General features: G+C 34.9%; 8 protein-coding genes across 13 annotated transcripts; 1 reads left to right on the top strand and 7 right to left on the bottom strand.

Annotated features, from left to right (window-relative positions):
• Nucleotides 1–44,775: 44,775 nt before the first annotated feature.
• On the bottom strand, nt 44,776–48,038 carry LOC107612487 (G-type lectin S-receptor-like serine/threonine-protein kinase At4g27290). 4 transcript variants are annotated; one of them, XM_016314179.3, is made up of 7 exons: nt 46,624–48,038; nt 46,393–46,515; nt 46,166–46,314; nt 45,869–46,079; nt 45,524–45,761; nt 45,286–45,433; nt 44,776–45,191 (listed from the first exon to the last, which is right to left on the bottom strand). In XM_016314179.3, exons 1-7 carry the CDS (start codon nt 47,885–47,887, stop codon nt 44,901–44,903), a joined length of 2,424 nt encoding a protein of 807 aa, XP_016169665.1. In that variant the 5' UTR covers nt 47,888–48,038; the 3' UTR covers nt 44,776–44,900. The 4 variants fall into 4 exon arrangements, with proteins under 4 accessions (XP_016169665.1, XP_016169663.1, XP_088353557.1 ...); XM_016314177.3 differs by having other exon boundaries at nt 45,524–45,764; XM_088497431.1 differs by having other exon boundaries at nt 46,166–46,305; nt 46,624–48,037.
• Nucleotides 48,039–49,261: 1,223 nt separating this feature from the next.
• On the bottom strand, nt 49,262–51,877 carry LOC107612489 (G-type lectin S-receptor-like serine/threonine-protein kinase SD1-1). Its single transcript, XM_016314182.3, has 7 exons — nt 51,294–51,877; nt 50,906–51,037; nt 50,580–50,743; nt 50,275–50,485; nt 49,929–50,166; nt 49,673–49,826; nt 49,262–49,587 (listed from the first exon to the last, which is right to left on the bottom strand). Exons 1-7 carry the CDS (start codon nt 51,793–51,795, stop codon nt 49,300–49,302), a joined length of 1,689 nt encoding a protein of 562 aa, XP_016169668.1. The 5' UTR covers nt 51,796–51,877; the 3' UTR covers nt 49,262–49,299.
• A 733-nt stretch (nt 51,878–52,610) lies between these two features.
• Nucleotides 52,611–54,228, top strand: LOC107610640 (uncharacterized). The gene is made up of 2 exons (XM_088496784.1): nt 52,611–53,873; nt 54,194–54,228. Exons 1-2 carry the CDS (start codon nt 53,078–53,080, stop codon nt 54,226–54,228), a joined length of 831 nt encoding a protein of 276 aa, XP_088352910.1. The 5' UTR covers nt 52,611–53,077.
• Nucleotides 54,229–64,364: 10,136 nt separating this feature from the next.
• LOC107612491 (G-type lectin S-receptor-like serine/threonine-protein kinase At4g27290) lies at nt 64,365–68,236 on the bottom strand. Of its 2 annotated transcripts, none has more exons than XM_021109020.2 (7): nt 66,756–68,236; nt 66,102–66,224; nt 65,860–66,011; nt 65,549–65,759; nt 65,223–65,460; nt 64,982–65,132; nt 64,365–64,779 (listed from the first exon to the last, which is right to left on the bottom strand). In XM_021109020.2, the coding sequence occupies exons 1-7, from the start codon at nt 68,074–68,076 to the stop codon at nt 64,468–64,470; spliced, it is 2,508 nt and encodes an 835-aa protein (XP_020964679.2). In that variant the 5' UTR covers nt 68,077–68,236; the 3' UTR covers nt 64,365–64,467. The 2 variants fall into 2 exon arrangements, with proteins under 2 accessions (XP_020964679.2, XP_020964678.2); XM_021109019.2 differs by having other exon boundaries at nt 65,860–66,020.
• An 8,749-nt stretch (nt 68,237–76,985) lies between these two features.
• Nucleotides 76,986–80,290, bottom strand: LOC107610641 (G-type lectin S-receptor-like serine/threonine-protein kinase SD1-1). 2 transcript variants are annotated; one of them, XM_088496533.1, is made up of 7 exons: nt 79,569–80,290; nt 79,126–79,266; nt 78,572–78,741; nt 78,262–78,472; nt 77,909–78,146; nt 77,648–77,798; nt 76,986–77,557 (listed from the first exon to the last, which is right to left on the bottom strand). In XM_088496533.1, exons 1-7 carry the CDS (start codon nt 80,083–80,085, stop codon nt 77,270–77,272), a joined length of 1,716 nt encoding a protein of 571 aa, XP_088352659.1. In that variant the 5' UTR covers nt 80,086–80,290; the 3' UTR covers nt 76,986–77,269. The 2 variants fall into 2 exon arrangements, with proteins under 2 accessions (XP_088352659.1, XP_020963811.2); XM_021108152.2 differs by having other exon boundaries at nt 79,126–79,269; nt 79,569–80,245.
• A 1,705-nt stretch (nt 80,291–81,995) lies between these two features.
• Nucleotides 81,996–85,446, bottom strand: LOC148547370 (G-type lectin S-receptor-like serine/threonine-protein kinase At4g27290). The gene is made up of 7 exons (XM_088496531.1): nt 84,053–85,446; nt 83,710–83,835; nt 83,470–83,618; nt 83,176–83,386; nt 82,809–83,046; nt 82,566–82,716; nt 81,996–82,499 (listed from the first exon to the last, which is right to left on the bottom strand). The coding sequence occupies exons 1-7, from the start codon at nt 85,362–85,364 to the stop codon at nt 82,221–82,223; spliced, it is 2,466 nt and encodes an 821-aa protein (XP_088352657.1). The 5' UTR covers nt 85,365–85,446; the 3' UTR covers nt 81,996–82,220.
• A 2,301-nt stretch (nt 85,447–87,747) lies between these two features.
• Nucleotides 87,748–90,937, bottom strand: LOC107610642 (G-type lectin S-receptor-like serine/threonine-protein kinase At4g27290). Its single transcript, XM_016312668.3, has 7 exons — nt 89,577–90,937; nt 89,291–89,413; nt 89,060–89,208; nt 88,765–88,975; nt 88,448–88,682; nt 88,213–88,363; nt 87,748–88,125 (listed from the first exon to the last, which is right to left on the bottom strand). The coding sequence occupies exons 1-7, from the start codon at nt 90,853–90,855 to the stop codon at nt 87,820–87,822; spliced, it is 2,454 nt and encodes an 817-aa protein (XP_016168154.1). The 5' UTR covers nt 90,856–90,937; the 3' UTR covers nt 87,748–87,819.
• An 8,008-nt stretch (nt 90,938–98,945) lies between these two features.
• Nucleotides 98,946–101,628, bottom strand: LOC107612490 (G-type lectin S-receptor-like serine/threonine-protein kinase SD1-1). Its single transcript, XM_016314183.3, has 7 exons — nt 101,083–101,628; nt 100,815–100,943; nt 100,495–100,655; nt 100,192–100,402; nt 99,840–100,077; nt 99,593–99,743; nt 98,946–99,517 (listed from the first exon to the last, which is right to left on the bottom strand). Exons 1-7 carry the CDS (start codon nt 101,585–101,587, stop codon nt 99,230–99,232), a joined length of 1,683 nt encoding a protein of 560 aa, XP_016169669.1. The 5' UTR covers nt 101,588–101,628; the 3' UTR covers nt 98,946–99,229.
• Nucleotides 101,629–144,179: the final 42,551 nt, after the last annotated feature.

Below are 144,179 nucleotides of genomic sequence, written 5' to 3' on the forward strand. Positions count from 1 at the left end.
AACCAACTGCTCCCTGCCACTGATCCAGTGAAGTTTGCAAACCGATACTGTGAGCTGAAGTATCCGGTTTTTGCAACCTCCAGGAACCTATACCTGGAGAGGACTTTGAAGATCCCAAAAGAACTCCAGCAATACACCTCTGACCAGATCAAACAAAGAGGCTGGTTCTTCCTGGAGAGACCTTTGACTGAGGTCAATGCATCTTGGGTTAGGGAATTCTACTGCAATTACTTCAAAACTTCCCTAGATGCAGTGAACCTCAGAGGGAAGCAGATTCTGGTCACTAAAGAGGCCATAGAGGATGTTCTGAAACTTCTGCCTAAATCTGATCAGCTGGATGGTTATCAGAAAGCTGAGGAAGACATGCGCTCCATGACATTTGACTGGGATAGAGTCAAAGCCCGGATAGCCCTCGATCCGACCGTTCCTTGGATTATGGGCCAGAACACCACCAAGCCAAAAGGAATCAAGCGGATTTACCTGAATGATGAGGCTCGGCTATGGCATCAGATACTTAGCAACTTCATTATGCCGAGTACTCACGAGACTGAGATATCAGCCGCTATGATCACCCTCCTATGGTGTGTGATGGAGGGTAAGGACCTGTACCTGCCATGCTTTATCCGGTACCACATGGCCAGGGTCCACGTCCGAGGCACTCTTCCCTTTCCTTATCTGATTACACAGCTAGGCCGTCGAGCTGACGTGCCTTGGGAGGATGCTGATGAAAAGCCACCTGCTGCAGAATGTAAGAAGATTATCCCTCACAGCAGGAACTTCCTGGCTTTGGGCTACAGACCTCCATTCCTCACTGCTCCTGGTGACACATCCACACCATCTGCCGGCCCCTCTTCTTCTACAGCTGCACCAGCCACCCCTGCCACCACCATTGCACCTCCACCTACCCCAGAGCCCATCTATCATCTAGTGCACCGCCTATTTCGACGGCTTGATCAGATGGAGCGTCACAACAAGCGACGCTATGAGCACCTGAAGCTGATGATACGATCCGGCGACATTCCCTCCGAGCCTGACACACAATCCAAGGCATCTGTAGAGGAGGCGGATGCGCCCGAGGCAGCGACTCATCCACAGCAGGAGGCTGAGCAGGCAGGCACCCAGCAGGCAGACATAGAGCAGGCTGCTTTCTAGCAGGAGGCCCCACACCAGATCCATGCTGTAGACCCTGAGATCCCTATCCAGTCAGCACCTCCTCTACAGCAGCCAGATCCTCAAACCACCACCTCAGAGACTCCAGTTACCCATCCTTCCAGTGATGACACCCCTTCACACCTTGCTTGAGTGAGCATCGGGGACGATGCTTCATTTTAAGTGTGGAGAGGTCGCCATCTCTGGCGTACATTTTTTGGTGAACCACTACAGACTCTTTATTTTATTTTGCTATTTCTCTTTATTTTTATTTTTATTTTCTTATACATTGCTATTTTTATGTATTTTTACTCTATTATCTACATGTTGCACTTTAGTCATATTTTAGCCATTTAGTTTAGTTGCAATTCTAACTTATTAGTTATAGAAATTGTGGATTAATTAGTATAGTTTACCCTTTTTAGCATAAGATAGCTTAGTTTAAATTGAAAAATATAAAAAGGAAGTAAACTAGAGACTTGAACTTAATAGAAACAATCCACACACCTTGTACATATAGCATTACATGTTAGTTAGTTAACAACATTTCATCAAGGAGAAACACTAGAACTTTAAAGCCACCTTAAGTTTTACACTGAGAATAATGGGAATTTTTAACTAAACCTGCATGACATACATAACTGATAAATAATTTTTGAGCTAGAGAACATACAACCTGTGATTTTTGAGCTTAATTGTATGGTTACATTCAAACCATAATTTTTATTCCTGTGTGTTCCACCCTTCTTTTATATTCTGATGTTCTTTGCTTTGTTTTAATCTATATGTCCGATTATAGAATATAGATGCATACCAAAAGAGTGATTGAGGCCATTATTTGATTTTAGCTCACTTATCCCAAAATAGCCTACCTTTTACATCACCCTTGTTAGCCCCCTTGAGCCTTTAAATCCCCTTTTATTCTATAAACCACATTACTAGCCTTAAGCAGAAAAACAAAATAAAGATCCCAAGTTGAATCCTTGGTTAGCTTAAGATAGAAAATTATGTATAGTTTAAATGTGGGAAACCTATTGGGAACATGGATGATAAAAACAAAGGGTAGAAAACATAAAAAAAAATAAAATGAATCAAAATAAAATTTTTGGGAAGCATGCTCATGTGAAATCATAATGATGAGTTTGGAAAACTCTTAATTAATATTTATGATGACTAAACATTGTTAAAAATAATTAACTGCAAAAATTAATAATCTGATTTGATTAAATAATTTTTGTTGCAGGTTTTAATATTGGGCCGAAAAATGAGTTTCTGGCTTAAGCCCAAAAACCAGCCTTGTTGCATGATTATATACTAGGTGGCTGAAATTTTATATTGTTGGGCCAAGCTTAATGTTGCTTACAACCAAGCCCATAGTTAATTTTCTATGAGAGCTTCCTATGCTTGATCCAAATCCATCAGGAAAGCAAATGTTATTAATTGGGCCAGATTTACTATTTGATGCAACTAAGCCCAATTATATGCAATGCTAATTCCTCATGCATTACCCGAAAACAATGAAGAGGGAACCCAAATTGTTTTCAACAGATCCAAAAATTCAAACATGTGTTGGATTTCAAATTACACTCAACTATCATTTATTACATGGAAACTATGAGAGAGAAATTGACAAAGTGATGTGATTGCAAGCACCAAGGCTACACGTTTGTCAGTAAAAAGAGAAAGGGAAATTAATTCACTTTTATCTTTTGTTTCATTAACTACTATTTCTCTTTCCTCTCTCTCATCTCTTTCTTGCTTCTCCTTTGGTCTTTGTCCAGTAAACCACGGACGCCGTGCTCATTAACAAAGAAAAAGAAGGAGTTGCATGCATCAAGACCATCAAGCTAATGATGGCAAGAAAACATACTAAAATAAAAATGAGTTGTGGCTAAGATACTTACCAAATGTGGTCAGATTTGGTGAGGTTATCTTGAGCTTTGCATGCTCAAAAAGGAAGAAGAAGATCTCGGCCAGCAAGGGAGATTCTTGAAGCATGGCTTGTCTTTGATTCTGCTCAACCACCACAGGGAGTAGCTAGAGTGGCGAAGTGATGGTTGAAGGCAGAGATTGAAGCAGATGAAGTCATCATCATCATGAAGCATCAAGGGCCAGAATTCCATCTTGGAGAGCAAGCCAAGGATGGAGAGCTCGGATTGATGAAGGGTGATGATCAAGAAAGGACTAGAGGTAATTGCATGTTGGTTAATGCATGGTTATCTCTTCTCTCTCTTTGTGGCCGAACCGGTTTTGTTGAAGGAGGAAGAAGTTGGTTCGGTTTTGGCTTCAATAAGTGGAGGCTCCCCTCTTCTATATTAAGGGTAGACAGCCACTGTTTGAAGCAAGGAGAAAATTTGAGAGTGCAAGGCACAGAGTTCTCAGAGCTACCTGAGCTAACAGATTTCTCTTCTCCTTCAATGTATTCTGTTTAGTATTTTTCTGTTTAATTTTGTCATGTCTTGAGTCTCATGGTAAAAGGCAAACAGTGAGGTTTGTAATGAAAAAGCCATAGAGCGGAAAAAGGCAGAGAGTGCAAAATTAAAAGAAAAAGCCATAGATGTCTTAGAGTTCCTTTGTTCATCTATGTTGTGTTTCATGATTCTGTGGGAATCCCCTTGTAAGTTCGGTTAGCACTTTACAAGTTGTAGTCAGATTGATTATAGTGAAATTCCATCATGTTTGTGATGGAGACTGGATGTAGGCTGCACTGCACTTAGCAGCTGAACCAGGATATATCTGGGTGTAATCTTTCTTCTCTCCAACTCCATCTCTGTTTTCTACTGCACAGGAGCAAAAACTAAAAAGTCTCGTGCCAAGTGACGAGACAAAACAAAAAGTCTCATGGCAAGTGACGAGCAAAAACAAAAAGTCTCGTATCCAGAGACGAGCCAAAACAGAAAAGTCTCCTCTGAGTTCAGCAAGTATTAAGCAACAGAAAAGGGGGCTAAGATTCAACCCCCCCTTCTCTTAGCCACTGAAACCATCAATTGGTATCAGAGCTTGGTCTCAAAGAGATCAAGCTTTGCAGCTTGGGGTAAAGATCCTCATGGCAGAAAACAGTGGCACAAATGTGGTGTCTTATAATCTAACTGAAGGTCAATCAAGCAACAGACCCCCTCTTTTCAATGGGAAAAATTATACCTATTGGAAGGAGAGGATGAAGATATTTGTACAAGCAGTGGATTACATACTTTGGAAGATTATTCTCGAAGGGCCTCAATTTCCAACTATCACAAGTGCAGAAGGAGTTGTTTCTCTCAAACCAGAAGCAAGATGGACCGAGGAAGATAGGAAGAAGGTGGAGTTAAATGCCAAAGCAATAAATCTGCTCAATTGTGCTATCAGCTTCGAGGAGTACCGACGGGTATCAAGATGCACAATGGCAAAGAAAATCTGGGACAAATTACAAATCACCCATGAAGGAACCACCATTGTCAAGAAGACTCGGACAGATATGCTAAATAGAGAATATGAAATGTTTGCAATGAAGGAAGGAGAGTCCATTGATGAACTGTTCGAACGGTTCAATGCTATCATTGTTGGCTTAGATGCTCTGGGAATTACACATTCTGATTCTGTGCTAGTGAGAAAGGTGTTGAGATGTCTCACAAAAGAGTGGGAAACTAAAGCTTCAATTATTTCTGAGAGCAGTAGCCTAGACTCCATGACACTTGATGATTTGAGAAGAAATCTTCTTGCTTTTGAAAATACCTATTTAAAAAAAGATACAAAAAAGAAAGGAATTGCATTTTCTTCTGTGACTAACCCTCTGGATGATGAATCCAGTGATAACTCTTCTGAAAATGAGTTTGTTTTATTTGCAAAAAAATTCAGGAAAATGGCTAAGCTCAGAGGCAAAGGCAGCAGCACAAGGAGAATAAAGAAAGACCTTAGCAAGGTAACTTGCTATAATTGCAAGGAAATGGGGCATTTCAAATCTGATTGTCCCAAGCTGAAGAAGGAAGAAAAGCCGAAAAGAGGAAAGAAGAAAGGACTGATGGCCACATGGGAAGACTTGGAGAATGACTCTGATGATGATGATGAAGAAACCGAGACCAAGTCATAAACATGTCTCATGGCAGACCACATAGATCAGGTAGTCTTTCATAACCCTAACACTGAAGATCTTCATCTTATGATAGACCAACTTTCTGAAAAAATAAGATGTTTTCTACTGGAAAATCAAGAACTTGAACAGCAAATTACCATTCTTAAGGCCGAAAACAGTTTTCTAAAAGAAAAAGTGAGAGAGGCCGAAACTGCTTGTGATCTTGTTGAAGAAAATAAGCAGTTAAGAGCCCAAGTTAGGAGCTGTGAAAGTAACCATTGTGTTCTTGCATATGTGGACTGTTTTAAACAAAATGAAGAGTTGCTTAAAAAGGTTAAAAGACTTGAGGAAGACTTGGCCAAATTTACACAAAGTTCTGAAAGTTTAAATCACATCTTGGCTAGTCAAAAACCTCTTTATGATAAGACTGGGTTGGGGTTTCATAAATTTGAAAATTCACATTTTGAAAATATTGCTTCATCTTCTAATGACACAAGATTTCAAGATCCCACCTACTTTAACAAAAAGGCAACTCCAAGGTTTTGTAGACTATGCAATCGGAATGGACACTTTCCCATTCAATGCTTTTTCGGTGAAAGAATGGTTGGTGACAAGGTTTATAAAATTGTTTTTGATTACAATGGCTTAGGACATAGAAGATGGTTTAACGTAAAAGGATCCAAAAAGATTTGGATACCTAAGGTTACTTGAGCTTGTTTTGCAGGTGTGCCTAGCATCCAAAAGGAAAGAAAATATGTGGTATATGGACAGCGGATGCTCTAGGCATATGACCGGGAAGGCAACCTTCTTCATAAAGCTTGATGACTATGATGGAGGACTTGTCACTTTCGGTGATGATGCAAAAGGAAAAATTGTGGCTGTTGGGAAAGTTGGTAAAAACTTTTCTTCTTGTATAAATGATGTTCTCCTTGTACATGGCTTGAAACATAATTTGCTTAGTGTTAGTCAACTTTGTGATTTGGGTTTTGAAGTTATCTTTAAGAAATCTGTTTGTTTAGTTGTGTGTGAAAAAACTGGGAATGTTCTTCTTGAAGCTAAAAGATGCAACAATGTGTATGGATTGACTCTTGAGGATTTAAAGGAACAAAATGTAACATGCTTCACATCTTTTGAATCTGAAAAATGGCTTTGGCATAGAAAGTTGGGACATGCTAGCATGTATCAAATTTCTAAGCTAGTCAAAAGAAATTTGGTTAGAGGAATTCCAAACATCAAGTTTGATAAGGATCTTACTTGTGACGCTTGTCAATTAGACAAACAAGTAAAATCCTCTTTTAAATCAAAAAATGGAATCTCTACCAAAAGGCCATTGGAAATGTTACATATTGATCTTTTTGGTCCTACTAGAACTCAAAGTTTAGGAGGTAAACACTATGGTCTTGTGGTGGTAGATGATGACTCTAGATTTGGTTGGGTACTTTTCCTTGCTCATAAGAATGATGCCTTTCATGCTTTTTCCACCCTTTGTAAGAAAATTCAAAATGAAAAGGATTTGAAAATTGCCCATTTAAGAAGTGATCATGGAAGAGAATTTGAAAATCAAGATTTTGAAAAATTCTGTGATGACTTAGGGATTTCTCATAATTTTTCATGCCCTAGAACCCCCCAACAAAATGGGGTGGTTGAAAGAAGGAATAGAAGCCTTCAAGAAATGACTAGGGCTATGTTATGTGAGAGTGAAATTCCTAAATTCTTATGGGCTGAGGCTGTGAACACAGCATGTTATATTTTGAATAGAACAATCATTAGAAAAGGGTTAAAGAAAACACCTTATGAGCTATGGAAAGGAACCCCTCCAAATCTTAAGTACTTTCATATTTTTGGATGCAAATGTTTTGTGCTTAATAATAAGGAAAACCTTGGAAAATTTGATCCAAAATCATATGAAGGAATGTTTGTTGGATATTCCACCACAAGCAAGGCCTATAGAGTTTATCTCAAGGAGCATAGGACAATAGAGGAATCCATACATGTTACTTTTTGTGATTCTAACTTAATTCCCAGTATTGTGAAGGATATTGATTCAGATTGTGAAGAGAATGGAACAAGCAAAGAAATTTCCAAATCTGTCCAGAATGAAGAATCTGTCAGCCTTGTTCTGTCTCGTCAGATTGGAGGAGACACTTCCATTTTGTCTCCTGAACAGGCACGAGCAACTGAAACAGTGAGACCACCAGAAGTTCATCAAAATTCTACACCTGTCCGAAAGCCTAGAGAATGGAAGTCTATGAGGGGTTATCCTCATGATTTCATCATTGGTGATCCTTCTCATGGCATAACAACAAGATCCTCCACCAAAAGGCAAACCGAACCTAGCAACTTTGCTTTCTTGTCACAAATGAAGCCCAACAATGTCAAACAAGCTCTTGAAGATCCTTCATGGGTCAAGGCCATGGAAGAGGAGCTAGCTCAATTTGACAAGAATGAGGTTTGGACATTAGTACCTTATTCGGATGATATGAAGGTAACGGGTACTAAGTAGGTTTTTAAAAATAAACTTGGTGAGGATGGACAAGTTGTTCGTAACAAGGCTAGATTAGTGGCCCAAGGTTACGATCAAGAAGAAGGAATAGATTTTGATGAGTCTTTTGCTCCGGTAGCTAGAATGGAAGCAATTCGATTGCTTCTTGCCTATGCCGCCCATAAAGATTTCAAAATGTTTCAAATGGATGTTAAATGTGCTTTCCTTAATGGCTTTATTGATAGAGAAGTGTATGTTGCACAACCCCCCGGTTTTGAACATAAAGAGTTTCCAAATCATGTTTTCAGATTAACTAAGGCTCTTTATGGCCTTAGACAAGCTCCAAGAGCTTGGTATGAAAGGCTTAGTGCCTTCTTATTGGAAAATAAATTTCAAAGGGGTACCACCGACACTACTTTATTCATTAAAGCATCTAATGATGATATACTTCTTGTTCAAGTTTATGTTGATGATATTGTATTTGGATCGGCCAACATTTCCTTGTGTGAAGAGTTTGGAAAACTCATGACTAGTGAGTTTGAAATGAGTTTAATGGGAGAGCTCACTTTCTTTCTTGGCCTCCAAATTAAACAAACTCCTAATGGTACTTTTATTTACCAAGGAAAGTATGCAAAAGAACTTATCAAAAAGTTTGGCTTAGAAAACTCCAAATCAATGGGTACACCGATGCATCCCAATGCTAAACTTGAAAAGGATGATGATGGCCAAGATGTGGATGAAACAAGGTATAGAGGAATGATAGGATCACTCATGTACATTACCTCCTCTAGACCGGATATTGTTCAAAGTGTGGGTGTATGTTCAAGATTTCAATCTCACCCAAAAGAATCCCATCTTACGGCCGTTAAACGCATCATTAGATACATTAAGGGAACTTGTGATTATGGCTTGTGGTATCCTAAATCTGATGAATTTTGTGCAGTAGGGTTTTGTGATGCAGATTATGCGGGAGATAGAGTGGATAGAAGAAGCACTTCCGGCATGTGTTGCTTCCTTGGAAGCTCACTCAATATGTGGTCAAGCAAGAAACAAGCCACAGTGGCTTTATCCACCGCTGAAGCAGAATACATTTCCGCATCTGCATGTTGCACTCAATTAAAACACAATTGGAAGATTACAAATTAAAAATCAATAGTATACCCCTATTTTGTGATAATATGAGTGCAATAAATATTTCAAAAAATCCTGTTTTGCATTCAAGAACAAAGCACATTGAGATAAAATACCATTTTATTAGGGAACATGTGCAAAAGGGTACTATTAATATTCAATTTGTAAAATCTGAAGACCAAATTGCTGATATTTTTACAAAACCTCTCTGTGAAGACAGATTCTATACCTTGAGAAAAAGTTTGGGAATGTTTGATTTAAGTTTTATTGAAAATCTGTGAATTTGTGACTCTGTTCAGTTTTTGCTCGTAGGTTTGGACGAGATAAAAATCATGGCATGATGGAAGAGCTGTGGTCAAGGGGGAGGCAGCGCAGAATTCAAAATTTTATGGGCCCCACCAAAATTCCTTGACCCCACCTTAACAGTTATGGTAGTTATCTTTCTACAAATAAGAATCTTCCTCCTGTGTCATCAAATCTCCTTGGAAGTGGTTATTGTCAAATCAAATCCCTATATCCATCCAATCCCTTAATTTAAGGAAACAACTTTTCAGTTTTGGATTTCAAAAGTTAAAAGGGAAATCATTTTTGGATAATAACCACCCATTATGGTCATTAACCGTCCACTAATGGTCATTACTCTCCATATTCTCTTTCCGAACCCCATTAAATGTGTTCACCCACCTTGTCTCTCTCCCTCTCTCAATTCGGTTATCACCCCCACCCTTTCATATTCCATTCCCCATTACCATGAAAAAAAAAACTGTGCCAAGAAAGAGTGAAAGAATTCTTCTTTCTCAAAAACCATTAACACCCCAAACTCACACTCACATCCACATACATTCTACTTCCTCATCCTCTCCCTCACCTCCAACCAAACAAACCGAAGCCATGAGAAGAAAGGTAGTGGCCCAAAAGAGTTCCGAAAGAGGACGAAACAGGAAGAACAAGGACCCCCAAGAGGAAGAAGAGCAAGAATCTTATACTTCTCCCATTCCTTCACCTCCACCCTCATCACCGAAGCGGACTACTCCTGGAAAAAGCTCCCAGAAGAATCAGGGGTTTGCACTCAATGACACTACTGAACCTCCAAACTTGGAATCCATGGAATTCAGAGACAAATATGGCAAGACTCACTCCCACTTTGATCCAAGCAGATTTAACTCTTGCACCTCTTTTGAGTTTCATAAGGAGGTTATGGAGAAGCGTCATTTGTGCACAACTTATCTTGTTAGCCTTGAAAATCTCACCAACAAGGGCATCAATGTCTCTCCTCTGTTCGAACTACTCAACTGGAAACCTTTGCTTCTCATCCAGAAACCAGTCTACCCTGGTCTTGTTCGAGAGTTTTATGCCAATATGCGGCTCATTGACGGCACCCTTCATTCCTATGTCAAAAGGGTTCAAATAGACCTTGATGCTGAGACTATTGCAGCGGCCCTGGGCTTCAAGGATGAAGGACCACGAGCATACATGGTGGAAAAATGGGACACACAAGTTGGCATTCCATACAAGACTGTTCTCAAGCACATTTGCGAGAACCTTTCTGGATTGCATGGCACCATACCAATACATAAAGCTCTAGGACCGGTCAATTCTCTGCTTCACCGCATCATCACACATATTCTGACTCCCCAAAGCGGCTCACACAACCGAGTAACATTTTCTGACTATCTCATCTTATTTGCTTTGGTTACCTCTACTCCTATATCCTTCGGTTATATTATGATTAGGCACATGTGGGATTCTGTTAGAAGCACCAGAAAGGCTAACCTGCCTTATGGTATGTTTTTAACTAGAATATTTGAGTACTTTAAAGTTGATTTGTTAAATGAGGCTGTAGAAAACAAGGTGTCTTCAATCAGAGGAGCAGGAGCAACTAAGGAAACCAAAGGGCGACAAACTGCTGCATCGGATAGTGACCATGAAGGCAGACCAGAATCTTCCAAAACAATCAAGTCCATCAAACAGATTTTGGGAGAATTTTCGAACATGGCAGATTTGATGTATCGGTCAGCCAAAGAAACCCGTAAGCAAGCCTTTGACAGTGAGAAAGCTTGGAAAAATTGCAAAGACAGGGTCAATCTGATGATGAAACATTTTAAAGAAGATTTGGGAGATGATAGTGTCAGAGATGCTGAAGAACAACTTAATTTTTCTGATGATTAGTGACTGTTTCTTTACTCTGTTTGATATTGGCTCCACTAGGCTCAATCTTTTTTGTATGAGCATGACTTGATACTCACTGCTCTAGGATACTCTCTAGGATATTGTGATATACTCTTGCTACTTTGCTTTGAATATTTTGCTATGTTTGATCATGTTTTGTGCAGGTGCCCCCATGATGACAAAAGGGGGAGGAAATTTAAGTTCCAAAATTGAAATTGGAACGAAACAGGGGCTGGAAAAACAGGGGAACAGGGGATGAAATTTTCAAAATTGAAAATTTATGATCACCCTTGTTCAAAGAATGCATGTGTTATTGCATTCACTATATTGCTTGAAATACATTTGGTTTATGATGATGTTTGATTTTGATGCTTGGCTCTTGATTCATCATTGATAAATTTGTTGGATTGAAAACTTATTTTTGGCAGTTTCTTTAAATTGTGCAATGTATTAAAACTGCCTTGTTTTGATTGTAACACCCTCACTTTCAGAAGTCACGCTTCCGGCTGCGCTACTATGATAGCAAGAAGTATTACGATTACTTTACATACTAAATATTAAAATAGGAGCCTATGACTTGACACTGTATCGCTGATTTCTTTGAAAAACCAGAAATAAATACTTTATCTTAAGAAAAATATAAACAGGCATAGATTCATATACAAGACTCCTTACATAATAACTCAATATAATATACATATAAAACATACAATTCATATCCCTCTTACAAAGTTGTAATAACAAAAACGAGGGAAGAAAATAATCTAATTAATACAACAGCATATAAACCAAATGTAGTATAACTCTTCTTAATACTTCTTCATCCGGTTCCTGAAAAGGTAAAGCTGTAGGGGGTGAGAACCTAACCACACGGTCTCACCACGGAGTTTCAAAGTTGTCATAAGAAGATATTTAACAAGAAAATTGTTTTCAATCTCAGTGATTATCATTGCCTTATGAATCTTTTAAAAACCAATAGGTAATTGTTCAAAACCTTTTCAAAGAAGCAATGTTCAATCTTTCAGAAATCTGAAACCTTTCCTTTCTTATAAGAAAATCTCAATCAGAAACCAACCACGCAATCAAACAGCACAATCATTTATTCAACACCAAAATTCATTCTCAAATGTATCACGCCAGGGCAAACACAGGCAAGACAGACAAGGAAAGCACAAGTAGGTAGCAGTTACAGCAAATAGTTCAAGTAGCAGTTAAGAACAGTTTAGCAATTAGGCAAACCAAAACAAGTTCAAACCCAAGCAAAGCATACAAATGCATATGATGCATGCCTGTCCTATGGCTGATGAGGCTCATCTGTCGGTTATCCAGCCAACCCGACAAGTCTGAATTGTCCTTAGACTGTCCCCCGACGTGCATCCCCAAGAGTCTATGCATAGATTTTTCTCAAATAATCAATATTACTCAATGGGGGTAACATTCCCGGGAATTTATATAGTGCCCGGTCACACTTACGTCGTAGGGTCAACAGAGTATCGAGTTTTCAACCTGGTACACGTGGTGGCAAGCCACGGCACTTAATCCAGGGAACCTCGTATCTCAGATATTTCAAATTCATAAGCCATATAAATAGTTCATTCATCATTCATCAATATCTAAGCCATTCTCAATATCATCATCATTCGTCAATCCATATCCCATTTCCAAATTCATTCAAAAATCATATTTCAAATCAATCCTCATCATCCTTCTTTTCGTTAATCAACAAAATCTCAATTCAAAACATAATTCTTTATTTTCTAAATAAATCAATCTTAAACAAATAATGTTTAAGAACTAAATCTTTTTAAACAATTACTTCAAACAAAACTTATAATTTTATAAAATTTTGGCAGCATCTCCTCTAAAACTCGGATTCTGCCACCCTTTTTTGGGTCCCAACCAAACCAAACCAAACACCTGTTAATCAGTCAAATCACTTCCAATAACCATTATCACAACAACAGCACTCAACCCAAGGGAATTAAAAAATCCAGAATTCAATCAACCAATCCTATAAATCACAATTTAGACCGACTTCAACCAACAGCATCAATCAATAGTTAAGAATTCTCGGTCTTCTCAAACAGTTTCAAGCCAAACCATCCCTCAAACACTTTTCGAATCATTTCCAAAATAGACCTAAAAGGCAATAATAAATTTTCTCTAATAATTCAAGGAAAACTACTTTAACAACATCAATCAACTAATCCAAATATCCAACTTTCTCAATCGATCAGTTTATCAATCAAACTAATAATCTCATTCAACCAAAACAACTCAATTCAATTCATAAGACTCACGACATCACAAAAAAATGTATTTTACGCATTAATATCGATTTATAACAACTCTGGAAAGTAAAACAAGTTTAAGAAAATGCCCCTACCTCAAAAGTTGAAACCTTTAAGGGTTAACGCGTCAAGGGTCCCTTTTTAGTCTTAACTCGCGGCAGCAATCACGAGAAACGAAGAAGGATGACACCGCAACAGCCTCTATTTTAATCATACAGTTTCCAGAACTCGACCCTAGCATATTAACATCATGAACGTCTCAAAATTTTACAGCAGAATAATAACGGTATGAATTCCAAGGTTAGAATAAATTACCACAGTTAAAGAAAAATGCAGCAACGGAGGGGCAGAAGCTCCGGCAGCCACCTCAAGTGACGACAATAGCCCCAGGCTCCGATGACAACAACTGCAAAAGCTCTATAGTGACAACAATGTTCCAGGAATTCAGAAGAATGGAAATTAAAAATGAAACCCTTACCGACAGTGGATCCCAGTAACGGCAGTGCCGTTTCCCGGCAACCAGGCATGGCGGCGCGGCGAGGCTCGACAACCCATCATCAACCGCGGTGACAGGGCATGTGACGGCAGCAGCGGCTTTGCGGACGACGATTGGGCACAGCAACGCGAGCAGCGCCTCCTTCTTTTCCCCCCGTCTTCCTCCTTCTGCGCGTCTGCTCCTCGCGCGCGTTCTCTTCGGCAGCAGTGAAGAGAGATGCGACGGTGGTGGAAGCTGGCATTGCGGACAGGAGCAACAGTGGCGATGCATGGACGTCGATGAGGGTGGCTGGTGTGACGCTCGCTCTCTCACCCGCATGCTCTTTCTCTCCGCGACTCTGCTTCGACGGTGGCTACCAGAAGCTCCGATCTCCCCCCGCGACGGCGACGATGGCGATTCGGGATGAGGGCGACAGTAAGACGCAAGCGGCTTCTCTCTCTCCTTCCAGTCGCGGCCTCTCTCTCTCTCAGTGACTCGACGGCGACGACGGTTCCCAACCCTGCCGGCGCCGTCCCCTTTCCTCCCCCTTCTTCTCCTCAGTTTTCCTGTTCTCCCCTTTCTACCCTCACTATTTCTTTCTTTCTTTCCTTTTTACTGCTGTGGGGTTTGGTCAGAGAAGGGAAACATTGGCGGCAGCTAGATTAGAAGGGGTTAGGGTTTGTTTTTTTTTTCTTTAGGGATAAATTTAGGAATTAGGGTTTAATTTGGGACAAAAATGAAATTAAGAATTTTGGGTAAATTGGGGTTTGGTCAATTTTAATAAAATTAAAGTATATTATAAGTAAATTGAAATCTAATTTGCTCTTTTAAAAAAATTACTTTAAAGATACTACTTAATTATCAATTTACTAATCAGCTTTTAATTAAATATTCTAATTTTAAAATTAGAAATAATATAATTTATTTTTTGTTTATAAAAATTAGAGTATCAAATTCTAAAATCTCAATCACTTATCTAAATCATATGAAATTCTTATTCTTTTACAACTGTTAAGTTGTATAATTTAAATATATAAAATTATTCAATAATTATAAGATTAAGTAAAATTTTCAATTTAATTATCAAAACTTGATTTAATTACTTTTAATAAAATAATTTCTAAAAATAAAATTTTTAATGGATATATAAATTGAAAATAACTATAGTAATATTTTTCTAAAATTCTGGGTCTTACATTGATCATGTGTACTTCAAATATTTTTCACATCATTTTGTTTTGCTCTGATATACTAACAGGAAATGTTTGGAAAATATTTGATAAATTTTTGTTTAAAAAAAATGTTTGAGCAGTAAGTCAGTTATGATATCAAATGAGTTTTGAATATCAATTTAAAACTGCTCATAAATCAAGCATTTAGCATCATAAAATATGCTAAATAACATTGTTACTTGAAGCTTGATTTAAATGTTACAGGTTAGTGCTTCCCTTGGTAAAATAAGCACACATCAAGGGGGAGCATTGTGACATTTTGAAAAAGGGAGAAATTCAAATCAAAGGGAGTATTCTTTACTCAATCTCTAAATTTTTTCCCATTTCAATTTTAATAATGTTTGTCATCAAGGGGGAGATTGATGACTTTGGAAAACTCTTAATTAATATTTATGATGACTAAACATTATTAAAAATAATTAACTGCAAAAATTAATAATCTAATTTGATTAAATAATTTTTGTTGCAGGTTTTAATATTGGGCCGAAAAATGAGTTTCTGGCTTAAGCCCAAAAACCAGCCTTGTTGCATGATTATATACTAAGTGGCTGAAATTTTATATTGTTGGGCCAAGCTTAATGTTGCTTACAACCAAGCCCATGGTTAATTTTCTATGAGAGCTTCCTATGCTTGATCCAAATCCATCAGGAAAGCAAATGTTATTAATTGGGCCAGATTTAATATTTGATGTAACTAAGCCCAATTATATGCAATGCTAATTCCTCATGCATTTCCCGAAAACAATGAAGAGGGAACCCAAATTGTTTTCAACAGATCCAAAAATTCAAACATGTGTTGGATTTCAAATTACACTCAACTATCATTTATTACATGGGAACTATGAGAGAGAAATTGACAAAGTGATGTGATTGCAAGCACCAAGGCTACACGTTTGTCAGTAAAAAGAGAAAGGGAAATTAATTCACTTTTATCTTTTGTTTCATTAACTACTATTTCTCTTTCCTCTCTCTCATCTCTTTTTTGCTTCTCCTTTGGTCTTTGTCCAGTAAACCATGGACGCCGTGCTCATTAACAAAGAAAAAGAAGGAGTTGCATGCATCAAGACCATCAAGCTAATGATGGCAAGAAAACATACTAAAATAAAAATGAGCTGTGGCTAAGATACTTACCAAATGTGGTCAGATTTGGTGAGGTTATCTTGAGCTTTGCATGCTCAAAAAGGAAGAAGAAGATCTCGGCCAGCAAGGGAGATTCTTGAAGCATGGCTTGTCTTTGATTCTGCTCAACCACCACAGGGAGTAGCTAGAGTGACGAAGTGATGGTTGAAGGCAAAGATTGAAGCAGATGAAGTCATCATCATCATGAAGCATCAAGGGCCAGAATTCCATCTTGGAGAGCAAGCCAAGGATGGAGAGCTCGGATTGATGAAGGGTGATGATCAAGAAAGGACTAGAGGTAATTGTATGTTGGTTAATGCATGGTTATCTCTTCTCTCTCTTTGTGGCCGAACCGGTTTTGTTGAAGGAGAAAGAAGTTGGTTCGGTTTTGGCTTCAATAAGTGGAGGCTCCCCTCTTCTATATTAAGGGTGGACAGCCACTGTTTGAAGCAAGGAGAAAATTTGAGAGTGCAAGGCACAGAGTTCTCAGAGCTACCTGAGCTAACAGATTTCTCTTCTCCTTCAATGTATTCTGTTTAGTATTTTTCTGTTTAATTTTGTCATGTCTTGAGTCTCATGGTAAAAGGCAAACAGTGAGGTTTGTAATGAAAAAGCCATAGAGCGGAAAAAGGCAGAGAGTGCAAAATTAAAAGAAAAAGCCATAGATGTCTTAGAGTTCCTTTGTTCATCTATGTTGTGTTTCATGATTCTGTGGGAATCCCCTTGTAAGTTCGGTTAGCACTTTACAAGTTGTAATCAGATTGATTATAGTGAAATTCCATCATGTTTGTGATGGAGACTGGATGTAGGCTGCACTGCACTTAGCAGCTGAACCAGGATATATCTGGGTGTAATCTTTCTTCTCTCCAACTCCATCTCTGTTTTCTACTGCACAGGAGCAAAAACTAAAAAGTCTCGTGCCAAGTGACGAGACAAAACAAAAAGTCTCGTGGCAAGTGACGAGCAAAAACAAAAAGTCTCGTATCCAGAGACGAGCCAAAATAGAAAAGTCTCCTCTGAGTTCAGCAAGTATTAAGCAACAGAAAAGGGGGCTAAGATTCAACCCCCCTTCTCTTAGCCACTGAAACCATCACATAATAATTGAATTACCATGTGCATTAAAAAAAAGAAAAAAAAAAGAAGAAAAGTTATTTTTCAATAAGGGGATACAAAAGAATTCCCCAAATGCAAAAATAAAAGCAATGCACATGGGATAAAAAATAAAAATTGAAACATGAGCATGTAACATCAAAAAGTGGGAAAATATGGGAAATTAGGTAAAGAAGCTTTGCTTTAGAAAGTATGTATGTTAGGTGAGATCTTAGACTAATTAAGGATTCACTTATTAGCTCACTTAGCCTTATACATATACCCTTACCTTTACCTTGACCCCATTACAACCTTAATTAAAGACCTCATGACTTTTGTATGTCTATATTCTATAATTGTTGATTGGTTAGATGAAGAACAAAGTTATAGAAAGTAAGAATAAAAAGAAGAATAGAGTGATTAACCCAATAAACACTGAGTGACTAGAGAGTAAACACAAAATCCAGTGAGGGTTCAATAGCTCATTAACATCTATCTCTGCTTAAATTATTAATTGTCTTGCAAGTTGATAAAATATTTTCTTTTTCCCATCTCAATTGTAAAAGTGCTTTATGATTATCTAAGGTTAGGCTATATATATATATATATGACTCCTTGAGAATGTGAATTAATTCAACAACATGCAAGCTTTATATACAAGTGAATAAAAATTAAGAATTGCATGATGCATCATTCATTTAGGTAGTTGCATTTAGATTAGATTGCATTGCATGACATTCCACCACTTTAACCTAACATTATTCTTGGATTTAGCATGAGGACATGCTATTGTTTAAGTGTGGGGAGGTTGATAAACCCATATTTTATGATATATTTTGTGCCTAATTTGAGTGATTTATTCAATCCTTCACCCACTTATTCATATTAATTGCATGGTTTTACTTTCCTTTCCTTATTATGTGATGTATGTGAAAAACATGTTTCCTATGCTTTAAAATTAATTATTTTAATTACCTTTATTTCCATTTGATGCCGTGATTAGTGTGTTAAGTAGTTTCAGATCTTCTAAGGCAGGAATGACTTAAAGGATGGAAAGGAAACATACAAAAATGGAAGAAAAGCACAACACGGAGTTCTTGAAGAAACGGGCATCCACGCGATCGCATGAGCGACGCGGCCGCATGCCAAGCGCGAAGAAGCAGCGACGCGGCCGCATGACTGACGTGACCGCGTGACAAGGAAAGCTCCGAATGACGCAACTGCGTGACCCACGCGGACGCGTGATAGAGGCCACGCACCAGAAATAGCAGAAAACGCTCCCAGCAATTTCTGAAGCCCTTTTTGGCCCAAATCCAAGTCCAGAAGGCATAGACCAGAGGTTATGATGTGAGGGAATGCATCCATTCAGAGAGCGGACCATTAGTTTTGATGATTTAGATCTAGTTTTGAGAGAGGTTCTCTCTCTCTCTCTTCTCTTTAGGATTAGGATTTAGATTTAGGATTTTATTCGCTATCAGGATTATCTCTTTATCAGGTTCAATATTTCCTTTTATTTACTTTTGTAAAATAATTTATGAATTCTTCCATGTTACAGATTATTATTTTGGATTAATGATTATTTGAGGTATTTCAGTTTAATATTGTTTTCTTTTATTCAAGTTACAATTACTCCCAATCTGAAGACATTTTTATTCCACTAGATTTACTTTTCTCCTTTTGGTCTTGGTTAAGAAATCAGTAACTCAGGAGTTATCAAACTCAAACATGATTGATAATTGTTATCTTTGCTAATTGAATTGAACTTCAATAATCCAAATCTTTTCTTAGGAAATAAATAGGATTCGAAGATCAACCAATTAACCCCTTGACCTTCCTTTATCTTACTAAAGGTTAACAAAGTGGAACTAAGATTCAATTCTCATTATCATTGATAAGGATAGCTAGGATAGGACCTCTAATTTCTAATACCTTGCCAAAAGTTTATTTACAGTCATTTATTTATTTTACTTGCCATTTAAATTACTTGTTCTTCATTTACTTTATTTTTCATTTAAATTACTTGCTCCTCATCTTTAAAACCCAGATTTACAATCTCCATAACCAGTAATAAGAACATACTTCCCTGCAGTTCCTTGAGAAGACGACCCGAGGTTTGAATATTTCGGTTAACAATTTATTTAGGGGTTTGTTACTTGTGACAACCAAAACGTTTGTAAGAAAGGTTGATTGCTTGGTTTAGTAACTATACTTGCAACGAGAGTTTACTATAACCTCTAAACCATCAATCCTCCTGCTCTTTCAAGTTGTTAACTGATGAGCGGATATTTTATACGCTTTTTGGGGTTAATTTCATATAGTTTTGAGTATGTTCTAGTTAGTTTTTAGTCTATTTTCATTAGTTTTTAGGAAAAATTCATATTTCTAGACTTTACCATGAGTTGTGTGTTTTTCTGTAATTTCAGGTATTTTTCTGGCTGAAATTGAAGGAGCTGAGCAAAAATCTGATTCAGGCTGAAAAAGGACTGCTGATGCTGTTGGATTCTGACCTCCCTGCACTCAAAGTGGATTTTCTGGAGCTACAGAACTTGAAATGGCATGCTTCCAATTGCGTTAAAAAGTAGACATCCAGGGCTTTCCAGCAATATATAATAGTCCATACTTTGCACAAGGATAGACGACGTAAACTGGCGTTCAACGCCAGTTCTCTGCCCAATTCTGGCGTCCAGCGCCAGAAAAGGATCAAAAGCTGGAGTTGAACGCCCAAACTGGCACAAAAACTGGCGTTCAACTCCACAAATGGCCTCTACACATGAATTGCTTAAATCTCAGCCCAGCACACACCAAGTGGGCCCCAGAAGTGGATCTCTGCATCATCCATCATAGTTTACTCATTTTTTGTAAACCTAGGCTACTAGTTTAGTATTTAAACAACTTTTAGAGACTTATTTTTACATCTCATGACATTTTAGATCTAAACTTTGTATTCTCTGACGGCATGAGTCTCTAAACCCCATTGTTGGAGGGTGAGGAGCTCTGCTGTGTCTCAATGAATTAATGCAAGTATTTCTGTTTTCCATTCAAACACGCTTGTTCCTATCTAAGATGTTCATTCGCGCTTAACTGTGATGGAGGTGATGATCTGTGACACTCATCACCTTCCTCAAATTATGAACGTGTGCCTGACAACCACCTCCGTTCTATATACGATTGAATGAGTATCTCTTAGATTCCTTAATCAGAATCTCCGTGGTATAAGCTAGAACTGACGGCGGCATTCATGAGAATCCGGAAAGTCTAAACCTTGTCTGTGGTATTCCGAGTAGGATTCAAGGATTGAATGACTGTGACAAGCTTCAAACTCCTGAAGGCTGGGCGTTAGTGACAGACGCAAAAGGATAGTAAATCCTATTCCAACTGGATCGAGAACCAACCGGTGATTAGTCGTGTTGTGACAGAGCGCGTGAGCGTAGTTTTCACTGGAAGGATGGAAGGTAGCCATTGACAACGGTGATCCACCAACACACAGCTTGCCATAGGAGGACGTGCGTGCGTGAACAAGAAGACAGAGGAAAGCAGAGATTCAGAAGACAAAGCATCTCCAAAACTCCAACATATTCTCCATTACTGCATAACAAGTAACCTTTAATCCATGCTCCATTGTTTATTTGCAATTCAACTGATAAACATAATTGATTTCCTGACTAAGATTTACAAGATAACCATAGATTGCTTCAAACCAACAATCTCTGTGGGATTCGACCCTTACTCACGTGAGGTATTACTTGGACGACCCAGTGCACTTGCTGGTCAGTGGTACGAGTTGTGAAAAGTGTGATTCATAATTCGTGCACCAAGTTTTTGGCGCCGTTGCCGGGGATTGTTCGTGTTTGGACAACTAACGGTTTATTTTGTTGCTTAGATTAGGAAAAATTTTTCTTTTTTTGGTTTAGAGTCTTTTATTATTTATCCCTTGTTAAAACACTTTAAATTTATAGCTCAATTAGTTAGAACGTGGTGTTTATGTTCATGGTAATTGGCTATCATATTTTTTAAAATCTTTTTCAAAAATAATTTTTCTATTAAATCCTGTGCCAAACTTTAAGTTTGGTGTTTTCTTGTTGATTTTTCAAAAAAAAAAAATATACTTCTTCAAAACAAGTGTTACATTCATAACTCATTTGGCTAGAGCGTTAATCTGTGTTCTTGGTAATTGGGTTAGAATCTTTTATATTCTTTTCAAAACCTTCTTTTTCATAAATAATAATTTCTCTATTAAATTGTGTGCCAAACTTTAAGTTTGGTGTTTTCTTGTTGATTTCCCTTTGGTTTTCGAAAATTTTGGTTTGGTTTTCTAAAAATTTTAAGTTTGGTGTTCTTTCTTCATGTTCTTGTGTTCTTGTGAGTCTTCAAAGTGTTCTTGAGTTTTCCTTGTGTCTTGATCTTAAAATTTTTAAGTTTGGTGTTCCTTGGTGTTTTCCCTCCAAAATTTTCAAAAACAAGGAGCATTAGATCTAAAAATTTTAAATCTTGTGCTATCTTATTATTTTTCTCTTTCCTCACTAAATTTAAAAATATCTTTTCTCTCTATTTTTAAAACAAATTTTCGAAAATTATATAAAAAAAAATTTCAGATTTTTTTAAAATTTAAAATCTTTTCCAAATCATATCTTTTTCAAAACTTCCTAACCACCTTCTCTCTCTCCTCATTTTTTCGAAAATTTTTAACCATTTTTATTTATTTTATTTTAATTTATTTTATTTTCGAAATAAATAAATAAATAAATAAATAAATAAAAATAAATTTTTTATTTTACATCATCTCCCTTTCTCCATCATGGATCTAAGTGAAAATGAACAGTCCAGGAGGACTCTGGGGTCATATTCTAACCCCTCTACTGCTTCATATGGGAGTAGCATCTGCATACCCTCCATTGGAGTCAGTAGCTTTGAGTTAAATCCTCAGCTCATTATCATGGTGCAGCAAAGTTGCCAGTATTCCGGTCTTCCACAGGAAGAACCTACAGAGTTTCTGGCACAGTTTCTACAGATTGATGACACAGTACATGATAAAGAAATAGATCAGGATGTCTACAGACTGTTACTGTTTCCATTTGCTGTAAAAGATCAAGCTAAGAGGTGGTTGAATAACCAACCTAAGGCCAGCATAAGGACATGAAAGCAGCTAACAGAAAAATTCCTGAATCAGTACTTTCCCCCAAAACGGATAACACAGCTAAGGCTGGACATCCAAGGCTTTAAACAAGGAGATAATGAATCTCTTTATGATGCCTGGGAAAGATACAGAGAGATGCTACGAAAATGCCCCTCTGAAATGTTTTCAGAGTGGGTTCAGTTAGACATCTTCTATTATGGGCTTGCAGAAGGAGCTCAGATGTCTCTAGATTACTCAGCTGGTGGATCTATCCACATGAGAAAGACAATTGAAGAGGCTCAAGAGCTCATTGATACAGTTGCCAGGAATCAGCATCTGTACCTGAGCAGTGACCCTTCCATGAAAGAAGAGGTTAAAACAGCAACTGCTGAACTCAGTCCTGTGAAACAAGCTGCTGAATTCAATCAGCAATTGGACTTCCTAACAAAGCAATTAGCCGAATTCAAAGATAGACTACAAGAGACAAGGATGGCTAATATACATATGGAAGAACAGTTTAAGCAAACAAAGCAGCAGCTGTCAAGACAAATAACAGAAGAATGCCAAGCAGTTCAATTAAGAAGTGGGAAAACATTAAATACCCCACCTCAAGGCAGCAAAAAGCTAAGGAATGAGCAAACCACCCAAAATTCACCTGAGGACAGTAAGAGCCCAGGGAAAAATAATTCTGGCACTAAAACGCCAGAAAATTGGTGGAAGGCTGGCGCTGAACGCCCAGACCATGCCCAAAACTGGCGTTCAACGCCAGAAACAAGGTAAAACTGGCGTTCAATGCCAGAAATGGGCAAGGATCTGGCGTTGAACGCCCAAACTGGGCAAGATCTGGCGCTGAACGCCCAAAATGGGCATAATTCTGGCGTTCAGACGCTAGGAACAGACAAGGAGTTGGCGTCTAACGTCACTCCAGTTTCTAACTCTGGCACTCAATTGCCCGTGAGGGATCAGACACACACAAATGCTGATAACAACCCCTCTAAAAAGGCTTCTTCAACCACTTCTGCAGGCAATAAACCTACAGCAACTACGGTTGAGGAATATAAAGCCAAGATACCTTATCCTCAAAAACTCCGGAAAGAGGAACAGGATAAGCAATTTGCTTGCTTTGCAAATTATCTCAGGACTCTTGAAATAAAGATTCCATTTGCAGAAGCACTTGAGCAAATACCTTCTTATGCCAAGTTCATGAAAGAGATCTTGAGTCATAAAAAGGATTGGAGAGAAACAGAAAGAGTTCTCCTCACTGAAGAATGCAGTGCAGTCATTCTGAAGAGCTTTTCTGAAAAGCTTAAAGACCCTGGGAGTTTTCTGATACCATGCATACTAGAAGGTAATTGCACCAAGACAGCTTTATGCGATCTTGGGGCAAGCATCAACCTAATACCTGCATCCACTATCAGGAAGCTTGGCTTAACTGAAGAAGTTAAACCAACCCGGATATGTCTCCAACTTGCTGATGGTTCCACTAAATACCCATCAGGCGTGATTGAAGACATGATTGTCAGAGTTGGGCCATTCGCCTTTCCCACTGACTTTGTTGTGCTGGAAATGGAGGAGCACAAGAGTGCTACTCTCATTCTAGGAAGACCCTTCCTAGCAACTGGACGATCCCTCATTGACGTCCAACAGGGGGAAATAACCCTGAGAGTCAATGATGATGAGTTCAAGTTGAACGCTGTCAAAGCCATGTAGCATCCAGACACATCAACAGACTGCATGAAAGTTGATCTTATTGACTCTTTGGTAGAAGAGATCAACATGGCTGAGAGTCTCGAATCGGAGTTGGAAGACATCTTTAAAGATGTTCAGCCTGATTTGGAGGATTCAGAGGACATGAAAGAGCCTCTGAACTTTCTTCTGAAAGAGGAAAAACCTCCTAAACCCGAGCTCAAGCCATTACCACCATCCTTGAAATATGCGTTTCTGGGAGAAGGTGACACTTTTCCAGTGATCATAAGCTCTGCTTTAAATTCACAGGAAGAGGAGGCACTTATTCAAGTGCTAAGGACACACAAGACAGCTCTTGGGTGGTCCATAGGTGACCTTAAGGGCATAAGCCCAGCTAGATGCATGCTGCCAAACCAGTGGTGCAACCACAGAGGCGGCTAAATCCAGCCATAAAAGAAGTGGTGCAGAAAGAGGTCACCAAATTACTGGAGGCTGGGATTATTTATCCTATTTCTGATAGCCCCTGGGTGAGCCCTGTTCAAGTCGTCCCAAAAAAGGGAGGCATGACAGTGATTCATAATGAAAAAAATGAACTGGTTCCTACAAGAACAGTTACAGGGTGGCGCATGTGTATTGACTACAGAAGGCTCAATACAGCCACCAGAAAGGATCATTTTCCTTTACCATTCATAGACCAGATGCTAGAAAGACTAGCAGGTCATGATTATTACTGCTTTTTGGATGGCTACTCAGGCTATAACCAGATTGCAGTAGATCCCCAGGATCAAGAGAAAACAGTATTCACATGTCCATCCGGAGTGTTTGCTTATAGAAGGATGCCATTTGGGCTATGTAATGCGCCTGCAACCTTCCAGAGATGCATGCTCTCTATTTTCTCTGATATGGTGGAAAAATTTCTGGAAGTCTTCATGGATGACTTCTCAGTATATGGAGACTCATTCAGCTCCTGCCTTGATCACCTGAAACTTGTTCTGAAAAGATGCCAAGAGACCAACCTAGTTTTAAACTGGAAAAGTGTCACTTCATGGTGACTGAAGGAATTGTTCTTGGGCATAAAATCTCAAACAAGGGAATAGAGGTGGATCAAGCAAAAATAGAGGTAATTGAAAAATTACCACCACCTGCCAATGTTAAGGCAATCAGAAGCTTTCTGGGGCATGCAGGATTCTATAGGAGGTTTATAAAGGATTTTTCAAAAATCGCAAAACCTCTAAGCAATCTGCTAGCTGCTGACACGCCATTTGTGTTTGACACAGAGTGCCTGCAGGCGTTTGAAACGCTGAAAGCTAAGCTGGTCACAGCACCAGTCATTTCTGCACCAGACTGGACGTTACCATTTGGGCTAATGTGTGATGCCAGTGATCATGCCATTGGTGCAGTATTGGGACAGAGGCATGACAAGCTTCTGCATGTCATTTATTATGCCAGTCGCGTTCTAAATGATGCCCAGAAAAATTACACAACCACAGAAAAAGAATTACTTGCAGTGGTTTACGCCATTGACAAGTTCAGATCATACTTAGTAGGATCAAAAGTGATTGTGTATACTGACCATGCTGCTCTTAAATATCTACTCACAAAGCAGGATTCAAAACCCAGGCTCATCAGATGGGTATTGCTTCTGCAAGAGTTTGATATAGAAATAAGAGACAGAAAAAGGACAGAGAACCAAGTGGCTGATCATCTGTCCCGGATAAAGCCAGTGGAAGGGACGTCCCTCCCCTTTCTTGAGATCTCTGAGACGTTTCCTGATGAGCATTTATTTGCCATTCAGGAAGCACCATGGTTTGCCGATATTGCAAACTATAAAGCTGCAAGGTTCATACCCAAGGAGTACAACAGGATACAGAAGAAGAAATTAATTACTGATGCAAAGTACTACTTGTGGGATGAACCTTATCTCTTTAAGAGATGTGCAGACGGAATAATCCGTAGGTGTGGGCCTAGAGAAGAGGCACAGAGGATCCTATGGCATTGTCATGGATCTCAATATGGAGGCCATTTCGGAGGTGAGCGAACAGCCACCAAGGTCCTCCAATGTGGCTTCTATTGGCCCACACTCTATAAAGATTCCCGAGAGTTTGTACGTAACTGTGACAGTTGCCAAAGAGCTGGTAATCTGCCCCATGGTTACGCCATGCCTCAACAAGGAATCTTAGAAATTGAGTTGTTTGACGTATGGGGAATTGACTTCATGGGACCTTTCCCACCATCATACTCAAACACTTATATTCTGGTGGCAGTTGATTATGTATCAAAATGGGTTGAGGCCATTGCCACACCCACCAATGATACTAAGACAGTGCTGAAGTTCCTCCAGAAACATATCTTTAGCAGATTTGGTGTCCCTAGAGTACTAATTAGTGATGGGGGCCCTCACTTCTGCAATAAACAGCTTTACTCTGCCATGGTTCGGTATGAAATTCGCCACAAGGTGGCTACTCCATATCATCCACAAACTAATGGGCAAGCTGAAGTCTCTAACAGAGAATTAAAGAAAATCCTAGAACGGACAGTAAATACCCGTAGAAAGGATTGGGCACGGAGCTTGGATGATGCTCTGTGGGCTTACAGAACAGCATTCAAGACCCCTATAGGGACCTCTCCATACCAACTGGTGTATGGTAAGGCATGTCACCTGCCCGTGGAACTGGAACATAAGGCCTACTGGGCAACCAGATTCCTAAACTTTGATGCCAAATTAGCAGGAGAAAAAAGATTGCTCCAGCTAAATGAGCTAGAGGAGTTCAGATTCACAGCTTTCGAAAATGCCAAGCTTTATAAAGAGAAATAAAAAAAGTGGCATGACAGAAAGCTGTCATCTAGAATCTTTGAACCAGGACAGAAGGTTCTGCTGTTCAACTCTAGACTCAGGCTATTCCCCGGGAAATTGAAATCCCGGTGGAGGGGACCATACGTGATTACAAGCGTATCACCATATGGTTATGTAGAGCTTCAAGATATTGACTCTGACAAGAAGTTCATTGTTAATGGACAGAGAATCAAGCACTATCTTGAAGGCAATGTTGAGCAAGAGTGCTCAAGGTTGAAGCTAGATTAAAAGCTCAGCAAGGTCCAGCTAAAGACATTAAAGAAGCGCTTGTTGGGAGGCAACCCAATTTTTATTTATTTTCATGGTTTTTTATGTTTTATTAGGTTCATGATCATGTGGAGTCACAAAATAAATATTAAAAATTGAAAACGGAATCAAAAACAGCAGAAGAAAAATCACACCCTGGAGGAAGCACCTGTCTGGCGTTCAACGCCAGAACAGAGCATGGTTCTGGCGCTGAACGCCCAAAATGGGCAACATCCTGGCGCTGAACGCCCAGAACAAGCATGGTTCTGGCGTTCAACGCCAGAAATGGCTAGTAAATGGGCGTTGAACGCCCAAAATGGGCACTAACCTGGCGCTGAACGCCCAGAGTTGTGTGCAAGGGCATTTTGCATGCCTAAATTGGTGCAGGAATGTAAATGCCTTGACACCTCAAGATCTGTGGACCTCACAGGATCAATTCAAGATCTGTGGACCCCACAAGATCCCCACCTTCCCTCCTCATAATCCTAGTTTTTTTTCCACATCTTCTTCTTCATCTATTCCTTCCTCTTTTGCTCGAGGGCGAGCAACATTCTAAGTTTGGTGTGGTAAAACAATTATGTGAAGGATCTATAGCTCAGTGGTAGAACATGTGGCTGCAAATCAAGAGATCCCTGAGATACCTCAGGGGATGCACTTCCCTCCACATAATTATTGGAAGCAACTGAGGATAGAAATACCAAAAATCACTAGGAATCAAACCACAAAGGCAAGGAAGAGGATAGAAATACCAAAAATCACTAGGAATCAAACCACAAAGGCAAGGAAGAGACATAAAAGAGCTCAAGAACATCATTGGTTCCTCAAGAAGGAAATGCCATCATCACTAAGGTGGACTCGTTCCTTGTTCTTAATTTCTCTGTTTTTCGTTTTCTCTATGTTAAGTGCTTATCTATGTTTGTGTCTTCATTACATGATCATTAGTAGTAATTAGTGTCTATTTTGATTTTATCCCCAATTAAGCTATAGTTTATTTTTCTCATCATCAGCAAACATGAATAAAGTAGTAGATCTTTTGAATAAGAGGCAATAAAATTTCGAGTTTTAATAAGAGAAATTCTAATTAGTTAAATGTGGTGGCAATGCTTTCTGTCTTCTGAATGAATGCTTGAACAGTGCATATGTCTTTTGAATTTGTTGTTTAAGACTGTTAAATATGTTGGCTCTTGAAAGAATGATGAACATGAGACATGTTATTGATAATCTGAAAAATCATAAAAATGATTCTTGAAGCAAGAAAAAGCAGCAAAGAACAAAGCTTGCGGAAATACTAAAAAAAAAGAAAAAGAAAAAGAAAAAGCAAGCAGAAAAAGCCAAAAGCTCTTAAAACCAAGAGGCAAGAGCAAAAAGCCAATAACCCTTAAAACCAAAAGGCAAGGGCAAATAAAAAGGATCCCAAGGCTTTGAGCATCAGTGGATAGGAGGGCCTAAAGGAATAAAATCCTGGTCTAAGCGGCTAAACCAAGCTGTCCCTAACCATGTGCTTGTGGCGTGAAGGTGTCAAGTGAAAACTTGAGACTGAGCGGTTAAAGTCAAGGTCCAAGGCAAAAAGAAGAGTGTGCTTAAGAACTCTGGACACCTCTAATTGGGGACTTTAGCAAAGCTGAGTCACAATCTAAAAGGTTCACCCAATTATGTGTCTGTGGCATTTATGTATCCGGTGGTAATACTGGAAAACAAAGTGCTTAGGGCCACGGCCAAGACTCATAAAATAGCTGTGTTCAAGAATCATCACACTGAAATAGGAGAATCAATAACACTATCTGAATTCTAAGTTCCTATAGATGCCAATCACTCTGAGCTTCAATGGATAAAGTGAGATGCCAAAACTGTTCAGAAGCAAAAAGCTACTAGTCCCGCTCATCTAATTAGAATCTGAGCTTCACTTAAAAACTCTGAGATATTATTGCTTCTCAACCTATTAGTCTTCTATTTTATTTGTCTAGTTGCTTGAGGACAAGCAACAGTTTAAGTTTGGTGTTGTGATGAGCGGATATTTTATACGTTTTTTGGGGTTAATTTCATATAGTTTTGAGTATGTTCTAGTTAGTTTTTAGTCTATTTTCATTAGTTTTTAGGAAAAATTCATATTTCTGGACTTTACCATGATTTGTGTGTTTTTCTGTAATTTCAGGTATTTTTCTGGCTGAAATTGAAGGAGCTGAGCAAAAATCTGATTTGGGCTGAAAAAGGACTGCTGATGCTGTTGGATTCTGACCTCCCTGCACTCAAAGTGGATTTTTTGGAGCTACAGAACTCAAAATGGCATGCTTCCAATTGCGTTAAAAATTAGACATCCAGGGCTTTCCAGAAATATATAATAGTCCATACTTTGCACAAGGATAAACAACGTAAACTGGCGTTCAACGCCAGTTCTCTGCCCAATTCTGGCGTCCAGCGCTAGAAAAGGATCAAAAGCTGGAGTTGAACGCCCAAACTGGCACAAAAACTGGCGTTCAACTCCACAAATGGCCTCTGCACATAAATTGCTTAAATCTCAGCCCAGCACACACCAAGTGGGCCCCAGAAGTGGATCTCTGCATCATCCATCATAGTTTACTCATTTTTTGTAAACCTAGGCTACTAGTTTAGTATTTAAACAACTTTTAGAGACTTATTTTTACATCTCATGACATTTTAGATCTAAACTTTGTATTCTCTGACGGCATGAGTCTCTAAACCCCATTGTTGGGGGGTGAGGAGCTCTGCTGTGTCTCAATGAATTAATGCAAGTATTTCTGTTTTCCATTCAAACACGCTTGTTCCTATCTAAGATGTTCATTCGCGCTTAACTGTGATGGAGGTGATGATCTGTGACACTCATCACCTTCCTCAAATTATGAACGTGTGACTGACAACCACCTCCGTTCTATATACGATTGAATGAGTATCTCTTAGATTCCTTAATCAGAATCTCCGTGGTATAAGCTAGAACTGACGGCGGCATTCATGAGAATCCGAAAAGTCTAAACCTTGTCTGTGGTATTCCGAGTAGGATTCAAGGATTGAATGACTGTGACGAGCTTCAAACTCCTGAAGGCTGGGCGTTAGTGACAGACGCAAAAGGATAGTAAATCCTATTCCAACTGGATCGAGAACCAACCGGTGATTAGCCGTGCTGTGACAGAGCACGTGAGCGTAGTTTTCACTGGAAGGATGGAAGGTAGCCATTGACAACGGTGATCCACCAACACACAGCTTGCCATAGGAGGACGTGCGTGCGTGAACAAGAAGACAGAGGAAAGCAGAGATTCAGAAGACAAAGCATCTCCAAAACTCCAACATATTCTCCATTACTGCATAACAAGTAACCTTTAATCCATGCTCCATTGTTTATTTGCAATTCAACTGATAAACATAATTGATTTCCTGACTAAGATTTATAAGATAACCATAGATTGCTTTAAACCAACAATCTCCGTGGGATTCGACCCTTACTCACGTGAGGTATTACTTGGACGACCCAGTGCACTTGCTGGTCAGTGGTACGAGTTGTGAAAAGTGTGATTCATAATTCGTGCACCATCAACCCATCAGTCTTGTTTCATTTTCCATTCCATTTGGGCTGCGGTATTGAAACAATAAATAATTAGTAACATGCAATTATTAATAATCAACACTAATTATTTATTTTGCCCAAAAATAATATTTGTCATCATTAATTAATTTAGTTGATTTCTCAACTCAACCATCTCCCCTTTGATGACAAACATAATTTAAGCAATAAGCAAAAGGAAATGAATTGGAGTAAGGTTTAGAAACTTCCTTTGATTTTTGTCATTTGCTTTTATGTTGCTCCCCCTTTGCTTTTCAAGATTAGCTCCCCCTGGATTTATGCTCTTCTCTTCTTTTCTGTTTACATATGCTTATTTGGATCCAAATAGATACTATATACTAACCAAAGATGCAGCAAACAGTGATAGTTTTAATAGCTCATGACAGATCATGCTTTAGCCAAAACTGAACATTAACACATCAGGGTCAGGGTTAAGACAACAACATATCATAAAGCAAGTTTCCAACCTCATTTACAACAGTTCACAATATTAGCAAACATTTGGAAATCAAGATTATTAAAATCTGCAGTAGTCAAACAAAATCCACAAAAACAGTAATCAAAATCAACTTTAGTCAATTTAGCATTCAGCATTCCAGCTATTGCACTTATTATTCCCCCTTTTGTCATCAAGGGTGGATAATAAGCAAGATCAACAAAAACATCACCTTAAATCCTACAGGAAAAAGTTAATGCATAGTCCAAAATATGAAGTAAAGTAAACATAAGTGCAGCAGTATTTAGAATATTACAGTCATCCAAAACAATAAAAAACTAGTTCAAAAGTATCAAGGTAAACAAAATTCATGAGACAAAATGAGCAGACAGCGGCAGCTTCATGAAACAATCCTAGGCATCTGAACCATTTCCCTCCGAACCAGCTTCCTCTTTAACATCAGTGGCAAGATCTTCATCCTTTTGAAGATTATCAATGAACGTCATGAACACAGCCACTCTATCCCATGATTTCCGGAGGAAATTTTCATGCTTGCTGGCTAACTTCCTTTGTTCCTTGCTCATAGCAATTATGTGATTTGATTGGGAGACAAACTCCTGAACAACATCCTTGATAACATTCAGTAGAGCAGATTTTTTGCCTGTAGAGATGGAAGTACCCTCGGAGGAAGGAGGAGAAGATTCAACGGGAATGAACTCGTCATCATCATCATCTAGAACCACTCTCTCAGATCGAGTAGGTCCTTTTGGCTGCTTCACTGCACCACCTCCCTTTAGATATGAATGTCTATTTTGATAATCCCCATTGGTAAAGTCAACACCAAAATACTCAAATATGAAAGTTAGAAACATGCCATAAGGAAAGGCTTTGACTTTCTCACTTCTAACAGAATCAAACATGTATCTAACCATCAAATAGGCAAAAGAAATTTCTGATTTAGTGAGCAGGGCATATAAAACAAGAGTGTCAGTATAGGAGACCCTTTGATATGAACCACTTTGAGGGAGAATAATGTGGTTGACAATACGGTGCAACTGAGCATGTTCATATCCTAGGGCTTTGTGAGTGGGTGTAATGCCATCAATTAAGGAGACATATTCACATATATGAGCCAAAGCATCATGATAAGAAATACCAACTCCTTTATCCCACTTAACAGAGGTATAAGCACACGGCCCAACATCAGTATACTTCAATGAATCACTGATAGTTTCATTATTTAAAACTATGTCTCTGCCCTTAACATAAGAATGAACAGCACCTTCATGATATGTCATGTTTGCATAAAATTCTTTGACCAACAGAGGATAAACAGGTTTTTTGATATCAAAAAGGTTATTCCAATCTAAAAATTCCAAATTTTCAACAAATAGAAAACCTTTCTTTTTCAAGTTTGGTAGATCAGTAAGAAAAGAGGGACATATGGTACGGTACTTAATAACACCTTCATAGAAATCATTGTTCATGGTAGACCTAAATCTAAAAGGATTATAGTTGGAGTGAGAAGTCATGAAGTGGGATTTATGAGCAAAAGGATCAATGTCTGGTTCTCTAAATGATTTAAAGAGTAGATGAGTATTACCTCTCTGTGAACGCAAGGGAACAAACCTTGACCTAGGTTGTGTTGGCTCGGAGGCAGGTTCAGTTGCAGCTGGCCGTTTCCCTTTCGAAGTACTAGGCTTTGACGACCCTGGTTTTTATTGAGGTTCCTTCGGAGGTTGAGGGTTTGGCGTCGACTTGGCTGAAGAATGGAACCTTGAAGGGTTCTTGGTGCGAGCCATGGGATCGGTTCTAGGAGGCGAGGTAGGAGGAGAAGGAGATGAAGTGAAGGTTCTGTCCTAAGAACGTGTTGAGGGTTTGGATTTTGCAGGAAGCTTGTGTATCTTCTCTCTAGGAGGTTTTTGCACGGTGGTTTTCTTCCTCATTTGGGGTTTTCTGGCTTAAGAAGAAAGAGGAGTAATGGAGGTAGTGGAGGAAACCGAAGAGTTTGAGGAGAAGTTATGGAGGGAAGAGAAGGATTATTGGTAACCGTACCTAAAAGAAAATTTCTTAAACCATGCAACTGCATCACCTTTTGATATGACTTGAAAAGACATGACCTCATAAAAGAAAGATTTTATTTGATTTTTAAAATAAAACAGAAAATTATTTTTAAATTTTGACAAACCTTTTTGAACAAAAATTAAATCAACCTGAAAGCCTTTTTGGACAAAAATCTGAAACACACAAGCTGAAAAAAAAATATTAACCATAAAATGTAACATTCATATTGGGCCCAGAGATGGTTGGATTTAAGAAAACAGATTGGACCATTCTAGATCTGATTTTTGAGGTTGGCCTAAATCAATTTTCACTTGCAACAAGCTCAGTACATGCTGATTGAAGGGAACGTTCTTCAGATGTCCAGAATTGTCTCATACCTATTTATGAGACAAAATCTCCAACAAACATATCAGCAATTTTCAAACAATGAATCATAGCTCAAAATTCCTAGGCTAGTCCTAAGCATGCAGAATCTGTCCTCAGCAAGTGGTTTTGTGAAAATATCTGCTAATTGCTCCTCCGATTTAACAAATTGAATGCTAATATCCCCCTTTTGGACATGTTTTCTAATTGAGTGAAATTTCACTTCAATATGTTTAGTCCGAGAGTGCAAAACTGGATTTTTAGAAATATTAATGACACTCATGTTATCACACAGCAAGGGAATGTTTTCAGCATTTAATTTGTAATCGGCAAGCTGTGTTTTTAACCACATAAGCTGAGAACAGCAAGAAGAAGCAACTATATATTCAGCCTCTGCAGTAGATAAAGCCACTGTTGGCTGCTTCTTACTTGACCAAACATTCAAGGACCTTCCAAGGAAGCAACACAAGCATGATGTGCTCCTTCTATCAACTCTATCACCGGCAAAATTTGCATCACAATAACCCACTACAGAAAAATCATCAATCTTAGGATACCAAAGACCAAAATTGGATGTGCCATGGACATATCTAATGATCCTCTTAACTGCAGAAAGATGTGACTCTTTTGGTTTAGATTGGAACCTTGAACACAATCCAACACTTTGTACTATATCGGGTCTAGAGGAAGTCAAGTACATAAGAGAGCCAATCATTCCTCTATACCTAGTCTCATCTACATGTTTCTCACTTTCTCCCTTATCTAATTTTGAACTAGGGTGCATGGGAGTTCCCATGGGTTTGGCATTTTTCATACCAAATTTCTTAACTAATTCTTTGGCATACTTCTCTTGATGAATAAAAATACCATTTTTAGTTTGTTTAATTTGTAGCCCAAGAAAAAAATTAAGTTCACCCATCATACTCATGTCAAATTCACTTGTCATGAGTTTTTCAAATTCAGAACAAAGGGATTCATTTGCTGATCCAAAAATAATGTCATCAACATATATTTGGACTAGAATAAAGGAGTCATTAGAATTCTTGATAAATAGAGTTGTGTCTGTGGTGCCTCTTTAAAAACTATTTTTCAAAAGAAAAGAGCTAAGTCTCTCATACCAAGCTCTAGGAGCTTGTCTTAAACCATAGAGAGCTTTTGATAGTTTAAAAACATGGTTAGGATGCTCTTTATGTTCAAAACCAGGTGGCTGCTCCACATATACTTCTCTATCTATCACACCATTCAAAAATGCACATTTCACATCCTTTTGATATAATTTAAAACCACAAAACACAGCATAGACTAAGAGAAGTCTTATAGCTTCCATTTGGGTAACCGGGGCAAAGGATTCATCAAAATCTATTCCTTCTTCTTAGTCATATCCTTGTTCCACTAGCCTTGTTTTGTTTCTTGCAATGTTGCCATCTTCTCCTAACTTGTTCCGAAATATCCACTTGGTGCCGGTCACTTTTTTTTCACTTGGCCTTGGAACCAAAGTCCACACTTGGTTCTTCTCAAACTCAAGAAGCTCATCTTCTATTGCTTTAACCCAAGAAGGGTCACTAAGGGCTTCCTTGACATTTTGAGGCTCCATTTGTGAGAAAAGGGCAATGTTAGTTCCTTCATTTGCCTTTCTAGTTGATGACCGAGTTTTCACCCCATGAGAGACGTCCCCAATGACAAATTCCTCAGGATAATTCTTCAAGAATCTCCATTCACGAGGTTTGGTGGACTTGGAGGCAGATTCAGTCACCAAGGAATTCTGGGTGCTGCTGGTTTCAGGGTCTCCTTCAGATTCATGAGACAAAATGGAATTGTCTCTTGAATTTTTAGCAGCTGTAGTATTTGGTTCAGCTTGTCCAGAATTTCTATTTTCTTGATTTTGCATAGTTTCAACTTCCTTTTGAGCTTGATTGCTTGCATCACAGTCTTCCAAAATACTTTGCACCACGTTAGTATCACAAAATGTAACATGTATGGACTCCTCAATAATCCTAGCATCTTGATGATAAACTCTATATGCTTTACTAGTTGTGGAATATCCTACAAACAAACACTCATATGCCTTTGGATCAAATTTACCCAAATTATCCTTGTTATTTAAAATAAAACATTTGCATCCAAAGATGTGCAAGTAGTCTAAGTTTGGTGGGTAACCTTTCCAAAGTTCATAAGGGGTTTTCTTCAAAAATTTTCTTATGATTGTTCTATTCAAAATGTGGCAAGCTATGTTAACCGCTTCATCTCTAAGGAATTTTGGAACATTACTCTCACAAAGCATAGCTCTTGTCATTTCTTGTATGCTTCTATTTATTCTTTCCACCACACTATTTTGTTGTGGTGTCCTTGGACAAGAGAAGTTGTGAGATATCCTAAATTCCTCACAAAAGGATTCAAATAAATTATTTTCAAATTTAGTTCCATGAACACTTCTTATAGAAGATATCTTTAAATCCTTTTCATTTTGAATTTTCTTGCAAAAAGGTTCAAAGGCCGAAAAGGCTTCATTTTTATGTGCAAGAAATAGAACCCAACCAAACCTAGTATAGTCATCCACAATCCCTAAATCATAATGTTTACCACCTAGGCTTTGAGTTCTTGTTGGACTAAATAAATCAATGTGTAGTGACTCAAGTGGTCTTTTAGTAGAGATGTCTTCCTTTGGTTTAAAAGAACTTTTTGTTTGTTTTCCTATTTGGCAAGCATCACAAGTGATGTCTTTGTCAAACTTTATCAAAGGAAGACCTCTTACTAATTCTTTCTTTACAAGTTTGTTTATTTAAAACATACTTGCATGGCCCAATCTCTTGTGCCATAACCACTTTTCAGATTCTTTAGAATGAAAACAAGCTACATTTTGATCCTTTAGTTCATCAAGAGTAAGTCCATACACATTATTAAAACGCTTGGTAACAAAAAGCACTTCATTTGTCTTTTCATTTATAACACAGCATTCAAGCCTTTTGAAAGTCACTAAATATCCTAAGTCACACAGCTGACTTATACTCAAAATTGTGCTTTAAACCACATACAAAAAATACATCATCAATAAAAGTAGATTGTTCATTACCTACTTTTCCAACAGCAATTATTTTACCTTTACCATCATCTCCAAAGGTCACAAAACCTCCATCATACTTGTTTAGTTTGATGAAGTAAGTTGACCTTCCAGTCATGTGCCTTGAGCATCCACTATCCAAGTACCACATATCCTTTTTGTTCTTGGATGCTAGGAAAATCTCATCAAAATTATTGTTTCCAGCCATGAAACAGTCTTTGTCTTCACCTTCAGAGTCTTCTTCCTCATTGGAGTCGTTCTCGAGATCCTCCCAAGCTGTCATGGGCACTTTCTTCTTTTCCTTCTTTCCTTTGTCCTCTTTTTTGAGCTTTGGACAGTTTAGCTTGAAGTGTCTAGCCTCCTTGCAATGATGACACGTCACCTTGCTCAAGTCTATCTTGTGTTCCTTTGAGCTTGAACCCTTGTATTTGCCCTTGTTCTTCATCATCCTTCTAAATCTCCTAGCAAAAAATATAAGCTCATCATCTGAAATACCATTACTAGACTCACTCTCTTTTGGTTCTATTTTTTACTTGAGGGCTATTCCTTTTTTCTTTAAGTCTGGGTTTGTGTGTGTGGTTTCATAGGCAAGGAGTTTTCCTCTCAGCTCATCATAGGTTATAGGGATTAGGTTGTTGCTCTCAGTTAGGACAGTGGCAGTGGTTTCCCATTCTTTTGTGAGGCTTCTAAGGAGTTTTCTCACTAGAATTTGTTCTGAGTAGTTTGTACCCATAGCATCAAGGTTGTTGATTATGATTAAGAATCTCTCAAATGCTTCATCAATGCTTTCTCCATCCTTCATGTTGAACATCTCGTATTCTTTTCGCAGCATATCAATTCTCGTTTCTTTGACCTGTTTAGTGCCTTCGTATGTAACCTGGAGTTTTTCCCAGATTTCTTTGGCTATCTTGCATCTAGACACCTTTCGGTACTCTTCAAACTGATAACACAGTGAAGAAGGTTGATGGCTTTAGCATTCAGCTCCATCTTCTTCTTGTCGTCCTCATTCCATTCAGCTTCTTCTTTTGGAGTCACCACTCCATCAGCACTTGTTTTTGTTGGAATCTTGGGACCGCTCATAACAATCTTTCATATGTTGTAGTCAATAGATTGGATGAAGATCCTCATCCTCTCTTTCCAGTAGGCATAGTTCCGAGGTTCTGAAAACTGAACCGGTCATTGAACCGCTCTAGCTACTGGTTCACTGGTTCATAAGTTCAACCGGTTTGACCGTGGTTAAACCGAAAAAACTGTTTTATAATAAAATAATAAATAAAATATAAATAAACACATGAAAATATAATTATAGTCTAATGTAAACTTTAAAATATCATTCAAATTAAAAGAACTACATAAACCAGAATGTTATAATCTCATTCAAATACAAATTCAAAAGTCAAAAAACAAAACAACCAATCAAACATAACATAGCAACATCAAAATGATCCAAGTTTGTCATCAATAATCAAAATCCTCCATAACTTGCTGCAGATTTGTGAAGATTCACATATTCATTTTTCTTGTTAAATTCCAGTAACATAATTAATGACTCACCTCAAGATATCGCTTTCGTGCTTCATCTACTCCATACAGTTGAGCTTCATAGAGAAAGCACCATATGTACTCTTCGGTATCAATTGGATTTTGTGCAACATCTAGCCGAAACTGCTCAGCTCCTTCTTCAAATCTACGACAAAATGGGAATCCAATTCAGTCCCCCTTTTTACAGATTCATAAGCGATACATTATAAATAAGCAATTCCATGTGAATAGTAATTAAACTCAAATAAATAACAAAAGAGTGTAGAGTGAGTACCTATCAAGGTAGTAAAGGGAGAGGCCCCTTTGCCAAAGATCTGGTAACAAACACAATGAGCACAACCAAATTTCATGTAACTTGAACTCAATTTACAATCATTCCAATCCAAAGTGCTGATATAACGCTTTTTTTTTTCTTCAAAATGCTTATAAACATACACGCCTTTTGACGAGGGTCCAACTCAATTGCCCTGTCAAACTCCACCAAAGACCCTGAAACATCACCCTTCGCAATTTCACAGGCATCAAGTCATATATTCCTTCAACAAAGTGTTTATGAATGCTAGCATGAAAACAGAGTTATCCTAATTTTCAATCCAAAACCATAACTTGAGGTTGATAGTAAACAAAGCAAAATCAAAGAGCTACTCAATCAGAGTTCACAGTCACAGTTTAGCAGTTCATCATGCACAGTTATTCAATGATTCAATCAAACAATCATAAGTTCATAACTAAAAAAAAATTACATGGAAATCTTGGAAGCTCGAAGGCACTTTCAAGGCTTCAAGTACAGAACATGCAATAGGGAGAGTGGGACTTGGGAGACAGCGACACCGGGTGATGGAGGTGACTGGCTGGGCGACGACTTCAAGCAGTGGTGGAGCACCTTCAAAGGACGACGGCTGCTGCGTGATGGAGGTGGCTGTTCCGACGAACAACGACTACTGCGCGACTGAGGTCACTGGTCGAAGGAGGTGACTACGCGACAGAGGTGACTGCGCGACGGAGGTGACTGCTCGACGGAGGTGACTGGGCGACGCCGAACCCGTGACGCCGAACCTTGCTCGATGAGAATTGTGAAGGGCTGAACTACTACGTGTTGAAGCCAATTAGGGATTCACATAATTGATTTAGGGCTTCAGTGGCGTAAACGGCAGCGTTTTGCTGTCCAGCCCAAAAACTGGCCGGGTCACAGTTCGGTTTGACCGATCGGTTACCGGCCGGTTCACCGGTTCAACTCCGGTTTTCATTTTTTGCGGTTTTGCTGATTGCCCGAACCGTCTTCATGCCTAGTTTACGGTTTGACCGGCCGGTTCGAACTGGTTTTCAGAACATTGCATAGTTCTTCCCGTTGAAGAAAGGTGGCCGGTTGTTTGACTGGCCTTCAGTGAGGGTGTAAGCAACTGTGGTTGTGCCCAAGTTGTTCGCCATTGGATCTTTACTCCAAGCGGTTAAGCTTGATTCTTGAGACCTTAGCTCCTGATACCAATTGAAGGTTGTGGTAGGCTTAGAGAAGGGGGGTTGAATCTATGCCTTTCTTTTACGTTACTGAAATGACCCTTTAAAACAAACTTTCAATTCTAATTCTGTTTGAACTCAGCAGCGAAAATTTATGAGACAATTTATTTTTGTCTCATGAATATCAGAAAATAGAACACAGCAGAGAAAAGATAAGCTTACACCAGCATGTATCCTGATTCAGTTGCCTTGTGCTATGCAACCTACATCCAGTCTCCTCCACAACAATGGAGGAATTTCCACTATAGTTAAAAGTATTACATACACCAATTCCACAGGATTGACACAATCCTTTCACACTCAAGTTCTAACCTAACTTGACATTGGCTATGCTAATACCTAACTATTCACTCTTAGTGCTCACCCAACTAAGAAAGGGATACCTCACAGGTACAAGATACAAGACATAAACATACCTAAAGAAATCTGAAAATAACTCTAGGCTTTTCTCTCAAGTGTATCTCTCAGCCTTTTTCCACTCATAGCTTTTTCTTAAGCTCTCTCAATATGCCTTTTCACTCAAGAAATTACAGAAAGATAAACATTAAAAAGTATATTACAATCTATAAAACATGAAGGAGATTGACTTCATCAACAACCTCTTTGCTATGTGATAAACCAGACTTACAAGCCTCTGATTTAGTTCTTCAGTGTTGGCCGAATGCTTCTTTGAAAGAAAGCATTATCCAAGTAGAGGAACTTCTTCAGGGAACTCTTCACAGAACGTAACTCACCAAACTCTGGTTTTCTCTCCTTGGCTTCTGAATGAACAGCAAACCTCTTTTATTTCCTTGCATGTTCCTGAGTTCATCTTCCTAGGTCAACTTCTTGAGCCTTGAGCTTCACCAACCCACAAACTCACTTTTTCTCATCAATCCTCAGAGTAGAAACTTTGCCTCTGACCTTTCAAGGTTGACCGAAAGCCATAAAATAGCAACTACAAAAATCTTCCAAAGGTAAAACTGATCTGAGCCATTGATAAACTACTTGGTCCCCAAGAATCACTTGTGATCGTAGATACACAGCAGTGAAGAACAGAAATCAACTTTCCTTTGTATCCCATTTCAGACTGAGCAGAGAGTTAGGAAGAGGAGAAGAAACTGAGATGCATGTATAAGGAAATGGGTTACCTTTAACCTTTTCTTAAGCTTGATTTGGTTTGAACTTGCTGATTTGACATCTGCCTTTCAAGCCTAATCTCTCTCTCTTTCTTTCTTCTTCTGTGAATGGCGTGTGGAAGAAGCTCTCTCTCTTTCTTCTGTGTTTTCTGACCAAGAGAAAAAAAAGTGTACGTTAAGTGGGTGAAAGCAAGTGAGAGGGAATTTGCTTGCTGAGTATCAAATCGGGCTTGGGTTAGATCACTTCATTTGGCCCGTTTTGATTTCTCATCTTTGTTTCCTTTTAGGATTCATTTGAGTTGTCAACCCATAAGTCTTATTTCATTTTCCATTCCATTTGGGCTGCGGTATTGAAACAATAAATAATTAGTAACATGCAATTATTAATAATCAACACTAATATTTATTTTGCCCAAAAATAATGTTTGTCATCATTAATTAATTTAGTTGATTTCTCAACTCAACACCTTTGCTCATAGATTATGTTGATGCTCCATATGCCACAGGCAGGATCCTCGTATGGGTTATGTTATTTTGAACCTCGAAATGTTTAGATAGTAATTATAATTTGGTTATGTAAGACTTATGGATTTAACTATATACTCTAGTTATCAACTTGATATATATATATATATATATATATATATATATATATATATATATATGATAAGTATTTTGGATATATTTGATTGTGAATATGATTGGTATATGTTGTCGTTGTTGTCTCTGGAAATGGATGTTTATTATTGATACAAGAAGATAATTTTTATATGGGTAAGATCCTAGAAACAGAGGAGATTATGTCCGTTTTTCTGAAAATTAGGTCGTTTGGCTAGCTGAGGGACTTGTCCCTTGAGCGCCAGTCATAGCTTGGTTCGGGTCATGACATTTATTATCCCTAGTATCCGGATGGTTATTCTGGATAGTATGGGTGTATTGTGTTTGAAAAATTAGTAGTATTTTATCCTGAATGTTCATTTTTTAACTTATATTGGACCAAATAAATAGCTCATTGTACACATTGTACAAATACTCCATTGGCTCCCTAGCGGGATTCTTGGAAGATTCATAGTTCAGAGTCAAAACCTATTATGTTGATGCTATGTGTTGTTGTAATTAATTGTTCTAAAATAAATAGAATAATGTTCTGGAGTAGGGAGCGTAGAGTCATTAAAGGAGACATCATTAATTATTATGGAGGCCTGCTACACATACAAGCCTTTTTGGCTTACAAGCTATACAAGTTGGCCCAAGTCCAAGAAAAAAACACGCGCACCACTCTTTTAGAATCGAGCATCCAACGCACGCGCCTTAATCACCCTTCCACAACACGTTCACTCTTCCTATTCTTCCTCAATCAAAACGCAAACCGTCAAGATTTAAGCGACATTCAAAACAAACTATGATTCTGCAGAAATGTTCCAACTCCTCGCGAATAGTAGAAGAAATCAAGAAGAAAAGATACAAATCTCCATAAAAAATCACCAGAAAAAATGAAGAAACATTATTCAAGATACTGTTTTACGGTTCTTCTAGGTTTTTTTTTCTAGATTGTCTCTGCCATGTGCCTCATCCTTAACCAGCAAAACATTAAAAGATTTCAAGAAGAAATATACTGTCTCTCCCATGTTTTGGGTGTATTTCTTAAATCTTTTGGGTGTATTTTTGTAATCCTTTGGGTGTATTTCTGTAACCGTTTGGGTGTATTTCTGTAATCGTTTGGTGTATTTCTGAAGTTCCATTATCTTCAAAACGATTTCAAAGCTTGATTTCAGAAACCATGAAAATCGAAAAAAAAAACGAAACAAGAATATATAGAGAGAAAACGCACGTAAATGACGAAGAAGAAACCAATGATAAACGCAGGTAAAACAACGAATAAAAAGGCAAAGAGAGAACGCACGAAGGAGATCCAACAAATTTGGCAAGAAACTTGAAAAAAGAAATGAAATATTTTGAAAAATGAAAGTTATATATTTGCGCGTTAATTGAGTTGAATTTATTTAAAAATCTGTTAAAGAGGCACGTAATATAAACAGTACGTTTAGTGGGTTTTGTTCTCTTCAGACTTGTAAAGCTTGTAATCACAAAACACTTGTATGTAGAGATTAATCCATTATAATTTGGGCTAAATAGTCTTCTCTTATCTAAGAATTGGCTTACTAAGATAATATATTTTCTTACCCCATGACGATATCAAAAAGTAAATGAGTATCTATTTGTTTCATTTCAAAGTTTGATTCTGTATAATTATTTTCACTGGATGAAGATTAATGCGCTTAAAAAAAAAAATAGAGAATCATGTTTATAGCGTCATTTTTGTTGTCACAAATTTTAAAAAATGAAAAAAATATCTAAACCTTTTAAAAGAAAGAAAATTAAATATCTGCGTATACTGAATCGCACCGAAAAGAAGTTCAAGAATCCCTATGATATTTTGAGCTCAAATTCAGAGATTATTATAATGTAATTGAGATTTAAGAGATCAAATTGATAAAAGAACTTGAATATGAGAAATGAAAAGTTAGTCAGGTATTCATCAACTAAGTCCAATGATTTCTCCTCTATCCATAAATTTTATGTCAAAAAAAAATTCATAAAATTATTCATGCGTCATTAGTTCACAATGATAATAACTAGTAAGAATCTATTTGTAACTGAAGGTTAGATAACCAATAAGCTAGTATTCCATCCCAATATGAAGCTATAGTTCTCTATAATTTGGTGAGCTAAACAAAGTTGACATTAATAACTCTCTCTTGAATCTTGATGAAAATTAAAAAAAAAAAGACTCTGCAATATTACAAATTATATCAAAGCGTCTTGGCCAATGTAAGATCACTCTGTGTTTAGAGCCTGTTTGGAAAGATTCAAAAGTATTTTTTTTTTTTAATTTTTGATTTATGAAAAGTAGTAGTACTAATGTCTGGTATAATTTTTAAAATTAAATTGCAGCCTTCTAAGAAGCTATTTAGGAGTTTATAGAGAAGTTAAAAAAAATAACTTCTCTCATAATACTACTACTTTTTATCACATTGGATAAAATACTAAATTAGTCCCCTACGTTTGAGCGTAATCCTGTTTTAGTCCTTCAGGTTTAAAGTGTCCTATTTGAATCCAAAAAGTTTCATTTAGTTTCAATTTAGTCCCACCGTGAAGTTAAAGATAAATAATTAACGAAATATCCTACATGACAGTAGTATAAGAACAATGTCGATAATTTGGAGAATAAGTATAAATTTCAGAGGCACAAAATCAACCATGGATGCATCAATACATGTATTTAACAATTTTTTTTAGTTTTATAGAAAATATTTCATTTTGATTATAAGAAACTCGATAAATAAATGTATTGATGTATCCACGTTGATTTTGTACCTTTGGAGCTTGTACTTATTCTTTAGATTATCGACCTTGTTCTTATACTGCTGTCATATAGGAAATTTCGCTAATTATTTATCTTTGACCTCCGATGGGACTAAATTGAAGCTAAATGAAAATTTATTTTATTCAAATAGGACACTTTAAACCTTAAGGACCAAAACAGAAATACGTCCAAACGTAGGAGACCAATTTAATACTTTACCCTATCACATTTCTATAAAATAAGCACTTTTAGAATTAAAAACTCAAACACATCAGCTACTTTTAATATAGTCATTTATTGTTTAAGCTTTTTTTTCAAAAAGAGCTTAATTAATCTATTTACCCAAACTGAACCTTAATCTAATAAGATATAAACACAAGTTAATAGTGCTACAAATTCTAATCAAGAGGAAAATTTTAACTTGAATTTAAAATTCAGTAAGGTGTAGCTTTTGCCTTGTTAATATACTGTTGATTTAAGATTTGCCTTATAAAAGCCAAGATTTAAAGTAGGAAAATGTCCACTGATAATACCGATTTTTTTTAAAAAAAATCATTAACTTCACGAGTGACGTTCGCTTATGGTTCGACCCACTTCTATTATCCAATATGTCAAAAATCTTATAGAAGATATTATCAATCAAGCACCCTTCATAACAATATTACACATGACAATTAACTATCAGATTGTCTCATAATTAACATTAGCAAGTCATTTAATAATCTGTTCATATTTTGCTAAGACATATGCAGTATATATGTTACAAATTTTTAAGCAATTCTAACGTGGTTCTAAAATGGACATACTTAATTCATTAGTAGAAAATAAATTACTCTTATTTGGTGAAGAATATTCTCGAACAAAAAGAGCTGGTTGTTTTGGCTGAGGCAAGCAAATTTCACTACCTAACATCATAACCACAGATGACATGCTTGGTCTCTCATGTGGATTCTGTTGGAGACACAGAAAACTAATTTGAATGCATCGCAATGCTTCAGAGCCATTGCAAGATTCTTTTAGGTCTTCACTAATCAAGTCTAAAGGCCTCCCTTCCATCCACAAATTCCATGCCTGAAAAAAAAAAAATCAAATTAAGAATCAATAATATCATTAATTCACAATGGACAGTAAGAATAGAAATAATAACAATATATGTTGTGCTTACGTATCCAGTAAGGTTTGTATTTTCTTTTTCATGGCCTCCTGTGTTTTTCTTTCCTGATACTATCTCCAACAAGAGAACACCGAAGCTATAAACGTCTGATTTTACTGAGCAGTTTCCATCAATTGCATATTCCGGTGCTATATATCCACTAATTTAATAATATATGATTAAAATGAGAAGCAGTTTACATAATAGCTAAACTACATATTAGAAATCAAGAAATGTTGAGTATCCTTACTATGTTCCAACAATGCGATGCGTAATTTCTGCAGTCTTGTCTTCTCCCAAGATTCTAGCTAAACCGAAATCTGAGATCTTTGGATTCATCTTATCGTCAAGTAAAACATTACTTGCTTTGAGATCTCTATGAATAATTCTAAGTCTTGAATCTTGGTGAAGATAAAGAAGGCCTCTCGCTATCCCACATATTATATCGAATCTTGTAGGCCAATCCAAAAGCATTCTTTGTGTTTGATCTACTAATATTACATGCAAGATAATATTTGCCACATTCAAAGTAAGAAGTTTTACAACTACTATTAAACAATTTCAAATATGCATATAAAGAATTTAGTGTTCATACCAAATATAAAGAAATCCAAACTCTTATTAGGCATGTATTCATATATAAGTAATTTCTCTTCATTCTGAATGCAATATCCTTTTAGTTTGACAAGATTACGATGCTGAAGTTTAGCAATCAATGCAATTTCATTCTTAAATTCCTCGGCCCCTTGTCCAGAACCAGTTGAAAGCCTCTTAACTGCTATTCTTTGTCCATTTTCCAATGTTCCCTGCCATTTATCAATTGCAATTTAGCCTTAAAATTTTCATTTTCTATTCTAAGATTCTTACAAAAGTAGCTTAATATGTCTATTACCATGAAGACAGGTCCAAAACCACCTTCTCCAAGCTTGTTTTTATCAGAAAAGTTATCTGTGGAAGAAGCTATAACTGATAGGTCATAGAATTGAACCTCTGTGTCTTCCTCGGAATGATCCACGAATGCTACAATAGCCTCTACATTATCTTAAGACAAGTTAATAATTACTCTTAATTATGATTCAATAATTTACTTATTGCTCAAGAAAATTAGATAATTCTTACCTTTCAGAATGGCCCTTTTCCTTCTTTTCCATATCAAACACAAAACTAAGAGAAGGCCACATAATACGCCAATTGTGACTCCAACTGCAACTCCTATTTTGACCTTGCGTCCGTTGTTTGTCTCTTCAATGGTTTAATGTCACAATACAAACATAGTTTAAACCATGTGGCATAATTTAGGATTAAAGAAAGATTAAGAGCAGTTTAAGGCCAAGTAAATGCATTACATACCTAACTCTGAAGCAGGAACTCTAATATAAAGATCTTGGCCTGCATCTGGTAGAATCCTCAAGTCATTAAGATCACCAAACCACAAAGCACAACCACTACCTTCACCTCTAATATCCGAATTCGCATAAGCAACACAGGAACAATTCCTCAAGCATTTGTCTCTGCAGTCAACAAGGTTCATGCTCTGATTCAAGTACCAACAATTCTCAGTGTCCGGCACTTTCATCTTCTCATACTTAACAAACTCATCACTTTCACATTGTAGCAGCTTGTCGCGCAAGCAACCTCCTGCGCTGTTAGGCCTGAACCCTCTCAAACAAGCACAAGCATCAACTGCGGACGTGTTCCAATCACAATTGGAATTAGGACCACAAACACTATATCGCTCGCAAGAGTCTCTTGGCAGGGAAACATAGACCTGCCATTGTTGGTCAGAATCAATCCAAACAAAATACAGACGCTTGTAGGTGGCTTGATCCAACACCATCCTCACGGGAACTGAGTTGTTATCAAGGTGGAATGCGAAGTAGACTTCATCCTCATTGGAGACAAAAACTAAGCTGAAAAATGCTTGGCGCTTTATGGTTGGTTTGCTACCATAACCCACTCCAATCCACGGTCCAGAGTTGAACTGTTTCATTGATCCTATTCTCTGCATTGGTTCTGGCCACTTAGTCACATCCATTCCCCAATTTAACGTTCCTGGCGAAGGATCTTTGTTATTCTTCCACGCAGTTACGCGCCTATCCAAACCAGTCTTCAAATCCTTACCAAGCTTCATCCCTGGCAAGAGTGTATCACCAGGGTAATCAAAGCTTTGCCATAGATAATTCTTTTCTTCCGTCAGAACAAGGTTCCCTGAATCCAAGAGCTGCAGGATTGGATTCTTGGGTTTTGTTGATACGCTCACAGACCATAGAACAGTATTGTTGTCTTGACTAAGGAGTAGTGTGTTCTCTGTTGTGTTGTTTATGATCAATAGAAGAGAGTTGGGTTTGGTGGCGGGTTTTTCGCGGTTTGCGACCCATACAATGGTTTGACCTGGGATATTTTTGTACCATATGCCAAGGTAATAACGGTTGGTGGAATTATCAAGAGTGAAGAAACCAAGCTCAAATTGTCCGGTCTTGGAAACTAAGGTCTGGTTTTTACTTAGAGACTGGAAGTGAGTGATGGTATCAGTTTCTGCAATTGTTTGGAAGATTTGAAAGAGAAGAAGGTAGAAACTGATAATTGGTATAATAGTAATAATGAAGTTTCCCATTGTTCGTGAATTGTGATGGCCCCTTTAATTTGCGAGGGTGCTCAAAAGAGATAATATAACATATACTGATATACCGTTAATCACAAAATGATTTGACATATGATATTTCTTCAACACATATAATATGTGGGTATTTTAACAACGATTTCTTCGACTGCGTATTAATTCTTGGTGTTGCTGTTGATTAGTAGCTATTGGAGTCAATGCTAACAGAGGTGATTGCGTATACGCATTGATTACTGTTGGGTCTCCTATTACCTTGACTACAGTTCACAAATCAAAATTATCACCACAAATTATGCTCTATTTCATTCTAGTTTTAGAAATGAAACAAGTTTCTAGTGGTTAGATATTTAGTATAATTCAATTTTGATGCACAGAAAAGGTCATATACTTAAATTCATTGTTTTTTTTTTTTAAAACAAAAACTATGGCAAATTAGGTAGCTTTTGTTTCAATAAGATTATATGATAGAGACTCAATATTGCACTTTGGTGATAAAAAATTATGTTGATTCTGAGACACAAAATTTTAGTCCTTTTAATACTTTTAAAAAGTGAGGACTCATAGAATTAAAATTTTTTGAGATTGACATTGAATTTTAATAACATTTCTTTTAAAAAATATCTTCATTTAACTTTTCAAATTCTAAATTTACTATTCAATTTCCATATTTATCTTAAACTAAGGGCTTGTTTGGGTGAGCTTTTAAGAAAAGATCTTTTTTCGAGTTATCTTTTTTTAAAAGATCTTATGGAGAAGTAAAAGTAATTTTATGTTTGGATATCTCATACAAAAAGATCTTTTTATCTATCAATTATGTTTGGGTATAACAATATAAAAGTACTTTTTTGTTTATTTATTACATGAAAAACATCTTTTTTTTAAAGAAAAAAGATCTTTTAAAAAAAGATGTAAATTACAGCTTCTCAAAAAAGATCTTTTTTTGATTTTACTAGTGCTTTTACTTTTACTACTAGAAATTTGCCAAACATGCTAAAAAATAAAAAAAAGATCTTTTTTCAATGAAAAAAGATCTTTTTTTAACAAAATAATGGCGCCCAAACATGTACTAAATATAATAATGAGATATCATTTCCGTCAATATATTTTATACCAGACTTAATTTAGTCAGTCTCTAAATCTTTGTTTTCAATCTTAATCTTTCGATCTCAATCTCCTTTCTAAACGCAATCTTATAGTTTTTTATCAATGAAAATTTTAAGTTAGTGTTGTGAACTTTTCGCAGAGTAATTCAATTTTCTTCAATTTCTTTTGTTTCACAGTGGCATATTATTGATAATAGTTTCAAAATAGTGACAAGTCCAATAATAATTTTTGAGAAAATTTTACCCTAATAAAATCCATGTTGACTTAGAAAAGAAAAAAAAAATTCTTTCATATAATTTTTGTTACCGAGCTTCCATCTCTGTAATGCTTAATTCGTTTTTACAAGTACTGGAACTGGAACCATCAAAAGGTTCACAAAAGATAAATGTAGGAGCTTTGGGTTGAGGCAAATCAACTTCGCTTCCCAACATTAAAACCACAGAAGACATTGTTGGCCTATCATGTGGATATTGCTGTGCACATAGGAGGCCAATGTGAATACAACGTTGTACTTCACTCAAATTCCATGAATCTTTGAGGCATTCATCCACCAACTCCAGTGACCTTCCTTGCTTCCATAAATCCCACGCCTATATTAAACACACATATATCAACCGTGTTATTTATTCCATTCATCAGTTAAGAATATTAAACTTAAAATTGCAACACACTTACGTTTTCATACAAGCTTTCATCATTGTCACTTGCATAAAATAATCTTCTATTTCTCTTTCCAGATACTATCTCAAGTAATAAAATGCCAAAGCTAAAGACGTCAGATTTTATCGAAAACAGTCCATTAACAGCGTATTCTGGAGCCATGTATCCGCTAGAAATATATATCAAAAAAGATAATTAGAACAATAATATTACTAGGAGTATCTTCTTATTGTGATTCAAAGAGAAAAAATTAAATATGGATATGACTTACAAAGTTCCGACGATTCTCCTTGTATTTGCTTTACTTTGATCGCCTCCAAAACTTCTAGCTAGACCAAAATCTGATATTTTGGGTTCCATCTTGGTGTCTAATAAAATATTACTTGTTTTAAGATCTCTATGTATAATCCTTAACCTTGAATCTTGTTGAAGATACAATAAGCCTTTAGCAATTCCGCTAATAATGTTAAAGCGCTTGGACCAATCTAAAGTACTCCTTCGTTCTTGATCTGTCATAACATGCAACAGTATTGTAGTAAGTAAAATATCATCATAAAGGAGTTACAAGTCTACTAACCAGAGATTTAGCTAACAAAAGTATTTTAATGGATACAAACCAAAAATAAAATAGTCCAAGCTTTTATTAGGCATGTATTCGTATATTAGTAATTTCTCCTCTTCTTGAATGCAACATCCGAAAAGCTTTACAAGATTACGGTGTTGAAGTCTAGCTATTAGCTTTACTTCGGTTTTGAATTCATTTAAACCCTGGCCAGAACTACTTGAAAGCCTCTTGACAGCAATTTGCTGTCCATCTTCTAATATACCCTAAATAACAGTACATCAAAAGTAAAATTTCTTAGTTGCAGACGTATTAATTGTCCTTTAAAACATAATTTAGGAGCATATCTAAAAAACTAACCTTGTATACAGGTCCAAAACCACCTTCTCCAAGTTTATTGTTGGGGGAGAAATTATTAGTGGCCATTGCTATTGTTGATAGATCAAATAATGGAAGCCCCATATCTTCCTTTTGTACATTGGTGTGATGAGTAACAAGCTCATCAATCCTTAAATGTTCCAATGCTATGTATTAAGGAAATAAAAGAGGACAATTAGAGTGTATTTGGGAATGCCACTAACAATGTATCCTCTAAGAATTGATTAAAAAAAAATGGCAATTCAATTTAGGCAATGAAGTGAGCAGCATGTCCATTGTTCCCATTATATTCACATCAATGTATGTACCTTTTGATGCTGTTTTTTTCCTAAGCATGTACCATGAAGCAATGATTATCATGAAAATCACAATAATGCTCCCGACAACTATTCCAACCACCGCTCCCTCCTTTCGTCCATGTTTTCTCCCTCCTGACTTCTCTGCATCATTCTAAATACTATAATACTAGAAAGACAATAACATAAAGTTATTTTATTTAATATAAATATAACTCTATAATTATATAGTTATTACATCTAGCTAATAACCTTTTTAAAATGAATAATCGATCAACAAAATTAAATAGTTCATGAGAAAAGATCAAAAGAAAGAAAAGAAAAATTTAAAAATAAAGTGGAATATTAGTTGATTATTTTTTGTTCATAAACCATAATTAAAAAGAAGACGACGCAGTACCTTGTTCCTCTGAAACTGCCATTCGAATATAAAGATCTTGTCCACCTTGCTTGACCAACCTAACATCAAACAAATCACCATTCCACAATTTGCATCCACCCAAAATTACGCTATACGCCATACAAGAACAGTTGCTCTTGCATTTTCCCATGCAATCCTGTTGGTTGGACAGAGAATAACCACCACTTGGTTCTTTAAGAGAAGAATATCTAACAAACACATCAGTGCTACAATTCAAAGGTTTGTTTCTCACACATCCCTGTGTAAAGTTCAAGTAATAAGCATAATCAGTTGGGGACTTAGGAGTGAAACCATCCAAGCAAACACAAGTTTTTGCCTCATCGCAGTTCCCGTTTGGTCCACACACTCTACTGTATTGGTCACATATGGTGGTGCTATCATTTTTATTTAACCCAGAAGATGAAGAATTAGAGGAAGAAGCTTCCACAAACATGTAGGTGTAGGAAACAAGAACAAGAAAAATAATAAGAAAATTTTCCATCAGTGTAATTGTTACAGTGCTTTTTCAACCTTTTGGAAATAATCATATACGGGGCAAAAATATCAAGAAAAATTTCCAAATTGAACATAAACCAGGCATACTAAACAGTTTTATATTCTATCTATCAATCTATGTCTGGCCTTTAAAGTCAAACCGACGTTATTTGATGTTGACTAATTTCATTGACGTATTCAAATTAAACTATATTTGTTTGTTTACACATATTGTTATGATTGGTCCATGAAATTCATTTCATCTAATATTTTATTTTCAAATTACCCATTCACATGCATGCTTACAATTGGCACTAAATTTATAATCCCCTCCACTCTTGTTAATAATTACATGACTGGAGAAGAGTACACCTGATCAAGACTCATTCTTGGTGATTAAGTAACCTATAATCTTTTGGAGTTTATTAATGTATGAATATTACTGGTACTCCTAAGTACTCTCTCTTTTATTGGATTTTATTAGGTATTGTGTGACATTAGTTGATCACAGATGTATAATAGAATATGAAGAGATAGCTAGTATAATTTTTATTTTTTTATTTTTCTTTTTTTCTTTCTTTTTGGCTATATATAGCTGTATCTTTTATCTCTGTAATCAAATAATTTATCATTAATGCAAAAGACACATTTCTTTCTTCTTTAGCTTGCTTTTCACTAAGAAATCTGCAGTTCACAGATTTCATCATGGTGCGGTGAGCATGGAAGAGCTGCAAATATTGTTAAGCAAGGATTGTGAACTTTACCCTTCCTTCTGCAACATCCATAGTAGATCGAGAAGCTGGAGTAGATAATCCAGAAAATTTGCAACCACAAACATTTTTAGTGAGTGATTTACAAAATCTCACAAAATTGATGAATCAACTTGCCAGCCTTCAAACGCAAGTAGAAAGATCAACATTGAACTCGATTCAAGACCAGACAAGTCCCTTCTACCTCCATCCAAATGAAAGCCCAGGTTTATCACTAACTCAAACTCCTTTTACAACTCGAAATTATCACTCATGGGCGAGATCAGTTTGGCTATCCATCAAATCAAAGAACAAGTTGGGATTCATTGATGGAAGCATTCTGAAACCTGAAAAACTGACTCAACCTATGAAGTTTGGGACAGATGCAACACATTTGTACTATCGTGGTTGCATTCTTCCCTAAGCACGGAGATTCTTCAGAGTGTTCTTTGGTGTAACGTGGCCTCGGAACTCTGGAATGATCTCAAGCACAGATTCTATGAAGGTGATTTATTTCGGATAGTTGATCTTCAAGAAGAGATGTTTGCGATGAAGCAGGGAGATCTATCCATCACTACATATTTCACTAAATTTAAGGGAATTTGGGAAGAACTTGATGAGTTCAAACAAATTCCATCCTGTGACTGTGGAGCATCATGCTCATGCTCATGTGGACTGAAGATCATCAGAGAATATAGAGACCAAGAACATGCTGTTAGAATTTTGAGAGGGTTAAATGATCAGTATACAACAGTAAAATCACAGATTATGTTGATGGTGCCACTGTCCAGTGTGAATTCCATCTATTCTTTACTTTTGCAACAAGAAAGACAATTAAGCAACTCAGATCAAAGTGAAGAAAGGATGCTAGTTAATGTTGTCAATATTGGAGGAACTGGTAATGAAAACAACAGAGAATTTGGTATGACCTTGAATGCAAATTCTAGTATCACAAATCGAGGTGGCAGAGGTGGACGTGACCGAGGCCGAGGCAGAGTTAGTAGTGGAAGAGAAATGATGAGAAGTTGTTCTTATTGCGGAAAGGCTGGACACACCATAGAGACTTGCTACCATAAGCATGGATTTCCTCCTCATTTGCAAAAGAAATTTGGAGTAGCAAATGTGAACAATATGATTGTTGCTGAAAAAATATGTGTAGATGGCAACGTGACTGATGTGCATTCAACTCAAGAGGAGAATAGTAAAAGCCTAGACAACTTGTTTTTCGAAGATAAAAAACAAGCATTGATTTCTCTATTCCAACAACATAAAGGTGATCCTGCTCATAGTTCTCTTCAAACACAAGCCATAAACACAATGATAGCTCCTTCAGCAGGTATATACCATATTTTATCAGTTTCTCACATTCCTTTGCACACACATGACTGGATAATTGACACTGGTGCCACTGCACATGTTACTTTTTCTCTTGATACTTTTCACTCTCATCACACAATAGATCCTATGTTAATCAAATGTCCAAATGGAACTGAGACCACAGCAACAATTAGTGGAACTATAATTTTAACCCGTGATTTTTACCTTACAAATGTGTTATATGTGCCCTCTTTCAATTTTAATCTCATATCTGTGTCTGAAGCAACTGATTTTTTACCTTGTCAATTTTTATTTAACAATACACATTGTGAGATACAGGACAATCTTTTCTTGAAGATGATTGGTCATGCTAGACAAAAAGGTGGCTTGTATATCTTCAATACAGATGCAATTTATGTCAACTTAGGAGCAAAGAATAGAGAACTAGTCAACACCAGCAATTCAGTTAGTGTTGCTGCTGTCACATATACTATAAATCATGAAACTTGACATTGTAGGTTAGGACATGTTTCAATTGATAGGTTACAAGAAATGAAAAAGAATTATCCTTTTATTGTATGTCCATTAAAAGATGAACCTTGTGAACCATGTCATTATGCAAAACAAAGAAGATTGCCTTTTCCTTTGAGTCAAACAAAATCTGTCAATTTATTTGATTTAGTGCACATGAATATTTGGGGACCTATTTCTACTCCATCTTTTGCTGGTCATAAATATTTTTTAACAATAGTAGAAGATAAAAGCAGGTTCACTTGGGTATTTTTTATAAAAAATAAAAGTGAAACTTATTTTTTTATTCAACAATTTGTGCAACTAATTGAAACTCAATTTCAAACAAAAATAAAAAATATCAGAACTGATGATGGAGCTGAATTTATCATGAATTCTTTTTATGAAAAACAAGAAATAGTTCATCAGACTTCATGTGTTGAGACACCTCAACAAAATGAAGTTGTAGAACGAAAACATCAAGATATTTTAAATATTGCTAGAGCACTCATTTTTAAGGCTCATCTTCCTAAAATTTTTTGGAGACATGCTGTACATATTCTCAATAGAGTGCCTAATTCATCTATTAATAATAAAAGTCCTTATCAGATTTTTTTTGGTAAAATGCCAAACATTCAACACTTCAAAATCTTTAGATGTCTTGCATTTGCTTCAACTTTAGTTGCAAATAGAAAGAAATTGGATAAAAGAGGAAGAAAATGCATTTTTCTTGGCTTTAAAACAGGAACAAAATGATATCTTTTGATGGACATAAATAACAAACAATTTTTCATATCTAGAAATGTAATTTTTTATGAAAATTTCTTTCCATATAAGGATAATCAAGTTTCTCATCGATTTGAATATGTTTCCAATTCTAATCAAGACACTAAACCTACATTACATAATCATGATCCTATAAATGTCTTTGATAGCAGCACATTATCTTTCCATACCTTAGATTTACATCCCATTCAACATACTTTACCAAATACTCCTTCCAACACTATTGATGTTCAACCACAGCCAACCTTACCCATGTCTTTGAGTTTACCAGTAGCACCAGCATCATGTACTACACCATCATATGATGAAAATTCATCCAATTCTCAACCCACTCGTATTAATCCACCTCCTTCACTAAGAAGATCTCTTAGAGAAAGACACAAGCCAAGATACCTTGATGATTATGAATGTATGCAAACCACTGTCTCTGATAGCATGATCCAATCATCAATCACAAAAAGGTATCCTCTTTCCAATTATTTGAGTTACAATTCCCTGTCACAATCACACAAAGCACTTTCCATTACAATTTTCACAAATCCAGAGCCAAGAAACCATGAGCAGGCTATTCTGAGTGATTGTTGGCAGAAAGCAATCAAAGCTGAGCTTCAAGCATTGGAGGAAAGCAAGACCTGGAAACTTACTACTCTACCGAAAGGGAAGCATGCAATCGGATGTAAATGGATTTTTAAAACCAAGTATAACTCTAATGGTACTATAGAGAGACACAAAGCAAGGCTTGTGGCCAAGGGCTTCACTCAAACACAAGGGTATGACTATTTTGATACTTTTAGTCCTGTAATCAAAATGACTATCCTTCGTGTACTCTTAGCAATTGCAGCCAATAAGAACTGGTTTATTCATCAATTAGATGTGACCACTGCTTTTCTTCATGGTGATCTACCTGAAGAAGTCTATATGAAGTTGCCCCCTGGTTTAAATGCACAGCCAGGAATGGTTTGCAATCTGGAACGATCCTTATATGGCCTTAAGCAAGCAAGTCGCCAGTGGAACTCCAAGTTATGCTCTGTCTTGATTGCTTCAGGTTACTCACAATCAAAGACAGATCATTCTCTTTTCACCAAATCTTCTCCAATATGTTTCACTTCTATTCTTGTTTATGTGGATGATTTAGTTCTAGCGGGAGATGACATAGAAGAGATCCAACATGTGAAGATGAAATTCGACACTTTGTTCAAAATCAAAGATTTAGGCGAACTAAAATTTTTCTTGGGCATGGAAGTTGCAAGGAGGAAAAGGGAAATAGCTTTATATCAAAAGAAGTATACTTTTGATCTCCTAAAAGAGTATAGATTATTAGATTCAAAACCAGCCAGCACACCTACGAATTATTCAATTCATCTCTCAAAGTCATCACGAACATTGTTGGATTATGCTAAGCCATATAGAAGACTCGTTGGAAGGTTGATATACCTCACTAATACCAGGCCTGACATAAGCTTTGCTGTTAGCAAGTTAAGTCAATTTTTAGATTGTTCTACAGATGAGCACTTCAAAGCAGCCTTACATGTGTTGAAATACTTGAAAAGAGCTCCTGGATAAGGATTACTTTTTGAGTCTATTTGTAACTTGTCCCTCCGTGGTTTTTCAGATTCTGATTGGGGTACATGTCCGAATACCCGAAGATCAGTGTCCGGATATTGCTTCTTTCTTGGAAGATCTTTGGTGTCCTGGAAAAGTTAAAAAACAACAAGGAATTTGGCTGATGTACATCTTGAATGACTTCAAAATCAAGTTACCAGGTCCTATGACACTATTTTGTGACAACCAATCTGCTAGATATATTGCGACTAACCCAGTATTTAATAAAAGGACAAAACACATTGAGATTGATTGTCACAAAGTTAGAGAAAAAGTTCAAGACGGTTCTTTAAAACTCATGCCAATTCCATCAAGAGAACAACTTGCTGATGTCCTTACAAAGGCACTTCCACCAGGTCCTTTTGAAGAGTTATGTAGTAAGCTTGGAATGTATAATTTGTACACTCCTAGCTTAAGACAGGCTATTAATGTATGAATATTACTGGTTCTCTCTTTTATTGGGTATTGTGTGACATTAGTTGATCACAGCTGTATAATGGAATATGAAGAGATAACTAGTATAATTTTTTTTTTTTTTTTTTGGCTATATATAGCTGTATCTTTTATCTCTGTAATCAAGTAATTTTTTATTAATACAAAAGATATATTTCTCTCTTCTTTAGCTTGCTTTTCACTAAGAAATCTGCAGCTCTGGACGGATTTCATCAGAGTTCAAGATGATTAAGTGTGAAAGGAAGCTTGATAAGACAAGACCGAACCTTATTGGATCAAATTGGTGAATAACTTTCTTGATCCATTATTTCCAAATTAATTAAATTTCAATTTTATACCATAAATTTAGTTGTTGAAAAACATACATAATACTTACATTAATTTGGGGGTAGTGGTTGAGGCCATATATAAGACGTTGATAGTTTTACACTCGGTTATTTAAGAAGATTGAACGAGTAAGAACATATCAATACATAAAAGAAATGTAGAAAGCTTGGTAAGAATTTTTAAATCTTTATTTGTTAGTAGGATCGGAATAGTAGTGAAAGTAGGGTAACATAGTGCCAAAAGTGTAAATTTTCCATTGAAATGGTGGTAAAAGAAAGTGTAGTGATTGGAAAATTCATAGTTCAAAGTTAGACCAACTCTGTTGACTCTTATGCTATGTGTATATGTTCTGGAGTGGGGACTGTATATATTATAATTAGGGCTAAATATTCTTCTCTTATCTAGGAATTGGTATATTAAGATGATGTATTTTCCATCTAGATGACGATACCAAAAAAAGCAAATGAGTATCTATACTATACTTTTCCATCTCAAAGTTTGATTCGGTATAATTATTTTGGCATGTTTGTACTTTATACTGTGTATTTTCTTCTTCTCTTTTCTTCTAGTACTTCACCACTCCTAGCATAAAAACTAATAAATGCATTACCAATTGAAAAATCAAAATAACCAGAGATACAACTGTTCATGAATTTGCTGTCCTTGATTAAGACCTTGAATACCTGCTCATGCACTAATTGAACTTGCAAATCTTATATTATCATATTAAATTCCTTGATCATGCATTTCTTCAAAGATGCTAAGAACTTCATATTATAATTAAACTGAGTTTTTAACGTTTCAATTACAATTAACTAGATTTTGTAATATAATTTGAAGTGTATTTAATTATTATCCAATTATAGTATGAATTTAAACTTTGATTTGGATTTTAGATTTTAATTATTATTTTTTGTTGTATTTGATTATAAATTATACTTCGTGTTTATTAAAATCAATCATCAAAATTTCATTAATATAAAATACATGTTAAAATATAAACATACATTAAAAATAAATTAAACAGATATATTTATACACAAATACATTAATGGCGTATATGAATAGTATTTTTTGTTTATTATAATTTGATTAAACAATGTACATTTTTCTTGGGCATGTAGGACTACAAGTTCGCGCACCCCCGACTAACTCTATAATTTATATAGAGTTTGTCTGACTCGGACGGCAAACTTTAATAATAGCAACTATTATCATCGTCTCCAGAGTATATAGGAGTACATAAGAGTACATATCATACTTTCTTTTTTTGTTTGTGTTTGGTCGATCATGGTATAGTAATTAAATTGTATAGTAAAGAATAATACTTTTATAAACCAAATAAGATATTCACAAAGAAATTGATGTTCAAACAGTCTTGTTCATCACAATCATCAACACTGAAATAAAGATCTCTAAGTTTGAAAAATGCTAGAAAATTTTAAAATACGCTAAAAAATCTGGAAGACCGTAAAAATTCTAAAAAATCTTATAAAACCCTAAAAAATACGGTTTTTTATGATTTTTTTAGGATTTTTAGAATTTTTGAAGGTTTTATGAGTGTGTGTTTTCTGTGCCAAGTCAAACTTAAGGACAAAATACCAAGAGTTACGGCTAGGTTTAAGGTGCAAAGTACCAAAGAAAAGAAAAAAAAAGCTTTTGTAGAATCTCTTTCCAAACAAAGTTAATTTTAAAGAAAAAACATTGAAGCAACCAATGATAATGATCTATCTAACGAAAAAAAAAAATTTGCTCTATTTTTAAATTGTGAGCCGTTGAACTTTGAAAAAGTTTCTAGAATAACAACCGGAAGAAAGTAATGGATGAGGAGGTTCATGTCATTGAAAAGAATGCCATATGGGAGCTGACAGATTTACTTGCAGATAAAAAGCCGATTGGAGTAAAGTGGCTTTACAACACTAAGTACAAACTCAACTTGTATTTCTCGTTGGTGCCGACGATATTGAATAAGCCATGTTTGTTGTCGGTATACTTTTGTGTATTTTTATATACTGTTGGAAATGCTGATAATGGGCTAATGGCTTAAAAATTGAAATTTTCGAAGATTTGGATGAAGTTCGCCGGGAGTGCGGCGAATTCTATAAAATTATAGAAGTTAGCCGGGATTGAGCGAACTCACTCTAATACAAAAAAATTACATTTATGAAATTAAAGTTGAAATATTAGGTTTAGAGAAATAATAATTTTTTTTATTTTATTTTAAAAAAAAAGTCCTATTTGATTATAATTTAATTATATAACATTGAACTTTAATTTAGATTTTTAAATTTGATTATTATCTTGAATGTGTTTGATTATAACTGAATTTTATAAATAGTTTAAAACATGTTTGATTATAATCTAATTATAACATGAGTTTAAACTTTGATTTAAATTCTTAAGTTTGATTATTACCTTAAACACATTTGATTATAATCAGATTCTGTAACATAATTTGAAAAGAGTTTAAAAGTATAATTAGGGACATCTAATTCCAAAACAACTTGTCTAAAAACACTAGAATTTAGAGTGATTTCGACAATAATCAAACATAATTCTGTATAATTAAACATAAAATCAATCAAATTATTACCGGAGCAACAATTTGTAACCAAATTATTATATATACTCAAAGTTTAAGTTTGTATTTTCTCAACCTCACATATAGTATTAGTAGTTTCAACATACAAGAAATCTCATTGTGTAAGAATATAAACTAACTTAAGACTAACAAATATAAAATCAATCAAATTATTATAGGAGCAACAATTTGTAACCAAATTATTATATATACTCAAAGTTTAAGTTTGTATTTTCTCAACCTCACATATAGTATTAGTAGTTTTAACATACAAGAAATCTGAAATCTCATTGTGTAAGAATATAAACTAACTTAAGAGTAACAAATATTAAATAACTTGAATCAATCAAATATTGTTCTGAAAATTAATCATACAGCAATATATTGATAACCTAAAACAAAAAAGTAACAAACTAGCACTAACAACCACAAAAAAAAAGCCAACCTCCAATAATATTTAATTATTACAACTAGGTATCCTTTAAATATTATTTTTTATTCAGCTTTTAGAAAAGAAAAAAATAAAAAACAAATAACTCTCTTAATTTTTTGACCAATTAATATGTAAAAATGAATATTTAAATTAATTAAATAATAATAAATTTTTAAAAAGATTGACTAAAGACTAAAAGTTAAAAGACAATATACATCCCTTCCCTTTATTGTAAATGGTTTTTGGAATTCCTCATTCATTGGTACTTTTAAAATTAATTGTGATGCTAGTTATTTTGATTCGGGTGATAGTGTTGGCTTTGCTTGTATTATTGGAGATTGTAATGAGAGTTAGCAAATAGGATGTTTGGGAATGATTGAGAAAAATAGTATTTTTCAAGGGAATTTGTTTGCTATTTTGAGAGAATATCTCTTAGCTTGGGGTGTGAGTCAGCGAGATGTTATTTGTGAGACAGATTGTGTGAAAGCGTTTAATCTTGTTACTAATCACCAAGATAGTTTTGGGTTTATTGATCCGTTGGTGTTCAAAATAAGGAATATCATGCATTAGAATTGGCGTGTTGACTTTCGTTTGATTACGAGAAATATAAACACAGTGGCAGACATCATGACAAAGATGGTGATAAGATTACAAATTCATGATGTAGAACTTCATTCTCCTTGAAGGAAGTTTAAAAATAATCTTAAACGAGACTGTTATTCTATTCAGTTCCTTTATTTTTCCTGTTTTTTATTATTTAATTTATTTAAGTCACAAAAAAAAAGTTAAAGGACAACAAACATTTCTCATATTTGATATGCATAGCTCTTTTAATGTAGCTATTGAAATGACATTATCAAGTTTAGTTTAACTTGCCTCCAAATCAAATTCTTAACATTTTTTTTACCGAAGATATGGAGACTCGAACTCGCAACCTCTTAATTGAGTATGAGAAGATTATGCCATTTAAGCTATTGCTTCTCGGCAAATTCTTAACATTAATGCTGAGTCTATACTAATTTGAATTCAGAAAGCATATATTCGTTCACCATAACTAACTAAAATTTATATATTATAAATCTATCTATTTATCTATTCTTAATATATAAAAGTAGGTACATAGGTTTACCCACATTACTTCTAAGTTATTTCTCTTCTTCTACTAACGCCATATCAACACCATCGTTTACTTGGCAAAATTTTAGAATCCACCATTCAAATCTTGCCAAATCAACTTTTATTTTCAAATTAAAAAAAAACACAAAAAATAACTAAAAAACACAATAAAAACCAACGACTTAACTTTTTCCAAATCAATCCTTATTTCTAAAACAACAAAAACACAAATTAACATTTACCCAAAAAAAAAAGCTCTGAAAACCAAAGAGCTTATTACCTTTTTCATACTTTTCGAAACCCTCTTTCTTTTGGCACCTCTCCGTACCAAGATCCTATTTCCTCCATCCTCTTCCGGTCTCATGAGCCATTGTTTTTTTCTCAAAACAAATTGTCCATCACGATGTCCATCTCCGGCGGAGCCGCATTGCATAAATTGCAAAAACCAGAGCAAACTCCATTCCTCCTGTTGCGGTTTTCCTGTCAGAGCTCGATTCTGGGTCTCAGACCAATGTCACCATTCGGCGCCGCCAACGTAGGAAATTCGTCCCAGGTATCTTCCTAAAGATTTTCAACTTTGCCGTTTACTCTTCTCATTCTGTTGTTCAATATCATTTTCAATAGCCCTATTTATTGCATTGCATAAATTGTAGAAACCAGGGCAAACTCCATTCCTCCTGTTGCGGTTTTCTGTCGGAGCTCAATTCTGGGTCTCAGACCAACGTCACCATTCGGAGCCGCCAACGTAGTAAATTCGTCCCAGGTATCTTCCTAAAGATTTTCAACTTTGCTGTTTACTCTTCTCATTCTGTTGTTCAATATCATTTTCAATAACCCTATTTATTTGTTATAAATAATAACATTTTAATTGTGAATTCATTGCAAGTAGCACAGGTTTATGTATTCCTCTTTTTTAAACGGTTCTGTCCAACAATCACAACCAAAATTAGGTTTACCCACATTACTTCTAAGTTATTTCTCTTCTTCTACTAACGCCATGTCAGCACCATCGCTTACTTGGCAAAATTTTAGAATTATCTATTTATAATCTATCTATTTATAATATATAAAAGCTGATACTAACTTTCTCCACAATGAGTTTAAGCCATCTTTTCTTTGCTAATGATGCCACATCAGCAATTCTAATGACTTGGCAAAAGATGAAAATCAATAAATTACTATTTAGTAAAATATTTTAAAAAAATTAAAACAAAAAATTCTTATCTATTATTATTCAATTGAAACATCAAGCACTAATTAAATACAATAAACATACATTAAAAGTGTCATAATAATAATTATTATAAAAAATTTCAGTTACAAATATTCAAATTCTACCACTTATATATATTAAGACTCTTTATTTCTTAATCTCTCATACTAATTGTCAAAAATTTTTTAAATTTAATTTAATATTTTTATATGTTTTTCATTCTCATTCATTATTTTTTTAATTATTTACAAACAAAAAAAACACAAAAAAAATAAAGTGTAACAATTAATGTAAATCGAAAAATAAAAAAAAATGAAAATACAGTTTTATATAATTCTAATATAAATAATCTATATTTTTTTTAAAAAATAAATTTAAAATTTATTTATAATATGTTCTTTAAAATATTTTTAATATAGTATTTATTAAAATCTATTTATAATATAAATAATTTACTGCATGGCATCTCACTCTAGTATATATAAATTTTAGTATTAGGAATTACCGGACTCATTGGCTCTTACAAGAAGGCATCAAGATCCAGGAGAGTCGTTGAGCTTGAAATCAACGAATAGAGGCCATTGCCTAAGAGAATTGCATTTGCTGCTGTTAGAATATAACTAGGATCAATTATGATTCTCTTAGTACCTATAAATACCTTTTCATATTGTATCATTCTAGACAACTTGAATAAACATACACTTAATAATACACAAATCTTTTCTCCAATTTAGTCTCTTATTTCTAACACCTGCACTTTGATTTTTATAGAACTTTCCTTTTCTTCTTCTACCATCATTCTTGCACTGTATTATACTTTCTCTCTCTCACCACCAATGCAATGTTGAATAAAATTTCTTGTTAGTTGCGGTGCCTTTTTTATGATCTTTTTTGCAGTTCTGAATATAATTTGAAATTGGGTATTTAGGAGAAAAGAAATAGCTAAAATCAAAAGAGAAGAATGATAACATGCAGAAATCAAAGGGAAAAGAGAAAAAACTCACTAAATTGTACTTCATCAAAATGCAGAAGTAGAAAAGATGAAGATGGTAGCGGGTGTGACAGGAAGAAGAGTGGAGGAGGAGGTAATTTGGCGCGTGTGACTTAGAGGTATGAGAGAGGAGGAGCGTGTGTGAATGAGTGAGAATGAGATTGTTTTTTCAGTTTTTAGATTTTTGTATTTGTATACGTATAATAATAAGGCAGCTACTTTCATGAAGATGCCAAAAACATCTTTTCATGATGATATTTGTTTAAAAAGTGTAATTTATTTATTTTGCAACACTTTAAATAAAGGTAACATTTTTATTTCAAATAAAATCAAGCCTTACAATCTATCATCCAATGGTCAAAATAATATATCTTCACATGATGACAATCATTAAATCTTCATTGGAGTAGCCACCAATAATAATAATAATAATAATAAACTAGCGTCACGAATTTTAGAAGAACGAAAAGGTTATCAAAACTTTTTGAAAGAAAGAAAGAAGGAAAGGAAGGAAATTACATAACACCGAAATTAACTGGTCATCGTTACAGTACAAAGCCATTTAATCTGCTCTTATTTTGCTACACAATATATATACTCCCTAACGAGCTTCTACATTGGAGATACTTAATTCATTGACAGAAGCTAAATTACTCTTATTTGATGAAGAATAATCCTTATTAGAAGAAGAATATTCTCTAACAAATAGAGCCGGTTGTTTTGGCTTAGGCAAACCAATTTCACTACCCAACATCAAAATTACAGATGACATCTCTGGCCTGTCATGTGGATGCTGCTGCAGACACAGGAAACTAATATGAATGCAACGCAATGCTTCAGAAGCATTACAAGATTCTTTCAGGTATTCACCAACCAAGTCCAATGGCCTCTCTTGTATCCATAAATTCCATGCCTATAAAAGAACACATCAAATTATGTGTCATTAATTCATAATGATGGTAAAATACAGAAGTTATAACAGTATATTATTGCAGTTAAATTGCTACTAGTCCTATAGTTCAAAAGTTTACAGCCAAGTTCTTCTATTGCATTGTTAATTGAAAGCGATAGTAAACAAAAAAGGAAATAATAACAATAATATATTTTGTACATACATGTCCAATAAGGCTTGTACTTTCTTTTTGATTGTGTTCTCCTCTGTTTTTCCTTCCTGATATTATCTCCAACAGCAAAACACCAAAGCTAAATACGTCTGATTTTATTGAGAAGTTTCCATCTATCGCGTATTCTGGTGCTATGTATCCACTAACAAACAATATAAGATGACAATCAAAGACCGTTGTTAAAATATTCTAAACTATATAGTGAAAGTCAAGAAATGTTAAAAGATCTTACTAAGTTCCAACCACCCGACGTGTAGAATCTGCAGTTTGGTCTCCTCCCAAAATTCTAGCTAATCCAAAGTCTGATATTTTAGGATTCATCTCATCGTCTAGTAAAACATTACTTGCTTTAAGATCTCTATGAATTATTCTAAGTCTTGAATCTTGATGAAGATAAAGAAGACCTCTTGCAATGCCACAAATTATATGAAATCGTCTTGGCCAATCCAATACTGTTCTTTGTGTTTGATCTAGTAAGATATAAACACAAGTTAATATTGCCACAAATCCAAATAAAGAGGACAATTTTAACATGAATCTGGAATCTAGATTTCTTACCAAATATAAAGAAATCCAAACTTTTATTAGGCATATATTCGTATATAAGTAATTTCTCTTCATTTTGAATGCAATATCCATGAAGCTTTACAAGATTACGATGCTGAAGTTTGGCTATCAAGGCAATTTCATTCTTAAATTCCTTGATCCCTTGTCCGGAACTAACTGAAAGTCTCTTAACTGCAATTCTTTGCCCATTTTCTAATGTTCCCTGCCATTTATCAATTTCAAATATTGTAAGAGACACAAGAGAATTTCATTTGTTATTCTAAGATTGTTAAAAAGAAAAGTGGCTTAATATGTCAAATTACCTTAAACACAGGTCCAAAACCACCTTCTCCAAGCTTATTTTTGTCTGAAAAGTTATCAGTGGAAGAAGCTATAACTGATAGGTCATATAATGGAACCTCTGGATCTTCCTCTTGTTCTTCCTTGGACTGATCCTTTAATGCTGCATTAGTCTCTACATGATCTTAAGACAAGTTATTAATTAATCTTAATTATAACAATGCAAGAAGTTACTTTATGCTCAAGAAAAGCAGAGAACTCTTACCTTTCAGAGTGGCCCTTTTTCGCCTTTTCCATATCAAACAGAATGCTAAGAGAAGGCCACATAATACGCCAACTGAGACTCCAACTCCAACTCCTATCTTGACCTTTCGTCCATTGTTTGAATCTTCAATGGTTTATTGTCAGCAGAGAACACAAACATTTATTCATGAGACAGTGAGAATGCCAGAAACCATGTAGCATAGTTCAAGATTAAACCATGGACCTCATTGTTTGTATAAAATCAAACACACCCTAGTCCTAACAGTGAGACAATTTATGTTGGGTACAAAGATCTTGCAAAACGTAAGCTAAATGGACATGAGAATATGTATTATATATATAACCGTAAGTATAAATGTAACTGGATCATAAAGTACACATAGCTCAAATAATATTTCAGCAAAAATACTTTTGATTGTAAGACTTGATTAAATAATTTCTTTCGTTGTAACATTAATAAATACCCACAAGTATCTAAGCAGTACCAGTAATTTGTAAATTTTAAATTGTAACTACTTATCAAGAGTCAAGTCAACCATTTATTAAGAGCACGCACGCACCTAACCTTCAAAGGAGATAATCAAAGAAGCATTTATATAATAGAAACAGCAAAGATGTTAGTCCATAAAATTAAAAGCTAAAATTAATGGCATACCTAACTCTGAAGCTGGCACTCTAATGTACAAATCTTGGCCTGCATCTGGTAAAATCCTCAAATCGTAAAGATCACCAGACCACAAAGCACAACCACTACCTTCACCTCTAATATCCGAATTCGTATAAGCCACACAAGAACAATTCCCCAAACATTTCGTTCTGCACTCATCAAGATTCATGCTCTCATTCAGGTACCAACAATTCACAGTATCAGGCACTTTCATCTTTTCATACTTCACAAACTTATCACCTCCGCAATTCAGTGGCTTGTCACGCAAGCAACCGTCAGAGCGGTTCTGTCGATTCCATTCTTCCGGCGACTTGGGCCTAAACCCTCTCAAACAATCACATGCCTGAGCAGGCAACTTTGACAAATCACAGTTCCCATTGGGGCCGCAAACGCCGTATTGCTCGCAAAAATCTCGCGGCAGCGAGTTATAAGCCTTCCATTCTTGCGAACCGTAGTCCCAAACCGAGTACTGACGCTTGTAAGAAGTTGCATCCAGCACCATTCTTGTTGGAACAGAGTTGTTAACAAGATGGAACATGAAGTAAACTTCATCCTCATTGGAGACATAGACATAATCGAAAGTTGGTTGGCGAACTCTGGTTGGCATGCTGCTGTAGACCAATCCATTCCACGGTCCACTGTCGAATTGTTTCTTTGATCCTGTTGTTTGTATTGGATGTGGCCAGGTTGTAACTTCCATCATCCAAGTTAAGTTTCCCAGTGAAGGATCATCCACGGTTTTCCACACGGTCACGCGTCGATCCAGGCCGGTTTTCAAGTTCTTCCCTAGCTTCATCCCTGAAAGAAGCGTGTCAGAAGGGTAATCAAAACTCTGCCATAAATAGTTCTTTTCAGTTTTATCATCTTGTTCTCTCAAAACAAGGTTCCCTGAGTCCAGTAGCTGAAGAACCGGATTGGAAGCGCGTCTCGACGGCGGTGTAGACCATATAACAGAGTTGTTCTGGAGGACGACAAGTGTGGTGCTGTTTTGTGTGGTGTTTATCTTCAAAACAGAAGGGATGTTTGTTGTGATTGGTTTCTCTCGGTTCGCGACCCATACCACGGTTTGAACCGGGAGATTGTTGTACCATATGCCGAGGTAGCGGTTTTTAGAGTTGTTAGGAGTGAAGAAACCAAGTTGGAAGGTTGTGTTGATGGAAAGTAAGGTTTGGTTTTCGGTTAGAGACTGGGAGTGAGATATGGTGTGGTTTGCAGCAGTGGTTTTGGGGATGGTAAAGAGAAGGAGGTAGAAGAAGAAGAAGAAGAAAGTGATGACGGAAATTGGCATATTAAAGAAAGAGTTTGCCATTGTATGTGCCCGCTATGAATGGGTGTTCATATTTTAAGCGATTACCAACCTTCCAACAAGGTTGATCATATTTTAAGACGTATGTTATGGTCCCAGAAAAGGACCTTACATTTCTGTAAATTGGAATACTATTCCTTCCTATAGTAATATTAGTCTTCCTATCAACTTCAAAGTGTTGTTTATATACTATACTCAACTATTAAAATCAATTATTATGTATTTATTTATGAATTACATGTATTATTAAATTTATTTTTAATATATATTTTATATTCTAAGATATATTTTAGAAAAATATTAAAAATAATCATTAATATTTAAAAGTATGTCATTGGATTATTAGATTAATAAAATTAAATTAAAAAAATTAAGTTGATGATTAAAGCTGTGTTTGTTCACATAAATACAAAATTGTATTTGACAAAATGAGACATCGACAAAAATATTGTGTTCACAGACATTGAATTAATATATTTTGTGTCCATCTTAATAAAAAATATATAAAAACATTAACAAGGGACACAACTTATTTTTATTTTTTTAATTATTTTTATTAATTTTTATAATTATATTTTTTATTATTATATATTTTTTCAAATTTTTTAAATAAAAAATGAGAATAAATTATATTTTCATAATTTATTATATTTTATCATAAAAAATACAAAAATACTAAATTATATGTCTCTATTCTTTATGTCTTATTTTTATTGTTTTATCTTATCCAATTTTTATAAACAAACGCAGTCTAAATAATAACAAAAAATAATAAATTTTAATAATCTCTTAATATTTTTTTATTTTTTATACTAAATAACTAATTTTACTGGTTAATTTTGATGTTTTCGTAATATAATTGTATCAAATTTATTTTTAACCAATGTCACCAAAAGTATATATACCACACCATGTTCACACTTGTGCTCGTTATTTTGGTTGAATTAGGTGCCTTTTCTGCTTTTAAAAACTTTTTTTTTGGAATAATCTTATATATAAATTTTTTTTTACTAAATCTAGTTAAGTTAACATAATATTAACAAAAATTATTTTTATTATTCTCACTCATTCATTCCTCTAAATTTATTATTCAACCTAGTTAACTTAGTTTACAAAACAAACTTATATGCATAGTATTTTTTTTCTTTTTAACGGATTTACTTAAGAGTCTAATAACATAAAATTTTTGAAGTTATTGATATATTTAATTTAATAAAAATGTAAAAATTATCTTTTTAATGATTTTCAGTAAATTATTTTTATAATAATTTTAAAATATTTCCTTAAAACACATATTAACAGGATTTTTTTTAGTTTCTTTTTAATATCTTACCCTAATTAATACAACACATCAATTCTATGAAAAACAACCCAACTTTCCTTTGCAAATTTTCCTAAAAAACAACACATATTTTTTTTTTTGAAAATAACAAAAAAAATCTACAAAAGCGTAAGATAGAAATTATATATCCATTATGCATATATCTTTGATCGTATGCAATTTATATAAAAAGTATATATTTTAATATTTCATAAATTTGAACGCACAACTTTTAATTAGTATGTAAATTTACTTATTTTTTATTGGCTTCACAATCATTATTAATATTACACATATTTAATTATAGATAGATTAATACACATGTTTATTTTTATAGAATTTGGATGAGTTAATATTTAAAATGATCCTGAAATTTGATCCCGATTTAATTTAATTCTCGAATTTTTAATTGACCCAAATTGTATCCTAAAATTTTAATGCGTACCTCGAGTTGGTCCTTCTGTCCATTTTTGTCATCGAAAAATTGACCTGACACAATTAAACGACGTCGTTTTGCTATTTGTTCGAAAACAACGTCGTTTTACTCTCCCTCTTCTTCTTCCTCCTCTTCAAGCAGTCATGGCTTAGGTACTACTTCGAGTTTCAGAAACATCAGGTATGGTCTCATCCTCCTTTGGACTCATCTCTTCTTCTTTTTTTATTTTTCCTCCGTATAGTCATTAAATCCATCACTCGCACTCTCTCCTTTTTTCTGTGATTTCTCTTCAACCCATTTTCAATGATCAAGTAATCATCATCACCTTCATCTATACATGCATGAGCAATTGTTTCATTCACAACAATAACCACAATCTCTTCTACTTCTTTCATTTCACTTCAAAGTTCAAACTGATTCATAATTGTCGTCATTATTATTATTATTATTATTATTATTATTATTATTATTGAAAAAGAAAATACAGAATGGGGGTAGGGTTCCAGGGCAACACTATAATCTCAACTCACCATCTTCCTTTATCGAGAGTCCCTTCCACGTTCTCAAAGTCGTCGCTGCCAGAACCACTGTCCCCTTTTTCATTGACTACTCCAACGCTCCCATCTCGAACCCCAGCACATACGATTCTATCGCTACCGTCATTAGTGCTGCTCCACTTTTCTTCACTTTCTCTATATTGCATTTACAAATAGAAAATAAGAAAACTTTTCATGTAATTGAAGTGGCTGATTCAGAGGCTAATTATTCTGGTCAAGACAAAATGGATAAGAGAAAGAACAGAAAAATACAGTATAAGAAAGAGGAGGAGAAGGAAGAAACGACAAATATTTCACATCGGTGCAGTGGCCAAGATTGCACGACCAAGGAAGATGTGGCAACGATTATAAATACGGCGGTGGTGGAAGAATGTTGCAGGAGCTTCTTGTTGGTTTGTTTGGATTTGGCATCATAGAAATTTGAGGACCCCTCCCTTCAATAATGAAGGAACAGAGAATTGTGTTTTTGAAAAAACGATGTCATTTTTTTTGTACCACTGTCAGGTGTCAATTAAATTTGTCACGTTATTTTTCCGATGATGGAAATGGAAGGAAGGGCCAACTTGAGACATACGTTAAAATTTCAGGGTACAATTTGGGTCAATTGAAAATTCAACAAATTTTAGGGACCATTTTAAGTATTAATTCAATTTGGATCCTCTAAATTTTAAATTTTCACTTTAGAGAATAAAATATAATTTCTCACTCTTAAATGATTTTTCTCTCATATATTTTTTTATCTCACCTATAAAATAAATTGTAAAAAATCACAATTTATTTTCTAAAATAAATTCAAAATTTAGAGCATTCAAATCCATTTTTATAATACGCATTACCTATATATAATTCATGTTATGACTTTTGAGTTATGGTATGAAAGAAGAAGAGGAGAAGCATGACAAAAGGAAGAGTAAAAAGATGACGCAGAAGAGACAGATAAATTTTAAAAATTGTTAAGAGAATAAGTTTGATTAAATTCTGTTCGTTACCTGAGGTTTTCGGGTATTCGACGGGTCGGGGGACGGTGAAGGGATGAGATGGCGAGACCCTGAAGTAACTCGGAGTGGGCTCTTGGTCCAGGGTCGGAGGTCGGCGGGAGCGGCGGTAGTACGGACAAAGGGGGATGGCCACCTACAAGGACATTCTGACGATCAAGTCAGTGCCCGTACGAGAGGATAGCCAAATTAGGTAAGATGATGTGTACCTTGGAGGAGTGCTGACCTCTCCCCTTATATACTGTGCTGGGCGGACCCAAAGATGACCTAGCCCACTAGCGAGGATGCTTGAGTTGTCTCTGTCCATGTGGGAGGAGCTAGTCGTCCTGGACTCCGGGTGTGGCCCCGAGGAAGCCGACCCGACCGGGTTGCTAGGTGTAGTGTGCTGGGTTGCGCAAGTGGCGAGGCCGGGTGTCGGCCGGGTCGGGTATTGAGAACCGACCCGTTGGTTTTTCCTGATGGGAGATAGTTTGGGCCTGGGTCAAAGGTGGTGCCCCGACCCGCCGGCTAGTTGGACTGGACCTGCAGTGGTCCGTAACAAATTCAAAAGGAGATTAATGAGCTTCTTTCGTTGATAATAGGAAGAAAACATTTGATACCACCAGTTAGCTTATCGAAAAGTAATTTCTAGACTAACTTTATCTAAAAAAAATTAGATATTCTAATTCACAAAAAGAAGATTACTAAAATCGCTCTAGATTTTTAAATATACTAAGAAAAATATCCTTTATTTTTATTAATAATTAAAATTATTTTTAAAATATAATAAAAAATTCAATGTTAAATATATATTCTTAAAAAAATTAATTTAAAAATAAAATTTTGATACAATTTTTTATAAATATAATTAAAAAATGAGATATTTTTATTTTTAAAATTTGATAATTTTATACTAAATTTTTTTTTTGCAATTTATTTTTGTTAAAGACCAAGAAAAATGAAAAAAAAATTTTTCTAGAGATAGAATTTGTATCTGTTTTTTATGTGCATTTTAAATATTTATTTAAATATGAGTAAAGTACTAAATTGGTCCCCTATGTTTAGGCGTAATTCTATTTTGGTCTTTAAAGTTTAAAGTGTCTTATTTAAATCCAAAAAAATTTCATTTAACTTCAATTTTGTCCCACCGTGAGGTCAAAATTAAATAATTAACGAAATGTCCTACATGACAGCAGTATAAGAACAATGTCCATAATATGGAGAATAAGTACAAACTCTAGAGGCACAAAATCAACCGTGGATGCATTAATACATTTATTTATATTTTTTATAATTTAAATGAAATATTTTCTATAAAACTAAGAAAAATGATAAATACATGTATTGATGCATCCACGGTTGATTTTGTGCTTCTTGAGCTTGTACTTATTCTCCATATTATCGACCTTGTTCTTATACTGTTGTCATGTAGGACATTATTTCGTTAATTATTTAACTTTGACCTCACGATGGGACTAAATTGAAGTTAAATAAAATTTTTTTGGATTTAAATAGGACACTTTAAACTTTAAGGACCAAAATAGGATTACGCCCAAACATAAGGGACCAATTTAATACTTTACCCTTTAAATATTTGTACAAAATTTTAGATCAAATAAATAAGTAATTTGTCAAATACAAAAATTATTTGATATTTATAAAAAATATTTTTTAGTTATTTTTGTCATGTTTTATAATATTTTAAAAATATTTTTGTTGTTATCAAAAGTACTAGAAGGTATAGGAGATGGTTTTGGTGGTTTATCCTATTTGAAATTATGAAAAATTATTTAATTAAAAATATACTTTAATTTAGGGAATTGCTTAAAAATATGAAAATAAAAAATTAAGTCATTCAATATACTCAATGTATAAAAAAATTTAAAAGAGTTATTAGCTTTATTAAAATATTCTAATTATAATAATTTTAGTTAATGTTTAAACAAAACCCTGATTTAACTATTATATATTATTTATTACATTTAAACGAAATTTTCTAGTATCCAAATTTACATTCCAAAAAATGGCCATTTATTTGTCACTATCTAATTAGAATAATCGTTTTAAATTTTTAATAGAAATAGGGATTAGGGAGTGGATATCTGGGAAAGTATAGTATCCGAGGGAGGGAGGGAGTAATTTATTAAATAATTAATAAGAGCATTAATAAAGCTTCCGCCATATATCTTTTCACCTAACATATATTTCTAAGTTATTGCAATTTTTTTTCTTGTCCAGTTGGCTGTGTAGGCTAATGTTTCAACAATAATTGATGTATAAAGTGCCAAAATGCAAAATGCGACGACGGGGGTCAATGCCTAACCAATATAATAATAACTAATAACAATATTCATTAATGAGCGATTGAGTTAACGCCCACTCTCGCAAGGAAACTAGTATGACGTTGATAGTCTTGACTCTTGACAAATGAAAACGATGATCATACAAATGATTTTCAAAAGGTGTGGTGGGGGGTGTGAGGTTATGATTTGTGCTTTGGTCAGTCAAGCCAAAAAGATTTTGAAGGTTATCTAATCCTCGAGACCCTTTCAAAATTGTACGATAGATATTTCTAGCCGAATTTAATGCAACATTTCGTTTAATTATAATTTTGGAACCTTCTTTTGTGGCGGGACAACAACATCGAAGAACTTTATTTGGAGTAGTTATGACTTATGAAACGAGTTGCGAGTTATATGACTTATGGTTCACGGATATTACTACGGACATAGAACATGATATAGGATATATTGAGACATAAATTTTAAAATTTTATAAGATAGAAATATGTGTATATATATATATATAAATTATAAAATATTTTTTTAAAAAATAATATTAATATTTTAATATTTTATTAATATTAAATATAAATTAATTTTTTAATTATTTTTAATATTTTATTTTAATTATATAAAATATTTAAAATATTTTTTGTTTTAATAAATAATAATATGTATTATTTCTAAATTTATTTTAAAAATACATACTAATAATAAAGTTAGACACGTTAACATGGGATGATATTTAGATATGTCAAGTGTGTATAGAGAATAATTTTTTATATTTTATTAAGACATGATTGGACACGGTAAACACGCGTGTCGAACGAATGTTAATGAGTCTCGTGTCCGAAATGTGACAATGAAGTGTTTCATAGCATACAATGGATAAGAACAACATTTTATTACTTTTTTTTGTTCTAAAATAATTGTTATTCTAAAATTTAACTTATTTCAGATTGTTAATATTCTAAAATATTAAATGAAGTGATAAATGTCTGTATCTGTAATAATCAAAAGTGTCTAAACATCACCTAGGTAGCGTTTGTTTTCAGGGGGCAGGACACGGAAACATAGACAACACTTGTTTAAAAAGTGTTTGGAAGCAGAGACATAGACAGTGGACATATTGTCTCCGAGACAGTTTTTTATATACTTTTGTGTCCACTCTTTCACGAAGGACAATGATGGACACGGGATTTGGAAGAGTGGACACGGACAATTTTATAAATTTTGTTTTCCTTTTTTTTTTTCACTATTACCCCTTCTTATTTTTTCTATTGCGTTGTTCAGAGATACTTTTTCTTCCTGTTTTTTCTCTATCTTTTTCTTTTTCAGATACTCTCTCCTTTTTGTAGAATTTTTTATTGGGGTAGATAATTCTTTTCTTTTTATCGTTTTACTTCAATACCATTTTAACTTTATATTATATTATTTGATTTGTAATAAAAATAATAACAAAAATAATTAATCTTAAAACTTTTGAAAGATAAATATTAACAAAAGTAAAATTAATCTTTTAAAATGCTAAAAAATAATTTATAAATTGTAATTAATTTTATATAATTTAAAGAAAAATCAGTTTTTTATAAAAAAAATCAGTTTTTAGATTAAAAAATTAGTTTTTTTTAAATAAAAATAGATTTTTATATGCAAAAACTAATTGTTTTTTCATGTAAAAATGGATTTTTTTAAATTAATTTTTTATTTAAAATTAATTTTGCTTATTAACTTAAACATAATTTTTTATTAATCAAACTCAAATTTATTTTTTTTGTTAATCTTAACCATATGTATTCCTACATATTAATAATAAATTTTAAAATAAAATAATTATATTTATAAATTTTATTTTAATATAAATACTAATATATTTTTTTATTAAAATTTTTTGCCTCTTCAAATATTTTTTTCAGGTTTCGTCTGTACTCCTACTTACTCTCATTTTTTATTAAATTAATTTGTATTGATGTAAAAAATTTGGAATCACAGGGCTATTTTAGTCATTTCATATAATATTTTAGTCTTATCCATGTGTATCCAAACATAATACTAGACATTACATTAGTGTCTTGTCTATCGTATCCAAACACAATACATAAAAAATAATTTTTAGTGTCTTTGTCCTATTGTCTCTGTTTCAGTGTCATGTTCTGTCCCGTCTCTAAAAACAAACGCAGCCCTAGAAACGAAGAAAATTATTGCAAAGGAAAATTTCTCGAAACATATTTAGTCTTTTCTTTAAATGAAGGTACACGTTGTGCTTAAGGACTCTAGTGAGAGGGGGAAAAAAGGTAAAGAAAGAAAAAGACAAAGGGGTAATGGAGAGGACACCCAACATTTTCTTCAGTTTTTGGAACCTTCTTTGTGTTGGGACAACAACAAGAACTTTATTTTGGGTAGTTATGAATTATGATATGGTGAGCAATTCGTTGGCTTGAATATTATATTTTGTAGATAAGCTATTTATTTCCTGTAAAAACTAAAAAGTAAGGCCAACAAAAATATTGCCATATTCACACAATTATTAATTCTTAAGAATACTAAATATTTTTTTTATGATAGTTAAATAGCTGTTAAAAATATCCTTAAAATTCTTTTGACAATTAGTAACCATAAAAACTAAAAAGTATTATATTAAAATATTTATTTTTAGCCGCCATCAAAATTGCCCATTTTTTAATCGTTTAATTATATATTGTCATATTAATAAAAAGTTTTTCAGTTAATTATAACTATGATATAAATATTAGAAATAGAAATATGTAGTTGAATGATAATATATTAATATAAAATCTAAAGAGATCAAAGATATGATTCATTTATAACATACATAAATTTAGTTATAATTTGTTTATATATATTCATTGGATTATTAATGTTGCACCAAATTTTTTAAACTGACAAATACATTAATATTTGTTCAAAAATATAACATTTTTAATATGGGTAATGCTAGGTAGACAAAAAAAAAAGCCAAAATTTGTCTTATTTAGCATTAATTAATTATTGCAACAATTAATGAATGCTAAATAAGGCAAGTTATGACTGTTTTTGGCTGATTTTTTTGTTACCAAACATTTCCGTTTTAATATATTGCTTTATCTAAATTTATAATTCAGAATAAATATAAAATGGAGATAATGATATATAGTTCTCATCATAAAGACCACATTGACTTGTGGAAACCAATGGAAAGTGACGCAGTTAGCATAAAAGCATATCTATATTTTAAAACGTTCTAGATAGGTTCAATTTTCGCTAACTAATAATGTTGGTGAATTCACATTAAGAATCCCTTTAGTCAAAAGTTTATCTATTTTAAAAGGCTATAGGTTCACATTTTTGCTAACTACCATATGAGACTTTATTAGTAAATTCACACATAAGAAACCCTCTAGCCTTTACATAAAAATAGAAAAGTTTGGTAATAATATCTAGAAGAACATTGAGAAATCTGACTCTATACTATCTGTATCTGATTACAACTATACAAAACTTTATGATACACATAAATAATGCAACTATAATCAGAAATCTGACTATACTATCTATATCTGATGACAACTACATAAATAATGCGACTATAATGACTAAAAAAAAAAAAATCTTATATGTGATCTTGGTTATCGAGCTTCCATCTCTGTAATGCTCAAGTCATTTTTACCAGTGGAGGAGCTTGAAGCATCAAAAGGTTCAACAATGAAAAATGTAGGAATTTCAGGTAGAGGCAAATCAAAATCACTTCCCAACATTAGAACCACAGAAGACATGGTTGGCCTATCATGGGGATATTGTTGTGCACAAAGGAGACCAATGTGGATACAACGTTCTACTTCACTCAAATTCCATGAATCTTTGAGGCTTTCATCTACAAGCTCTAGTGACCTTCCTTGCTTCCATAAATCCCATGCCTATTATTACACACATTATTAACCATGTTAATACAGAATCCACCAAATTATTTAATTAGATTTTAGAATTTAAAATTTTGTTACACTTACATGCCCATATAGGCTATCGTTGTTGTTTGAATAATAAAATTTTCTATTTCTCTTTCCGGATACGATTTCAAGTATTAAAACTCCGAAGCTAAAGACATCAGATTTGACTGAAAATTGTCCATTAACAGCATATTCTGGAGCCATATATCCGCTATAGAGAGACATAACAAACACATAGATTGATTAGTATCAAATTCTAATAATTTATTTTTTAATATTGAGAGAAAGAGAAACAGGTGATCAAAGATGAATACAACTTACAAAGTTCCGACAACTCTGTTTGTATTTGCGTTACTCTGATCCCCTCCAAAACTTCTAGCTAAACCAAAGTCTGATATCTTGGGGTCCAACTTATTATCTAACAAAACATTACTTGCTTTAAGATCTCTATGTATAATTCTCAACCTTGAATCTTGATGAAGATAGAGCAAGCCTCTAGCAATCCCACGAATGATATTAAAGCGCTTAGGCCAATCCAAAACATTCCCTTGTGTTTGATCTGGTTACAATACAGTCATATTGTAATCACTATTAAAATATTGTCATGAAGGGATTCGCGACTATGTCAACAAGAGATTTATACTAATATATAGAGTAGTCTAATGGATACTTACCAAAAATAAAATAGTCCAAACTTCTGTTAGGCATGTATTCGTAAATGAGTAGTTTCTCCTTTTCTTGGATGCAACATCCAAAAAGCTTTACAAGATTACGGTGTTGAAGTTTAGCTATTAGTTTTACTTCTGTTTTGAACTCATGTAGGCCTTGACCAGAACTACTTGAAAGCCTCTTCACAGCAATTTGTCGCCCATCATCTAGTATACCCTAAAGAACAATATCACATAAAAAGTAAAGTTCTTTAGATATAGTTGTGTTGTTGTTTCTTACTTGCTTGAATACTAATTTAGCACATTAGAACTTTACCTTGTATACAGGGCCAAAACCGCCTTCTCCAAGCTTATTGTTGGGGGAGAAATTATCAGTGGCCACAGCTATTCTTTTCAGATCAAATAATGGAAGCCCCAGATCTTCCTTTTGTTCATTGGTATGAGTTTGATAACTAACCATCTCATTTATCCTTACATGTCCCAATGCTATTTATTGAGGAAATGAAAGAGGGAAATTAGCCATATACTACATAGTATCTGGTGATAATTATAGTTTTTGGAGCTTCACTAAAGAATGTGAAGGAGAACTGTGAATTACATTGGTAAAAGGAGAAATGTTATATGACTATTATGATTGTATGCCATTATAAGCTTTTCCCAATTGTCATGAAGTAAACTAAACAAGCTAAGTAACCTATGTGCTAAATTAACACAAACCATATAAATAACAAAGAAAAGTGAAAAAAAACAGGGCAATAAAGTTAAGCAAGTAGCACATATTGTAAACAAACATCATCATCATCACTCATCAGCCACCAATAACTAATTCAGAAGGAAACTAAATACTATTATGATCAGTAATGGATGTACCTTTTGACTGTGTTCTCTTCCTGAGAAAGCAACAAGAAGCCACAATCATCCCAGAAATCACAATTATCGTGCTGCCAACAACTATTCCTACGACCAATCCCTCATTTTTACCTTGATTTCCCCCTCCACCACCCTTTTTCCCTGCTTCATCATCACCAAACAAATAAAAACAAACTCTAGTTACTAATTAACACCAAATTACTATTTGGCAGAAACAAACGTGCAATTATTTTCATATAAAGTTAATAGTTTAGAACCGTTAAATGACAATTTAGTCAAAACTAACAAATCAAATCATCTCATGATTCTCAGCTAGCTATCAACTTTACATGAAGATAACTGCAGGAGACTTCACCACTACTACTTATTAGTATTCACTAACACTAGCATAACTAGAACATAATTCAACACATGCTTAACCCCAAGTGAAGAAAAAATCATACCTTTATCCGAAGCTGGTGTTCTAATATAGATACCTTGACCTCCTTCCTTAACGAACCTAACATCAAACAAATCACCACTCCACAATTTGCAACCAGTCCCAATTATAGTATAAGCCATGCAAGAACAATCACTAGAGCACTTTCCCTTGCAATCTTCACCTCCCAAGCTTTGTTGGTTCAACAAAGAAGAAGTTCCATTTGGTTCATGAAGCACAGAGTATCTAACAAACACATCAGTGCTGCAATTCCATGCTTTGTTCTTAACACATCCCATTTTGAAGTCTGAGGAATCATAGGAAGTTGGGTCCTTTGGTGTGAAACCATCTAAACACACGCATATTTTTGAGTTTGTAAGATCACAGTTCCCATTTGCTCCACAAAATCTGTAATAGTCACACATGGTGTCATTTTTCAACCCAGAGGAAGAATCTGCTGAGACACTGGTGTAGGTGAAAGGAAGAAGAACAAGAAGAAGGAGATGAAGATTGATTAGGATGAAAGAAAGAAGCACTTCCATCGAGTGCTTCCTATATTTTTTCAACGCTTTGAGGTGTGGCTGTTCACAATTTTACAGAGAGAAATGGTTATTAACTATGATTTTTTTTTTTTTTCATTCTTTCTTTCCCCCAAGGATGAGCACTGAAGAAATTGATGTTGTTTGTATGCTAGTTGCTAGCAAAGCCTAGATTAGATTTTAGATGTGATATTTAAGAAACTGATGTTATCATCTTTGCATTAAAAATAAATAAATAATAAAAATAAAAATCCAAACAATAGGACAGACAGAACCATCAATATTCAATATGGCAATTGACAGTTGACTACTGGCACTGGCTTGCCAAATATTTTGGTTCGTTATATTATATTAGGTATGATTTCAACCTAGCATCATTATACTAAATTATTATTCCAAAAATATTATTTATATATAAATATATATTAATTTATTTTTAATATATATTTTATATTTTAATAATTAATTTTAATATACGCTTAACATAATTATTATTATTGTACGTTTCTATTTTTGAAGGACAATTTTATTGTATGATAGATTTCTACTATTACCACGTGTAGGGTTTACCTAATTTCACCCAGATAATTTTAATTTGTCCTTAATACTTTTGTTCCATTCATTTTTAAGACTATAGTTTTGTACTTTCTAATCATCCGTATTATATAATCTCTCTCTCTCTCTCTCTCTCTCTCTCTCTCTCTCTCTCTCTCTCTCTCTCTCTCTCTCTCTCTCTCTCTGCATATATATATATATATATATATATATATATATATATATAAGTTGGATTAATTCAACTTAAAACAAATTAACTCAAGAGATAGTGATTATTTTACACTATAAAATTAACACAGGACTTCTAATACAAATTGATTTTATTTCACACTTATAAAAAAAAAGTAGGCTAAATATTTATTTGACGTAATGGAGATTTAAATATGTTAAGTTAATGAGAAGGCACCAAGCATGTCTTTTTCTTAAGTAGTCCTATACATTTTATGAGTAATACTTAAATTAATTTTCAATGAATTTTAGATTCAATATTTTAATTTTTAATAAATTTTTATTTTTCTAAAATTCTTTAAAAATATTTTTGTTATATAAATTATTGATCCTTCCATAATTTTTTATTAAACATTTAACATACATATTAGATAAATAAATATCTAATAAATTTTATTATAAAGAATTAAATTCTAAAAATATATTATTATAAATAAATTAATCTCTTTAAAATAACAAAAAAAATAAATTCATTATATGAAACTAAATTTTCAAGAACTTATACAATAATAAAAAATTGCTAAAAAGTAAAATATCTAAAACTTTTTTGGCCCAATTTAAATGTTTAGTCCGCGAATACTTATGTTCTGTTGGGGGTGGGAAACCTAACTTCCAATTAGTTGTCCATTTCCCTGAGGCTAAATCTGTTGCGGACTTAATAATAATTGTTCTAGGTCCATCTGGAAACAAAGTGTTCTCACCTTGATTTACTTACCCCAATTGGAATTGGTTAATTAAAAAGTTGTGCATCTTTTTGAATAGTTGAGCAGCCAATGTTGACTGAAAGTCTGAAACCCATAAAAGTAAATTTCACAAGATAGCATTATTTAAGACTTCACATTTTGTCCTCATATCTAAGGAAATATGAAATTATTTCAAACCATGCTTAAGTAAGCTTTAAACAAGTGGTACCTAATAATAAAAAATTTCAAATAGTGGATTACTGCATTGAGAAACAATTAGGTTATGTTCCCACTCAAGACTTGCTTCTCATGACTGATTTTTTGGCAACGCTTCACATGTTCGGATAAACCACATAATACCCTCTGTTGCCTTCATATCTGATTCACACAAATTAAAATTAAAAAGGGACGAAAAAAAATTACACACAGCCACACAGCACAAAGCCATTTCACATAAAAGATTAAGAAATTCTTATACCATTTTATATTTTGCCTCGTCACCAGTATGGGCCTTATTGGGCCAACTTTCTTTTATATTTTTGGTAGAATTGCTAAGGCTTGTAACTTCTAACTATGTAAAGTGAATAAGTTGATTGGGCTTAAGCCCCTCTAAATTACCAAAAAAAAAAAAGTGAATAAGTTGAACTTTTGGAGATGTGACTAAAATACTTCTCATCTAGATTCTAAGACTTCGATACTTAATTCATTGGCAGAATCATATTGATATGCATATTCTCCAACAACTAGAGCAGGTTGCTTTGGCTTAGGCAAGGGAATTTCACTTCCAAACATCATAATCACTGATGACATGTCTGGTCTGTCATATGGATGTTGCTCCAAACAAAGAAGACTAATCTGAATGCATCTCAATATTTCAGAGAGGTTACAAGACTCTTTTAGGATATCATCAACAATTTCTAGAGGCCTTTCTTCTGTCCACAAATCCCATGCCTGTAACAACATCAAGTTAGGTGAATGAATAATAGTATGATATAATTTGGTTTAGTTTACACTTACATAACCAATAAGGTCCGTGCTTTCATTTTCCCAATGATTTCCTTTGTTTTTCTTTCCGGATAGTATCTCCAGTAACAAAATGCCAAAGCTAAAGACATCAGATTTTACCGAGAAGTTTCCATCTATTGCGTATTCTGGTGCCATATATCCACTAATGCACAAAGGTAAGACAAGAAATGTCATGATTAAGTAAATAAGTTGTACGATCCAGTTATGATAATTAACAATGTTAAGTGTTCGTACTATGTTCCAACCACTCGTCGCGTCGTTGCTGCAATTTGGTCTCCTCCCAAAATTCTAGCCATGCCAAAATCTGATATTTTAGGATTCATTTCACTGTCAAGTAAGACATTACTTGCTTTAAGATCTCTGTGAATGATTCTAAGTCTTGAATCTCGATGAAGATAAAGGAGCCCCTTTGCAATCCCAAAAATCATATGGAAGCACTTCGACCAATCCAAGAGCTTTCTCCGCGTTTGATCTAGAAAGTTTCATACAAATCAACATTTTTTTTCAAATTTGATCAAAACGAGAAGATGAATTCTACATAGTTACAACTACTTTGAAGTATGAACAATTTTATTAAGAATAGAGAATCAAGATTACATACCAAATATGAAGAGATCCAAACTTTTGTTTGGCAAGTATTCATATACAAGCATTTTCTCTTCATTGTGAATGCAACATCCATGAAGCTTCACAAGATTACGATGTTGAAGTTTAACAATCAGCGCAATTTCATTTTTGAATTCTTTGAGCCCTTGTACAGAACCTCTACAAAGTCTTTTAACAGCAATCTCTTGCCCATTTTTCAATAATCCCTACAATTATCAATTGCAATATTCCAATTCATTAATGAGCTTATGTTCTTAATTTTTCCAAAATATCTTATCTTATGTATTACCTTGTATACAGGTCCAAAACCACCTTCCCCAACCTTATTATTGATTGAAAAGTTACCAGTAGCTTTAGCTAAACTAGATAGATCAAACAATGGAAGCTCTAGATGACCCTCTTGTTCTTCAATGAAACTATCCATTATTGCTGCATTCTCTGCATCAATATTCTCACACAAAGTTAATCATAGCTTCCATAACTCAGAAGCAGCTTTTCTGAACCTCATAACAGAATAGAAAATCCTTACCTTTGGCCTTGGAACTTCTTCTTCTTATGCAAGTGAAGTAGAGAACTAAGAGCAAGCTACATAATACAACAAAAATAGTGCTTCCAACTGCAATTTCTATCTTGACCTTGCTTCCATTTCTTGTCTCTTCAATTATTCATTTTATTTTGTTTTCACATAAAACAAAGAATTTCAATCTCAATGATAGTCGTAAGAAAACTTAGACCATATGGTATAATAATTTAGATTAAGCTATATTAAACAATCAAGCAAGTATTGTGTAGCAAAACAAAGACTGTTTAGCCATAAATAAATATATTAGTGAAAGATTAATTAAGAGTTTAATAGAACATATCCACCATACCTAATTCTGAGGCAGGAACTCTAACATAAAGATCTTGCCCTGCATTTGGTTGAACTCTCAAGTCATTAAGATCACCAAACCACAAAGCACAACCATTGCCTTCTCCTCGAATATCCGAATTCGCATAAGCCATACAAGAACAATTCCTCAAGCACTTATCTCTGCACTCAACCGAGTTCATACTCTGATTTAAGTACCAACAATTCTCAGTATCAGGCACCTTCATCTTAACATACTTGATAAACCCGTCGCTTTCGCAATTCAGTGGCTTGTCGCGCAAGCAACCTCCTTCATAATTCAATCCGATCCATTCTTTTGGCGACTTAGGCCTATACCCTCTCAAACATTCACAATCATTTGGAGACTCAGCCATGTCACATTTCCCATTAGGACCACAAGCACCATACTCATCACAAAAATCCCTTGGCATCGAACCATACATCTTCCAAACACCTTGTGTCCACACAAGCTGCATAATCTTGTTTGTGGTTTGGTTCAACATCATTCTAGCTTTGACAGAGTTGTTAACAAGTTTGAACATGTAGTAAACTTGGTTTTCATCAGCAAAGTAGATGAACTCGAAAGCTGGGCTAGGCTTGTTTGTTGGTTTGGCACTGTATTGAACTCCATTCCAAGGACCACTATTGTACTGCTTCATTGTTCCAATCCTCTGCATCGGTTCAGGCCAATTGGTAACATCCATAACCCAATTCAAGGTTCCTGGTGAAGGATCATTCTCATTCTTCCACGCCGTTACGCGCCAATCAAAACCAGTTCTTAAATCCTTCCCAACCTTCATTCCTGGCAAGAGTGTATCTCCAGGATAATCAAAACTTTGCCATAGATAGTTCTTCTCTTCATTCTCATCATTTTCATCTCTCAGAACAAGGTTTCCTGAATCCAACAGTTGTAGAATTGGATTCTTGGGTTTTCTTGATATGCTCACAGACCATAGAACAGTGTTCTTGTTTTTCTGAGTAAGGAGGATTGTGCTATTTGCTGTGTTGTTTATCAGCAACACAACAAAGTTGTGATTTGTGGCGGGATTTTCACGATTTGCAACCCAAACTATGGTTCTGACTGGGATGTTCTTGTACCAAATGCCAAGGTAATAATTGATGTTGGTGGAGTTATCAAGAGTGAAGAAACCAAGTTCAAAGTCTCCATTCTTGGAAACTAATGTCTGGTTTTCACTTAGAGACTGGAATTGAGTTAAGGTATCTGTTGCAGCTATGGTTTTGGAGAGAAGAAAATAGAGAAAAAGGTGGAAAATAATTGGTACAAAGTGGTGAAAGTTTTTCATTCTTTGCATGTTTACAATATTGTGATGTCTTTGCAGCAATGCATAAATTAAAACAGTTCAAATAGAAGAACACATGAATGAAGAACAGTGTAATAGGCTACCTTTTTTTTAATTAGTTTTATTATTTTCCCACTCTTCTTTTAATTTCCAATTTTGAATCTTTGTTTGCTAGTTACCTTTTGACTCAATCACTCAATGTTCATAATTCACAAAGCAGAGTTGAATAAATGTGAATATGGGCGTCAATGCTGACCGATATCATTATGCATTTGCATTGAGTAATGTCCTTGTCAAAAATAAACTATGGTCTTGACTTTAGGTTTAGAAATCAGAAAAATATCTGAGTTAGAAGGATAATTTAAGAACATAGTTGGATGTACCAGTTCTTATGGCGGCTCTTATTATAGATGTTTTCATTGAGTTCTGAAAAACTACGGGTGCGCATGGCCGGGTGAAACCGGATCTAATGTGACTCAAATTCGATCTGAAATATACATCGGGTCTATTTATTAGACTCGAACCCGGTCCTAAACCCGATGAAACCAATACACTTTCGGGCCACAATTAAATCGGGTGAAAATCGGGCCGTTAACATTACATTACGTTGATACATTCTTGTAAGCTAGCATGTAAAAATATCCAAATTTCCAAGACACCAACCATTATTTAATATGGTAAAATTCACTTAGAAAAATACAACAAGAACCAATCATTCTTCAAAATAAAAGCATAACCACAAACCCGAGTTATGACCGGACCCGACCCGAAATAATGACCGGGTCTATTTTTGAAACCCTTACCCGACCCTAAACTCGATGAAATCACACCAAATTAACCCCTAAAATGTTCAGGATCGGATCGAGCCTTCAGACCCAGTCGGATCATGTGCACTCCTATGAAAAACGCTTTTTTTTTTCAATCTTAAAATTATTGACATATGAACACTCAATTCATCACATTTAGATTTCGGTATTACTATTACATTCATGTTTTAATTTTTATTTTATTTATTTTAAAATAAAATTTAATTTCATACTGTCAGTCAAAAAGAATTTATACAAAAACAATTAATCATATATTAGTAAAAATATAGTTTTAAATTTATTATTTAAAAAATCATTTAAATAATTTTTTTTCTTTAAAAAATCATGTATTGGATGATTGTGATCAATGTATCCAGATTAAATTCATAATCAAATTAAAATAAATTTTTATTTTTTTTTTAAAATTGACAATTATTTTCAAATTAAGCTATATTATTTTTCCTGCTAGATTATTAGATGAATATTATATAAGTCAATTCATATTAGTCAATCCAAATCTTTATGTGTCTTGAGCAATTCTCTTCTGATGAACCAATTTTCTAGCTGTCGTTAAATCCGTTCAAGGGTATGTAAGGTATGTAACTTATAAGGTATGTAAGTGGTTTGTATATTTCTCTCGTTGACTTTGAAGGTAAGAGCTTTGACTTCTACATAACCATTCTTGGTTCACTCTTGTTGCCTTGTCTATTACGCTTGAAAAACATTATGTTAAAACTTATTGTGAAAAGAGAAATGGTTGAGAGCCATTAGAATGTATTGATTTTAGCCCTTATTTTTAGTTATTAACTCTATTTTGGTTAGTTTAGTAATTTAACAATATATTTTTAATTTATATTTTTAAATATTAATGGCTAACTATAATGCATGGATACTTACACTAATAAAGGATATTATATGATACTAGATACACGAACACACAAATTTAAAATTCTTATAAGACATAGAAATTCGGTATATATATTAAATATAAAATATTTTTTAGATAAATTATAATGATATTTTAATATTTTATTGATATTAAAATATAAATTAATTTTTAAATTATTTTTAATATTTTTAATTATATAAAGTATTTAAATTTTTTTGTTTTAAAAATTAATAATATATACTATTTCTAAAATTATTTTAAGAATAAGGTTGAACACGTCCACACGTGATGGTATTTAGGTATGTCCAAAAGTGTCTGAAAATGAATTTTTTTTAAACATAATTAAACACAGAAACACTCGTCCGAGACGAGTGTCGATCATTGTTGTGTCCGAAATGTGTAGAATAGATGGCTAACTACCGACGAAAAACAATAAATACTGCTTTTCCTCTAGAGATTCCTCATGCATGCTTAATTTTCTGTAAGTATTGGTCTTTACCAGAAAAGTTAGTTAAAACTAACACTGTTGATTTTTCACAAGATCTTAAATGGATTCCTATCGGTATATTTCATATGTTTGATCATTTTAAACTCATGAAGTCCTAAAATTATGACATTTTTCTGCTAAAAATATTGTAACTAACGTTAATCACTTCATACTACGCCAGCATATAGGTAAAAAGAAAATAGAAAAAAAATATATAAAAGGCCAATGATCATGCCATTTTCCATAGAATATTTTGTTACACACGTTGTAATTGAGTGTTGATTCCTAACGAGCTTCTAAATCTGAGATACTTAACTCATTAACAGAAGGTGCATCATTTATACATGAAGAAGAATATTCCTGACATGAATACTTTCCAACAAAAAGAGCTGGTTCTTTTGGAAGAGGCAACTGAATTTCACTACCTAACATCATAACCACAAATGATATGGTTGGTCTATCATGTGGATTTTGTTGCACGCACAAAAGACCAATTTGGATGCATCGCAATGCTTCAGAAATATTGCAATAGTCTATCATATATTCATCAATCAATTCTAAGGGCCTCCCTTCTGTCCAGAAATTCCATGCCTATAACATACCAAATTATGAATCATTCATGGTAATGTAAGTAATTATGTATGAATAGATCAGAAATAGAATTGGAATGTCACTTACATATTCAATAAGGTTTGTACCGTCTTTCTGGCGATGATTTCCTTTATTTTTCTTTCCAGTTATTATCTCTAGCAATAGAATACCAAAACTATAGACATCTGATTTTACCGAAAAGTTTCCATCTAATGCATATTCTGGTGCCATATATCCACTAATAAACAATATAATAATAAACATTATTAGTGACAAGTCTAGAATGGTATAATTGAAATTAAGAATTGTTTAGGAGTCTTACTAAGTTCCAACAACGCGCGAAGTTTTTGAGGTTTGGTCCACCTCTAAAATTCTAGCCAAGCCGAAGTCTGATATCTTAGGATTCATCTCACTATCCAACAATATGTTGCTCGTCTTAAGATCTCTATGAATAATTATGAGTCTTGAATCTTGATGAAGATAAAGAAGACCCTTAGCGATTCCGCAAATGATGTGAAATCGCTTAGACCAATCCATCAGCATCCGTTGGGTTTGATCTGATATGTCGTTCATACAAGTTAATATTTACACGTGCAAGACTGGAAGACTAAACATGGATTTGAAGACTAAATTCCTTACCAAATATGAACAAATCTAAGCTTTTGTTAGGCATATATTCATATATAAGCAATTTCTCTTGGTCTTGAATGCAAGATCCATAAAGCTTTACAAGATTACGGTGTTGAAGTTTAGCTATTAACGCAACTTCAGTCTTAAATTCCTTGACACCTTGTTTGGAGCCTCTAGAAAGTCTCTTGACAGCAATTTCTTCTCCATTTTCCAATGTTCCCTACAATTTATCACTTGAAAATATTGTAACAAGCAAAAATTTCCTTCTTCAATGCTTCTTAAATTAATTTGTAATCTATATTACCTTGTATACTGGTCCAAAACCTCCTTCTCCAAGCTTATTGTTGATTGAAAAGTTGTCAGTAGCACTAACTATACTAGATAGGTCAAACAAAGGAAGCTCCAAATCCTCTTCCTGTTCTTCCTTTAAATGATCTGCTACTGATGCGCACTCTGCATTATTTTCTTAGGTTAATCATACTAACATAATTCAAGTTTTCTATGCTTCTCAAATCTCAAAATATAAGAGCCTTACTTTTCATTGTTGCACTCCTTCCTCTTATGAATATGAAATAAAGAACTAACAGTAATCCACTTAATATTGTAATAGTGCCCCCAACTGCAAATCCTATCTTCATCCTGTCTCCATTGTTTGTATCTTCATTTTTTTAAAAATCACATGTACAACAACACAAACGTTTAGGTGAATTTGAAGGCAGTGACAGTAAAAGGAGAATTTAAATCATTTGATACATTTTAAGACAAACAAAATGAATGAATATTAGAGCAAGAATTCAAAACCAAATAAACATAGATCATACCTAATTCTGAAGCTGGCACTCTAACATATAGGTCTTGCCCTGCATTTGGTTGAACCCTCAAGTCATTAAGATCACCAAACCACAAAGCACAGCCATTGCCTTCTCCTCGAATATCCGAATTCGTATAAGCCATACAAGAACAATTCCTCAAGCATGTATCTCTGCACTCCTCCAAGTTCTTGCTCTGATTCAAGTACCAACAATTCTCAGTATCAGGCACTTTCATCTTCCCATACTTAATAAATCCATCGCTTTCGCAATTCAGTGGCTTGTCGCGCAAGCAACCTCCTTGGTAGTTCATTGCCTTCCAATCTCTTGATGACTTAGGCCTAAACCCTCTCAAACAATCACAAGCATATGGTAACTTGCTAACATCACAATTACCATTAGGACCACAAGCACCATAATCATCACAAAAATCTCTTGGTAACAAGCCATAAACATTCCACTCTCGTGCCGCCTCGTCCCACGCCAAATGCAGGAGCTTATAACTGCTCTGGTTCAGAACCATCCTAGCTTTGACAGAGCTATTCACAAGGCTAAACATGAAGTAGACTTGTTCGTCATCGGCAAAGTACTTGAACTCGAAAACCGGACTAGGCCTTATGGTAGGTCTGCCAGTGTAGTCAATTCCATTCCAAGAACCTCTGTTGTACTGCTTCATTGATCCTACTCTCTGCATCTGTTGAGGCCAATTGGTAACATCCATTCCCCAAGACAAATTTCCAATTGAAGGATCATACTCGTTCTTCCACGCGGTTACTCGCCTATCGAACTCAGTCCTTAAATCCTTGCCAAGCTTCATCCCTGGCAAGAGTGTATCACAAGGGTAATCAAAACTCTGCCATAGATAATTCTCTTCATTTTCATCATTTTTTTCTCTCAGAACAAGGTTTCCAGAATCCAATAGCTGAAGAACCATATTTCGAGCTCTTCTAGAAGGAGTTATAGACCATAGAACAGAGTAATTCTGATGGAGGATAAGTGTGTCATTATTATTCTGTGTTTTGTTTATCATCAAGACTGCAGGTATTTCTTTTGTGACTGGTTTTTCTCGGTTTGCGAGCCATACAACGGTTTGAACCGGTATCTTGTTGTACCAAATCCCAAGATAACGGTTGCTAGAGTTTTGGGGAAGAGTGAAGAAACCCAATTGGAAGTTTTCATTCTTGGAAACCAATGTTTGGTTTTCAGTGAGAGACTGTGACTGAGTTATGGTATCAGTTGCTGAAACAATTTTTGACAAAAAAAAGAGAAGGTAGAAACTTATTAGTGCCATGTCTTAATAGTAGCATTGGATCTTGAAACAAAACTCAAATATTTGGTATTAAAATTAACAGTAATGTTTTCTAGTTCTACTTATTTTCTAGAACTGTGTTCAATCATAATAAACGAGTTCACATTCTTGGATGGCTATATTTTGTGCAATTGTCAACTGAGAAGTCAAAGATTGCAATGAATGCACGTTACATCGAAGACTTTATGATGCTAAATATTCTTAGCTGTAGTGACAGAAACGTAAGATAATTTTCTTGTAATGCAATACGAAAACATCATCTCGATTTGAGGAATTCAATTAAGAGGATCAAGTGTTGAATTTTACCACTGATTATTAATGGGGAAATTCTACACTTGATGATTGAGAAGATTCATTCTTATCACACAGGATCAAGATATATGAATTAAGGTTATTGTGACTTTTGTTTTCCCACTTTATTGTATACCATTAAATTTAAATATCTTTATTAGTAATCATGATTATTTACTATTGAGTAGATGTAGTTCTCTTGATGGAATAACATAGTTTTTTTTTAATGCAAGAAGCTCAACACAATACAGTGGAGCAGTCTAAATAGAAACAAATAAACAAACAAATACAATAACACAGTATCATCAAAAGAAGCCCCTTTGTCATCTCCGGTATTGCCATCAACAATTAAAGGGGTCCACACTATATTTCCACTCGTTTTAGCTCAACACTGTCATGTTAGTGATTTCTTCAACACCTTTGCTTTTATTCTGGAAAATCCTTCTATTCCTCTCCAACCATATATTCCAAACCACCGCACAGAAGTATCTCAATCGTTGCTTTCTATCCTCCCTTCTCTTTGGCCCCTCCGTCCAACTCAGAAAGTGTTCCCTCATTGTCCCTGGAATAGACCATTGTTGTTCAATCTTTGATAACCAAGCACTCCACACCTGCCAAGCAAATTCACAGCATAAAATCAAATGGGGCACAAGTTCCACATGTTTATTACATAGCACACAGACGTTATCTTCCTGGTTAATAATTCCTAGCCGGCTTAACCGTTCTTTTGTGTTCATCCGACCTACCAGGATAAACCATGCAAATGACTTTACTCTAGGCGGAACCAATCCTTTCCAGATGGTCTTTGTGAAGCTGTAGCTTGTCACCTCCGGGAGTGTCGCCTCCTGCAAAACCTGAACAAATGAGTTAGTTGAATAAACTCCTTGGCTATCATATTTCCATACTACCCTATCCTCTCTGTTAAGAACTAGTTGCACAGGTCTTAGTGCTTCATGTAATTGACCCAGTAGTCCCAACTCCCATTGAAAGAGTTCTCTCCTCTACTGGAAATTCCAAATCCAGTCTAGCCCATCCCAAAATTCATAGTCCCCGATAACAGACCCACATTGGTTTGAAACAGAGAAAAGCCTGAAAAATCGGTCTTTTAAAGGCCCACCAAGCAGCCACGTATCCTCCCAAAACCGCGTACGCCGTCCATCACCAACATCCATAGACAGCCCTGTAACCATCTTACCCCTTATATGGTCATTGGTTATTTGTAGCTAGCAGATATCCTTCCACGGTCCTCCCCTGGTAGGTAGCACCTGGGTTGACAACAGCTCATGAGGATTCAGATCATAACAGGAACAAACCATCTTCTTCTATAACGGGCAATTCTCCTTCGCAAATCGCCACCACCACTTAAACAACATAGTCGTATTTCGAATCATAGCATCCCCAACCCCCAGTCCGCCTAGTTTTTTCGGGGACTGCACCACGTCCCATTTTACCAATGCCATCCCATTGCTGCCATCATCCTTACTCCACAAGAACCTTCTTTGCAATGAGATCAATTTCTCAGCAACAGTTTTTGGCATCTCAAACAGACTCAAACAATACACAGGCAGACTGTTTAATACTGATTTAATCAGCACCAACCTTCCACCTTTATTCAGGATTTTAGCCTTCCACAGACTTAGCTTCTCCTCCACTTTGTCTATTATAGGCTTCCAGGTCTTTACTAACCTCGGATTTGCACCTAAGGGAATACCCAGGTATTTAACTGGAAGGGACTCACCCTTACACCCCAACAGCTGGCACATATTCTGAGTCCACTGTTCTTCACAATTTATCGGAATCAAGCTCGATTTGTCAAAATTAATGCTGAGACCTGACATCAACTCAAAGCACCTCAATAGTCGCCTGTAATTCTTGATAGTGTCCGCCTCTGGTGGATAGAACAGAATTGTGTCATCCGCAAACTGAAGGTGGGATAACACTATACGATCTCTGCCAATCGCCAGAGGTGATATACGCCCATTCCTGACTGTCTCCCCACCAATCGATGTAAAACGTCCACAACCAGTACAAATAAAAACAGAGAAAGCGGATCACCTTGTCTCAGACCTCTTTCCATCTTGAATGGCTTAGATGGCGACCCATTTATCAAGACCGACATAGAAGCTGTGGAGACACACTCCATCACCCACGCTCTCCATCTATTGCCAAACCTCATCTTTTGCAGCACTATGTCCACAAAACTCCACCTGACTCTGTCATATGCCTTTTGGAAATCTATCTTGATTATTGCCGCCTCCTTTTTCCTCATTTTGAGCCAGTTTACCGTTTCACATGCAATGAGCGCCCCGTCATGGATTTTTCTGCCCCTTACAAATGCACTATGGGTTTCCCCTACCAAAGCTGGCATCACAAGTCTCATCCTCCGAACCATAACCTTGGAGATAACCTTGTAAACGCATCCAACCATGCTGATGGGTCGCAGATCTTTAATCTCTTTAGCTCCAATGAACTTCGGTGCCAGCGCCACCCAAGTGATGTTAGAGTCTGTCGGCAGCCTTGACGTCTGAAAGAACCCCATCACTGCAGCCGTGAATTCAGGCCCAATCTCACCCCAACACCTCTTGACAAAATTCATGTTGTACCCATCGCATCCTGGTGCCTTAGAGGACTCACAATCCCACACAGCTTCTCTGATCTCCTCAGCTGTCGGCATCGCCTCTAGAGTTACAGAATCTTCATGCTCTATCCTATTTACCAGACCATCTCTGAAGCTTATCATAGGCGACTTATCCTGGTGATATAGCTCCTTGTAGTAATCCTTAATAGCAATCTTTATTCTAGCTTGGTTCCTTACCAGCCTACCGTTGATTAATAATGTATCGATCCTGTTATTTTGCCGTCTCGATGACGCTAAGTTGTGGAAGTATCTTGTATTTTTGTTCATCTCTTTTGCTTGCCGAGACCGGGACATCTGTTTCCAATGGACTTCTTTCCTGACATACCACCTCTCACAGCAGGTAATCAGCGCCTTTCTTCTAGTCTCCATCGTTCCATCATACACCCCATTGCTTACCAAGTCATCAGTCTTCTTAATTTCTTCCTCAAACCTCGTAATCTTCTTGTCCATATCCCCAAAATTAGTCTTATGCCAATTCCCTAGTGGGATCGTCAGCGCCTTCAATTTGTCTATGAATTGCATCTCCCCCAATCCTCTCCACTCCTCCTTCACAAAGCTAAGAAAACCCTCATGTGTAAACCATGAATCTAGGCTTCGGAACAGCCTTGGCCCTACCTTCAGCCTCGTGTGCTCCAAGATCACTGGACAGTGATCTAATAAACCCCTTGGTCCACCGCATATCCTAGTCTCAGGGAACTTTTTCAACCAATCCACGCTAACCAGAGCTCTGTTTATCCGACTGCACGAGCGTCCCCTAAACCATGTGAACTTGCGATCTGTTAGCGGGAGATCCACTAGATGCATATCCTGTATCCAACTTCTGAACTCTTCTGCCGACCTAGGTAGAACATCAGTACCTTGCCTTTCTTCCACATGTATTATTTCATTAAAATCTCCCATGTAGCAGCTAGGAACCTGACATAACCCAGCCATATAACTCAGCTCTTCCCACACTTGAAGCTTCTCATCCCTATTATGTGCACCATAGACCAAGAAAATAGCACAATTGTAATTATTTTTTACCAGGACCCCTTCCACACACAACCATCTCTCTCCCTTATAACAGTTATTTTTTTAAACACCGATTCATCCCATATCAACAATAGTCCACCTACTGCCCCATCCGAGCCTACAAAGTCCCAACCTGCACCATCTTACCCCCAAAGTCTTACAACATTAAATTTGGTCACAACCTGTTTTTTAGTCTCAATCAAACCCAGCATATCTAATCTATGTTTTTTCTTTAACTCCTTCACCATTCTTACTTTGACATCACCCCGTAATCCCCTAACATTCCAAGAGCTAAATATCATTTAAAATTTTCTTTACACACCTGTTTTTATGTTTAGGCCTGCAACGTTTCAGCTTTTCCTTCTGCTTTGCCAATTTCCTTTTGCGTTCAATTTCTTCGTTCTGCGATTGGAGTATTACCATAATGTCATCTTCCTCGTCGACTAGCAGAACGCCCGACTCCTTTGCCAACTCCCATGTCCTTCGATTCTCCATCATCTGTTCATTCAGCGTTAAGCTCTGTGTGTCACCCTTCGCCGCATTCCCACCTTCCTCATCCCCAGACTCATTCCCTCCATAGCGCTCCTCATCCTGCCTGGAATCCTTCCCCATAGCACCTTGAGAATGAATCAGGCCTCCACTGTCCAGGCTCACAACCGGACAGGCATGCGGTGTCTCAGCCACGGTCGAATCCGCTTTCATACCTTTGGGGCTATGACTAGCCCTCATATCCTCTCCCGCCGCACCCACGCTTTTGAAATCGACGGTCTGAAATTGCCCCGCCCGCATCGGTCCCGTCGCGCCGTCCACCGCAGCTGATGAGCCCCCTCCAAGACTCCCCGTCCCACCAATAAACGCTGAGGCAGAGACATTCCCAGCAGCCCCAACAAGACCACTTTCGCGAGTTCGCGTGTGTGGTTCGCCGTCCTGGCGGCGTCGGCTTCCTTCATCTGCATATCGGCGAGCTTCCACCCGGCCAGTCCCATCAGGCGCAGCGTCCTCATCACCGAGACGAGCATCATCGTTGTTTTGATGGTTGCGCTCCTCTTCAACTCTGCGGGTCAGCGACCCGCGTCTAGCCCGACCCGGTCTCTCCAGAAGCCCACTATCCCCATCGTTAACCGCATATGAGTCTGGGCCCAGCAGGAATTGGTTTTCTTCTTCCATGTTATTATTTTTGCTGGCCCAATATAGGTTTTGGCAAGCCTGTTTTTGTTTCTCCTTATTGCCTCCCCCATTTGGCCCATTATAATCATAAGATAATGTCATTTCTGAGTCAGCCGTATCACTCATAACCGTCCCTCCCCCTAAATCAACCAGCCCTTGATTCTCGCCTTTGGCTAAGTGATCTGTTCCAAAATTCAAATGATTTTGATAATTACTATCATTAAACCATTTATTCAAATTTGTTATTGGAGTTACCACCCTACCCTTGTCTCCTTCCTCTTTCCGGTGAACCTGTATGATCATGTCCTCGTCGTGAGCGAACTCATTTGCTGGTGCTGCTTGAAGCCCCTGCACCATATCCACTCCTACGCTTGTGACTATGTTACAGTTTTTGTTTCCACCGGTTATGATGACTTCCTTATCCAGTTTCTCTGTACACTTCAGGCTGCACCCCTCATGTCCAACTTCTTTTACCAACACATCAAAGCCTTCCGAACCCACTGTTATATGGATCCATTTTTGAATTGTGTCCATTATACACGTATCAATCTGAATGCGACCTACCGTAAAAGAATTGCACAATTTTGTCTCTCTATCATAACTAACTACTTCCCCCCACTGGCCTCCTATCGTGGTGAAGGTTTCCGCAGACCATGCATGTAACGGAACCCCAAAACATTCAAGCCACACCCTATGCGTTTCAGTATGTTCCGACTCCTCCCATCGCCATACACTGTGTAATAAGCATAGGAGGCAATTCATGTTTAAGGTGTACGCTTCTTCAGCATGTATAGCGCTATCAAAAGTCAGCAAAGCTTTATACGCTCCCATTTCCCTAACCTGGACGACATTAGGCAGATTCTTTGCCACAACTTCCTTCAGGGATTCCAAATTAAAAGGTTTCGTCGTACCCCCAACAAGACTTCGCTGCAGTCATTCTAAATTTTTCTTTGCCACTTCAACTTCCACCTTCTTCGTCCAACCATTGCCATGTGGGTCCTTTCCATCCTTCTCCGCTCTTGAAGCATGCCCATCTGGCACAGCATCAATCGGCACTACCTCTTTATGCGTCTTCTGAGCGGTGTGTTGTTGCAAGTTAGCTCCTTCTGGTCCTATCGGTTTGTGTGCTGGTTCCGCCTTTCTTCTGTATCTAGCCTCTCCGACAAATATATTCTTCCCTCTCAGTCTCAGTGGATTCATTTCCGCTATAGCTTTCAACGCCCCTCCTTTCGTCGTATAGCGAATGAAAGCAAACATGTATATGTTTCCATTCCTCTGTTTTCGGGATAAGTATATGTCATTGATGCGTCCTGTCCAATTGAACAGATGAAATAACTCTCTCTTCAATATGTCTGTAGGGAGGTTGCTCACAAATACCGAGTAGGACTCGTACTCAAGCCGTCGATACTCTTCTCTGTTCCAAACTTTGGAGTCATTGCCATAATTCCTAGATCTACCCCTCTCTATGTTTCCCACCCACCCGCTCTCGCTCTCTCTCTCGCTCTCTCTCGCTCTCTCATTCTTCTACCATATTTTGTACGTAACGTTTAATAATTTGGGAATAACATAGTTCTCTCCATGAACTTCATAATTTCCTAGTGAAGAAACATATGTAATTATGTATATAGACACAATTGTTGAATTATTTTTTCCAATCATTGCATTTAGCGTTTTAAAATTGACTGTAAGAAACGAGAATTTTGGATAGCTACTATGTGGTTCACATTTTTCCTGGTCATGGAATTTCAGCTTCTTCTTCCTGGTGATAATATTTAATAAAAATGATATTGAAAATTCTAATTCATCCTTTTTAATTATTTGGTTAATTTGTAAACGCTTTTTTTAAATTAAAAAAAAAAACGTAAAAGGAGGTTAAGATTTCTTTTAACCAAAATAGTAGTTCAATTATTTATCTAATATACATAAAATATACAAGTATGCTATGTGCACGTAAAAAAAAATTAAGTACTTGTTTGGGCGTCATTGTTTTAATAAAAAAAATATTGAAAAAAGATATTTTTTTTAATTTTTTAGCGTATTTAGCAAATTTTTATTAGTAAAAATAAAAGCACTAGAAAAATAAAAAAAACATCTTTTTTGAGAAGTTGTAATTTACATCTTTTTTTTAAAAGATCTTTTCTCTTAAAAAAAATATGTTTTTTCATGTAATAAATAAACAAAAAAGTACTTTTATATTGTTATACCCAAACATAATTGATAGATAAAAAATTTTTTTTGCATGAGATAACCAAACATAAAATTACTTTTACTTTTCCATAAGATCTTTTAGAAAAAAATAACTCGAAAAAAGATATTTTCTTAAAAACTCACCCAAACAAGCTCTAACTATTAGATCAGTTATTTGTATAGAATTCATATTTAAATATAAAATGTAAATTAAAAATGAGTTAAATAATATATATAAATATATAAATATATAATAACTAATTGAATAACTTATTTTTGTGTGTCTATGGTATAGGTTTAAAAAGTAATGCTTTGAAATGATTCTAAGTACTCTTGCAATTTAGATCTATCTCTATACCGACTAGAAAATGCACCAAAAATTTTTCCAAAGGAGGAGGAAGAAGTTATTCATCATTTTTCATCTGTTGAGGAATTAAGATTTTTTGTTTTTTTTTTTTTGGGGGGGGGGGGGGGGGACTCTAGCTAGCAGCCAATATTGACTTGAGCAATGCTTCTTCATTAATTTTCCCTTTCCAAAGTCTTTGATATTTTGGAAAATTTGCATGTGTAAATATATTCAACCTAACTAATGATAACATGTGGAAAAAAAAGAAAAATACAACATTAATCCGTGAACAACTAAACTGCAAACATATCAAATATGCATTCCTTTGTCGCAGGGAACATTTCTTGCAATAATTCTTGTTTGAATGGATTGGTCATACAACAGAGCTCTAATTCAGATACAGTATTCAAAAGTGCCTCTACCCATTAAAAGTTAAAAAGGAAAAAATCATATGATTACAGTTTTATGTCATTGCACAAACCTCTTTTCAGAACACTCAAAAAAACGACCATTTAATTTTAACACTAAAATGAGAGTTAAGATACAGCTAAAACAGAACATTGACAAAGTAAAAAGGGTATAAAGTACATAAACATTACCACATTGTGTCATGAAAGTTGAGATACTACACAAAATTTGGGGTGCATATTATATGCAACCAAGGTTTATAAATTCTAACTATTATAACAAGAGAAAGAAAGAGCTATATATAATTGTTATCGAGGTTCCACCTCAGTAATGCTTATTTCATTTTGACAAGAGGAAGAACTTTTGCCATCAGAATTTCCACCAATGATGAAAGTAGGAAACTTTGGTTGAGGCAAATCGATTTCACTTCCTAACATCAGAACCACAGATGACATCTCCGGCCTATCTTGCGGATGCTGCTGCGCGCATAGCAGGCAAATGTGGATGCAGCGCTGCGCTTCCGACGAATTCCATGACTCCTTAAGGCATTCATCAACTAGTTCTAAGGACCTTCCTTGCTTCCATAGATCCCATGCCTAGTACACAAATTCATCATGTTAGAATTCTTGAAATGTAGCATACTAAACTAGTTTCATCATATATGTACTTACATGTCCATATAGATTGACATTGTCACTTGAAAAATATATCCCTCTATTTTTTCTCCCTGTGATTATCTCCAGCAACAAAATTCCGAAACTGAACACATCAGATTTTACCGAGAAGTGTCCACTAATAGCATATTCTGGTGCCATATATCCACTGTAAGTTAACAAAACAAACATTAGATCGATCATTACCAAGGTTTTTTATTTAGCTTTTGACTAAAAGTGAGAATAAAAAGAGAACAATTCTTACAAAGTTCCTACTATTTTCTTTGTATTTCCTTTGCTTTGATCTCCTCCAAAACATCGAGCCAAACCAAAGTCAGAGATCTTTGGATCCATCTTATTGTCCAATAAAATGTTACTTGCTTTGAGATCTCTATGTATAATCCTCAACCTAGAATCCTCGTGAAGATAAAGTAGGCCTCTAGAAATCCCACAAATGATGTTGAAACGCTTAGGCCAATCCAATAATTTTCTCCGTGTTTGATCTGTGACCACAATACAATGATATTTTGGTCACATAGTAAAGCATTGGCATAAAGGGATAGCAACTATGTCAATCAGATAGTTTACATTTACAGGGTAGCTTAATGGATCCTGACCAAAAATAAAGCCGTCTAAGCTTTTATTAGGCATGTACTCATATATCAGCAGTTTCTCTTCATCTTGGATGCAACATCCGAGAAGCCTTACAAGATTTCGGTGTTGAAGTTTGGCTATGAGTAGTACTTCATTCTTGAATTCATTTATCCCCTGTCCAGAACTACTTGAAAGCTTCTTTACCGCGATTTCACGACCATCATCTAATGTCCCCTGAATAACAATTGCTCAGAGAAAGTAAAATTTCTTAAGTTTGCAGAAGTTACTTGTTCTGAAATTAATAAAGTGTCATGTTGGAAATTCACCTTGTACACAGGTCCAAAACCACCTTCCCCTAACTTGTTTCCGATTGCAAAATTACCAGTAGCCTCAACTATTCTTGATAGGTCAAGAAATGGAAGCTCTATATCTCCTTCTTCATATTCATTGATTTGATCAACAATCTCACTAGCTCTCAATCTCATATCTGCTTATAAGTTATAACATGATTTATTATTTAGAGAAAAGGAAATTATGAGAAACAACAACTGAAAGAGGGTAAATTATTAAGTAAAATAAACATTACCATTTAACAGTATCATCACATAAGAGAGAATTAATGTATTTTAACATTTAAACAATTTACCTTCTAACTTCTTTCTTCTTTTTCTGAATATGTAACAACAGGCCAATATCATTATCATTCCAGAAATTGTAGCAACTATGCTTCCTACTATTATTCCAACTATCTTCTTGTGATTTTCCCCTCCAGATTCTGATATCCACAATTCACCATTTAAAATAAATATGAAACTATCATTACAAAAAGAAATAATAAACAAGACAGTGACAATTATGATTTTTAACAAATGTGGACAATAATTAATCAATGGTTAAAAGAGGTTAATACATACTGTGTTCCTCTGAAGCTGACATTCGGATATAAAGAGCTTGACCACCTTCCTTAACCAACCTAACATCAAACAAATCACCACTCCACAATTTGCATGCACTCCCAGTTACAGAATAAGCCATGCAAGAACAATTACTCTTGCAGCTTCCCTTGCAACCTTCCGCTCCCAATCTTTGGTTCAACAAAGAGTAGCCGCCACTTGGTTCCTTGAACACAGAATAAGTAACAAACACGTCAGTGCTACAATTCAAGGCCTTGTTTCTAACACAGCCCTGTGTATAATCCATTGAACTGTAACCACTCGGTGACTTAGGTGTGAAACCATCCAAACAGAAACATGCTGGTGATTGATTAATGTCACAGTTCCCATTTGGTCCACAAACTGAAGGGTAGTCACAGTAGGTATCGTTTCTTTGTGTCCCAGAAGAAGGGTAGTTTTGGTTCTGTTGTTGTGATGTTGTGAAGGGTAAGAGAAGAAGATGAAGAGTGAGGAGAAGCAGGTTCATTATTCTTCCACTCAATGGTGGCTAGTTTTTTTGGAACATTGAAAGTGGGACTGCGTTTTATTCAAAAGGTTGTTGAGTACTTGAGTATGGTTGACAATGATTGATACCGTAGTTGACTAGCATTGTTGCTAGTCTTTCTGATATTAAAGAAAACAGTTTACTTTTATTTTTCAAAAAGTATCTATTATTTAATAAGGGTGAAAACTCAGTTACAGTCGTCGACTTCATGTGAAGTTGATAGTTGAGAGTCATTAGATGAAAATTTAGTCAAATCAGTTAAATCATTTAACCACTCTCAGTAATCAACTTCACGTGAAACCGACTGCATCTGAGTTTCCACCTTTAATAAATTAATTTAATTGTTTTTTCGTCATACTTTTGAATTAGGTGTATTGCCAGTGATAGAGTTATATTTCTTCATGGTAAAATTGTAAGATTTGGTAAACGTATGTTAAAGTGGTATTTATGATAACGTAATACTATGCTCGACACACATTTTTATATTTATTGTCATACTTCATCATGAAGTATATTTTCTGACTACTATTTTCAAGAATTTAAATCGATAAAAAAATACACATAAATAATTATATTTTTAATATATTTATTAAATAAAAAAACTTTTTGTGTGTGTTTAAATTCTTTTGTATAATTTTTTTTATTTGTCTTATAGCACTCTTTCATATATATATATATATAAAGAAAAAAAATAAAAAGTGATAGAGGGTCAATAAATTTTATGATTTGTAATTATTAATTAGTCATTATTAATATTTTTAATGGTGTGAAATTATATCTAATAGTATAAAATTATTCACTTTTCTTTTATTGAGTGCTAATCTCCTAAATTTTCTCATATATATATATATATATATATATATATATATATATATATATATATATATATATATATATATATATATATATATATATATATATATTTGTTCAATAAGAATTATAGAAATTCTGATATTATATCGTAATATTATTTCTTTCAAAAACTTAAACCAACAAAAAAAAATTTACATGAATAATTATATCTCTAACAATATATAAAAATACCACTTTATGGTAGAAAATATATTTAAATTGATGGGTAACAAAATATATCTCTATAAGAGTAATTTTATAACTTATTTTTTATTTTTTATAATTTGAATACTTTTGCTTAATCAAAATAAAATTTTATAAGTAAAAACTTATTTGTATACCCAGCATGCATGCATGCATGCATGCATGCATGTGTTTATGAGAATGCACATCAAAATAAAAGTATAAATCAATGGTATTTGGGGGAGTATGGACGACTTCTTGTGTGGTTTGTATCTATGCCGTGAGGGTGGCATACTGGCATTAATAACCATGGGTCGGCGGCTTAAATGTCCACGAAGATAGAGAAATTATTGCCCATGAAAACATCATGGATGACCAAGGTTCTTTAAATGCTCTGTATCTCACTTTTAACTCTAACAACATCTCAAATCCTAGATTAAATTTTAACTTCATTTTAGATCTTATAAGATGATATATAAATATTTATAAAATTATATGTGATAAATAATAATTTAAAAATAAAAATAAAATTTGTCCTTTTAATATTTAATCTTAATTAGTTAGAATTTTATATTATTTTTAATTATTTTATTAATATAATTATATGAGTGATAAAATTTTATTGGTTCTCTATTAAAATAATACCGTAATGTTAAGGTGATACCAGTTTTATTTTATCCATTAATTCTAATGTAAATTTTAATTTTAAATTAATTTTTTTCTTAAAAGTAATAAAAATAATAAAAATAATATTCTAAAAATACTCTATTAAAAATGCTTTAAATGTAAGTTGATATTTTTTTCTTAAATTTCTCATGTTATTTTTTAATTTTATAGGATAAGGATTAATTTATTATGTATCTAAACTTTTTTTTTTAAGAGTCTATATTGCTGACCTATGAATTGCTCTGTAGTGTTAATTTTGGTGAGTTATCTTTGTAGTGATGGAGTGATGATCCAATTATGGACTTATGGTTGGTCTTGTTACACTCTACTCAGAGCTAGATAGAGCGGGTATGGTAAACCTTCTCCTCTTTCCGATACGTTTGAACACTAAAAATGTCTTTGACCATAAGAATGAGTTGTGAGGTTGACAAAATGTTCAGAGATTGGAAAACCTATTAGAAATATTAAATAACAAGGAAATTGAGTCACCAAAAAAAAATAACAAGGAAATTGAACACATTAAAACCTATTGGGAAACCTATTAAAAATTGAACACAAGTACCAAGAATTTATATTTTATATAGTAGATTTGGAAGTCATTCAAATAATAACAATATATATATATATTAGACGATGATTTTTGTGAATAATGTGAATAATGAACTTTAAAATTAATTTAATAAAATAAAAATATACTATATCTCTAAATTATTAATTTAAATCTTAATATTAAAATAATTATTTATATATTTAGTAAATTGAACATCTAATATATATATTGTTTACATTGTTTAATATTTTTATTGTCTATTTATACTTTTTCTTAAATAAAATGACAACTTTGACTCATCATTTAGGCATAAATGAAATAAAAATCATTGGCAAAAAGACCTGCTTTTTTTTTCCAAAGATAAAGATATTCAAACTATGATCTATATATATGAGTATGGAAAGATTAATATTAAAACTGCATAAAAATATTGCAAGTGAAATTGAAAGCAAATTCAAAAGCTAGACAACAAAAATTATGTTTTATCTCTATATAAATTGATCTCTTAACTTAAACTTCTCGAAAGAAATATTAGAAAAAACATACTTTTTAGTTTAATTGTTACCGTTTGCTAACTTTTAATTTTATCTTTTTTAAATATCTTCAGTTTTATTCAAACATTTTTAGAATTTTTATTCAATTTTATACTTAATCGTTCCAATCTAAGAGTAAATTGAATCATTTCTAAAACATAAAATAAAATTGTCTCATGTTAAATTTCGTGTTATGTACAAATAGATTTTTAAATTTTTTTTTAAATATTCAACTTTAAAATCCTAAAATCAACAAACCTTAGTATGTGCTTTTGCCTTTTGTTGTTGTTCATTATTTTATTTATTTATTTGTGTTTTACTTTAAAAATATAATTGAACCTTAAAGATTATTTTACTATCCGTGAAAGATGTTGTCAGAAGTTCTAGCTTTTTTGAAGTTCTTTCATTTCTCTATCCAAATCATATTGATGATGTATCGAAAAGATTGGGTGACTGTTGGAGCAGATCACAAAATTATTTTTAAAGAAGTACATGTTTACTTTGCAAAGCACATACCCTTTATTCTTCTTAACTGAAGGAGGATGTGAACTTTATGTAGATGTGAGAAGAAATTCATTAGAGGAGGCTCTAAAATCTTTGCATAGAACATAGATTGCAAGGAATAGTCTTTGAAGTCAGAGAAATTAAATATTTAGAAATTCTGAAGCTGTAAGCTAAGAAAGATCAAGGAGTGTTCTAATAAGCTTTGTCTCTTTATATATGGAAAATTAAGCAATGTTCTTAAGGCAGTTTACATGCAACAGCTAACGAGGATTGATGGTGTCATTGTTGATTTTGTTAAAGAAATAGCAGAGTTAGTTCTTGATATAAATGATCAAGAAATGGAGGAAAAATTGCAAGTGAAGAATTAGTAATGAAAAAAGGAATTAGTAATAGATTATTTATTATTTATGATCAGAATTTTTTTAATCTTACAATAAATTTTGGTCTAAATCTTTTTACATTGAAGTCGGAATTAGTTATTGATGTATTTATTAAGTTAGGCTACTTATATTATACGTTTTGAATGTGATTTTTTTTTTCGGCATTAATACAAAATACTTAAGAATTGAACTGCCATAATATGTTTGTTTGCACTTAAGTTCACATAATTAAAATTATACATGTCATCTGAATTTAGAGTATCTTATTCAATTTCTATCTATATTGTGATATGTGACATTACAGCAGCTCATTATCTATATATATATAATGATTTTCAATCAGACAATTGATCAAAATCACATTGAATATTCTCTTAGAAGTTTTTGCTTAGATATATTTGCATTGCAATGTAAATTGTACTACTATTTCATGCATTTGAGAAAAATATGTCCAATTACTCATTAATCATTATGAATGTTGGCAAGATATAACGCTAATTTATTTTCCTTTCAAAATTTTTTGTTTGGTTATTGTCTATACGATGTTGGTAGGAAAATTGAGATGTTATTTGTGGATACATTAATCCAATGTTAATTTAAAGAAATTGTTAAAACTTAGTACGCAAGACTTCTCTTAGGATTTTATCTTTTTTTTAGTAACCGTTGGCAATATTAGGTTTTGCATCTTTTTCTTTGTGGCATGATCATGGTACTGGAGGCTCTTAAAATATAGAATTGGTAGAGTGCAGAAGTAACATATTCCTGAATTGTAAAACTTTATTTTGTGTTGTGATGTGATAGAAAAATGTGGCTGTTGTTTGGTTTTTTTTTCTTAGATTTTGTACAAAATAATTTATTTATTGTCTTTACTTTTGTGTTCTGATGCAAGCTTGAATTTGAATTATGCAAATGAGTTTTAAATTTGATCATTAATAATGTTTTAAATTTTAGAATCATTTTTCAGCAATAATAATTAAAATTTTGACATTTTGATTGTTTGAGAAAATGTTCGCATTAATAATTAGTTTTTTAGAATTTAAAATAGTTAAAACAATTAATAGACGAACGTATTAGCTTTTATGTTTTATTAATAAAAGTTTAACTATTCAATTGATCTTTATAGTTTTATCAAATTTTTAATTAGATTTTTATATTTTTTTTTTCAATTGAGTCTTTACACCGCTTTTAATTTTGTAATTAGATATTTCTTAATGTAAAAAATATTATCGAATATTTTTCTGCAATTTGAAGATATCAATAATTAAGAATCTAATTAGATCTTTTTTTTTTCAAAGTCAGATAATTTCATTCATGAAATGAAAGAAATATATAAGTGTCTATATATGAGACATATAAAAGATATGGGAGACTCTCAACTCTCTACTATAGAAATAACATCATATAATAATCTAATAAGAGAGATAACAAAATAAAGTGCTCGTCAATTAGGAAGTGGAAATTTGTTGAAGCTCTTTGATGAGTTTGGAAAACTCCAAAATTAATATGATGATGATCAAACATTATTAAAATATTTAATTACAAAATTATTAAGTTGAATTTGTTTCACAATTATTGATTAATAATTTTGTGGTATGCAGAATTTATGGCTGGGCTGAAAATTGAAACAAGCCTAATATATTAATCAGCCTTGTGCAAAAAATGAGAAAATGTCCTTAAAAATTATTGGCTGAATTATTATTGTGCTATTTGGGCCAGAAAATTGAGAAGCAGGCCCAATTGTTTCTTTGGTGAAAGACCAAAAGGTTTGGTTCGAATTGAAAAGAAAGGAGGGAACTTTGCATGCTTAATTCGGTTACTTTATTCACTCCATAGTTGGAATTCAAAATTTGATTAAATGGAGTTAATGCAGACATTGGTAACATGAGAGAGAAATGACAATTGATTTTATTGCCATAATTAATGACACACGCTACTAAGCAAAAGGGAAGTAGAAATTAATTCATTTTAATTTCTCTATTCAATTTCATAAAAAGCATTCTCTCACTTCTCTCTCTTCTCTCATCAGTTTCGGTCATGTCACAGAGAAGAAGAAGTTGCAAGTTATCAGAGATGAAACTCTGTAGTAGTGAAGCTAGAAGCAAGAAAATGGCTAAGGTGATGATGTCCTTAGCAAAAAGAAAATCTACAGTATAGTGTGACTGAGATCTTTGCCACTTATGGTAAGAAGTGGTGAGGAAGTCTCAAGCTCTCCATACCCGAAAATGGAAGAAGATCCAATTCGGTCAGAGGAAGAAGATCCCTTGGAAGCATGGCTCGTCTCTACTTTTGATCAACCAACATAGGAGGTAGCTACTATAGCTACGTTGAGGAAGAGGCAGAAGATAAGAGCAGGAGGAGCTGTCAAGCAATCAAGGACTCATCAAGGGCCAGGAATCCTTCTTGGGTAGCAAGTCAAGATGGAAGGCTCGGATTGATGAAGTTTAGTAAGAGGGATGACACAGATGTAATTGCATGTTGGTTTTAGCGTTCAATTTCCTCTCCTCTCTCTCTGGCCGAACCGGTTTTGTTTGAAGAAGAAAAAGTTAGCTCGATTCAACAGTTTCAACCTTGGAGGCTTCCCCTTCTATAAATAAGGGAGAACAGCCAGGGATTGAAGCAAGGAGAAAAGAGTGAAAAGCACAGAGTTCTTATAACTACCCAAGCTAACAGAAGTTTTTCTCCTTCAATGTTTTTCATGTTGTATTTTTCTGTTTAGTTTTGTCTGTCTTGAGTCTCATGGAAAAAGGCAAACAGTGAGGTTTGTATGAAAAAGACATAGAGCGGAAAAAGGCAGAGTATACAAAATTAAAAGAAAAAGTCATAGATGTCCTAGAGGTCCTTTGTACATCTGTGTTGTGTTTCATGATCTTGTGGGAATCCCCTTGTAAGTTGGGTTAGCACTTAGCAGTTGGAAGCTTGGTAGGTGGCCAAGTCAAGTTCAGGATTGGGGTTAGATTCTAGACTTGTCCCAGATAAGAAGGGTAGTTCCTAGGGAGAATTGGTGTCTGTAATATGTTTGATTATAGTGAAATTCCGTCATTGTTGTGATGGAGACTGGACGTAAGCTGCACTGCACTTAGCAGCTGAACCAGGATACTTCTGAGTGTGATTCTCTCTCTACTCTACTCAAATTCTGGTTCTGTTCGAAGGAGACAAAATTGAAAAATATCTCCTCATTAGTTACGAGACAAAAAAAAAAGTCTCTTGACTAGTGACGAGACAAAAAGTAGAAATATCTCCTTAAGCGTTTTAAAAGGGCAGCAAGATTTATTCAAACAAGGGGCTAAGATTCAACCCCCTTTTCTCTTAGCCACTGATAACCATCACTCTTTCTGCAGCTTCAAAACCGACGTCATTATCTCTTCCACACTAGTTGATACATTATCAAAGACGAACATGTTCCTAGCCTTCCATAAGGACCAGCTCAAAATCACTATCATCATTCTCTAAGAGGAGTTATTGGGTTGGGTACGCAAGGCTCCCATTCTCAAGTTCCACTCAACATAGAAATCAGAGTCTTCGGTACTCCTTCTAGTAGATGGTAAGCCCATTTTTGACCAAATTTCCTTTGATTTTATACAATGGAAGATGCAATGATTGATTGTTTATGGAAATTGTAGGCATCTTCCACAGATAGGTTGAATTGATGGGATGCAATGATGAAACTTTTGCAACACTGGAAGCTTTTCATGGAAGCCTCTCCAGAGAAAAATCTTAATCTTTCTTGGAATTTTCAGCTTCCACAGTTCTCGCCACAAATTTCGTTGTCTCATAATCTCTGGGCAAAATTCAATGGGAGGATGTGAGAACCCATAAGGCACACGGTACCCAGTACTCACTTCATATAAACCACTTTTATTAAGGGCCAATAAATTTTATCTTCTGCACCCCCAATTGTTATTGCTAGCACACGCTGACTAGTGTCCTAGAAAAAATACTTCTAATTAGAGTTTGATTCCACTGACCATTAGAAAGTATTAAGTCTTTGACCATCAATAGTGGTTGATTTTGTAGATTGAAAGTTTCAGATGAAGAAATTAAACAACATAAGGATGTGGAGGAGCAAGCCAAGGATCACTGAAGATTCGGATACTGGATCCATCACCAACTCACCAAACCAGCCCCTTTTCAACAACCTTACGCCCTTCCAATATGCTACGCCACCCCCACAAAGGTACTGTTCCGATCTCTGCATTTATTATAGAACTGTATCGAAAATATTTACCTTTAAGGAGTCTAGATAGGAGTGATTGTGGTTGAGAGACAACTTTCCAACATTGTTTTGCTAATAGCACCACCTTCCAATTTTGGTCTTGTCATAGTATCCCAACTAACCCATGCCATTCTTCGCTCTGTACCTTTTTGACCCACCAAAATTGGGAGAGTATGTTGTGAATCTCCCTTATTAAAGTGTCAGGAAGACGGAAACATGATAATGAATAAATTGGGATAACCTCCCCAATAGCTTTAATTAGAACATGCCTGCTTGCGAAGGAGAGAAGTTTTCTTTTCCACCCTTGAACTCTCTTCCTCACTTTGTCCTTGATTTCTCTGAAGGTGGCCTTTTTTATTTTTGGATTGTAGATGGAAGACCCAAATATTTATCCTGTGCACCAATATGATCAATTTTCAATTTTTGAGCCAATAGTAATCGAGCAGTAGGAGGAGTATTATTACTAAAGAATAGAGCTTATTTATGCAAATTAATTTTTTGGCCACTGAACCCCTCGTATGACGGAAGAAGATTGAGAATATCTTCACAACAGTTTTCTGATGCTTTGCAAAAAAGGATTGAGTCATCCACAAACAATAAATGATTAACAGTGTCCATCTTCGGTTGATCTGAATACCTTCAATGAGATCATTTTGCTCTGCCTTGTTTAGCAAAAAGGATAATCCTTCTGCACACAAAAAAAGGTATGGAGATAGAGGGTCTCCTTGATAAATACCTCTCTTTGGTTAAAAAAACCAAAAGGTTGACCTTCAACAATGATAGAGTAAGAAATTGTAGTCACCACCTATCCAACCAATCCACCTAGATTCAAATCCCAGCTTCTCCAAAATGAACCAAAGAAAATGTCACTCAACACGATCATAGGCTTTGCTTATATCCAATTTAACAGCCATTTCACTGGATAGGATAGTGCATACATTCATGAGCGACTAGGACATTATCTGAAATGAATCTACCCTTAATGAAGGCACTTTGATTAGGGCTGATCAGCGAAGTCATAAATTTCTGTAGCTGATGGACTAGTACTTTAGAAATAATCTTATACATAATTGAGGAAAGGCTGATGGGTCTATCCTGTGTCATATCCTTTGCATAAGGAATCTTAGGAATGAGACAGATTTGTGTATGGTTGAAGCTCTTTAGTAGTCTACCACTAACAAAGAAACTGTGGACAGCCTTAAAAACATCCTTCCCTACTAAACTCCAGTAGAATTGAAAGAATTTAGCCGTAAATCCATCATCACCAGGGGCGCTCTGGGGGTGAACACTAAAGACCGCACATTTTACCTCATCAAAACTGACCGGTCTAGTTAATTTTCTGTTCATGGTTGCTGAAACTTTGGTTTCAAAATCTTCGAATGCATGTGCCGGATTAGCTTGGTTAATCGATGTGAAGATATCCTTGAAGTATGTTTCAGCTACTTGTGCAATTTTCTCACGGGTGGTAGCATACGTACCATCATTCTTTTCCAATTTTCAAATTTTATTTCTCCGGATTCTGGATTGGAATGATTGGTGAAAGAAACTTGTATTTCTGTCCCTTTCTTTTAGCCACTTTACACGAGATTTCTCCCTCCAATAGCTTTCATCCATAGAGTAAGCATCCTCAAGTTTATTTTTCAAGTTGAGATGTGAGTTCACCAATGTCCTTCTTCGAATTAGATTTGTTCTGCTGCTGCCATTGAACAATACGGTGCCTACAATGCTTCAATTTTTGAGCCAAAACAAATATTGATGAGCCATCCACCCATTCCTTCCAAGTTTTAGTGATAATTACCCGAATTTCTTCTAAATCATACCATCTCTCCTGAAACTTAAACCTCCGATTAAATTTTTCTATGACCGGATTTGTATCAAGGAGGATAGGCGCATAATCTGAACCATTTTTTGCGAGTCGAGACAGCGAGACTGATGGAAAATAATTCATCTACTCACCATTTACAAGTGCACGGTCAAGCCGATTCCTGATTTGGTCCTGTCCTCGTCGCCTATTAGTCCAGGTGAACCTTCTCCCAATCATACCCAAGTCCTTCAGTCCACCACCATCAATAAAATTCACAAATTCAGAAATAGATGAAGCTGATTTTAACCCCCCCTCTTTCCTTCTCATCGAGACTCACTATAACATTAAAATCACCCATAATTATAAGTTTTTCAAAGAAACCTTGTACAAAAGAGAAAAGTTCTGTGTATTGGGTAGACCGAATCCCAGCAAAGCTATTTAAATGTACCCCAATCAGCCCCCAAGTACAGTTCAAAGCATGATCAGTTACTTTGTCCGCTATGAAAAACTCTTTTTCAGCAAGAATTTCAACTGTTGTGCCCTCCTTCCATGCTAAAGCCAATCCACCAACTGTACCCGTTGGACTAACAATCCTCCAATCCGTAAAGTGACAAGATCTCAACTTACTTTCTACCAGACAAGATTGGTTTTTTATTTCACATAAAAACATAATCTCGGGAGAGTGAGATTGACGCATCCTTTTAAGGTTATAAACTGTCAAGGGTCTTCCCAAACTGTGACAATTCCATGAAAGAACTCTCATGACAAATCAAAAGGAAGGAATAAAGAAGGGAATAAAGAAATGAATTAACAAAATCAAACATTGATCTAGACGGCACAAGAATTCTATTTTATGAAAAATCCTAGCCGAGCAAGTTGAAAGAGTATGTACTTCTCACGTGAAAAAACCTAATCGGCGCTTCTACCTAGTGATAACAAATGCCAGTTTAAATCTAATTAGATCTTTGATAATATATTTTTTAGGAGAAATATTCTGTTAAGTTTAATATTTTTAACGTGAAAAGAACCTAATTACAAAATTAAAAGTAATGTAAGAACTCAATTAAAAAGAAAAAAAAAATATAGAGACCTAATTACAAATTCAGTAAAACTATATAATTAAACCTTAATAAAACAAAGACATCAAATAATAATTTAGACAAATTATTAAGGTTTTTCTTAAAGGAACAACACGGATAATAAACAAAATTTAAAGTCTTAAATAATATATGTTTTTTTGGCTGAATTTCACATAATAAGAAAAAAACTCTATTTATTAAAAAGTAGTACATAAATTTATCATGTATATTTTTTAGGGTAAATTTTGCTGTACTTTTTTTAAAGAAATGTTAATTGGGCATCCATGATGTGAATGCAAGTTATGATTTCAAAGAGCAACAATATGCTTATTCATTTCTAAAACAATTTGATAAAAGTTATTCTTCTATAAAATAGATAAAAAAATAAGCCAAAAAAATGGTGCAATAAAATAATAATGAGGGGACTAATTGGATTATATACTAATACACCATGGATAAAGGTGAGATTAATAAGTGTTTTAATAATTTTAATGGTTGATCTCAATTATAAAAAATATATATAATATATATTAATTAAAACAAATAGTTAAAATCACTGAAATACTAATATTCTAAATATATTTAAAAACTTTCTTAATTTTTATAATCTCAATATTTTTTTAAAATATAAAACGAGTTGTGATTGGAAAATTGAAAATAATATACAAAGCTAGCATGATTGGAGTATTGGACTACACTACACAAATAATATAATAAAATAAAGGCAAAACTCTCTTATAGTAACCTTCTAGTCCTAAAACATATGGTTTAATTATAATTATATTTTCTCTTTTATGCATCTTCTTTAAAGGGCGATAACTACAACATTATGAGTACAACATGAAGAATCAGGTATCTACATTTTGGCACAAATATTATGAGTACAACACCATTAACACCGTTACATAACCTTTCCTAGCAGAAGCAAATGGTGGGCGGATTAAAATTACTTAATTTCATGGAAATTGGAAGAAGAAAAAAAAAATCCACTTAAAAGAAAACCAAATATAACCAAAAGAAAATGCTAATCACTTGAGGAACCATCATTGTCACGATCTTTTGACAAATTTGATTAATTAATTTTATTAATATTATTGATATTATTATTAATATTATTAATATTAATAAACGATTATTAACCGTTTAGTACTATTTGGTTGAAAGAACATAATTTTTTAAAAATTGTGTATGTTTAAAATATTGTGTCTATGGCTAAAGGGATATAACTCTTTAAGAACTGTGTATATTCAAAACATTGTATCTATTGGCAATAAAAAAGACACAACCATTTGTATACGTAATTAATCATAATTGGTGCGTGCAATATGTATAAATAAGTCCTTGTCCATTATTTCAGAGATACAAGTACTAAGTGTACAATTTACTCAACTATTAAGAGATTTTCTTTGTTCAAGAGAGTTGAGAATTTCTTACTGTTGCTAATTAAGAAATTCTTAAGTTTCATTGTATTCTGAAAGAGTATTATCATCAACCCTGTAGCAACTAAGTGTGGAGACAAATATTTCTTTAAAGAAAACGATCTAATCGTTCCTTGAAACCAATACATAAATATAAAATTTTGTCATCTTATCCTCTTGCTATACCCAACATCTTCATGATCAACAACAACTTTTTCTATAAACTTTCTGCGAACTCCTTCGATGACAGCTTCTTGATTGCTCATTTCTATTTTGACCATCGTATATGACAGGATCCAATTGGCACAGAACTAATGCAACACCTGATTTTTCATCATCAATGAATTCATGTCACCGCAGACCATGGTGTGATCTTGGACAACAGTAAACGGCAGCTCTCTCAACACATCGTTGCAGAGATCCGGATTTTCATTGGTTGTCAACGTGGCAATCACACTTATATCCAATGGCTGCCACGTTAGAAGAACCTTTTTTCCGTTGGAGATGTGGACTCGACGAGAAATATCTGTGCGTGTTGCGAACGCGGCGGTAGTGTAGCTGTAAGTCAGATGCTTTCCAATGTTCCAAGGAAAGTGATGAAACGACCATGCCGCGAGACGGTTTATGTATGCCAAAAATGCGCGGACGGCTTTGACAGCCTCTTCGCGGGTGGTGGCAGCGGGAAGATGCTTGCTGACTGCGGCGGCTAGGGCAGCCATTTCTTGGAAGCCGCTGTAGCGAAGAAAGTTGGTGACGGAGTAGTCGAAGCGGCACAGATCATGCCATTGACAAAATCCCAGGTGGTGAAGTATTGGCTGTTTGTGCCGACCGGAAGGCCGCCGCTGTGGATGTGTTTGATCTCCTTTGGTTCGGTGGTGAGAATTGCATCGGTGGCGGCCCTAATGGCACGTACGAGCTCGGGCAAGTTGAGTGGAGGCCTTTGCCCAACTTTTTTTTTTTTAAATTAATAGTAGTAAGTTATTAAGTATGATTTAGTTATTAAGTATGATTTAATTTTTAAAAAATTTATTTAATATTTAGTCTAGTATAAATAAGGATAAAGTATACTTTTTGTTTCGAAAGTTTGACAAAAATTTTAAAAATACTCCTAAGTTTTATTTTGTTTTAATTTTGTCCCAAAAATTTTCGATTTGCATAAAAATATCTCTCTGACGACTAATTTTTCAAAAAATTTAAGACCGATTCAACAACAATTTTATAAGAACAACCCCTCAACACAAGAAAATTAAACATAATTTTCATGCATTATTGTTAGATTGGTCTTTATTTTTTTGAAAATTTAACCGTCGAGGATATATTTGATGCAAATTGAAAACTTTTGAGACAAAATAAAATTTAGGGGTATTTTTTAAATTTTGGTCAAACTTCAGGAACAAAAAGTATACTTTATCCTATAAATAATAGTCTAGTCCAACCTAAATATTAATGATTTCTAATATCTAAAAAGTAAGTAACAATATTAGAAAAAAAAAAAAAGATATTATTACTAATATTTTTTAATTAAATAAAATTTTTCAAATCCAATAAAGTAGATTCTTTTTTTTTCTTGTGATCGTCTTTTTTGATTCATTTGGTATTAATTCTCTCTGTTTCAACTACTACAACTGAAAGATCTTTTTTAACTATAAATATTGTGAAGAATGATTCAAAAACAAAATAAAAAATAAATTTCTTGTTAATTGTCTTTTAATTATATTAAAAAAATTGCTGAAAAATTTAACACATATTCTATTTTCGATGAATTTTATAATGCCAAGAATCGAGTACTTCATTAGTAAAAAGTACACACATATTTTTTGCATTTTAAAATATATTCTCTATCGATATATTTTTGTAATACATCTTACATTATATAAATTTTTGTATAATTTTTTAATATTATATATGTTAATGGCCCCATAATAATATTTTTAGATCCGTCCCTCATGAAGGTGGACATTGTTGTTGGTTCTAGAAGTAAAGGGTTTGGGGAAGAGGGAGAGAGAGCAGAAGCATGAAGTTCGGGAATGAAACTCTCAGGTGGAGTTAACTTAACATAAAGTTGATAACTGATAGGTATTAGATAAAAATTTCGTTAAATCAATCAAATTATTTAACGATTTTATGTGAAGTTGATTCCATTGAGTTTTCACCAAAAAAGTAATTAGGAGATAATAAAAAATTAATTTAAATTTATTTTATTTTATATTTTTAATTAATATTAAAATAATTTTAAAACATTAAATATAATAGATGTGTAGTTATAAATGTTTCAATATGTTATAATGGATTACAATGCGACGATGCGCCACTTCAAAAAAAAAAAAAATAGAGTTACCATCATGGACATATTAGTAAGGGGTAAGTATTGCTTTGATTTCTAAAATTTGCTGTCGAAATTAAATTCGTCTTCAATGTTATTTTTTATTTAAAATTGTCCCAAATGTTTTATTTCGTATTAAAATCGTCTTTTTAACTTTTTACGGACAAAAACAGCACCACCACCAGCACCTTTACCACCACCATCACCTCCCTTACTATCACCAAGTACTAATAATCAGATTAAAAAACACCAACAATAATACATTATTCAAATTCAGAAACAATAACATCAAATTCAACAACAAAATCAACACACAACAATAATAAAATCAGAAATTAACAAATCAAAATCAGAATTAAAAGTAGAAAAAGAAGCAGAAGCAAAAACAGACACAGAAGAAGAAGCAGAAGCAAAAAGCCGAAGCTGAAGCAAGAAGTAGAAGCCGAAACCGAAGCAAAAAACAAAAGCAGAAGCGGAAACAGGAGGTGCAGCGGCGAGGCGGCGAGGTGCGACGGCGAGGTGAGGCGGCGAGGTACAGCTGCGAGGTGAGGCGGCGAGCTCGCATCTCCTCCCTCTCTCGGGAGCTCTGATTCTCGACGACAACGGCGGCTCCAATCTTCGCCGGCACCGTCCCCGTTTTCCTTTCCTTTTCTCCTTTTTCTTCCCTTTACGTCTTTTCCCCTTTTTTTATCCCTTCCCCCTCCTCCTACCATGCATTCTTTTCTTTTTTTTTTATTTTATAATTTTTTATTAAAATAAGAATAATTTAATAATAAAATAAAATTTTTTATTAAAAATGATGATTTTAATACGAAATAAAATATTTAGAACGATTTTAAATAAAAAATAACGTTGAGGACAAATTTAATTTCGACCCTAAATTTTAGGGACTATAACAATACTTACCCGTATTAGTAACATATGGGCATAGTTTGTTACTTTGATTATTGGTTTTCATATTTTCTTTTCAATTTCTATGACTGCGTTTGTTTACAGAGACAGGACACTAAGACAGAAACACAGAGACATAAAATTGTGTTTAACAGGGGGAGACATGGACAGAGACAATATATCCAGAGATACTGAATTAGTGTATTTTATGTCCATCCTGACAGAAAAGACACGAAGATACTAATAAAGACACAATTTATTTTTTATTTTTTCTTTCATTATTCTTGTTAATTTTTTATAATTATATTTTTTATTATTATATTTTTTATCTCAAATTTTTTGAATAAAAAAAATAAGAATAAATTGAATTTTTATAATTTGTTCTAGTTTATCACTAAATAAAATATAAAAACACAATTTTATATTTCTGTCCATCAATATTTTATCCTGTCATATTTTTAATATCTTGTCCTATCTTATATCTTATTCTCGAAAACAAACGAAGCCTATGATACTAATGTTAGAGGAATTAACTTCTCTATAGTTGTTTTGTTGTAGTGCTTTTGGGCGTTAGTCTTGCAGTCTAATAAAAAAAATAAAAATAATAAAATAAAATAAAATTATTAACAAAAGAAAATGGATCACGAAAATAGATACACCTAATGATTTTAAATGCACTTGAATTGCAAGGGGAAAGACTATTTAATAATAATAATAATAATAATAATAATAATAATAATAATAATAATAATAATAATAATAATAACAACCATGATGATGGGGACACTGATAAACAAATAAGTAAACTAGTAAAGAAACCTAAAAGGAAGACATGTATGCTTTGAAACAATCAAAGTGACTGTGCACAAATAAATAAATTGAGTAATAATTTCAAAAAAAAAAAAAGAAAACACACGTGTTGTACATGCACTAATTTACCATGACACCTACATCATTGTGCTCGAATTCTTTTCACATACTGAAACCATATCAGGATATATGAAAGGAAAGTAGAGTGATATTAAAATTTATTATTTTTTAGTTATTATTTAATTATTGATTAAAATTATAATTTTTCAATTTAATAATTTAATAATATATTTTATTTTATATTTTTAAATATTAATAATTAATTAAAAATAATAAATTATAATAATTTTTTAACATTTTTTATAATTAAATAATGAAGAACTTTCGAAAATTTTGTAAATATTTGTTATGAAAAATAAGAAATTGAGAGCCGTTTTTGGATTTTTTTTTTTAAATATCGAAATCGTGAGTGCTAGCTTCATATATTTGAATTTTCTTTTGTAAATTGTACCAACGGCAACTAATATTTATATTTAAATTTGATAAATCTAGATTTACACGTACAATAAAATTAATTATATTCGGTATATGTTCCATCAAAATATTCTTTTGTGTTATAGATCGGTTCCGGATTATTCTACAAGTCTTCAAAACTTTTTGATTAATAAGGAAGTAACCTTCTGAATTCGGATTCAGATGTGATACTTACAAAAAAAAGTTTCTGACGCTCAAATCAGTGAAATATTTTTGAAATAAAGAGTATAAATGTGATATTGTGATCTATTTTTTTTCTGTTTTTTTCTCAGATTTAAACGTTATTATTTATAGTGAATATGTGTAACCGACTTTTGATTAGGTATGAGATTTTTGGGCAGCAGCTTGTGTAGTGATTTATTTGTGTTTTAGTAACGTTAAATAACTGATCGAGGTATTTGTTCTTTTGACCGAGCATTTCGGGATACAAAACATAGCCTCCAATCTTGACTTGCCGAACTTATTTGTTTTAGCAAGTTGAGCTTTTAATTGCTATACATTAGTCAATTTTTAAGTGGTGTTCCTTGAGCCCCCAAGCTCAACATGCGTGTTTTTGGTGAATTGGGACAAGTTTGACCGTTTTTAACTCGTTTCGTGATTTTAAAAGCGTGTAACTGTAATAAATATTGTGTGCGGTTTTTTCTAGATAATGTCGACCCTCCATTATTACGGAATTTGAAAGGGTTTGTAATCCAACCGTTCGTTTATTGGGGATCGTGTGAAAGTGTTAATGTGGTGTGTTTACTGCCATTTGTGTCTTTGAAAAAACACAAAATCTACTATGGACTCTTTTGTTGGAGGTGAAAAAGCCATGTCGTCAAGAGATTAGTTTTATTTTGCCTTTTTGCTATCGTCCATTTTGTTTGATGGCTAGGGAAAAGGGTAAAGTAGTAGAAGTTACGAAGGAGGATATTTACAACTGGGTGCATGTCGATGTTAGACATCATGCCTCTGCCTTTTGTACCACGAATTTGCTACTTGAATTAAAATCCGCAAAGTTGGCGAAAGACGATGCTTCCTTTGGTGTTGAGCTGTTGCCTTTTAGCAGTGAAGAGCGAGTTTGTGAAAGGCAAAGAGATTGGACGTACTTCTACATGTATACTCCAGTGTTGACGGAGTTGCATGTCAAGTTTTCCTTTTTAGTTTTTGAGTGTCAGATTCTGACACAGTTGAACTGTGTCCCTTCCCAGTTATATCCTAAATTCCTGGGCCTTCTTATTAGGATTTGAATGTTTGATGAAATTTCTTGAATACTCACCTTCCTTGGATATCTTCTTCTCCTTTTTTCAGTCTAAAGGTGTGCGAAGAGGGTTGTATATCTTAGTAGCTATTCTGGACGATCTTTGTTTTTGCTGTATAAATCATCTTTTAAAAACTTCAAAGTCATGTTTGTAAAAATTCGGTCTTTTCAAAGCGAGTATCCCTTTTACTTGGATGAGGAACTAGTGGAAAGGTTCCCTCTTTACTGGTGTCCGGAGCCTATGCAGATACTAGAAGATGTTGACAGGAGCGAAGAGGAGGATTTGTTTCTAGATTTTTTTTGGTAGAAATTTTTTTGGATGGAGAGTGTTTGTTTATTTTCGAACTATTAAAATTGGAGAATGACAAAGAAGCGTTAGGGGTTTATAAAGGTAAAAGCCTTTCTATGAGATCCTTTTGATAGATGATGTTGAGCTTATGGTTTTTCTTAGTTTTTTGCTTATGTGCAGGTGGAAGGGTGACAAACTTAACCATGTCGCGGTTGCAGTCATTTCTAGTGTAGAAGAAAAAAAGTGAGAAAGAATGAATTAATCTGGATGTGGTTAAAGAGACAGCTGCCGATGTGGCTCAATCGAGTGCTTGGCCTATTGTTCAGGAAAGAAAAAGGGGTGAAGAGGAGGATTCTTTGGAAATTCTCTCCGAGGAAGAGCTGGATGTCGAGAAGTCAGTGTTTGAAAAATAGAGAAATTTGCACGACTTCGTTGACAATGGAAATACCCAGTCTTTGTGGAGTGAGAAGTTTCCTATCGCGGAGCTTTCAGATAAGGTTGCCCAACATGCCCGTGATGTTAAGATGGTCAAACGTGTGGGCCAAGAAGGTGTTGGGATGATTTGGCGTTTTGTTGTTCAATCGTGACATGCATAGGTTTTATTTTGATGACAAATATTTCATTTCAGATAGTGACTTTAAGATTGTTGTGTATGGGCCATACTGCTGAGTTAATGGGTGCTGAGGAAAGTCTTAAAGTGGCGACTTTGGAAAAGTCCTTGAAGGAAAAAGAGGCAGTAATTATTGATGTTACTGCTAAGATGAAAAGTGGAGAGTCAGAAATTGCTAACCTGCAGGATCAAATTCGTTCACTACAAGGTCAAATAAAGGAGCATGATAATGAGAAAGGAAGAATGACATCCCAGATTCATGAATTAGAAAATGATGTTCTGGAGATGTTTGCTACTGGTTTTGATCGGGCTGTTAGCCAGGTGGTTGCTTTTGCGCCCGAGTTTGACGTTGGAAAGTTAGATGTGACAAAAATAGTAGTTAATAGAGAACTTGTAGAGGATGAAGCCGACGAGCTGGAAGATGAGAATGCCGCTCCTGTTGATAAAGAAGCTTAAAAATATGTATTTGTTAAATTTGACTATGTTTATTTCGGAACTGTTTATGTGCTGAATTGTTTGTGCATGGATGTTGTGCCAATTATTATAACAGTTTGACTTTGTTTGGATTTGCTTTGAAATATATGTTTTAGTATTTGCATTGGAGCAGGATTGACATTTTGAACTTTATGAAAAGTAGATCGATTAGAGAAAGAAAGATGTCTTAAGTAATAAATTCATAGGAAATTGATGAATCCTCCTTGATAGGAGTTGCGGGGTGTCGGCCTCGTTAAAACCTGTCCGAGTAAAAGTTGTGCGAAAAATCTCATGATCAGGAAAAGAGTACCTTCCAATCCCGCAGTACATTGATGATGTTAACTGTAATAAAACTTCAAGCATGAGATGTTCCATGTATTAGGTAATATCTTTCCAGCCAGAGTTTCTAGTGAAAAAGCTCCCTTTTCCAAGATTTTCTGTTATTCTAAACGGGCCTTCCCATGTCGCGGCTAGTTTTCCATGCCATTGAGGTTTTTGGACTTCTTCGATCTTCTGAAGCACCAAGTCTCTAGTATGCAACGTCCTTGGCCAGACCTTTTTGTTATATTTCTGTTGTATATCTGTTGTATTCCAGTGTGTCGAGCTCTGTCCTTCAGACTTCTTCATTTGATGAATCGTCTAATAGCTTGGGTCGTGGTGATCCTTGAGAGATCTCTAGCGGCATCAAGGAGTCCGCACCATATACTACGCGAAAAGGGGTTTCCTTGGTTGATGATTGTGTGGTGGTATTATAACTCCATAATATTTCAGGAATTAGTTCGGCCCAATGTCCTTTTGTCTTTGTTAGTTTTTTCCTCAATTCCTGCAAGATAATTTTTTTTAGCTGCCTCAGTGAGCTCATTGCTTTGTGGGTGCTCGACAAAGAAAAAAATATGTTTGATGCAAAGATCTTGTAAAAAAGATGCAATTCGTTTATCTATAAACTGACGACCATTATCAAAAACACTTTCTTTAGGTAAACCGTATCTACATATGATGAACTTCCAAATGAAAGATCATACCTTATCCGACATTATTTTTGCAAGTGGTTATGTTTCTATCCATTTTGTAAAATAGTCTATTGCTACCAAAAGAAATTTTATCTGTCCTACTGACATGGGGTGTTACGTAACAGAGATCAAGGGTAAAGAAGACGAAGATTGATGATAAACGCAACAGAGAAGATTCTGCAACAGTGACAATGACCCCTTTCTCATAATGAGAATGTATATAACCTTATTCCGATCTGGTCCGGTATGGAAATACATGCCACTAGGCCAAAGAAAGATGATGGAGAGTTGGCCAAAATGGGAACTAAATACTTTTCGGAAAGTCTCCTCTAAATCACTAGTATGGCTATCGAAATTCAATGAAATAGAAGAAGTTTATATTGTACATGAAATGGGCCACATAAATTCTATATATAGAACTCAATCCTTCCTGTCCCAATAACCAATTGATAACAGAATTGATCAGCTAAAATAGAGTTTTAACATAATAAATCTTGATTTTCTTGCTTAGTCAAGTTATCTCAGTAAGCCTATTGTTTTTATATTCAACACCCCCTCATACTCATTTCTATACTGAATGGAGATCAAGGTCAAAGTGTTTGGTTTTGTTATGGAGGATAGGATTTGCTGTGAGAATGACAACACTGATGTTATCGCTATAAATCACTGGAGTGTTTGAACATTGGATTTGAAGTTCAGTGAACAAGTTCAATATCCACTGAAGATCTGTTTCGGCTGCAGCAATGCTCTTGAACTTAGCTTCAGCACTGGACTTGCTGACATAATGTTGCTTCCTACTTGCCCAAGAGACCAGATTGGTGCCAAGATAGACACAGAAGGCAGTTGTGGATCGACGGTCATCAACATCTAAGCCCCAATCTGAATTTGCAAAGGAAAACAAAGTCAAATCAGTACAAGGTTGAAAGAAAAGTCCTTAATTGTAACACCCTAATTAGCCTAAGCTTCACCTCGCATTGTAAAGCAAAGGTTAATCAGAGATTACGACATATGATAGTATGATGTAATAAGAATCTAGTCACGGCTCGCGGAGTTTAAGCCGGCTAGCCATATATACATACATATAACAACTTGACAGTAAAACAGCTTATACATGTTTTGTTCTCTCAAATACAAGCCTCTAGGAAAAACAAAATACAAAAGTGAGAGACATATACAAAATAAGCCAAAAAGACTCAAAAGATATCCGAATCCTCCGCTCCTGTCACCAACTAGACAACTCACCGAGGTGGGTTGCGACCTGAATCTGAAAAATACAACAAAGATATGGTATGAGAACCGGAGGTTCTCAGTATGGTAACAGTGCCCAGTGATGTAGGATATAAGACCCCGGGACGTCAAAGGCGATCCTAGACTTCATATCCATCACAAGATTCAAACTTAAGGCATATTAAAACAGATAAGCATGATTATATAATCCTTAATATAATAAACCGGGTAATCTATCTTAGGGAATTTCTACTCTAACCAAACACCACTGTCCCACAGCCTTCACCAACCTATCCTCTATGCGATCCCATCGCCACCGCCTTCCAAACCTCCTCAATCCCAGTAGAAAACACAAGTAATATACAATGTAAGTAAAACACAACTTGAAGCATATAAGGCAAATAATTCAGATAGCAATTAAGCATGTTATTCACTTAGGCAAGCCATTACAAGTAATCAAAGCATACAAATAGATAGAAAATACATATGATGAATGCCTGCCCTATTGGCTGTGATATCACATTGTCGGTTCAACTGCCAACCCGACACATCTCCATGGAGATGTCACCCTTCGAAATCATTATATGGGAACCTCTGAGATATAGTGTCTGGATCACTATCCAGGTACTGGCGCCTGTACGCTCTATTGATCCGAAGAGATGTGAGCGGGATACTCTTGCCACAGACCTCACATCTAAGTGCAAGTGGGACGAACCACCGCCCTTACGCCACTGCCACTACCTCGACAGGCGGGATTAACCACCGTCCCTGCTAGGAGCATAGAGTCTCATAATCTCAGTATAAACATTATTTCAGTGGTTTTCAGAAAGCATTTTCAGTACACATGGATCCATCATCTCATTCCAAGTCCCCAACTCATCTCAACCACTGTCCATTCATCTCTCAGTTTCCACACATCAATAGTTTATCATTTCTCAGCACACCAGAAACCTAGGCCTCCGTTCTCTAAGTTATCCAATTAATATCATCTACTATCCCTACATTCTTTCCCAATATTTCAAAAGTCTAAAAATAGGCCCAATAGCCCTAAAATGGTGTTAGAGAAGCTTACAACCTTGTTGGGAAGGTATAATAGTTGAAAATAAAGTAAAATTTGAGAAACAGGACGTGTGTGACTGCAAAAGGGTGTGTGCGTGCGCACGCCTAGGAAGATTTTAAAAGTGTGCATACACACAGAGGTGTACGTATGCACAGATACTGAAATTTATAAAGTCTATTCACTCACACAGGGTGTGCTAGCTCCCCCAACAGACTCCCCTTCCCGACTTGTGCGTGCGCACAGGGGTGTGTGCATTCGCACAGGCCGCAATTCTCCATTGATGTGTGCGCGCACCAGCTGTGCTAGCGCTGCAACCAGTACGCACTTTCCTGCCTGTGCGTGCATCCGCACAGAATAAGTTTTTTGCAGGGTTGTGCGCGCGCACAGGGCTGTGCGTGCGCACATGATAAACCACTATTTTATGGTTTATCTTGTGCTCAATTGAGTGGTTTTTATTAACTCTTTACCCACTTATTCATACTATTCGCATGTTTTACGTTTTTCTTCCTGATTTTGTGCTATGATTGAAAACATGCTTCTTTGGCCTTTAAATTACTAACTTTAATCCTCTCTTATTATCATTTGATGCCGTGATATGTTTGTTAAGTGATTTCAGGGATTATCGGGCAGGAATGACTTAGAGGATGGAAAGAAAGCATGCAAAAGTGGAAGGAATACAAGAAGTTGAAGAAATTGCTAAGCTGTCCAGCCTGACCTCTTTGCACTAAAACAGTCATAACTTGAGCTACAAAGGTCCAAACGACGCGGTTTCAGTTGCGTTGGAAAGCTAACGTTTGGGGCTTCGATTTGATATATAATATGCTATAGTTGTTCTGACGCTAGATGACGCGAACGCGTGCTTCACGCAGACGCGTTGCAGTGACGGAAATCAGCGTGGCAGATTTCTTCTCCAGCGATTTCTGGGTTGTTTTCGACCCAGTTTTTGACCCAGAAAACACAGATTAGAGGCTATAAAGTGGGGAAATCCATTTATTCATGATAACAAGCTCAAAATTCATAATTTTTAAATTTAGATGTAGTTTTTAGAGAGAGAGAGGTTCTCTCCTCTCTCTTAGGATTTAGTTTTAGAATTTAGGATTATTTCTTCTTCATCACAGGTTCAATGTTCCTTTAATTTATTTTTCTACTTTTATTTTATTACTTTAATTATTATTTATCTTTTTAATTTGACTTATGCTACATTCATGTTATGATTTTCTTAATTAATGTTATTTGAGGTATTTCAGTTTATGATTGTTTTATTTATGCTATGAATGCTTTCGATTTATCCAAATTATTTTCATTCGAGTAGATTCTCTTCCCTTTTTGCTTTGGTTAAGTAATTGGTAATGCTTGAGTTATCAAATAAAGCAGTGGTTGAAATTGGAAGTTGCTCCAATAACTCTAGTCTTTCCATAGGAATTGACTAGGACTTGAGGATCAAACTAATTAGTCCACTTGATTTACCTTCATAGTTAGAGGTTAACAAAGTGGGATTAAAATCCAATTCTCATCACAATTGATAAGGATAACTAGGATAGGACTTCCAGTTCTAATACATTGCCAAGAGTTTATTTTATTATTACTATTTTATTTTTCTTATCATTTAACATACTAGTTCCTTACTTTCAAAACCTCCAATTTACAAGACTCATAACCAATAATAAGAACATACTTCCCTGCAATTCCTTGAGAAGACGATCCGAGGTTTAAATATTTCGGTTATTAATTTTAAAGGGGTTTGTTACTTGTGACAACCAAAACGTTTGTACGAAGGGATTTCTATCGGTTTAGAAACTATATCTACAACGCGACTATTTTGATAAAATTATTTACCAGCAAAAATCCTAACGTCAAAATGGCGCCGCTGTCGGGGAATTGCAAACGTGTACCTTTTTATTGGTTATTGTAAATATTTTCTTTTTACTTGTTTATTTGTTTTTATTTTTGTTTTTATTTTTGCTTTTTCATAAATTAAGAGGTTATTGGTTTTTATTTAGTTATTAAATTTTCTTTTTCAAAAATTTGTTCTTCGTGTTCATCTTGACCTTCAAGTTGTTCTTAGTTGTTTTCTTCGTTTTGATCTAAAAATTTTAAGTTTGGTGTCATTTTATTATTTTTCTCTTTCCTCGTTAAATTCAAAAATTCAAAAATTTAAAACTCAAATTTCAAATTTCAAATTTAAAAAAAATTTTAAATTCAAATATCAAAATTTCAAATTTTAATTTTCAAAATTCAAATTTAAAAATTTAAAATTTAAATTTCAAATTTCAAACTTTAAAATTTCAAAATTTAAATTTCAAAATTCAAATCTTTTTAAAAAAATCATATCTTTTTCAAAATCTTATCGTATCTTATTTCAAAAATCAAATTTCAAATTTCAATATTTAAATTTTAAAAATCAAACCTTTTCAAAATTTAAATCTTTTTGAAATTTTTTATTGTTGACTTTTTCAAAATTCAAATTTCAAAATTTTAAAAATTCAAATTTAAAAATTTTCAAATTTCGAATTTCAAAATTCAAATTTCAAATTTCAAATTTTAAAATTTAAAATTCAAAATTTAATTTTCAAAATTTAAATTTCAATAACCTTTTAATTTAAATTTGTTTTTATTTTTGTTTTTAATTTTTATTTGCTATTATGAGTTCTCACCCCGTCACTTTGAGTTTGGTTCCAATGTTGTTGCAAGGAATGAAAATTATAACAGGGACACGCATCAAGGTCAAAACACTCAGATATGGAAGGAGCCACGAGGATCTGATCAACCCTTTCGGCAACATCACCTTCCAAGATACCATGGACAACGACCATCCTACAATGCATGCCAAGACAATAGATATGGTGGACCCCCTTGTAGTTACCAGCAAGCTCCATCATATGTCAATGAACCATCTCCTCAACACAACTTTGAGCCACCATACTCACAAGTCCCTTACCACCAAACACCACCATATGACCCTAACCTGTATCCACCATACTAACCACCTTATGAGCCATACTTAGAACCACCACCTCAATATACACCATGTCTACATCCATCAATTCAAAAGCACTATGATCCTAATCATGTTATTCAAGCTGGACAAGAATCAAAGGATCGTCTCAAGAAAACAGTGGAAAAATTTCATGCCACCCTCCACCAATTGAATCAAGCAATAAATCGATTACCCTCTCAACGTTCAGACACTCAAGGAACCCCCATGGCTTCATGTAGGCAATCTAATGAAGAACGCAGCATGAGGGGGATACTAGAAACTCCAATGGACAGTAAGGAGCATGATTTTGTACTGAAACAAGTGGAGAAAGCCGAAATTATCAAAGAAGAAGAATTGGTTGAAGACTTAGGAGATGCAAAATCTCCAGGGGAAAATCTAGTCAAAGAGCCTCCTTCAAAGACGTTTGAAATAGATGTTGAGGAGGGTGTACAACCTCTAAGGCATATCATGGTTGAAGACTTTGAAGGGGATAATCAAGAGATGGATTCAATCATTGATGAATTCTTATCTACAATTGAATCCTCTCCCATTGGACTTGACATGGAAATTAAAGAAGAAAAAACACAACCTCCCATGTCCTTGGTAAGCAATGAAGAAGAGACTAAATTGGAAGAAAGCTACCAAAAGGAAGAGGTTAAAATTGAAGAAGCTTGCAAAGAGGTGGAAGTTGTCAAAGAAGAGCACAAGGGAGTGGAGCTGGAAATCACCTTGCCAAAATTGTTGGAGACCCCTCCCCCTAAGTTGCCATCATCCTTCACAACATTTAAGTGGATAAAATTCATATCCCCTAGCTTTCTAATTCCACTTGAATATGGGCTACTGGAGACGGATGGTCAACTTAGAGCTCTTTGTGGCATTAAGAGTAAGAGGAAGACAATTAGTGGTAGGAATTGTCATGCAAGGTTCAATATGGTTGCATGCTCCAAATTGAAGTACAAAGGTTGGTACAATTCTCAATTGAATGGGTTTAGGAAGCTGTTTGGATGTCTTAGTGAGAATTCAGATTGCTTATCACCCGGTTGGACCAAGATGGTCAACAAGAAGACGGGTGCAAAGGCAAGGTCTGGGAACCCGGAATTCAGTCTAGAAATCAACACTCTTGGGGTCTTGTCACTTGCTTTAACCTGCTTGAAGGCTTTCTGCGCCTAGTTTGGGATCTTGGAGGCCATTGAAATCACAAACATTGGTGGAGATTCCTGGATGATTTCAAGCACAAGCCACCATAACAAAGGACTCCCCAAATGTCCAACTTAAGGACTTTAACTAAAAGTGCTAGGTGGGAGACAACCCACCATGGTATGATCGTTCCTTTTTCATTTTTTTATTTAGTTTTATTTGTTTTAGAGTTTTATTTTATTTTATTGAATTGAACCTGGAGTTTTGCATAACATTCATATTAGCATTGCATTCTGCATACTGCATTATTAAAAAAAAAATGCACGTGACGCGGCAGCATCCCTGACGCGTCCGCGTCACCAGTGCGTTGTGAAGAAAAGGAAGTAAACAGAGAGTCACGCAAAAACGTGGCTGGAGGCGCGCTTTAGGCACAAACATGCCCACGCATTCGCGTGACCCACGCGGCCACGTCATTTGGAAAAATAGCCTCCCACGCGTCCGCGTCACCCACGCGAACGCGTGCTCCAATAAATCGACGTAAAAGAGGTGCATGACTGAAAGTTGTGCTGGAGTAAGGTTGGAACGGTGCTAGAAGCACAAGTCTTACCACGCGAACGCGTGCCCCACGCGTCTGCGTCATTTTCAAAATATGGCCATCCACACGATCGCGTCAACCACGCGACCGCGTCACCCAAAAATCTGGCGAAAAAAGTTTCAAACAGAGAGTTGCGCGAACGCGAGGCTGCACTCGCGCCAATCGCACAAATCAGGCCACGCGATCGCGTGACCCACGCGTTCGCGTCACCTGACCTTATCACGCACCACGTGACCGCGTCCCTCACGCGTCTGTGATAAACCACTATTTTATGGTTTATCTTGTGCTCAATTGAGTGGTTTTTATCTACTCTTTACCCACTTATTCATACTATTTGCATGGTTTTACATTTGCCTTCCTAATTATGTGCTTTAATTGAAAACATGTTTCTTTGGACTTATCTTTGCTAATATTAATCCTCTCTTATTACCATTAGATGCCTTGATATGTGTGTTAAGTGTTTTAAGAGATTACAGGGCAGGAATGGCTCAGAGGATGGAAAGGAAGCATGCAAAAGTGGAAGGAATACAAGAAGTTGGAGAAATTGCTAAGCTGTCCAGCCTGACCTCTCTGCACTCAAACGGCTATAACTTTAGCTACAGAGATCCAAACGACACAGTTCTAGTTGCGTTGGAAAGCTAACGTCCGGGGCTTCGATTTGATATATAATATGCCATAGTTTCCCTGACGGTAAGCGACACGACCGCGTGCTCCATGCGGCCGCGTCGCACTGACAGAAATCAGCGTGTTTGAATTCTTCTCCAGTGATTTCCGGGCTGTTTTCGACCCAGTTCGCGGCCCAGAAAACACAGATTAGAGGCTATAAAGTAGGGAAATGCATCCATTCATCAACATGCTCTCATATTTACAATTTTAAGATTTAGATGTAGTTTTTAGAGAGAGAGGTTCTCTCCTCTCTCTTAGGATTAGGATTTAGGATTTCTCTTAGTTTTAGGAGCGACTCTCAATCACAGGTTCTTTATTTTTATTTATGTTCTCAATTTAATTTATGAACATCTATGCCAGATTTAATTTCTTTTGTTAATGCAATTCGAGGTATTTTCAGATTTAAGATTGCTTTGCTTTATTTATATTGATGCTTTTAATTTAATTTAGATATTTTTTTCCTTTTGGCTTTGGTCAAGTGATTGGTAGTACTTGAGTTATCAAACTCAGCAAGTGATTGAAATTGGCAGATTCTGCTTTAGCTAGGATTGCTCTAACACTAGTCTCTCCACAGGAGTTGGCTAGGACTTGAGAATCAATCTAATCAGTCCACTTAACCTTCCTTTGTTTAATAAAGGCTGACCAAGTGGGATTAAAATCCAATTCTCTTCACACCTGATAAGGATAACTAGGATAGGAATTCCAATTCTTATACCTTGCCAAGAGATTTTATTATTATTATTTTATTTTACTTGTCATATAACATATTCCCTCCTTACTTCCAAAACCCCAATTTACGAACTCATAACCAATAATAAGAACATACCTCCCTGCAATTCCTTGAGAAGACGACCCGAGGTTTAAATACTCGGTTATCAATTTTAAAGGGGTTTGTTGCTTGTGACAACCAAAATGTTTGTATGAAAGGACTTTTGAAGGTTTAGAAACTATACTTGCAACGAGGATTTATCCGCAAATTTCTAGACCACGCAAAAGTTCCTCTCATCAAAATGGCGCCGTTGCCGGGGAATTGCAAACGTGTGCCTTATTATTGGTTATTGTAAATATTTTATTTTTGCTTGTTTATTTGTTTTTATTTTTGTTTTTATTTTTGCTTTTTCTTAAGTTAAGAGGTTATTGGTTTTTATTTTAAAATTTTTATTTTATCTTATCTTATTTCAAAAATCAAATTTCAAAATTCAAATTTAAAAATTTTCAAAATTCAAATTTAAAAATTTTCAAATTTTAAATTTCAAAAATTCAAAATTCAAAAATTTAAAATTCAAAATTTCAAAATTTAATTTTCAAATTCAAAATTCAAATAACCTTTTAATTTAAATTTGTTTTTTTATTTTTGTTTTTAATTTTTATTTGCTACTATGAACTTTCATCCCTTTGGCTATGAGTCTGGTTACAATTATGTTGCAGGAAGAAGAAATTACAATGAGAACAGGCATCAAGGTTGGAACAATCAAAGATGGGAGGAGCCACAAGGATTTGATCAACCCTCATGGCAACAACCACCTCCAATGGACTATCAATAACCACCACCATATGCCTATAAACCCTCTCCTCAACACAGCTTTGAACCACCATACTCACAAGCCACCTACAACCATTCACCTCCATATGACCCTAACCCTCAACCACCATACCAACCACCTTATGAGCCATATGAACCATATATAGAACCACCCCAATTCCAACCCAATTACTCACAAGAACCACCACTTCAATATTCACCATCTCCATATCCATCAATCCAAGAGCACTATGATCCTATTTATGAAAGCCGAGTGCATCAAGAGACAAAGGATCGTTTCAAGGAAACAGTGGATCGATTTTAGGCAACCATTCGTCAATTGGAGCAAGCGATAAATCAATTAGCTTCCCGACGTTCGGACACTCAAGGAACCCCCATGGCTTCATGTGGACAATCTAATGAAGAACGTAGCATGAAGGAGATACTAGAAACTCCAGTGAACAGTACGGAGCATGACTTTGTACTGGAACAAGTGGAGGAAGCCGGAATTATTGAAGAAGAAGAAGTGGTTGAAGACTTAGGAGATGCAGAACCTCCATGGGAAAGTCCAGTCATAGAACCCCCTTCCAAGATGTTTGAAATTGATGCTGAGGAGGGTGTACAACCTCCAAGGCATATCACAGTTGAAGACTTGGAAGAGGTTGATCAAGAGATGAAGATTCAAGAAGAAGAAGCACAACCTCCCATGCCCTTGGTAGCTGCAGTAAGAATTCAAATTACTTATCATCCAGTTGGAAAAATACAGATCCCGACAAGGATGGGTGTAAAAGCAAGATTTGGGATGCTGGAATCTGCTCTGACATCTGCCACCCCGGGAGCCTAAGAATCTGTTTGAAGATTCTTAAGGGCTTTACATGCCTAGTTTGGGACCCCGGAGGTTACTGGAGATACAAACATTGGTGGAGATTCCTGGGTGAGTTCAAACACAAGCCACCATAACAGGAAGCTCATCAAATGTCCAACTTAAGGACTTTAACAAAAAGTGCTAGGTGAGAGATAACCCACCATGGTATGATCGTTCTTTTTTTTTATTTAGTTTTATTTGTTTTCGAGTTTTATTTTATTTTATTATATTGAACCTGGATTTTTTGCATCACATTCATATTAACACTGCATTCTGCATTTTTTCAGATTAAAAAAAAAAAGCATGCACGCGACGCGGCAGCGTCGCTGACGCGTCCGCGTCACCAGTGCGTTGGGGAGAAAAGAATTGAATAGAGAGTCACGCAAAAGCGTGGCTAGAGGCGCGCCTTTAGCATAATTTGACCCCACGTGACCGCGTCACTGACGCAATCGCGTCATTCGCGAAATAGCCTCCCCACGCGTCCGCGTCACCCACGCAACCGCGTGGCCCTGTAAATCGACGTAAAAAGGTGTATGGTCGAAAGTTGAGCTGGAATTGGGCTGGACTCGTGCTGGAAGCCCAAGCCCTACCACGCGACCGCATGCCCCACGCGGCCGCGTCATTTTAAGAAAATGGCCACTCACGCGATCGCATGACCCACGCGACCGCGTCACCCTGGATTTTGGAAATACTAAGTTTTGAACAGAGAGTTGTGCGACCGCGAGGCTGCACTCGCGCCACTAGCACAAATCGAGTCACGCGATCGCGTACCCCACACGTCCGCATCGCCTAACCTTATTGCGCACCACGCGACCGCGTCACCCACGCGTCCACGTCGCGCACAACCTATCCAGATTAGTGCCAATTTTCTTATCTTTTCTTCTCCAAATCCTTATTCTTCTTATCTTTTCTTACTTCTTTTTTCTTCCTTTCTTATTTTCTCTCACTTCCATTCTATTTTATTTAATTTATTTGCATACTTTCATTCATTGCATATTTTTATTTTTTTAAAAAAATTATTATTGGTGTTCAAATATTCTTATTCAACTGTTACATCTTTTCTGGTATTCTCTTGGTGCTTAATGACTTGTTTAATTCTGATTGAGTAATATTATTTAAATCAATGCCAATCTTTTATATCTGTATTACTTTTGCATTGACATGAATTTACATTATCTCTCCTTCCACACTCTCTTCCCCATTGTTGTACATTTTGTACCACTGGCATGCCATGGCTTCTATTGTTTTCTCACTTGCATGTTGTAGCTACCATGTAATTGAGACCCTTATTATTTGGCATTAACCCACCCATACTGTATTTATTTTCCTATCTTTATTTCTGGGTTACTCTTCTTCCCTTTTTCTTTCAGGATGGCCACCTGGAAGACGTTTACATGGGGAGACAGGCAAGTCAATATGCACAATCTATAGAGAAAAGCATCAGTTAAAGCCACCCGTCCACTTACACATCTTAGCATGCACCGAGGACGGTGCAATCTTTAAGTGTGGGGAGGTCGATACCGATCTCCATGGGTTAGTTATTTTCTTCTCAACACCAATATTTTATTTAGTACATTATTACATTTGCATGTTTCATTGCATGATTTTTTTTATTTTATGCATTTAGCTACTGCTTGGTTAAAATAATAAGTTTCTTTTTAAAATCCTATTTTTGAAAAATTTCACTAATTTAAAATCAAAATTTTTGTGTTAAACTTGTTTGAAGTTGTATTTGGAACATGGTTTTTGAGCCAAAGAACACACAACCTGTGAGATTTTGAGCTTATTTATATGGTTACATTATTTAACCATAAATATTTTATTCTTGTGTGTTTTCTTCTCTATAATTGTAATCTTTGCTTTGTTCCATTCTATATGTCCATTATTTAGTATATTTACATGCTTGCACATGATTGAGGCCATTGTTTGATTTTAGCTCACTTATCCCAAATAAGTCTACCCTTTAAATCACCCTTGTTAGCCACTTTGAGCCTTTTAATCCCTATTTGTTTTATATTTTACCACATCACTAGCCTTAAGCGAAAAACAAATTAATTATTCCAATTGAATCTTTGGTTAGCTTAAGATAGAGATTGTGTATCAAATAAGTATGGGGAAATTGTGGGAACATGGGTTGATAAGGGAATGTATCATGTTTTTAATTTATTTGAATATGGGAAATTTGGGAACCTACTCATGAAAAACCAAAATAGAAAAATAATGAAAAATCCATGTGCATTGATAAGTTATGTTTGCTTTTATGATTCAAAAAAAAAAAAGAAAAAGAAAAGAAAAGAAAACGAGAAAAAGAAAATATATATATATATATATATATATATATATATATATATATATATATAAGGGGACAAAATTACCCCAATGTTGATCAATGCACATGTGATAAATTAAAAAGAAAAAGTTGATACATGAGTATGTGATGTAAAAGTGGAAATCTTGGGTAGCTAGGCATGACTTAGAATTATATAGAGTATATGTATATTAGGTAAAAGTTTAGGTTAATTAAAGATTCATATTATAGCTCACTTGGCCATACATATATCCTTACCTTTACCTTAGCCCCATTACAACCTTGAAAAGACCTCATGATGTTTGCATTGGTACATTAAACAATGTTGATTGGTTAGATGAAGAACAAAGTTTAGAAAGCATGATTAGAGAAGAGTAGAGTGATTGACCCTAGACACTTGAGAGTTAGAGTGATATACACTACCAGTAAGGGTTCAGTGCTAAAATTCTATGTTCCCTGCTTTCATGAGCTATCTTCTTACAAGTTTACTTGTACCTTATTTTGTATGATTTGAATTAGTAGAATCTGATTTATATTTGCCTTGGAGAATTTATTTATTTTTAACCAAGTAGGTAGAAACATTTTGCATGTAGTTGCATTCATATAGATAGGTTGCATTTCATACATTCTACCATTCCTCTTCATCTTTTTAGCCTCTCTTGAGCTTAGCATGAGGACATGCTAATATTTAAGTGTCGGGAAGTTGATAAACCACTATTTTATGGTTTATCTTGTGCTCAATTGAGTGGTTTTTATCTACTCTTTACCCACTTATTCATACTATTTGCATGGTTTTACATTTGCCTTCCTAATTATGTGCTTTAATTGAAAACATGTTTCTTTGGACTTATCTTTGCTAATATTAATCCTCTCTAATTACCATTAGATACCTTGATATGTGTGTTAAGTATTTTTAGAGATTACAGGGCAGGAATGGCTCAGAGGATGGAAAGGAAGCATGCAAAAGTGGAAGGAATACAAGAAGTTGGAGAAATTGCTAAGCTGTCCAGCCTGACCTCTCTGCACTCAAACGGCTATAACTTTAGCTACAGAGGTCCAAACGACGCAGTTTTAGTTGTGTTGGAAAGCTAACGTCCGGAGCTTCGATTTGATATATAATATGCCATAGTTTTTCTGACGCTAGGCAACGCGACCGCGTGCTCCATGCGGCTGCGTCGCAGTGACAGAAATCAGCGTGTTTGAATTCTTCTCCAGCGATTTCCGGGCTGTTTTCGACCCAGTTCGTGGCCCAGGAAACAGATTAGAGGCTATAAAGTGGGAAAATGCATCCATTCATCAACATGCTCTCATATTTACAATTTTAAGATTTAGATGTAGTTTTTAGAGAGAGAGAGGTTCTCTCCTCTCTCTTAGGATTAGGATTTAGGATTTCTCTTAGTTTTAGGAGTGACTCTCAATCACAGGTTCTTTATTTTTATTTATTTTCTCAATTTAATTTATGAACATCTATGCCAGATTTAATTTCTTTTGTTAATGCAATTCGAGGTATTTTCAGATTTAAGATTGCTTTGCTTTATTTATATTGATGCTTTTAATTTAATTTAGATATTTTTCTCTCTTTTGGCTTTGGTCAAGTGATTGGTAATACTTGAGTTATCAAACTCAGAAAGTGATTGAAATTGGCAGATTCTGCTTTAGTTAGGATTGCTCTAACACTAGTCTCTCCACAGGAGTTGGCTAGGACTTGAGAATCAAGCTAATCAGTCCACTTAACCTTCCTTTGTTTAATAAAGGCTGACCAAGTGGGATTAAAACCCAATTCTCTTCACACCTGATAAGGATAACTAGGATAGGAATTCCAATTCTTATACCTTGCCAAGAGATTTTATTATTATTATTTTATTTTACTTGTCATATAACATATTCCCTCCTTACTTCCAAAACCCCAATTTACGAACTCATAACCAATAGTAAGAACATACCTCCCTGCAATTCCTTGAGAAGACGACCCGAGGTTTAAATACTCGGTTATCAATTTTAAAGGGGTTTGTTGCTTGTGACAACCAAAACGTTTGTATGAAAGGACTTTTGAAGGTTTAGAAACTATACTTGCAACGAGGATTTATCCGCAAATTTCTAGACCACGCAAAAGTTCCTCTCATCAGTCCGCGTCGCCTGCGCTGCACAACTCATCCAAATCAGTGCCAATTATTTTCTCTTTTCTTTTCTAATCCTAATTTCTTCTATCTTTTCTTCTTTCTTTCTTACTTTATTTCTTTCACTTCTCATTCCTTTTCACCTTTATTCTATTTTACTTAATTTATTTGCATATTTCATTCATTGCATTTTAATTTAGTGCATATTTTTCTTTTCTTTTCTAAATTCATTATTTTTCCTTTGGTGTTGATTTTCTTATTTAACAGTTGCATTTTCTCTTGAATTATTTTGGGTGCTTAGTGACTTGTTTTATTCTGGTTAGGTAATATTATTTTAATCAATGCCAATCTTTTATACCTGTATTACTTTTACATTGACATGAATTTATATTATCTCTTCTTACCCACACTCTCTTTCCTATTGTTGCAAATTTTTGCACTCTTGATTTGCCATGTACTTCTACTGTTTTCTCACTTGCATGTTGTAGCTACCATGTAATTGAGACCCTCCTTATTGGCATTAACCTAACCATATTTTATTTTATCTTTATTTCTGGGTTACTGTTCTTCTTTTTCTCTTCTTTCAGGCTGGCCACCGAAGACGGAAAAAGGGAGAAACTTCTAAAAGGGGAGACAAACAAGTCCATCTGCACAATCCTTGAAGAAAAGCATCAGTTGGAACAACCCGTCCACCTGCACATCTCAGCATGCACCGAGGACGGTGCAATCTTTAAGTGTGGGGAGGTCGATACTGATCTCCATGGGTTATCTATTTTCTTCTTTCCAACACCATTGTTTTATTTTCTTTGTTTGTTCATTTTGCATTTGCATGTTTAATTGCATGTTTGTTTGATTTTATGCATTTAGCCACTGCTTGGTTGAGAAATAATAAGTTTCTTTTTAAAGACCCTATTTTTGAAAAATTTTCACTAATTTAAAATCAAAATTTTTGTGTTAAACTTATCAGAAGTTGTATTTGGATCATGGTTTTTGAGCCAAAGAACACACAACCTATGAGGTTTTGAGCTTATTTATATGGTTATATTATTTAACTATAAATATTTTATTCTTGTGTATTTTCTTTTCTATGATTGCAATCTTTGCTTTGTTCCACTCTATATGTCCATTATTTAGTGTATTTACATGCTTGCATATGATTGAGGCCATCATTTGAATTTTTCCTCACTTATCCCCAAAATTAGCCTACCTTTTACATCACCCTTGTTAGCCCCCTTGAGCTTTTAATCCCCATTTGTTCTGTATTTTACTACATCACTAGCCTTAAGCAGAAAAATAATTAAATATCCCAATTGAATCTTTAGTTAGCTTAAGATAGGGATTGTGTAACAATTAAGTGTGGGGAAACTGTGGAAACATGGGTTAATAAGGGAATGTGTTATGTTTTTACTTTGATAAAATATTGGAAATTCGGGTACCTACTCATGTGAGACTAGAAAAATAAAAAATCCATGTGCATTGATAAGTTATGTTTATTTTTCTATTTAAAAATAATAATAATAATAAAAAAATAATAATAATAAAAAAAAGAAAAAAAATTATTCAATAAATAAGTAAATAAATAAGGGGACAAAATTACCCCAATGTTAAGTTAATGAAAAATCAATGCATATGTGATAAAATTAAAGAAAAGTTGATACATGAGTATGTGATGCAAAAGTAAGAATTTTGGGTAGCTAGGCATGATTCTAGAGTTATATAGAATGTATGTATGTTAGGTGAGAGCTTGGTTAGTCAAAGATTCAATTTATAGCTTACTTAGCCATATATATACCTTCACCCTTACCTTAGCCCCATTACAACCTTGAAAAAGACCTCATGATGTTTGCATTGGTACATTAAATAATGTTGATTGGTTAGGTGAAGAACAAAGTTTAGAAAGCATGATTAGAGAAGAGTAGAGTGATTACCCTATACACTTGAGAGACTAGAGTGCTTATACATTATCAGTGAGGGTTCAATGCTTGATTCTATGTTCCCTGCTTTCATGAGCTGTCTTCTTACAAGTTTACTTGCTTTTTATTGTACGATTTGAATTAGTGGAAATTGGTTTGTATTTGTCTTGGAGAACTTGTTTGCTTTTAACCAAGTAGGTAGAAGCATTTAATATTTAGTTGCATTCATATAGATAGGATTGCATTTCATACATCATACCATTCATCTTCACTCCCTTATAGCTTCTCTTGAGCTTAGCATGAGGACATGCTAATGTTTAAGTGTGGGGAGGTTAATAAACTACTATTTTATGGTTTATCTTGTGCTCAATTGAGTATTTTTTATCAACTCTTTACCCATTTATTCATACTATTCGCATGTTTTACGTTTTTCTTCTTGATTTTGTGCTATGATTGAAAACATGCTTCTTTGACCTTTAAATTACTAACTTTAATCATCTCTTATTATCATTCGATGCCGTGATATGTGTGTTAAGTGATTTCAAGAATTACCGGGCAGGAACGACTTAGAGGATGGAAAGAAAGCATGCAAAAGTGGAAGGAATACAAGAAGTTGAAGAAATTGCTAAGCTGTCCAGCCTGACCTCTTTGCACTAAAATAGTCATAACTTGAGCTACAGAGGTCCAAACGACGCGGTTTCAGTTGCGTTGGAAAGCTAACGTTCGGGGCTTCGATTTGATATATAATATACCATAGTTGTCTTGACGCTAGGCAACGCGAACGCGTGCTCCACGCAGACGCATTGCAGTGACAGAAATCAGCGTGGCAGATTTCTTCTCCAGCGATTTCTGGGCTGTTTTCGACCCAGTTTTTGGCCCAGAAAACACAGATTAGAGGCTATAAAGTAGGGGAATTCATTCATTCATGATAACAAGCTCAAAATTAATAATTTTTAATTTTAGATGTAGTTTTTAGAGAGAGAAGTTCTCTCTTCTCTCTTATGATTTAGTTTTAGGATTTAGGATTATTTCTTCTTCATCACAGGTTCAATGTTCCTTTAATTTATTTTTCTACTTTTATTTTATTACTTTAATTATTATTTATCTTTTCAATTTGGTTTATGCTACATTCATGTTATGATTTTCTTAATTAATGTTATTTGATGTATTTCAGTTTATGATTATTTTATTTATGCTATGAATGCTTTCGATTTATCCAAATTATTTTTATTCGAGTAGATTCTCTTCCCTTTTGGCTTTGGTTAAGTAATTGGTAACGCTTGAATTAAAGTAGTGGTTGAAATTGGGAGTTGCTCCAATAACTCTAGTCTTTCCATAGGAATTGACTAGGACTTGAGGATCAAACTAATTAGTCCACTTGATTTACCTTCGTAGTTAGAGGTTAACAAAGTGGGATTAAAATCCAATTATCATCACAATTGATAAGGATAACTAGGATATGACTTCCAGTTCTAATACCTTGCCAAGAGTTTATTTTATTATTACTATTTTATTTTTTTTTATCATTTAACATACTGGTTCCTTACCTTCAAAACCCCCAATTTACAAGACTCATAACCAATAATAAGAATATACTTCCCTGCAATTCCTTGAGAAGACGACCCGAGGTTTAAATACTTCGGTTATTAATTTTAAAGGGGTTTGTTACTTGTGACAACCAAAACGTTTGTACGAAGAAATTTCTGTCGGTTTAGAAACTATATCTACAACGCGACTATTTTTATAAAATTCTTTACCAGCAAAAATCCTAACGTCAGCACACATCAGAAATCATAAAATTATGCAAACTTAGCAGAATTTCAGATTTTCAACACCAACTTTGAATGATCATAACTTCCTCTACAAAATTCCAATTTTCACAAACTTTATATCTATTTAAAGGGTTTTTAATGATCCTTAATTCTAAATAAATTTCAATCAATTTCGAAAACCAAGGCAAAGTTATGATCAGACAAAATTTACCAAAAACTAACTTTTACCAAAATTCACAATTCCTTGTAAAACTCAACCAAACCATACCAAATCGTTCTAAAACCTAATCTACAATCAAAATCAACCCTTTGTGTCATAGTACACCAAACTTACCACATTTTTCTTCACCTTTCTTCATCCTCAACCTCATCATCATTATATCACATTATAGTCAATCCTTATTAACATTTTCCAACTACATTATCAACTCATCAACATTTACATCACATATATCAACACAATTTACTCCTCAACTTCACAAATCATTCATCCTCATCATATCATTATCTATCATCATAATCAAACTCAACAACCATAAATTCATCATAAATCAACATACAACAATATTCAACATTCATCAACCATGTTTAATTCAAACCTATCCTATGGGTCACTAGCCTAAGTGTCCATGAATATTATATACTACATAGAGGAAACCGAAACCATACCTTGGCTGATCCCCTATATGTCCAAAACTCAAAATTGAGCACCAAAGAAGCTTTCAATTAAAATCCAACCACCAATGCAACTTCAACAAGCACCAACAAGCTCCAAAACTCACAATAATCAAGCTATACACCTATAAATCACCACAAATCAACCTAGGATTCCAATTAAACATAATGTCACAAGGGTTTAGTGTCTCTTACCTCTTCCAACAGATTTGATAGCAAAAATCTAATGCTAAGCAAGGATTAGAGCAAACCTAAACATCCAAAATCACAAAAACTCATTTAACCAAAAGCTCTAAATACCCAAAATTTTGGAGAGAAGAACTGGGAGAATTTCAAGCTTACCTTACCAGTTTCTTATATGGATTTTGTAGAGCTCTTCACAAGGAACGCGTAGCCACAAACGGTGCGGCGATCGGAGCTCTGTAGCTCAATATATGAGCTTGGGAAGATTGAAGTGAATAGTAACAATGGTGGAAAGCTCTCACCTCTCTCTTCACTTCAGCTGCTGTTGTGTTTATGTTATGAGGGTGAATGTGGCTGAAATGGATTCATTTAAGTGTATTTATATGTTGGGTTTTGGCCCAACTTGGGCTCAGTCTAACCCGTTAGCGTTTTTAGCCCGTTTGGCCCAACTTTGGGCCAAGCCTTTAAAATTAACGCTCGGTTTTTTACTTCTAATATTTTTCTAAGCTTTTCGAATGTTTTCACTTTTCCTTGCAGAGTACCGTGCAGACTTGAACCGGTTCAACCGGTTCAACTGCCGGTTCACAATTTTTTACGATTTTTTTTGCAGAAAACACATTTTCTGACTCAGAAAGACCTACTGAGTCCAAAAATCACCTTTAAATCCTCCAATTCTCTCTCTAACTTTTCGGAGTCTAATTAGGACAATATTTTCACTTAATTAATCGGTTGATTAATTGCGGTTCTTATATTCTCCCCACCAAATAAGAAATTTTGTCCTCAAAATTTGAATTACCTGAGAAAAGCTCGGGATAATCCTTTCGCATTTCAGACTCCAAATCCCAAGTATACTCTTCAATTCCTACTCGCTCCCAAGCAACTTTAACCAATGGAACATCCTTTCCTCGAAGCTTCTTCACACTAGTGTCACCAATCCTCACTTGCGTTACTTGGAAAGTAAAGTTCTCTTTCAACTCGACCGATTCAGGCTCCAACACATGAGCCGCATCTGACGTGTACTTACGAAGTTGTGACACATGGAATACGTCATGTAAGTTAGACAGATAAGGTGGCAAAGCTACTTGATACGCCACCGGCCCGAATCTCTTCAAAATCTCAAACGGTCCTATATATCTTGGGTTTACTTCTTAGTTTTGATTGCCCTTCCAATCCCAGTTGTTGGTGTGACCTTGAGGAATACGCGCTCTCCCACTTCAAACTCCAACGGTTTCCTCCTCTGGTCCGCGTAACTTTTCTGTCGACTCTGAGCAGTTAGAATCCTTGCACGAATCTTCTTGATATTCTCAGTAGTCTCTGCTACCAATTTAGGATCCAAATAAATTTCTGTTGTAAGTATAGTTTCTAAACCAACAGAGAATCCTTTCGTACAAAAGTTTTGATTGTCACAAGTAACAAACTACTAATAAATTGATAACCGAAGTATTTAAACCTCGGGTCGTCTCTCAAGGAATTGCAGGGAGGTGTGTTTATTATTGGTTATGGGTTTTTGTTTTCTGAGAAATTTTAAGAGTTGAATAACAGAAAAGTAAAGGATTGTGAATTAAGGAAATATAAATTAAAAGGGATTTATATAATTAAATAAAAAGCCTTGACCGGGGTTATGATTAATTGGAAGTTCTATCCTTAGTGGATTTTCTCAAGTGTAGTGTCAAGAGGTTGTTGTTTTCACTTAGTTAACCCTTACTAAATAAAGAAAAGTCAAGTGAATGAGCTAACTCTTATTCGCAAATCCTAGTCCTCTCCCTTGGAAAGGTCTAGCGTTAGTAAATGGAGAATTAGCCAACAACTTCCAAATTTTAACTAATCACTTGAGCATTTCACTTCAAGGGTCTCCTTTTAATCAACCCCCAAGTCAAGTTGGGAGTCTACTCTGTAATCATGCATGCCATCTTCGTTGTTGGGAGTTTGGAATAGAAAAGAGACATGATAATGGAAATAAAATTAAAAGCAATTAAATAAATAATAAAATTAAATGGAAAAGTATTCCTTGCATTAATAAATCATAAAAGCTTTCCAATTGTATCTCTGAACAAGGATTAAGGATATAAAAGAGTAAGGAACAAAGCAAACAAACTAGAATAAGATAAATGGAAATTAAAGGAGTAAGAAAATAGGAAACAAACTAGAATAATAAAGACTTCACGGAGGTAGTAACTCTTTGCAATGTAATATCCAACTCAACAGCATAAAACTAGAAATCCTAATTCCTAGAGAGCGGAGAGAACCTCTCTCTCTAAAAGCTACATCTAAAACCTCAAATTATGTATATGAAAGTTTTGTTTATGAATGAATGGGTTTTCCCACTTTATAGCCTCTAATCTTTGTTTTTTGGGTCGAAAACTGGTCAGAAACAGCCCAAAAATCGCTGGGGACGAAATCTGCCACGCTGGTTTTTCGTCACTGCGATGCGTGCGCATGAATCACGTGTGCGCGTCGCCTAGATATATGGCCACTATGGCAAATTATATATCATTTTGAAGCCCCGGATGTTAGATTTCCAAAGCAATTAGAACCTCCTCATTTTGATCTCTGTAGCTCAACTTATGATCGATTTAGTGCGAGAGGGTCAGGCTGGATAGCTTTGCAGTTTCTTCAATTTCTTGTATTCCTTCTACTTTTGCATGCTTCCTTTCCATCTTCCAAGCCATTCTTGCCCTGTAATCCCTGAAATCACTTAACGCATATATCATGGCATTGAATGGTAATAAGAGAGGATTAATATTAGCAAATATAATGCCAAAGAAGCATGTTTTCAATCATAGCACCAAATTAGGAAGGAAAATGTAAACCATGCGAATTGTATGAATAAGTGTGAGAATAATGGATAAATTCCACTAGATTAAGCACAGGATAAAACCTAAAAATGGGGTTTATCAACCTCCCCACACTTAAACATTAGTATGTCCTCATGCTAAGCTCAAGAGAACTAAAAGAGTGAAGAGGAATGGTAAAGAGTATGAAATGCAACCTATCTATGTGAATGCAACTACATGCAAAATGCTTTTACCTACTCGGTAAAAAGTAAATAAATATTTCAAGAACAAATATGAACTGGATTTCACTAATTCAAATTATAAAAATTAAGTACAAATAGACTTGCAAGAAGAAGATAGCTCATGAAAGCCGGGAACAACGAATCGAGCATCGAACCCTCACTGGAAGTGTATACACTC

This window comes from Arachis ipaensis, chromosome B8, assembly GCF_059453495.1.
Source record: "Arachis ipaensis isolate K30076 ecotype BB chromosome B8, ASM5945349v1, whole genome shotgun sequence".
Classification (NCBI taxonomy): domain Eukaryota; kingdom Viridiplantae; phylum Streptophyta; class Magnoliopsida; order Fabales; family Fabaceae; genus Arachis; species Arachis ipaensis.

Excerpts from the sequence above, each read along its gene's own strand:
- LOC107612491 (XM_021109019.2), bottom strand. The coding sequence starts at position 68,076 with ATGGCAAACTCTTTCTTTAATATGCCAATTTCCGTCATCACTTTCTTC. Across the intron at positions 66,225-66,755 it reads AGTGCCAGCTTCAGAGTTAG|ATTCAAACAATGGACGAAAG; the intron begins GTATGCCATTAA and ends AAACCATTGAAG. Across the intron at positions 65,760-65,859 it reads GTTTTGGACCTGTGTTTAAG|GGAACATTAGAAAATGGGCA; the intron begins GTAATTTGACAT and ends GATAAATGGCAG.
- LOC107612487 (XM_016314177.3), bottom strand. The coding sequence starts at position 47,887 with ATGGGAAACTTCATTATTACTATTATACCAATTATCAGTTTCTACCTT. Across the intron at positions 46,080-46,165 it reads GTTTTGGACCTGTCTTCATG|GGAACATTGGAAAATGGACA; the intron begins GTAATAGACATA and ends GATAAATGGCAG. Across the intron at positions 45,765-45,868 it reads TTTGGATTTCTTTATATTTG|TAGATCAAACACAAAGAATG; the intron begins GTATGAACACTA and ends ATGTAATATTAG.
- LOC107610641 (XM_021108152.2), bottom strand. The coding sequence starts at position 80,085 with ATGGAAGTGCTTCTTTCTTTCATCCTAATCAATCTTCATCTCCTTCTT. Across the intron at positions 78,742-79,125 it reads GAAGAGAACACAGTCAAAAG|CATTGGGACATGTAAGGATA; the intron begins GTACATCCATTA and ends CTCAATAAATAG. Across the intron at positions 77,799-77,908 it reads AACAGAGTTGTCGGAACTTT|CGGATATATGGCTCCAGAAT; the intron begins GTAAGTTGTATT and ends GTCTCTCTATAG.
- LOC107610642 (XM_016312668.3), bottom strand. The coding sequence starts at position 90,855 with ATGGCACTAATAAGTTTCTACCTTCTCTTTTTTTTGTCAAAAATTGTT. Across the intron at positions 89,209-89,290 it reads AAGGAGTGCAACAATGAAAA|AGTGCGCATCAGTAGCAGAT; the intron begins GTAAGGCTCTTA and ends AAAATAATGCAG. Across the intron at positions 88,976-89,059 it reads GTTTTGGACCAGTATACAAG|GGAACATTGGAAAATGGAGA; the intron begins GTAATATAGATT and ends GATAAATTGTAG.
- LOC107610640 (XM_088496784.1), top strand. The coding sequence starts at position 53,078 with ATGTTTGCGATGAAGCAGGGAGATCTATCCATCACTACATATTTCACT. Across the intron at positions 53,874-54,193 it reads AATGATAGCTCCTTCAGCAG|GACAATCTTTTCTTGAAGAT; the intron begins GTATATACCATA and ends TGTGAGATACAG.
- LOC107612490 (XM_016314183.3), bottom strand. The coding sequence starts at position 101,587 with ATGAACCTGCTTCTCCTCACTCTTCATCTTCTTCTCTTACCCTTCACA. Across the intron at positions 100,944-101,082 it reads GTCAGCTTCAGAGGAACACA|AATCTGGAGGGGAAAATCAC; the intron begins GTATGTATTAAC and ends TGTGGATATCAG. Across the intron at positions 100,656-100,814 it reads AAGAAGAAAGAAGTTAGAAG|ATATGAGATTGAGAGCTAGT; the intron begins GTAAATTGTTTA and ends ACTTATAAGCAG.
- LOC107612489 (XM_016314182.3), bottom strand. The coding sequence starts at position 51,795 with ATGGAAAATTTTCTTATTATTTTTCTTGTTCTTGTTTCCTACACCTAC. Across the intron at positions 50,744-50,905 it reads GAAAAAAACAGCATCAAAAG|CATTGGAACATTTAAGGATT; the intron begins GTACATACATTG and ends CTTAATACATAG. Across the intron at positions 50,486-50,579 it reads GTTTTGGACCTGTATACAAG|GGTATATTAGAAGATGGACA; the intron begins GTTAGTTTTTTA and ends ACTGTTATTTAG.
- LOC148547370 (XM_088496531.1), bottom strand. The coding sequence starts at position 85,364 with ATGCAAAGAATGAAAAACTTTCACCACTTTGTACCAATTATTTTCCAC. Across the intron at positions 83,619-83,709 it reads AAGAAGTTCCAAGGCCAAAG|AGAATGCAGCAATAATGGAT; the intron begins GTAAGGATTTTC and ends ATATTGATGCAG. Across the intron at positions 82,717-82,808 it reads CGACGAGTGGTTGGAACATA|TGGATATATGGCACCAGAAT; the intron begins GTACGAACACTT and ends TTTGTGCATTAG.